This window comes from Abramis brama, assembly GCF_963993115.1.
Source record: "Abramis brama genome assembly, chromosome: 15".
NCBI classification, from domain to species: domain Eukaryota; kingdom Metazoa; phylum Chordata; class Actinopteri; order Cypriniformes; family Leuciscidae; genus Abramis; species Abramis brama.
In genome coordinates this window covers 26,314,282-26,458,460 of record NC_139977.1, presented here as the reverse complement: position 1 = coordinate 26,458,460, position 144,179 = coordinate 26,314,282, and the positions used below count along the sequence as shown (strand labels likewise).

The 144,179-nt window shown below is 37.8% G+C and overlaps 9 protein-coding genes across 12 annotated transcripts; 6 read left to right on the top strand and 3 right to left on the bottom strand.

The window, feature by feature from the left end:
* The first annotated feature begins 12,698 nt into the window (after positions 1-12,698).
* pcsk1 (proprotein convertase subtilisin/kexin type 1) lies at positions 12,699-29,964 on the top strand. The gene is made up of 14 exons (XM_084136655.1): positions 12,699-13,047; positions 13,701-13,805; positions 14,021-14,146; positions 18,707-18,853; positions 20,474-20,550; positions 23,114-23,202; positions 23,499-23,671; positions 23,862-24,074; positions 24,421-24,521; positions 24,984-25,217; positions 26,513-26,670; positions 26,750-26,883; positions 26,979-27,140; positions 27,417-29,964. Exons 1-14 carry the CDS (start codon positions 12,874-12,876, stop codon positions 27,819-27,821), a joined length of 2,298 nt encoding a protein of 765 aa, XP_083992781.1. The 5' UTR covers positions 12,699-12,873; the 3' UTR covers positions 27,822-29,964.
* Positions 29,965-38,887: 8,923 nt separating this feature from the next.
* On the top strand, positions 38,888-54,177 carry ell2 (elongation factor for RNA polymerase II 2). Its single transcript, XM_084136325.1, has 12 exons — positions 38,888-39,079; positions 42,960-43,007; positions 44,251-44,372; positions 44,458-44,621; positions 46,326-46,585; positions 48,556-48,680; positions 49,095-49,161; positions 50,023-50,689; positions 51,105-51,168; positions 51,348-51,519; positions 51,659-51,703; positions 51,800-54,177. Exons 1-12 carry the CDS (start codon positions 38,948-38,950, stop codon positions 51,914-51,916), a joined length of 1,983 nt encoding a protein of 660 aa, XP_083992451.1. The 5' UTR covers positions 38,888-38,947; the 3' UTR covers positions 51,917-54,177.
* A 1,439-nt stretch (positions 54,178-55,616) lies between these two features.
* On the top strand, positions 55,617-57,779 carry glrx (glutaredoxin (thioltransferase)). Its single transcript, XM_084136123.1, has 3 exons — positions 55,617-55,915; positions 56,235-56,350; positions 57,382-57,779. The coding sequence occupies exons 1-2, from the start codon at positions 55,712-55,714 to the stop codon at positions 56,346-56,348; spliced, it is 318 nt and encodes a 105-aa protein (XP_083992249.1). The 5' UTR covers positions 55,617-55,711; the 3' UTR covers positions 56,349-56,350; positions 57,382-57,779.
* On the bottom strand, positions 57,397-83,179 carry rhobtb3 (Rho related BTB domain containing 3; the record flags this gene model as incomplete). Its single annotated transcript, XM_084136122.1, has 12 exons — positions 82,728-83,179; positions 81,687-81,927; positions 81,272-81,464; positions 77,811-77,968; positions 75,740-75,848; positions 73,403-73,792; positions 68,791-68,900; positions 66,442-66,544; positions 65,932-66,105; positions 63,398-63,564; positions 58,117-58,213; positions 57,397-57,515 (listed from the first exon to the last, which is right to left on the bottom strand). Coding segments are annotated over exons 1-12 (1,863 nt in total). The 5' UTR covers positions 82,730-83,179.
* A 7,303-nt stretch (positions 83,180-90,482) lies between these two features.
* On the bottom strand, positions 90,483-101,209 carry rfesd (Rieske (Fe-S) domain containing). Its single transcript, XM_084136118.1, has 4 exons — positions 101,075-101,209; positions 91,469-91,647; positions 91,236-91,270; positions 90,483-91,123 (listed from the first exon to the last, which is right to left on the bottom strand). Exons 2-4 carry the CDS (start codon positions 91,617-91,619, stop codon positions 90,812-90,814), a joined length of 498 nt encoding a protein of 165 aa, XP_083992244.1. The 5' UTR covers positions 91,620-91,647; positions 101,075-101,209; the 3' UTR covers positions 90,483-90,811.
* Positions 92,800-104,862, top strand: nudt2 (nudix (nucleoside diphosphate linked moiety X)-type motif 2). 3 transcript variants are annotated; one of them, XM_084136121.1, is made up of 4 exons: positions 92,800-92,892; positions 100,499-100,600; positions 102,432-102,558; positions 103,834-104,862. In XM_084136121.1, exons 3-4 carry the CDS (start codon positions 102,435-102,437, stop codon positions 104,142-104,144), a joined length of 435 nt encoding a protein of 144 aa, XP_083992247.1. In that variant the 5' UTR covers positions 92,800-92,892; positions 100,499-100,600; positions 102,432-102,434; the 3' UTR covers positions 104,145-104,862. The 3 variants fall into 3 exon arrangements, with proteins under 3 accessions (XP_083992247.1, XP_083992246.1, XP_083992245.1); XM_084136120.1 differs by lacking the exon at positions 92,800-92,892 and adding an exon at positions 99,846-100,132; XM_084136119.1 differs by lacking the exons at positions 92,800-92,892; positions 100,499-100,600 and adding an exon at positions 101,547-101,697.
* Positions 104,863-105,916: 1,054 nt separating this feature from the next.
* ube2r2 (ubiquitin-conjugating enzyme E2R 2) lies at positions 105,917-114,830 on the bottom strand. Of its 2 annotated transcripts, XM_084136117.1 has the most exons (7): positions 114,601-114,830; positions 114,094-114,274; positions 113,006-113,206; positions 110,857-110,943; positions 110,620-110,717; positions 109,612-109,746; positions 105,917-108,141 (listed from the first exon to the last, which is right to left on the bottom strand). In XM_084136117.1, the coding sequence occupies exons 3-7, from the start codon at positions 113,180-113,182 to the stop codon at positions 107,886-107,888; spliced, it is 753 nt and encodes a 250-aa protein (XP_083992243.1). In that variant the 5' UTR covers positions 113,183-113,206; positions 114,094-114,274; positions 114,601-114,830; the 3' UTR covers positions 105,917-107,885. The 2 variants fall into 2 exon arrangements, with proteins under 2 accessions (XP_083992243.1, XP_083992242.1); XM_084136116.1 differs by having other exon boundaries at positions 114,094-114,830.
* A 1,725-nt stretch (positions 114,831-116,555) lies between these two features.
* Positions 116,556-125,462, top strand: ubap1 (ubiquitin associated protein 1). Its single transcript, XM_084136113.1, has 7 exons — positions 116,556-116,731; positions 118,338-118,386; positions 118,503-118,627; positions 118,707-119,495; positions 121,630-121,788; positions 121,907-122,008; positions 122,881-125,462. The coding sequence occupies exons 2-7, from the start codon at positions 118,347-118,349 to the stop codon at positions 123,019-123,021; spliced, it is 1,356 nt and encodes a 451-aa protein (XP_083992239.1). The 5' UTR covers positions 116,556-116,731; positions 118,338-118,346; the 3' UTR covers positions 123,022-125,462.
* A 2,874-nt stretch (positions 125,463-128,336) lies between these two features.
* Positions 128,337-141,283, top strand: dcaf12 (DDB1 and CUL4 associated factor 12). Its single transcript, XM_084136112.1, has 9 exons — positions 128,337-128,771; positions 131,921-132,211; positions 134,753-135,031; positions 135,217-135,277; positions 135,851-136,044; positions 136,162-136,227; positions 136,339-136,501; positions 136,614-136,792; positions 139,575-141,283. The coding sequence occupies exons 1-9, from the start codon at positions 128,715-128,717 to the stop codon at positions 139,731-139,733; spliced, it is 1,449 nt and encodes a 482-aa protein (XP_083992238.1). The 5' UTR covers positions 128,337-128,714; the 3' UTR covers positions 139,734-141,283.
* The last annotated feature ends 2,896 nt before the right edge of the window (positions 141,284-144,179 follow it).

Below are 144,179 nucleotides of genomic sequence, written 5' to 3'. Positions count from 1 at the left end.
CAAATTGACAGAGTGTGTTAAAGATATAAAAGATTGGATGACGCGTAATTTTCTATTATTAAATCCAGACAAGACAGAGGTAATACTTATCGGTTCAAAAAACCGCCCACAGAACCTCTCACAATACAACTTTGACATCGTAGGATGTCCTGTTACTTTATCCTCTACAGTAAAAGACCTGGGTGTTATACTCGATTGTAACCTGTCTTTTGAAAATCATATTTCATATGTTACAAAAACAGCCTTTTTCCACCTTAGAAACATTGCTAAGCTACGTAATATGCTATCAGTTTCTGATGCAGAAAAGTTAGTTCATGCATTCATGACCTCGAGACTAGATTACTGTAATGCTTTATTAGCTGGTTGTCCTGCATCCTCAATAAACAAGCTACAGTTAGTCCAAAATGCAGCCGCTAGAGTTCTTACTAGATCAAGAAAATATGATCATATAACACCGATTTTAGCATCACTACATTGGCTACCTATAAAGTTCCGTATTAATTATAAGGTATTGCTACTGACTTATAAAGCCCTAAACGGCTTAGCTCCAGTCTATTTAGCGGATCTTCTATCACCCTATAATCCATCGCGCTCTTTAAGATCAATAAATTCAAGGCTTTTGGTCATACCTAGGATATCCAGATCAACCAAAGGAGGGAGAGCATTTTCACATTTGGCTCCAAAACTCTGGAATAGCCTTCCTGATACTGTTCGTTGCTCGGACTCACTCTCCCAGTTTAAAACTAGATTAAAGACGCATCTTTTCAGCCAGGCATTCATATAATATTGTTAATCTCACAGTTTCAAACTACAATCCGGCCTCTAGTTCATAAATGCCAGAGGAGAACTGGCCCCCGACTGAGCCTGGGTTCTCCCAAGGTTTTTTTTTTCTCCATTAGGTCACCTGATGGAGTTTTAGGACACCATTAGGTCACTTGATGGAGTTTTTTCGGTTCCTTGCCACTGTTGCCTTTGGCTTGCTCAGTTGGGGATATTTTGGGGATATTTAATTTTATTCTATCAATCAATAAATTCCACTAGAAACAAACTTTGTTGTATTATTTTATTTTAATACTGTGAAGCTGCTTTGATACAATCTGTATTGTGAAAAGCGCTATACAAATATACTTGATTTGATTTGATTTGATTTGACTTATGAATTTGCACATGGTTTGTCTTAAAGCATATTAAAAACACCACTTAGACATTTAAACAAAATTAAAATCTCGATGTTTACCACAGGGGGACTTTAGGCCACATAATGAACAACAGTTGCCATGAAAATCCAGCAGGTGGCGTGCTTTTTTTACTTCTCAGAGAGTTTTCTACCTTGCAAACTGATGTCATGAAATAGATACTACCACTGACATTTACTATTTATAGTGATCAGATCGTTTATTTAATCCCCAATAATAATAATAAAATGAAAATAAAAAAATAATCAAATGATAAATAATTCAAAATATATATTCAAAAATATATTATAAATATATTATGCATGATTTACACATACACAATTTGTATGGACTATATTTATATAACAAAATAGTACAATAATTGCGTACAAAAATATTGTTTACTGGATAAATGATTTCTTTAAAGAGGCCATCTGTCTAATGATTTAAGATTGTGCGCATGAGGCAGGTTGTGTCATGATCAATTATTTTGTCCACTTCTGCCACCTTTTTATTTACATCATCATCCTCTATCGGTTTTCATTTCCCAGCAGTCTATAAAGTAATCAGTAATGGCAGCAGCCAGGAAGACAGTGTGACTCATTCTACTCTGAACACCCTGAAGTAGAGAAGTGAAGCACATCCACACTCAGATCTGCTATACAGCAAGTGTCCAGAGTAGAGCCATCATGTTTGCAGGAACCTTTAAACGCTTGATAATTACAGGCACCCTGTGACAGTGATAACATTCAACCACACAAAGGCTCTAGCGGCCTAACCGCCGTCCTTTTGGATGAGTGTGTGTCTTTATCTGTGTGTGGCTAAAGGTCCTCCACCTCAGATAAGACAGAAGGGACACAATCATTTAAATGGGGCCGCTGGCTCATCTCTCTTTAAATCATTCCTTCTCAAGGCACCACTGTAGTATCTATTGACTTCTAGTTCATGAAATCAGCTGTTTGTTTTGTGTCCATGCTAGTGGCTGGAAGTATTGATTTACTAAAGCCAATTAGATGAACAAGTCTTTCATTCTGCAGAATCCTATAGCAGCTTGTCTTTACCAATAACATTTACGTGACTTACATGTACTTAAATGTCTTCACAATCACAACCAGGAAAATGCTGTTTCATTTATTTAAATGACAAGGAACGTTGAGCTATTTTATTATTTGCAATCTGTAATTTACATATCAAATTGACTGACAAATTTGAAGTGTTGTTAATGTTAAAACTAAAAATTATTTTTGTTTATTAGAATATATTTGTTAAAATAAATGAAATAAATAAATAAATAAATAAATAAAATAAAAATAAAAAATATATATATATATATATATATGAAAGCAACTTAAACTTTAATGAACAACTAAAACAAACTTTAGAAATGCTGCCTTGAAATTTCTAAAATGACAAAACTAAAACTCAAATAAAACTCAAATCAAATCATATCATACATAAAAAGCACACCATACATAAAGTTACAAAAACTTAAACTAAAATGAAAATGAAAACTGAAAAAAATTCAATAAAAGCTAATTAAAAATCTTAGTCAATGCTAAATCATTAAAGCTAAAATCCTAGGGTATTTCTTCTGGCATTTTAAGGCAATTACCATGAAGTGTAATGGACATTAAATAATTAATGTCGTGTTTTAGGGGGGGTGTATTTAATGCCCACTGGATGTGGCAATGGTCGTCAGAAAGAGTACAAATGATCATACCGTTTAGATTCGTCATTGTGGTGTAAGTGAGTCTTTGTAGTTTTATAGGCATTACAGGAAAAACATTCGCTCATTGTTAAAATCTGCTTGTCATTCTCCAATATAAAAAACGAGAGACCAAATGGTCTTTTCATTCCTGAAAGAATCACAGGTTACAAAGGTTTAAAGCCAAACTAAAGGTCTCCCAAGTTATTATAAAATATTTGATTGACTTTTCAGGTAAAACACAGCAAAACTGTCAAAGTTTCTGTTACTAAAAAATGTGTTTGTACTATAATTTTGCAAAATAGGTTAGTGGAGAGTATATGTAAACATTTTCCCTACTTTTACTCTGTCATGCTCATGGGAAGAGTGTCACTTTCCACTCTCCTTGTTTTGAAAGGTCATGGATGACGTTCAGATACGTGACGGGCTCACGGATGTCACTGTTCTCGGCTGCAGGAGCAATTAGCCTTTAGGTTAACAGACTCGTGTGATGGTTTGAGATATAGAAATATCTCAGATGTTCAGGTGACCTTCTGTCAGCACAGCAGATAAGAAGAACCCTCACAAAAACTGGAAAAACTTTCTGAGAGGAAATGAGATGCTGACTTTTTTTTTTTCTTTAGCAATGCTTGTTTTGACGGTGGCAACATGCTTTTTCCAGCATAATGAGCACCACATTGTTTTAGACGGCCTGTCAGTTAAACGATTCAGTGTCAAAATAAGCAGCTCAATTCTTAAAACAGCAACATTTTAGTGCACAGCTCATCCTGCAGTGATAGCAATGTCTTTATAACAATGCTAGCGACTGCATGTTCTGGCAATGTGGCAGCTACTTATATACAATGTAAAAATGTAAATAAAAACATAAAAAATAGATTTAATGTAATTTATTTTTTATTTTTTAAAGTTTAAAGTCATCATGAAATCAAATAATTTTTATGGAATATTGCCGTATTTATTATAAATGATTTATCCGTGCACATTATTATTATTATGTTTTATTAAATTGCCCTCGTAATGTTTAATCAAAATATCTTCCCCTCCCTCTTGCAGCGACATCTCTTCTCCGATGAGGGACATGATGATGATGATGATGATGATGATGCAGGACAACCTGTCAATCACATGACATCACAGCAATAGCAAGCCACACCCATCCAATCAATTTGGACAAAAGTCCCGCCCTACATTTTTATCTCATTAGAGAAGCTGTTTCACTTGGATATATGTCACAAATGGGAAGAATGTAATGTAAATATATAAATAATCATAAAATAATAAAAAATGAAATAAATGTATACAATTTTGTAAAAAGAAATGGTCAAAACAGCCAGAAAGCCATAAAATATTTTGTGCCAAATATTGAAGGAATTGATAGATAAAAAAATGACTTTGGTGCACAAGCTCATAAACATATCAAAGTTCAACATTGAGAGGAGCACGTTTTGTTTTAAAGAATGGTTATGACACTGATGACGATGTAAATTGTCTTTGCATTTGGCGTTTCTATGTGTGAGCTCCTCTCCTCGCTCTAAAAAATAATTCAGGGGACATGTTACCACTATTATTTACTGATTTAAAGGAATAGTTCACCCAAAAATGAAAATTCTATCATTGTTTACTCACCCTCAAGTTTTTCCAAACCTGTATGAGTTTCTTTGTTCTGCTGAACACAAAGAAAGATATTTGGAAGAATGTTTGTAACCAAACAGATCTCGGTCCCCATTGACTACCATAGTATATTTTTTTCCTACTATGGAAGTCAATGGGGACCGAGATCTGTTGATTACAAACATTCTTCCAAATATCTTCCTTTGTGTTCAGCAGAACAAAGAAATTCATACAGGTTTGGAACAACTTGAGGGTGAGTAAACAATGATAGAATTTTCATTTTTGGGTGAACTATCCCTTTAATTCAACCTTTTATATTGCAAACATTATTTTGAGTTTTGTTGACGTAATAATGGTGATCATTGCATCAACTTAATATTGTGTGTAATTTAAACTCAAATTTCTGCATTAATTGTTTTTTGTAAAAGGTTTTTGTTTAGTAACTTAATTAATTTTTCTTGATAACTTTGGGAAATAGGGCAGTAGATTTCTAGTTCCCAGCATGCTTTGTGTTAAGTGTTATTTTGTTTGTTTTTAGGGAAAGGAACGACCTGTTAGTGTTTAATGCTGTTATGTTTGACTTTTAAAAGAGTTTCTGTAATGTTAAAGTTTTGGTTACCAAAGAGTAGATGACATAAATGTAATCACTACATTGACTCTTTCAGCAATGACTGTGCTAATGCCAGTGACATAATATCTACATGTTCATTAAATTCACACGATAAATAAGTCACATTTAGCATGTGCTATGATAGCTGCGTATTTTAACTAAATAGAGACAATTAATTGGTTCCAAGGCTACAACTCAAATAGTTGGAGTGAGCTAATTGTTTTTTTTTTTTTTTTTGGAGTAGTCAACTTAAAAATTTGTGTTCATGCTTCAAATGAAGTTCATTTAACCCTTAAACACATACCTCAGGCCTTTAGTGACCCGGGATGTCATTCACTACCCTCCTTCTAATTAATTTTTTTAAGTTAGACATCAACCCTCTTAGTATTCCTCAATCAATTCATTATAAACAATATAAAAATAAAAATAAATTATAAAAGAATGTAATTTCATTTTTAGAATTGCATTTTTTGTCAAAATTGTATAGGGTCGCTAATGACCCGAGGTGTGTAGCAGTGTAAGTATATTTTTTCTGCACAACAAGAATCGAATCTTTGACGACTGACTAAGTGCAATTCACCTTTATTCCACAAGGTGGCAATGTTTGATACACAATGATTAAGTGACGTTTCACTTATAGTTACCGCAGGCAGAAAACAAAAGAATAGGAAGTATCATCAGCAAAACTTGAAACAGCTCAGCGATTTGCAGAGCAAGTACTGAACGCAATCAAATATCACTGTCACTTGATGGTGGATCTGGTGAAGAAGCTATCCGTGATTAAAATATACATTTTTTGAAAGATGTTGAAATTGATAGTTTTGAGAATATGTCTGAGATCGTAAATATGAGCCAGATGCTGAATGTACTGAAATGAGCTCTGACGAGGACAGTGATGATGGTATAAAACATCTGCTAAAACCAAACCCTTCCAAGCTCCAGAAGGTAACAAATTATGATTTATTTTATTCTTCTGTAATTGTTGCTCTAATATCAGAAGAGTTTGATATCATCGCGACAGGTAGAGATCCATCCGTGTTAGAAATAGATCCGTGTCGCTAAAGTCCCGAATATGTAATAATGATTGACGAAACATTCATGCATTTAAGGGTTAACTCAATGTAGTTTGTTGGTTGAACACAATTTCATTAGAAGTTGTCATAACTAAAAAAAAAATTGGATGCAAACTGTTCAACACTAATTAGTCAGTTTTCTCTGATCTTTTTCATTTTTTCTTATATTCTTTCTATGCATTCACATAAACATTGCATGTTTCTTTTAATTGGCTTCTTTGGTCATTATTTGCCATAGAAACGAGCAGTTCTACTCAACCTTATGGGAGCCTTGTGCCTTTGAGAGCTGCTGCCTCTCTCTCTCTCTCTCTCTCTCTCTCTCTCTCTCTCTGTAGAAACTCCCAGGCTAAACCCAATTACCGGCGCAGGACACACCAGGCTATTACAGATATATCAACAATGGGGGATGTTGTGAAACACTGTTTTTCAGGATGTTGACTCACTGCACTTTATAGCAAAAAACATTAGTACGCTCATGTACAGACAATAAAGTGTGAAGTCCATATTGGCAAGTGACATGTTGATAATTTGTCCCAAGCTGTGGGCTTTACAGGTAAATTGTGCAGTTTTTCTCCTTCATGTTTTATGCAAAATAGATATCCAATGCTGTCATCGTGTGCGATAAATCCGGCTGCAGCTGGCCATATGATCAGATTAATTTCCTTCAATATTTGTGTCACTGATATGACACTGAGCACTGACAGCAAGATAGCGAAGAGAGATGGCGAAGAAGGAGAGAAAGGTTTCCATGACAACTACACATCCTAGACAAATGACACAGTTTGAGGACAAGAGTAGGCGATAAGAAAAGAATATGTGCATGCATGTGAGGAAGAAAGAGAAAGAGGGAGCAAAGATTAGAATACATGGTCTGAGAATATCATTGACTGCTGGCAAGAACTGCTGTTTTATGAACCGTTTTATATGGTTAGTCGTTACATCAAAGTAAAATAGTAATTATAGGATAGTTCACCCAAAAATTAAAATTCTGTCGTCATTTACTCACCCTAAATTTGTATGAATTTCTTTCTTCTGCTGAACACAAAAGAAGATATTTTGAAGATAACCAAACAGTTGATGGACCCCATTGACTGCCATAGTTTTTGTCTTCTTCTCCATGCTATGGAAGTCAATGGGGTCCATCAACTGTTTGGTTACCAACAAAATATTATCTTCAAAATATTTGAAGATAATATCTGAACTATTCCTTTAAAAAGAAACCAAAAATTGATGCACCTCTTGATGGAAAGAACATCACAACATTTCAATCAAGAGGTGTATCAGTTTTTGGTCAAGATCTTGTATTGACAAAATGCAAGAGTCCAGCACTCTGTAAAGTCTCCTCCAGCACATCCCAAAGACCTTCTATGAATTTAAGGTCTGGACTCAGAGGTGCCAATTCATGTGTGAAAATAATTCTTCATGCTCCCTCTCAACCATTCTTTCACAGTTTGAGCCTGATGAATCTTGACATTGTCATCCTGGAATATCGCTGTGATATCTCTTCCTACATGGTTGTTTAAGAAATGAAAAGCTACACACTCCATCAATTAGGGTTAGAAGAACTGTTGCCAAACATATAACATGCTATAAACATAATAATCACTGAAATAATGATCTAATCATAGACCCATAAGCATTTGCCTATTTACTTTAAACTTTAAGTTTAATTTCCTATAGAAACAAGGACCAAAGCCACCTTTTGTTGAAGTGTCTTACGCGTCAAAAATAAACGGCCAGTCCGTTAAAGTGTTGCACAACAACACAAAAAAGCAAAAACATGAAAAATCCTTGAAATTCTTTTGGCCAATACTTCCAAACAGCGCTCAAGTATAGATCAAATAACTTTGGAATCTTACATGTCTTAAAACCGTATAAGATATTCCTTAGATTTCGATTTAGACAATTTCCTCATTTTTGACAGCCAGACGGTAAGATACTGTTTCTCCTTCTCCTCCTTCCTATCCTGAATCCCTCTAGCTAAAACAGCACATACTTGTATGAACATAAGCTAACTTCAAGTAAATTATTCAAAGAAAACTTCAAGGAAAATATACAAGGACAACTTCGAGTAAATGCAGTACAGTAAAACTTTACTCTACTTTAGAAAAGTCATTTCTATACAAGGAAAACTTTAAGTAAACTCTATACAGGATAGCTTCAAGTATATTCTTAAATAATACTACACTGCACATAAAACAGAAATAAGCTGAGAATAATAATACAAATTGACAGCATGTTAAATTGGCTCTTACATTTTCCCATGTAGCTTTTACTATATTTTACCGTTTTTATAGTTAGTAGTACAGTATGTTTTATTTAATCTATAGCTAAAAATTTTTGAGTAGCCATCTCATTGGTTTTCCTTTCTGTGGTGATTAAGGCTTATTGACGTAAAAAACTTCCAATCAAAAGATGATTATAGGTCAAGCGGACTGCACAATCCATCCCTCTTTCGCTCTTTCATCAATTAATTTTACACATAATTCATCTGCAGCAGTTTAAACACTCACACACACACTGTTTACACAGCCATCATGGCCTCCATGACGTCTTCTGGTCTGATTCAGAGTGTCCATTGCTCCATCAGACCTTTAATTTCCTGTTGTTTCACCCCATCCCCCTCCGCAGGTCTTGGTTTTACCCCACTATATGCTTATTGTTCATCCACCATTTGACGTTACCGCGTCTCTTAATGACAAACTCCCAGCTGTTACGGTGCAGCTTAGATGAGGTGCAATCAGATGTGAGAGATTATCTCAATTGGCTGATCTGGTTTTTCCACATTTGACGTGTTAGTGTGCATGTGAGTGTTTGAGCGTGCGCATGTTTGATCAGTGAAGCCTTTTAATTACACAGTAAATTAACAGGAAAAAGGAGCTCTTCGCATGACTGAGTACTTTCGACACTAAGAAAATCTTTTGAGTTCCCGCCAAAGTTGATGCAGCAAAGACAGATGGTGTAGTGGCCAATAGTCTTACGTGAGGTCTCTATTTTCTGTCCAACTCTCCAAACGCTTTTTTAAAGAATATAAACATGCATGTCACTCATGAACCTTTCTCTTCCTCATCTATTTCCAGGTGCAAAGTCTAATGTGTTTGGTGTTTAATGCAAACAGGTGTTGCTAGGTGGACGTGGATGAGTGAAGCTGCTTCAGCAAATGGACTGTTTGCTCAATAGCGCATCTGATAGGCCTACTCTGAGAACAGACCTGCTGATTTATTTTCATACAATGTCTGGCTGTTTGTTAGCATTCCCATTCATCTCAATGACAGTTGCTTGGTTGTTGCATGGCACTACAAGAACACGCACAGTCCCAAGCCTCAATAGACCAAAAGTCTATTAAATGAAAATGAAACATTTATTGGGAGATATTTGACAAGATGTTACAGATTTTAGAAGTATGTGTTCCATGAGAATCACAAACCCCAAACCCATAATGTTTACATACTGTACAACATTCATATTTAACTATACCACACACATAATAACTGTTTTTATGCGAAACAAAGAGATTGAAGTTTTATTAAATAGTATTTTGATTATAGGTAAGTTAATAGGCTAACACAAATTATTGCTCCAAGTTGCTCCAAGTTTTGTGACATAGGCCTATTTCTAAAGCTGCTGAAAAATAAGAATCCCTTCTTTGCCGCCATGTTGCACATCAACAGGCTCCTTCCAGCGTCACAACTCGGTGTTTTGGGCATCACCAACAACTGCAAGTTTTCGATTTGAAAACACGTTTTAGTCATTCGTGTGCTCGGAACGCGTAAATATTTGACTTCACTTGAGGCCGCATAAACCATGGAGCCAAGTAATGTTAAATTTACCCGGAAATGCTTCAGTAGCCTGGACTCGTGTAGGCAAACCGGTAAAAAGCTGAAGAATAAGGGTTGTGTTAGCGTACACCAACTCTCTGTCTGCCTTCATAATGGCTATTTTAAAGTTGCCTTGTCCTGTTTGTTTATTTCGAATTCACGGGCAATTCTACAGAAGTCAAGGCAACTAAATACAGCAGCCACCGATATACACCTGGATAACACAATATGTTCAGAGATACCAAGAGCAAAGGTGTAGGTGGGAGCACTCTAGTGACATGCACAGCTTCATAAACTCCGTACAACAAATGGACATGTGGCACAAAACAAAAGATGCTGAGATCAAAAGAGACCGTGTGTCTGTCTCAACATGCTCAAAGTGCACGATTCCAGCCTCTCTCTCTTTAATACAAGCACTTATCTTAGCACGACACTGCGCCTCGTGTTCATCTAGAGTGGACTGAGCTTCGACAGATCGCTCTGTCTGGGTCATTGTGACAATGAATAAATCTGTGAGATTATTCATGAGGGCTTGTTGCCTTCCTCTTCACGGTCTTCTTGTTATTCATACACAGGGCTGTAGCTGGTGGGAATCATTCTGTGGACCACAGTTTTTAAATTCTATTTGTGAAAATCTAGAGCCCGAATTACTAACAGCAACCGTGGTCATACGTGCATGACATTTCATAACAATTTCTGTTGATATGTCATATACTGTCCATAATGTTTAAAATATTTATATTTTCATGTTTACAACATCTTATGTTAACCCCCCCCACTCCCCCCCCCCCCCCCCCCTCTCTCTCTCTAACCCTGCGCATATATGTGACCCTGGATCACAAAACAGTCACGTCACACGGGTATATTTGTGGCAATAGCCAACAATACATTGTATGGGTCAAAATTATTGATTTTTCTTTTATGCCAAAAATCATGAGGATATTAAGTAAAGATCATGTTCCATGAAGATATTTTGTAAATTTCCTACCATAAATATATAAAACATTTATTTTTGTGAGTGAATGCAGCACAATCGCCAACATAAATGGACAAATTTAAAGGAGATTTTCTCAATGTTTTGATTTTTTTGCACCCTCAGATTCCAGATGTTCATATAGTATATATCTCAGACAAATATTGTACTATCCTAACAAACCATACATCAATGGAAAGCTTATTTATTCAGCTTTCATGTGATGAATAAATCTCAATTTAAAAAAATTAACCCATGTGACTGGTTTTGTGGTCCAGGGTCACATACTGTATATGTGAATTATTAAATATAATGTGAATGTATATATCTTACCTGTTATTATTGATGTTTTTCAGTTAAGTGACTTCTAGTATTTCGATGATGTCATTTGAGTTTATTTCACATTATATTTCTTCAATATTTATTTTAAAAAATTAATATTTGGAAAGTAGCAACTATTAGTCTGCCAAAGCAAGATCAGTGGGAAACCAACATGAAGGAAGCCATTTTGTTGTCACGTGAGAAGAAAACCTTAGAGGACCAAATATAACAGTCTCAATGTCAAGTGTTTTAGAAATATTACATATTTGGAATTTTTTATGAAAAAGCATTGTTCAGGTCAAACGAGTAACCCTTGATAATCATTATTCAATTATCATTGTTGTTTTCATTGTTATCATCCTTGTTAAGGTGTGTAAACTCATCAAAATATAATGTCATAAGTTTTTTTTTTGTTTTTTTTTTTTTTTTAAATGGTATAAATGGTTTTGAAAAATCTAGGAAACTTTTTATGCATTAATTGCATTTGTGTTTCATTGCTTTATTTTAAACCAAACTAGTAATTTTACTTTCCTTTTTTCCTTTTTATTTTTATATTTTCTGAGAAGCTTTTAAAAGATTTCTTTAAAGTTCCTGTCTTTGATGCATCTGTCTATCTGTCTGTCTATAAATAGATAGATAGATAGATAGATAGATAGATAGATAGATAGATAGATAGATAGATAGATAGATAGATAGATAGATAGATAGATAGATAGATAGATAGATAGACAGACAGGGGTGTGTGAGTGTGTGACATAGGCATAGCCTACCTTAAATATATACAAATGTATTTACAAAACATGTGTTTAACATGTTGCCAGATTTCTGTATGGGAATGCATGTCATTGGTGTTTAATATGGATATATGTTTTGCACACGCAGCTCGTGTAGTTGAGCTGTTCACCGCTGCGGTGCTGAAACGCTCTCATCATGACGCAGACGGTTACGTCAACTATTTACCAATTAGCCTACTGAACAGCCGTTCCCTTCTTATTTATCATTATAAGTTATATCCTTAAATTAGGATATATCTTCTAGTCTGTTAGGCTGCTGAGATATTAATTTGAACAGATGTAAACTATTCAACGAGATTATAAAATCTAGCCCAGAACCTCCTATATGAGGGTTTCGCGAACATATGAGAGCAGTATTGCCCCGTGTAATTATTTTAACAAAAGCTTCAATTCCTGCTCAATTTCTAAGCGTAATAAGCGTCGTCGGCTATTTATAGAGAAGCATTCCCCTCCGCTTCCATGCGCAATTCACCCCCGCCCGACTCCCCCCGGGACCGGAGCATCCTACCCCAGGTAGAAATTGACGTCAGAGCGGTTCGTAATTTGACGTGTAAACATCCCTTCCCCTTCCACGACTCTCTCATTGGTGGCTTTCCATGCGCGTTCAATTACTCGCTCACACTGCATCAGAATTAAGAAGAGAATCTAGCGTTATCCAAGGAAGGCTTTTGTAGCTGGACTGATATTTCTTGTTTACATAGTCTGTATTTATTTGTTAACTTATTTCTATTTAATAGTTTTGCATTCGTCGTGATCACCCAGATCATTTTTAAGTGGTTGTAATTGATTTAAAATGGAAGAAAGATGTCGTCCAATGTTGCTGTGCAGTGTTCTTGCTCTGTTCTGTGCGCTGGTGTCCTCCGCTGTGGACAGACAGTATCTGAACGAATGGGCGGTGGAGATTCCAGGAGGAGCCCACAATGCGCGATCCATCGCCGACGAGCTCGGATACAGATTAGTCCGACAGGTAAGTCACACCAAACACTGTGTTTTTCAGGGTAAAACACTTGCCTCACACACATCTGTGTTGCATGCAATTGTATATTCCCAATATGTTGTGTAATGCATTTATTCATAGCAACACTGTTGCATACAGTGCTCAGATCATATTTGATCTGTTATGTCGATATGAATGTGCATTAGAAAAACGTGTTTAATCAGTTGCCAGAACATTTGCTTAACCAGTAAACACTGAAGCATCTGCTGGGTGATGGTTGAATGTGCTTTGCAACTAGGATGCTTATTATTTTTGTATAATCTCCATAGTTAGTTAGATCTGACATCTGAATTTATCTTTAAGCATTTAATGCAACAATTCCAATTGTAGATAGCAATAACATATTTCATGCAATTTCTATAATTCAGACATGCCACAGTGTCAGCCTATATAGTTAAAAATTCACCTGTTGTGTCAGTAGTTCTCTTAGAAGAAGGTTTTATACATGAAAAGAAACCCAAGCAAGCTGCATTTTTAGACTTATTAATAATTCTATTTTTTGTGAAGTAGCTTCAGGCCGACTAGACCAGACAGATGGGAACTGCGTCATTATGACCAGGCTTAATTTAGCTTTAAATATGAACCGTTCTCTTCAGTCAATTCTCTCTTTTGTTTGTCTGCAGATTGGGGCGCTGGAAAACCATTATTTATTCAAGCGGCACAGTCACCCTAGCAGGACCAAAAGAAGTGCGGATCATATCACCAAACGTCTGTCGGAAGATGACAGGGTATGAGACTTTTCGAAAGCCCTTGCACTGCTTTCTTTCTATGTACAGTACATGATAAGAAAATGGGCATTTATTCAAAAACTCATCTGAGATATCAATAAAAAGGAAGTACGGAGGCTTATGTCATGTATGATATTCATGTGCTTTTGATGTAGGAGATGAAAAATAAATGTTTTGGACTTGGTTCTGAATGGCACCTGTGGCTTCTCATTTAGGTGTCTTGGGCCGAACAGCAGTATGAGAAACGAAGGGCCAAACGTGCCCCGCTGGGGACAGAATGTAAGGACTGTTCGGTGGACAAACTCTTCGACGACCCCATGTGGAACCAACAGTGGTATCTAGTGAGTCTCGACATCTTCATTTTCCTTTGTCAAAAGCGCTGTTTGAATTTCTTTTGCTCTGCAACATTTTCAGGCAATGATTCCAGAGCTATTTTTCTCATTCATTTTCATCATCTTAAAGTTTTAAACCTTGACTTCACTAAAATAATTTGGTGTAGGATTTATTTTTTGAAATTATTTCAAAGATGTACAAAAAATGGCAAATATCCATTGAATTAAACATCACACTTTGAGGTAGAATGACTAAAAGAGTATTTTCTTGTAAAACGGACTGTAATCTTTAATTTACAACTTGGAAAAAGCATTTTTTTTATAGTGTCCACCTCTTTTATGAGAGAGTGAACGATTCATCCCATGAAGCATTGTGAATGATGTAATCAAATTAGAAACAATAAAAGTATTCACTATAAATCATTGATTATAAGTTATATATATATATATATATATATATATATATATATATATATATATATATATATTAGTGCTTTAAAAAAATAACCACGATTAATTGCATCTAACATAAAAGTTTGTATTCATACGTGTGTGTGTATATGTGTGTGTATACTGTATATACTATATATATATATATATATTATAGGCTACATAATATATATGTGTGTGTTTGTGTATAGTATATACTGTATATAAATTATATTTATTAGTGCTTTCAAATCGATTATTTGCAAGTAATTGTATCTAACAAAAGTTTATATATATATATATATATATATGTATATATATATATATATATGTGTGTGTGAATGCTTTGTATGTTAGTTTGTATATTTACATGTATGTAAGTAACTTTTATGTTAGATGCGATTAATCACGATTAATCGTTTTGACAGCACTAATATATATTATATTTGTATAAATAGTTTGAGAAGGTAGGGAAACTCTCTCGATTACATTATTCGCAGTGTTTCATAGGAGTGGGTGGCCAGTGCTAAGGTGTTTTCGCTAATTCTCATTTCCATGGTAACAGCATGTTAGTCATTCGGTAGACTGGATGGATATGTGTTATATATCATTGCTCAAAAACCTCAGATCACAGTTTGACTTGAAATGTTCACGTGTTCTCGATTAAAAATAACAATTTCCAATAGTAGAACCGATGGACTTATGTGCTCAAATGCGGAAACCATTAATATCATCAACAGCTTTGTTGTAAAAGCCATTGTAATAATCCTTTTTGGTGAATTACATTTCCTGTCTGTTGGCTTTCAGTACGGGGTCAGTTGTCCCTCTGGACTCGAGCACAATGTGCGGTCGTTGAAGCCCAGTGTTTTTAAGCTTTCAGAGCTCATAGTATGGCTAAACAAAAATTAGATGGTAAAGGAGAACGCTTCTTAATCCCAAACAACAGAAGAGTCAATCACACATTAGTACCAATTTACTGAAACACAATGGATTGATGGGTTTATCTTATGGAAGCCAAGCTCTTAATGCCAGAGAATGGCTTCCGTACAGTCACAGATGGGAAGGATTCAGCTGGCTCTAATATGGATCACAGCTCATGGTTTATATAGCAAGTCACTCTAATAAAATTGAAAACATCCATTTGCATTTCCGACTGAGGGATTAATTTTTTGGACAAACATTTTACTCTAAAACGCAATTTAGCGGTGGCAGGAACCGGCAGTGACCTTTTGTTCTTTTTGCTTCAACAAGTTTCTAAACCTCTTCATTCCTGTGTCGAGCCTGTTTGTGCAAGCGCCGCCACCTCTTAACCTAATTGCTCATGAAGTTCCTGCCCAGTTTATTTTAACCAGTGCCCATCACTAAATTTAGCTCATTAGCTGATGTTCGTTTATTCAAAATCAACTCATGAGACTAATAAGATGAAAGATACAAAGTGAAAAATTGAGTTCAACTAAATATCCCATTCATTGGATTTTAAACAGTAATGTATGAACCTTTTGAAGCAGACCTACCATGGGCTCAAAGGTTGTGAAGTGATGGTATAAGCTACTGTAGAAACCACAACTCTGTGATTTCTACTATTAATAAAGATTAATTGTTGAATTCTGCGCAACTGACACACGTAAATTGTGCCAAAAGTGCTTAGAAGTGACTCCCATGAAGCATTGACATAGCTGTTTCCCTACTATTTGAATACATTTTTTTTAGTTTATATTTTTATATTTTTGAGTTTTTAGCAATATGTGATTAAAATGCAAAAATATTGTTATACAGTATACATTTCGTTTTCTTGACTATAATTCATATATTTACATTATGCATTGTTTCTGATTAAATCATGTCGTTTGCAAAGCTTCAAGGAATGCAGTTTATTAGCTAATAGTTATAGCTAGTCGCTTTTTTCATGTTTCTGAAGAAAACCAAGGCTGCTGAAAAGTGGGCGGTCTGCTTGTGCTCCATTGGTCAATTTGAGTGATGATGCAGTGAAGGCAGGTGGTTAAAAGGGGACAGAAAGAATGACGTTCAATCTAAGGAGATGAAAGGATAGAAAAGAAGGATATGGATTTATGGAGGAGAAAGACGGCTCGGAGAATAGATTACATTTCACCAGAGAGGATTGCTGATAATTCAATTAAAGAGATGACTCATATCATATCTTTTTTTCTCTGTATTGAAAACACTGTATGGTTCTATTTGTATTGTATCTGTGTACATGGAATATTTTTAGACGTAGCACTGTGTTTGACTGCGTCTCTTTTGAGGCAATGATCAAGCTAGAGTGTTTATGCAGTTACCGATATCTGAGACGCCTAGAAAAGTTCTTGACTCACTTAAAGGTGCTATGGAGGTTGTAGATGAGTGACGTGGGGCTTACAGCCCTCCTGAGGTTATGTTGGTGCTATGTGGCAGAGCCGTCATGTGTGGCGGGTCGTTTCTTTCACTCCCCCTTCCCCCTCCTGTCTTTCCAGAGTGAGACCTCAGCTATGAGTCATGCTTCATGGTAGAGTTACTGCAGCGTCTATGCATAATTCGTGAGCAGATCATAGACCTCTTTCTTCCTCTCTGTCCTTTATTCTATCACTATTATGCTTCAAGAAGCTTCGGTACATAACTATATATACTATACATATAGCTGTGTTTTGAATAAAGTGACAAGATTTTCGAAACGAATCATTTTCATTATTTTCATGTAAGTGTTTTGTGAAGCACTTTTAATAGCTTTTTCCAGCTTCCAAAGAGCAATTCTAGGAAAATAGCCTAGGCTGTGTGGGACAAGCATATGGAGGGAATACGCCCTTTCTCTAATGAAGTAGGTGTTTTAAATCTGCACAAATTTAACTAGATATCTGCATTGTGAGCAAACAGAATAGACTGGAACTTGTTGTTTTTGGATTAACTGAATTGATGAGGCATTATTGAAGCTTGTAGTTTAGGCCATTTTTGTCTTTTTTCCCCCTTTAGCCAGAAGTGATGGAAGTATTTTTTCTAGGGCTGTCAAACGATTAATTGCGATTAATCGCATCCAAAATAAAAGTTAGTTTTTACATAATAAATGTGTGTGTACGGAGTATAATTATTTTCTATATATAAATACACACACATGCATATATATATTTAAGAAAATGTGTTATTTATATATAAAATATTTATATATAATATAAATTATATATAATATAAATATATATACACAGTATATACATGCAAATATTTCTTAAATATATACATGCATGTGTGTGCATTTATATGTAGAAAATAATTATACACCGTACACACACATTTATTATGTAAAAACAAACTTTTATTTTTGAAGCGATTAATCGCGATTAATCGTTTGACAGCCCTATTATAATAATATCATACAGGGTATAAATTCCTTTTAACTTGATTTTTAAATTGATTATTAAGGTTTATACATGCTAGTTTCCATGACAGAGTTCAAGATAAATCTTTTCATCTTACTACTGGAGCTGCCAGTTTGCTAATTTTCAAATGATTATTAAACAGCAAGCACAAACTATGTAGAAGCAGCAGCCCTTCCGGCGCACTCAGTGTCCGAATTCACTCACTCGTTTTCATTCACTCCTTCAAGTGAACTATATTAGTGGAGTAATGTAGGGAATAGTGAATGAGGTAGGGGGCAATCTACAGAAAGAGTCACTGAGTGAATCGGTGAACTAATCTGATTCATTTTATTGAATAGAATCAAAAGATTCAATCAATCCAAATCCTAATAATCCTAACTGGATGGCAAACTCTGCTAATACATTTGACACTACTCCGGTTAACTGCATTTTATATACTAGCTGCTTAGACTGTATTTCCCAACACTGCGCAGAAGCTCTCTGATATTTAATTATCGGTCAATAAGAAAAAATCCCCTCATGGTCTAGTATGGACTGAAAATACTCTCCACAAACTAAAAGGTCAGCATGGGCGATTATATCGCCGGCTTTCATTTTCAAGCAAACAAGCTTTTGTTGGAAGGGTCAGTGGATGTGTCATACAAAGAGGCTTTTGTCTTTGTGAAGAGGTTGAGAGTACCTCAGAATGTTGAGTGGTACTCATGTATATGACGCTGAATTACTCACATATTCACTCAGCACACTTAAACTGTCTTTCTTCATCCTCCCCTATCAGCAAGACACCCGGACGTCTTCATCCCTCCCCAAATTGGATCTACACGTGATCCCGGTCTGGAAGAAGGGCATCACAGGCAAAGGAGTGGTCATCACCGTGCTAGATGACGGCCTGGAGTGGAACCACACCGACATATACCCTAACTACGTGAGTGTGTCGTCATGCAACGCCTACTCGACTACCATCCGTAAACCTCTGCGCTGTAGTTTCCATGCCAACGGCTACCCCTTCAACCGTGCGGAGGATTATCCATAGTGACACCTACCACGACACGAGCAAAGCCATTTGATAAGGACTTCCAGTACAGAAGGCCACAAACAAAAATCTCACTCGCTCATTCAAAGCTATTTAAAAATTCAGTCTGAATGTGTGCCAATTACATAAGACTGCAGTGAGCCCAGCATCCCTTTTTTTGCAATAGAGACGACTCATAAATCACAGGATAATATCAAACATCTGTCTCCTATTAGGATTTGAGTACATAGTAGCATCAGCCGTCGCTCTGCTGTTGGCTTGTTTACAAACAGCAGTCTCACAAAAAGAAACCCTAAAAGAGACCCGTATGTGTCTGATGCTGGCAAGTGTGGCAATGACCGCTTAATACAGACTCATGTGTGCGCACACACTCACACTGAATAGAAATAAACACAGAAAATGAGTTAATAATGCCTTTTAGTTTTATTTGCATAAACTTGTACATCAAATTCAAAGTGTTTTACAGGTCACTTAAAAAAAAAAGCATATAAATATAATAAACACAAATAAATAAAGTAGGTAGTAACAACCAACACAGTAAATATAAAACTATAGAATTAAATGTAAATAAGTATGCATCTGTAAACACTGTCGAATGAGCTCATAGGTTGCTGCATTCACGCCATGCTGAAATTTCCATAATTATGAAGTTTTCTGACAACGTATTCTGTTTGGCAGCATTTATCCCAAACTACAATTCACGTTTTGGGCCAGTTCACACAAAACATGTTTTTTGCTTTTAAAAGCATGAAATGCAGGGCAGTGTAAAAAACAGCAAGGTCCTAAGACATGTTTTTTTTTTTTTTTTAAGTTGAACTTATCTAACTTGAGCGCTGTGTTTTTAGAACATTGTGTCATGCGCGAGATGCTGTAAAAGAGGCAAGCGCACCTGTCAAAGACGTCCATTGTAGCGAATGAAAAACTATGGAAAAACAGCGCCGTTGACTACAAAAACGTGTGGAATTACTTTTTTGGTTATGAGACATTTTATAAAAGCTTAATTGGATTTCTACGTTTTCATAGAAACAAATAGGACATGTGTGTGAACCGCTCTGAGTATAATCTTGTTAATTACAGTAATTCGACTATGGGAACACAGCATAATTCGGCATTTAGTCATCATCTTAGGATATAGGGCCTAACATATTTTTGTACAATTTGACATAAAATTAGTGCTTTCAAATCGATTAATTGCAATTAATCACATCTAACATAAAAGTATGTGTATGTTTACATATATATTTATGAAATTCTGTTAGATGCGATTAATTGCGATTAATCGATTTGACAGCACTAGTAAATAATGTACTAATAAAACTCTTTGCAATTCAGTGTAATTAGAAACAGTAAGAGTAGTGCGCTTCTAATACGAACATATCTGTAGTTTCTCTCTTCCTATAAAACATCTGTCTGCAACATACTGACACTACTGATAGCCTATTTGTTCTGTGTATGCTAGAAAAAAATGTCTGCAATCATTGAAACCCTAATTGTCTGCTCTCCTCGATGTAGGATCCCGCTGCTAGCTATGATTTTAACGACAACGATCCTGATCCCTTCCCCAGATACGACTCCACCAATGAAAACAAGTGAGTGAATGAATCCCTATACTCTTTAATATCTCCAGATGAATGGACAGAAAATCTCAAGAGATTTTAGGATCATAACTGCTGATTCAAAGTTTTTAGCCTTTCGATTATCTTTAGCACCACATACATGCAGCGATAAGGAAACTGATTAGTGACTGGAAAATGTTACAAGCCTTGGACTGTCATAGTTGTTTTCTGCCCTCTTTAAAGAGATTTGCAGATTTATTTAACATCATACTAAATCTGTTCAGGGAGAATTAGACCAAGCTGGCATTGCTTTCCATCTTTAAGCCTCTATGAAAGAGAACCGACAGTGTCAGTAGGTCTGATCTGAGAAGGTCTGTTCTCCATCAGGGAATGAGTGTAATCCATTCCAGTGATACACACATCACTTGAGCTGTCTTACATAAGAGGATCAGAATACATGCACATATATTACTTGTAATCAAAGTGCATACATGCATAAGCAAAATTATTATTTTTTGAATTAATTGTTTACTTTAATCGAATTAATCCCATTTTACAATACTACATATCTGTTCCAGAGGAAAGCATAAATAGATTACAAAAATGATAAAGTATTATACTGTTATACACACACACAAGCACGCACACACACACACACACACACATATATATATACATATATATGTACACTCAGTGTTTTTTACTTTATGTACAAATGCAGATTAGTGTCTCACATCATTAGTGCTTCAGGGAACATGTCAAATTGAAGTATTTTACATTTGCATACAGGTCAGAGAGCATATGCAATTGCAGTAATTTTGTGATGTGTTATTTAATAATTAAATCAACATGATAAATTGACAGTCCTAGTGAAAATGAAGCTTTGAAACAGAAAAATAAGTGGTCATAAAAATAGAAACACGCATTATTCTTCATCCATGTGGTTGTGTGTCTATGTCAGTGAATGACTCATACTGTGCAGCTAGTTTTTTGTTTTGCTCACGCACACACACACAAACACTCATAACACTTATAAAGGCACATGCAAGCTCGTTCAACCTCTCGCCCGCCCATATCAACATATTCTTTTGTCAACTGTGCTCAATGTGCTTTACTATGATTGTCTGTACCGTGTTAAATGCACAAATGCATTGGTGTTTCAGATGATGGTTATCACGAAGGAGGGAAACAAATAATCATTTATACGCAAATTACTCCCTTAGCAACCCCTTAGCAACTACCCCAAATACCTACCAAACACACTAGCAACCACCCAGAACACACTGGCAACCACCTAGCAACAATCCAGAACACCTTAGCAACCACCTAGCAACTATCCAGAACACTAGCAACCATCTCTTGGCGTATTCCTTATGTCCGAAGACCAGTGAGAAGGATTTTGTCTAAGGCGACAAGCTCTCAATTGGCTACAAAGACTCAACTGACTTGCAGACGGGACAGGGAAAGGTCGGGTCGCTGTCGTTGGGTACTTGGGCAGCCAATTCTTTCTTTCATTTACGCTTCGCTTGGGCAGTTTTCGCTCTGTGTTCTTCAAATTCCCTGGCAGCCTTCAGTGTGATGTTTCTCACTTAGATCTATCAGATGCCAGTATCTCCCAGTCTTGAGGGTTAATATCAGCTTGTATCAACTGTTGCTTATAGCGCTTGCGTGGGGCTCCTCGATTTCACTTGCCCTGGCAAAGTTCCCCATAGAACACTGCTTTTGGCAGCCTCTCATCATCCATGTGTAACACATGTCCTGCCCAGCGAACCTGACACAGTAGCAGCATATTCTCAATGCTTGGCAAGCCTGCTTCTTCCAGAACTTCTCTTTGTCTTGAAGTCTTGCCACTGAGTTTCCATAATGGAACAGCGACATTGTTGATGAAAGCGCTCAATCAGGCGGATGTGCTTTCTGCACAGGACCCATGATTCAGAACCACACAGTAGAGTGCACAGCAGACGCAATGAGCGGTTCTGCCAGGCACATTTTTGGAGGAGGCCAAAGGAGCAGGCTTCGGAAAGGAGTCGGTGGTCCACGTCCTTGAATATTGTTGTATCATTTTAAATAATGCTTCCCAAATAGGTAAATTGGTCCACTGCGTTCAGAGGATGGCCATTGATGTTGATCTTGGGTAGATTATAGGTGTCTTTTGTAGGGTTCTGGTACATAACTTCAGTTTTCTTCAAGCTGAGAGTCAGACCAAATTCAGCAACCATCTAGCAACCATCCAGAATACCCTAGAAACCACCTAGAAACCAGCCAGAATACCCTAACAACTACCTAGCAACCATTTATCAACCACCAAAACACACTACTGTCATGCAACCAGCCAGAACACAATAACAACCATATAGCAACCACACAAAACACCCTAGAAACCACAGAGCAACCAGCCAGAACACCCTAGCAACCACCTAACAACTATACAGAACACCAAAGCATGTAGTAATGCCACACACCAGTCCACTATGTAACCATGTTTGCAAATCTGTGTTGGTGCACACATTTAGATATAATGGGTTTTGAACTTGCCAGCTATATTCAATTTGAATGGAACTGAATTGTAACCCTATTCTCTGTTGTATGCCCTCAGGCATGGTACCAGATGTGCTGGAGAGATTGCCATGCAAGCAGACAACAACAAATGTGGCGTCGGAGTGGCCTTTAACTCGAAAGTGGGAGGTGTGTGTTGTCAAAATGTGTTTGTCCACTTTTGGTATCTTTTTTTTAACCAGTCAGGTGTTTGTATTCAGCAACAATGAGATGACAACATGATTATATAACAGCACTGACCTGCACAACCAGTCATACAAATACAAAATCCACCTGTCCATGTCCACTTGGACATATAAGCGTTAGTGAGTCATAACATTACAGCAGCACATTTGATCGTCACAATTCAAACACAATGAACAATTGTACAGTAGATTGTTTTGACCTCTCCATGAAGTGTAATCTTTTGTGCTTTCCATCTGCAGGAATACGAATGCTGGATGGAATCGTGACAGATGCCATTGAAGCCAGTTCGATTGGCTTCAACCCTGACCACGTGGACATCTACAGTGCTAGCTGGGGCCCTAACGATGACGGGAAGACTGTGGAGGGGCCCGGGCGTCTGGCCCAGAAAGCTTTTGAGTATGGTATCCAGAAGGTGAGAAGTGTGGGAATTGGTTTTACTAGACCAAATCTAAAACTACCAACCAGACCACCCTAGCAACCACCTATCAACCATTCAGAACACCCTAGAAACCACCCAGCTAATGCATTGTGCGTATGGCATGGATCTCTTAGCACAAACCTGTTATAATCTAATAATCTCTAAATAATTGTTTTCACTCCAGGGGCGTGGTGGGAAGGGCTCCATTTTCGTCTGGGCGTCTGGTAACGGTGGGCGTCAGGGCGACAACTGCGATTGTGATGGATACACAGACAGTCTCTACACAATCTCCATCAGCAGTGCGTCTCAGCAGGGTTTATCTCCGTGGTACGCTGAGAAATGCTCCTCTACGCTTGCCACAGCCTACAGCAGCGGAGACTACACGGACCAGAGAATAGTGAGTCTTCGCTTATACATTTTCTTGCTCTTATGATCGTAATTATTATATTGCTTTTGGTTTTCCTTGTGTCAAATAACTTGATTTATCTTTGGAGATCAATAAAAACTAGTGCTGCTCACATAAAAGTTCAAGTTAAAAATATATGTGTTTATATATATATATTATAAGTATGAGTATATATATATATTATATATAGAATTGATTAATCGCGATTAATCGATTTGCAGCACTAATAAAAATAGATTGTTTGACAGTTTTGAGTCTTTTTTGGTTGGTGTGTTAGCTTGTTCTCTATTGGGTTTTATTACGTTGGCATTTAATCTTTTATCTGGTTGTCTTGCAGACTAGTGCCGATTTGCACAATGAATGCACAGAGACACACACTGGCACGTCTGCATCTGCCCCATTGGCTGCTGGGATATTTGCACTGGCTTTGGAGCAAAAGTATGTCAAACATCTTGCATTTTGTATGTTATATTGTTTGTAGGATTTCATTGGATTTACATCAGTTTTCAGAGTTAATTATTTTTACAAGAAGCGATTTTAAGTATTTGAATAGCATATAAAATGTCCACCCATTTGGATTACACATTTTTTTTTTTTTTTTTTTTAATTTAATGTAATGCATATTCATCAGTCATGCATGAATAAAAAGTTTAGCAAAACAGGTAAGATTTCTGCACTCAAAAAATCATGTCATAGTTTATTACTCACTATTTGCATATTTTTATTTTATTTAAGTAATCATACTTTTGAAATGCAACTGATGGGAATAAGCATAAAATGGATGAAAATTTTATTTGCAATTCAAATAAAAATTGTAATCTTCTTAAATTTAGGAATAAATATTGATTGAGTGTGCATTTCAATAAAAATGGGCATCTATTCTCTTGCTCTCCACCCTAGTCCTGATCTGACCTGGAGAGACCTTCAGCACTTGGTGGTTTGGACGTCTGAGTTTGACCCCCTGGCCAATAACCCAGGCTGGAAAAGGAACGGAGCTGGATTGATGGTCAACAGTCGGTTTGGGTTTGGCCTCCTGAACGCCAAAGCTCTGGTGGACCTGGCTGATCCCAAAGTCTGGAAGCATGTTCCGGAGAAGAAACAGTGCATCGTCAGAGATGAGACGTTCCAACCAAGGTAGAGTTTAATGAGTTTGCTTCCAGATGTTAGGCGCAGAAAATTCAGCTTTTTTCAGCAGAGGCAAGGCAGTGGTGTTGCACCTCACGCATGGAAGACAAAGCTAGCCTGATCTCCTGCCATCTGCTACTGCGCTCAGCTATGGCAATTCATTAATAGACACATTAATGCAATAGATTCCGTGTGTGTGTGTGTGTGTGTGCACGTGTGCATTTGTGCCCATCTGTTGGTTCTTTACAACGGCTTTTGTAATTCCTACAGAAGGATTTAATAGGAAGATATATTTTGAGAACGTAGAACTGGAATCCATTCCGGTTTTTCCTCCTACATTTACGTCATAAAAACTCTTGAGATTGTGAAGCTTTAGTGTTCAGACAAAGCTCTAGAAAAACTGCACCTGAACAGATGTTTCATTTTCCTGGAAATGAATTTCACTATAACCGGATGTCCTAATGCAAATGTCACGACGCACATCATAATGTTGTTTATAGAATGCCACGCAATCACACACAGCACAAGCTGCCAGTTGCGAAGCACTTGGCATTTTTGGTATTTGCTACACCTTATTTAAAACACTGTAGAATGAGAGTCCGTCCGTCCATCTATCCATCCATCCATCCATCCACCCACCCACCCATCCCTATCCATCCGCCATTGTTTTAACATTTGGTGCGCATTATCACCATGGCTCATGTTTGATGCAAATTCTGTGCTTTTCAATGTAATCTGCAGGGATTATAGTGCATTTCACTGATGCATATCTGTGGGCATGAAAAATCCCTTCATTAATGTTCAAACTCAGTGATCGAGGCTGATGATAAAAGCACGTTTTAGCATCCTTTCTAAATTCATCATGTGAAAAAAATGGCTACAAGCTAGATAGAGACATTATACACATAAATATATATATATTTTTTTAAATGTTTTTGAAATGAGTTTTATGCACACTGAGAATGCATTTATTTGATTAAAAAAAACACCAATATTGTGACATATTACATTTTAAAATACATTTTATTCTTAAAAAAATATATTTTTAAATGTAATATATTCCTGTGAAGGCAAAGCTAAAATTTCAGCATCATTACTCCATTCTCCAGTGTCACATGATCCTTCAGAAATCATTCTAATATGATGATTTGCTGCTCAAAGTACACTAGTATTCCACTCCCTACATTGCCCGTGTGTTCCCATTGAATCTTGTCGTTGCTTAAGCCTTGCTTTGCCTGTCGTGCTACATGAATCACTATCTGCAAAAAAATATGTTTAACTGTTAACACTTTTTTTGTATACAGACCATTGAAGGCTGCAGGAGAGATATCCATCGAGATCCCCACTAAGTCCTGCGCAGGACAGGCGAATTCTGTGGTGTCCTTGGAGCATGTGCAGGTGGAGGTCAGCATTGAGTACACACGGAGAGGAGACCTCCACATCACGTTGACATCTCCGTCAGGTGAGACATATACAAAATTAAACACTAGCACGTGCACATTTGGGAATGAGAACACTGATTGTTGGGTTTGTCCCATTAGGTACTACCACAGTCCTGCTGGCGGAGAGAGAGAGGGACACATCATCCAACGGTTTCCGAAACTGGGCCTTCATGTCCGTGCACTCCTGGGGAGAGAATCCCACCGGCACTTGGACCCTGAAGATTACTGATACGGTACACATCAGCATCTCCGCAAACAAATATCAAATGCACATGGAGCATCTGCTAATCACAATCCATTTCCCCCTCTCTCTCTCTCTTGCTAACAGTCAGGACGGATGGAGAATGAGGGTCAGATTCTTAGCTGGAAGTTGATTTTGCACGGGACATCTGAGAAGCCTGACCACATGAAGATGGCGAGGGTGTACCTGCCCTATAATGCTGTACAAAACGATCGCAGAGGAGTGGAACCAATGGAAGACATGATCAAGGTCAGAAAGGGAGCAAAACTTTAGAAGATGCAGAGAAGAATGTTTATTGAAATTTAGGTTCTTTGACATATTAACAATATATCTACAGTTTCTAGAGTGTTAACAATTCATACACTCTCTGGCCAAACATCGAACTTCAAAAATGGCATTAGTTGTGGATGCATGCTTTTGTTGTCTTCTGTTCTGTTATTTGCATGCGTCTGATGGGCCTGTTGGAAAGAAGTGGTATACAATTCCTCCAGTCTTAACTCACTCTCCTATCCCTCTGACCGGCAGGAACCTCCGACTCCAGCTCACAAACCTGAAATTTCAAGTCCGTTGGATCCAGACTCACTTCCTTCCACTGCCTCCTTCAGTGTCCCAGAGGAAAATCCAGCTGTTGCTCCCGGCCCCATCTCTGCCAATCTGGCCCTGCTGCGTCTCCTCCAGTCGGCCTTCAACAGGCAGATGCCGGCGGTTCCTCCGCACGTTCTGGCGGCTCCTCCCAAGACCTTTCAGCGCGAAAGGATCCCACCGCAGAAGCTGTACCAGGCCCTCGACCAGCTGAACCGCTTCAGGGGCTCCGAGAACGGCCTGTTCAGTGACTACAGCGACAACTTCTACAGAGCCCAACCGTACAGGCACAGAGACGACCGGCTGCTTCAGGCGCTGTTTGACATGCTCGGAGACGACCAGCAATGAGACAAGCGGGACGGAAAATGAAGGACAGGAAGAGTAGGTAAAAGAAGCCGGATGCCCTGCTGAAAAGACCAGCTTAAAGGAGACATATCATGCTTTTAAATTGTTCCTTTTTACATATAAATCATACATTTGTAGTCTATATAAAGCGGAACTGCAATGCTTGGGTCTGAATTCCTCATTATTATAGCTCCACAGGCCCCTTTTCTACCCCTTTTCTGATGTGCGTCTGAGAGCAACTCGTTTTGGTGCGGTCTCTTTAAATACAATTGAGACACTTCATACCCCGCCCACAGTTGGTTCAACTCCACCCCGTCCGGCCATTTTTGTAGTTTGATAGCAGAGATACGATTATCTAGCGGCACAGAAACTTTTTATTCACACGTTATTAACAAAATGTCAACAACGGAAGACTTGTCCAGCCAGCCTTACATGTTCGAGCCAGAGTCGGAGCCGGAGCGAGATGAAAATGAAGACGACGAACCTGTAGAACAACGTCTTCATATGGATGTATCGTAATGGTGTGTACTGTATTTACACATGAAACTTTGGTCTTCCGACCTTTTACCACCATGTCGATTTATTTTGATTAATATGTGCGAGGGAGACAGCGTCTAGTTTGGAGACGGTGATGTCTTGTTTACACTTTCGCCTGGCTCTGAAGAGAGAGAGTGAGCGCGCGCGCGACCGGGTCTCTCTCTCTGCTCGTTCTTTCAGTTAAACATGCGTCCTGTAACAAGCGCGGCAGTTCATCTACATTAAACGGTGTAATGAAGCGCGTGGGTTACTACATCCAACAACCGAACATTTTAACTTACCCTCTCGTAACTTCTGCATCCTTTAGCTTGGACTACAAAATTGCAGCGAGAAATAAAAATGGCGGATTGCTCGAAGTGTTGGGCCGGAAGTAAATGTCCTTATTTGGTAGTTCCGCTGCAAATACTGTGACGTAATAGTTCAAAAACGTCATAGATAACAGAAAAATCGGAACAGGTTGAAAAATATGACCAAAACAGAATATAAAGATATTAACGAAGCACCTGAAGAGAATAATTTAATCTTTTCTGTACTTCTAAACACTCCAAATATACAACAAAATGCATTTAAGGGCTAAAAAAGTGCATTTGGCATGATATGTCCCCTTTAAGGCCCCAATATACTTTTTCATTCTTCGCTGTGGGGGTAAAAAGAAATACCTTTGCAGCGCTACACTGTTAGCAAACATCCCGACACCAGGAAGTTCACTGTATTGAACTGGCCTGATTTTGTTTGAAATGACATCTGAGCAGTTCGTTCTTCATTTCGCTTGAAGTATATCGGGGCCTTTAGGATTCCCAGCAACATAGCCATGGTTGTTCACCAGCGAAAACTGGATTCTGAAGGTTTTGTTAGTGAAACAGCATGTTAAACTGGTCTTGGTATTTAAGTTTAACAAGTTATGCATTGCAACTTATATAAATGCAGCTGGTGAACCTGACAAGCTAGTCTTTTCAGCAGGGCGAATGGGCAAGATAGGAAGTAAAATGGTACATAGAGGAACTTAACGGGGATGAAATGAGATACATAGAGGAACATGGCATATTGTTCTCTTCCAGACAAGCTTGTTTTTATCTGCACATGTAGTTATCAAGTATAAGCATTCTAAGGCTTGTGTCTGTCAGTGTGAGTGTTTGTATATCTGTGGTGAACAGCCAGCTGTATTTATCTCTCAGTTTTGAACCAGGTTGCTACGATATAAAACCAATGACAGGACCAATCATGGCGTCTCTTGCCATTTGCCCTCTTGATGATTTTTCTCATGTTGCCTTCACTGCCACCAACTTTTGCATGCTATGAAAACGTTTACATTAGGATCTTATGAGAATATTCTATTATAAAGATGATGATTGTAAATTGTAAAGATTTGGGAAATTCTCATTCTTCGCAGCATCAGTCCTTAAAGTTAACATGAAATCTAAACGGACCCGATTTACTCAATGCACGTTCTTGTGCACGATTTTTGAGTGCAAGCTATTCCAAGTACATAAATGTTTGTCTTAATACTTTAACAAAATATAACGACTTGCCTTTTTGACTGAAGTCACAAATTTCTCTTTCAATCCGTCCCTGGTTCTTTTCTGAAATAAAACACCCACTTTTCACAGGTCAAATTGATAGCTTTTTTTTATTATTTAAATACTGTTGTTTTTCTGGAGCAGGGTTTCTCAAACAGGGTTTATGGACCTCTAGGGTGATTAATGATGGAACTACAGGGAGTCTGTGAGACTGTGATAGAAATCCCAATGCCGAATAAAAGGTGCATTGGGAAACTTTTTCCTGTAAAAATATTTTATCTGTAAACAAAATTGTACTTACAAAGATATATACTCACTCTTTTATTCTAAATTGGGTGGATGATAGAAGCATCGTGACCATTCAAAATGATTAAATTCATAATTAAAGCTAATAATTATGTATTGAAGGGGATCAGTGTTTGTATAAAATACTGAAATTTGCTAAAAAGGATTATTAATTTATTATTATTATCAATTATTATTATTAAATTATTATCATTATCTAAAACAAAAAACAAAAAAATGTACTTGAACAAATAAACGTTTGATAAACTAAATTAACTAAAATTATAAATAAACATTTATAAAAACTAAATAGACATATATTTGTTAAAAATGAATAAAAATAACAAAACAACAAAATGACTAAAACTTTAAGTAAATTTAAAGTGAAAAAAAAAAGTAAATGTAATACAAAACATTAACAAAAACTATAACTATTTGATATATATAATTATATAATATATAATAACTATAATTGAGGTCATATAGGTGGTTTAGCAGACAGAAAAGTTTGGGAAACCTTGTTTTAGACTAAAAAACATCAGTAACACCTGGTTCTACTACTGAGTGTTTATAGATCACTGTAACACTTAAGATGACAACATTAGAGAACTATCATTCAGTAAACTGTACAGTAACGAGGACATGTACCTGTGGGACACCTTGAAGCCTAAATTTCTCTGCCCTTTTTTGCACAAATGTTACCATGTACCTCTCCCCTGCTCTCTCTAGAAACATCAGCTTTATTAATTATCTCTAAATAGTTAAATTATGGTTTTAGAACTCATGGAAAAGTGATCCCAAGCAACTGAGTACGTATCAACTGGTTTTGTATTTTAAAATTCATAAAACAAAGATAAAGTTTTATTTTTCTAAGAGTTCATAGTAGTTTATGAGTACACAAAGTAATATCTATATAGAACCCTAATATATTAAATCACTATTTACCTCATAAGCCTAAACCGCAATTCCTACCTGTCTCTTATGAGTATATGTTGTTGTACCTTTAGCCTGAATGTCTCTGGACTTATTTCCAATAAACTTTATCCAGCCGTTGTGATGATGCTCTGAAAGGGATTGTCTGTGATTTGCATTTGTAAAACAGGCTTGAATGTTCCTGCTCTATTCTATTTTCACACAACCTAGTGCAAATGTTTATCATTTTAAGTTAACTATGTTAAGTTACCTTTTAAGTTGAATGCAAAAGTAATTCAGAAACCACAGTTCTGTTTTTATTTTTTAAAGATATAATCTGAAATTGTTGGAAATGCCAGTTTGTCAAAAAGAAATGATTTAATAAATGTTTGTCATGGTTCAGCACATCATTTTTATTATTTTATTTTTCAGAGTGGAGGAAATTATCAATTGTACAGTAGCCTATATTTAAAAATAGCCAGGCCAGGTTTGGTGGCTGTAACTGTAGCCTGATCTTCTGATCCAATAGAATGTGTTAAGGTGACAAAAAAAAAAAAAAAAAAAGGTGACCGTTTACACACACACCTTGTAATTTTTGGTTGGTGTTTATACCAATTTACTCTTCTGTCCAAAGTTGTTTACAAAATATATAGTTTATGTATATCAATATGAAATGACTTTTATCATAATAAATTGAACAGTAATATTGCAAGCAAATTTCTTGTATATGCATTGTGTAAGACTCACTCAATAATCATTCTTAATGTTTAAAGTTCAAATGCCATGATTAATTTGTATGGATGCATATGTCGGATTGCATTCTTTCAATGACACCTCCACACATGTTGAGAAAGAGAGTAAGTACTTAATTTCCTGCTTCACTTCATTAATAATTCAAACATCTCTGGTTTGTGAGAGCTTTAACAGCTATTCCTCATGCATGTCGAAAGTAACATACCTCAATAAACTGTAAACTGGCCAATATATTCTTGCTGAAGGACATGCAACAACCCAATTGCATAAAATCAGTAGCTAAATTAGCGAGTCACAACCTGAACTGTTCTTGTGATCATAACAAAGATTAAAACGTCAAATAAATGAAACGAACACTGGCTTAATCAAGCAAGCTTTTTGTATTTGCTTTGACGGGCTGATAGAATTGGCTTAGTTTTTGATTCAATATTCCCACTGCATGTTTTAATAAAGACTTATATTTCATAAAGAAACATTGCGCCATCTTGTGACACAAAATGCACACTAAAACAGCAAAGTTCAGGGCTGGGAACTGCTGATAGATGTCTGCAAATAGCATCTTATTTCCCTCTAGATAGCGGAACATTCTTTTTTTTTTTACAGGAATGAATACGCTGTGAGGGAGTGCGTTCAATGGATTGTAGACTACTGTCGTTTAACATCCGGTTGTTTAGCTGACGAAATGTGTTTCCAAAAAAAAAATGTGTGAGTTGTGAAAATTACGTGAAGTAGGACATTTATACAGTGCGTGTCATTGTAAAGAGTGTGTACGTAGGCGTCTATCCTCACAGCCTCATTTTCACCTGCGTTAAAGGCACCCATTGACTTCCATAGTAGGGAAAAAAATACTATGGAAGTCAGGCTACCGTCAACTGTCTGGCTACCAGCATTCTTAAAAAATATCTTCTTTTGTGTTCAACAGAAGAAAGAAACTCATACAGGTTTAGAACAACATGAGGGTTAGTAAATTATGTCATAATTTTTGGGTGAACTCCCTTTAAAGTTTATTTCCACTGAAACAGGAAGACAGGGTGGAACATACCGAACAGCTCCTCCCCCTTGCTTAATTTAAGTCACAGCTCGGCCAGAGCCATTGAGGTCGGTAAAGCTGCAGTTTCCTCCTAATCTCTAACCGTTTCTACTCCATATCGCTTTAAAATATAGCATTATGTGCAGAATTCTAATGGGTCCAAATCTGATACGCTTCCTGGTCTGCGCAGACTCGCACATATGTTGCTATAGTGTCTCTGGACCAGAGCAGACTGTGTTCGCGCTGCGGCAGTTCGCGTGACAATAGAGTGAAACCAGACTTCATTCGCTCCAGTGGAAAAGCAAATTTACACTACATGTCTGAATCATTCCCTAACACCTATATAGTGCACAATGTGCCATTCACCATGTTGAAAATGTACAAACAATTGACCAATTTCAGCCGCAGCTTCAGTGTCTATTTATAATGTAGGGGCGGGACGCTTTAGATTCAGAGCATTTGATTTGACAGAAAATATGATGAGAAGAAGTGCAGTCATTAATCCATATTGGCAGAAGAGAGACTAAATGTGGATTTTGTCATTGTTTTGGAGCACACTATCTTATAGATAACAGGTTAACATATTCATACTAAGCCAAAAAACTTCATGGGGATTTCATGGGGACTTTAAATTCAATAAGGCATCTAATCTGACTAAGGTCTGTTGACAGCCATTCAAAACAGTTGTGTATTCTGACTGAATATTTTTTGTAAGCAACATATGAATCCCAAATATTTCATCATATTGCAACGTATAAGTTCCAGTTGGTAAGTTAGTAAATTCCTAGTAGTTTTGCTAGCGACAATTTGTTTTTGGAGGGTAAATAATGTCAAATAAATTTACATTTTTATTTTTGTATTTTCCCCCTTCATCTGGCTTCACGCATTCTGGACCTCCTTTTTGAATGTATGCAATTGCACTCCAAATTACATACTTCACCTTTAACAAGCTCAAAATGTGTTGCACCAAAATGTACCTAAAAACAGGATTTGTGGAATTATACATTACATTAGCATATTGCACTTTTTAAAGATTCTGTTAAGAAACAGGTTACAATTTTGTGTCTTTTAGACTCTTCATTTCTCTCATTCTCTTTTGCTCCTCGCTGGAATCAACTGTCCTCCAAGAGTTTATTCTGCCCAGATTCCTTCCAAATCCGGCTGCTTTGGGCGAGAGCCAGAGAAACAGATTCCACCAGTCAGATGATGAGAAAGAAGCAGAGATATTTTGTGAGAGAACCAGCAGAGGACATAAAATAAAGAACAGGAAAAGTAGAGTTAAGAAGCTGAAAATGAAAAGAAAACATTAGGATAAAACTGATGGAACAGGTGCAAATAGAAGAGACTTGGTGGGGATGAGAAATAAGAGGGTATGAAGGAGGGAGGGTCTCTCTCTCTCTCTCTCTCTCTCTCTCTCTCACTGTAAATCTCATCTTCTGCTTTGCATTCATGAGGAAGCATTTTGCATTTTTCTGGACTCATCAGAATGTTGTGGTATTCCATCCAGCCTGAGGTGACGTGAAAGGTGTTTGGAAGTTATGAAAATGTGCTGAGATTGGCTTCGCAAGATTATGCAGCTCCACAACAACAGTATGCAGAGGAGATTATGGCTTCGCACAGACAAACATACACTGAATATTTCAATAACCTGTGGACTTTGTTAGCACTTGAGGCAACTAAAACGATTACCATGCTACATGAAAGATATCTCAAATCGTGTGGAGAGGTGTGCTTTTGGACATTTCAATGCGTGAAAAATATACATAGACTTGAAGAATGTACCACCATATTATACAGATGGGCCAGTATTTTATTTTAAAAAAGAGACCTGCCTCTGTTTTGAAACATGAGACCGGCCACGCCATCTGTGTCTGTAGGGAGATAAGGCTCAAACATTAGTGTTTTCATGTGATAAGAACCATTGCAGCTGGTGCCACTTGTATTCCCAGATGATGGTCAAACATTAACAGGGCTTGCCGTTTCAAGGCCTTTAAAACGCCGGAAATGACTGAAAAACAACTGACAACTGGGACAACGGCATCACCTACTTAACTCGTCATGTCCTTCCTGAGAGACGGCCTGTTCTGACGTCGTTGCATGGCACTTGGTGTGCATTGTACACTCTGCGCTCTGAGTATGTTGACAAAGCAATGAATTAGTGTAAAGCGCCAATTTTTACGGTTGCTAGATGGTTTAAAAGGCGGTCACACTACACTTTTCGTTCCATTGACGTCCATTCATGCAAACGAATGCTGGAGACCGGAAACGCGTGCTCATGAGAAGTTTCGTTTTTCGGGAATTTCGCGTGCTCAAAGTCTATTGTTTCGTCACCGATAGGCTTTCAACTAATCAAAGCGCTTCTCAACTTTTTCCCTAAAAAAATTGGTCCACAGTGCTAGATCAAAATAAATAGGCCTGCCAGCTAATAGGGAACACTGGCGATTGTTCTGGCAAGGTTCTATCAAAGTTATTAAAAAATATTCTTCCATAACTTTAACAGAAAGTTATTTCGTTTTGGTGATTTCAAAATGTAGCAAAAAAGCATTATTTATACAACGTTCATGGTATTTGTTTTTGGAAAAAGTTTCGGTTGGATATTATAACATTTTTAAATATAGGCTACTTGTTTCAGAATGTTTAGTGAACATTCAAAAGTATCATTGCCATAAAGTTTGCAAAATTATCAAATGGAATGTTCCATTAACATATGCACATTGAAAAAAATAGAACGGGACATTTTAAATGTTCAAAAAACATCATGTTTTCATAACTTAATGGGAACGTTAGCTAAACGTTTTTGAAAACATATTTTTGTTGACTGGGAAAATACAACTAACATAGGCACTATATAGTGCATATCTAGGATGGCAAAATCAAGGCTTATCGACTTTTAAAAGGAGGGGGGGACGCTTCCCGTTTGTGTTAATGGTAGCCTACGGACTGCATTTCCCATCGTCCAAACTTCCAGTCCTCCCTTGTCTCAACGTTATCCCGTTGTGTGTGCGTGCGTGCGTGCGTGTGTGTGTGTGTGTTCCAACTATTATGTAAGATAAGGACTCAAAGTCAACAATACAAGTCTATATATCATCTGCTAACGAGCTCAAGTATCATCTCTTACCCGTTTATGAATTGTGTTCCTCACATAGCCTACATATGCAAATTTGAGTTTTAACTTTGTTCTGGTCATTGTGTCCGTCCAAGCCGGAGCATGACAGTTAAAAGTCATGTGTCCAATCAAATTATTTGACATTTTGTAGACAGATGCCAGGTTGCATGACAGACTTATATGCACTACATCGATTGGTTTCATTTCATCTTTGAAGTCTTCTAAATGGACCATTTGAGATTAAACTTCTTTTCTGAAAGAATGAACTTCTGGTTCATGTGTTACTGATGTGTTTCCTGTGGGTGGAATTTGCTTTAATGCACTTGCAGTAGTGAAACTCATGAAATAAGATGACTATGGCATGCTTACACATAGGCCTAAAATGAGTTTTATATTGAAAATTAATTTATGTAATATTTTTGTTATTGTTTTTTATTAAATATTGATACTGTTTGTTTTCATACTTTCACAACAGCATTGGTATTATATTGTGCTATGTTTATCCATTTTTCCTACCCCTTTAAGGCCAGGTGGGTTTCTCTCACCTTTCTTGGTCTCTGTGGACACAGGCATGTGTCTCAGTCCCACATGGAGTACTAATGCCAAAAGATCCACAATCTAACTCTGTAATCTAATGCAGGCAGCTATAGTAAGCAGAACGTGCTGAGGTGACTGCACACAGGCTGACACCCATTTGAACAACGTTAAATTCCTTGAGGAAGACAGTATAATGTTTGCGGTTACAAAGCTTAATGGAGTTTTTATTTATGTTTAATTTTTTTTAACTTTGTCTCAGATGTTTCATGTAAAATTTATTTGGAGAAATAAAAACAGATAAAATGACACTGTTGACATATGTTTGGAAACTATTATCTGAGAAGAAGTCTCATAATCTTGACTTAAAGTTGAAGCTTTACTAATGGTTTCTCTTATTCAAAGCCGACCAAATGAATTGCTTCAGTCCTGCCTGTTCTCTATTGTGTTCCAGAGTGGCATGAGGTTTATGAAAAAGCAGTCCAGACATGCAAGATTCAACAATGACAACAATGTGTCAACAATGCCTTGGAAATGTAATCAGATGCAGTGACTTTAATGTCCTTGAATGTTTCCACTCTTCAGTCATTGTGGCACTGATGCATCAGCATGATGAGAAACTAATTAACACCCTCTTAATTAATACTCATTCTCTGTTCAGCTAAAAATCACTTTAAGAACGTCCCATACAAACACAACTTATATAATCCCATTACTCTTGTCTGTGTAGCATTCTGGACCAGCATGCATTGCAGGGCTGTTTTTAAAACACTAAATAAACTAGTTTTTAATCAAGGGTGTGGCAGGCTTTTTTTATGCAGGCCTAATCTCAAGGATTCACAGTGGGTTCCCTGCACCCAACCTAAAACTACTGCACCACACCAAAACACTCTTGCATAATCACTCCATCCCAGAGTGTGACTCTGTAAGACACAGCAGGTGTGCATGCTGGGGGGAAAAAGCCAGAAGCTGCCAAACAAGTTTTACAACGAACGAGGCTGGCTCACGAATGACCTTCTCAGCGGACACTTTGCCAAATCCAGGCTAGATGATCTACCTTCAGACTTAGTTCATTAAAATACCTGTTCAGGCTTGGTTTGTTTGCTATAATGAATAATGTAGTAGTTTATCACACCTACTTGTAAAAACATTTCTGGAAACTTGTTCCTTGTTCAACTTGTTCCTGCAGATTACTGTAAATGGCTGCAGTCTCTTACTAACAAACACTGAGACATGTGCAATAACACACTTGCAGGCTGGACCCAACCCGCCAAATTGTTTCACATGAAGTGTTTTCAGGAATACCGTGGTAAAAACGGAGCGGAAAGTATGACAGCTGCAAACCAAATCTGACTCCAATAGCAGCAGTGGAGAAAACACACCTTTTCACCAAAGAAAAGCTGGATACTATAATTACTGTAGTTAGTTTGTTTTTGTGTTTGATAATCCTTTAAATTACAGCAAGGGCGCAGAAGAAAAAGCATTTTTCATTCAACTCATTACAGAATATTCACTGTAAGATTTAAATTCACTTCAAAAAAGTTCTGAAAATAAAATGTTAATTATTAATTGCCATGGCTGATTTTGAAACACATGACGCGTGCTGAATTTGGAATCGCATTCTAGGACACTACTCATACTACGTTTACCATATATTTCTATGGCAGAAATAGTAAGAGTAGTATGTTAGTATGCGGTTCCGAATTCAGCAATGGTTTACTAGCACTACTGTTAATCAGCCAACTGGACATGGTTATTGACCCATAATTAATCTCAAAATAGCCAAATATCAACAGATTAACTGGTCTACAAATAATTAGGATCAAATAACAAGCACAGAGGAAATAAGCATAAACGTATGCATAGGCCTACATACACAATTTAATGACACCAAATTAAAATATCTGGATTTAAATGACAATTATTACATTTTTATATAATACATTATAAATGTAATACTGCCATACTTAATTAATACTTAATAAAAACAGAAAATGTTGATTGTTAATTGACATGGCTGATTTTGAAACTGACACAAGGTTAACTACCAATCAGCTAACTGGGCATGCTTAATGACCCATAATTAAACTCAAAATGTCCAAATATCAGCAGATTAATTAATCTATCAATAATTGAAACATTTCAAGAAATTTTATATTTTTAATGTATTTTATTTATCAAATAAAAAAAGCATAGTGGAAAAAACAAGCATAAATCTGATCATCATACAAATACTGGGATACTTGTGGAACAGGATAAGAAGCATAGAGGGGGGGAAAAATAGCAAAGTAACACACATAGAGAGAAAAGACCCAACTAGTCTCCTATCTTTCTAACAGTAGAAGGCTATAGAGCAGAAAGGAACTTACTTTTGCAAAGGTCCCTCCCTCTGTGTCCGCATTAGAGAGAGAGTTTGCACGTATGTCAGAGGGACTATGGTGGAGGGCTGGTGAAGATGATGGCAGCTCTCTGCGAGGATGGCACATATGGACTCAGTTGTGGTCGCAAGAGCGACAGAATATCAGTTTTACATGTCAAACTGACAGAATCAGCCTTTAAAGCGCTAGAAAATTACCAAAACTGTAAGGTGAGTGCTGGAAAACTTACAGTTTTATAGAGAGAAAAGAGCAGGGAGAGCTTGCTCGCCCACAAAAAGCCTTAGTGTCTAATAATTATGTTTTATTTCTCTCTAAAGAATAGAACATCTCTTAAAAGTTGATAAATGTTTTCAGTTGGTTGATGTCCTGGCAGAATTGATTGGAAAATGTTTTTTAATAAAGAAAAAAGACTCTAGGAAGTGAGCATTATGCCAACACACCATTACCTGCTATGAACTCTCTGCATGTAATTTGAACACTTAAAAGCCACATGTAATGAATTTTTATACATTTATGAAGTCTGAGTGATTGCTGGAGCTTATATAAACTGGATAAAGCGATGATGTTGTGTAGGTTGTATGTTTTATTGGGTTTTATCCTCGAAATATGAGCTACAATGCTAACGGTTGGATAAAACTTTCTATACAAACGAATAACGTCGAATCAGCTGTCTGTCATTTCGACATCTTGATCATTTTAGTTAGTTTACAGACTCGTTAAAGTAAATATTTCGTGTTACATACGAAAAAGTCTTTGGGTTTGACGAAAATTGAAGTTTGGTGAGCTAGCTGATAGCATGGCTAATGTTTCTAGCTGGCAGTCCTCCAACAATGATTAAGTTCACAAATGTGGCGATATTTTTGTTATTTGTTTTATATTCATGACTCTTAGTCCAAATAAACATGGTTTAGAGACACAATGAAACCAAATGAGATCTAAGTTTGTCTAATTAACGTCTAAATATTGTTGCTGAGCTAGCTAGTTAGCTTGGAAGAGTTATACACACCTGAGGAGTTTGATTTATTAAGACACTTTGTCGTTTTATACCATAACCGTCGTTTATCATGTGCTAGGCACCAATATTTATCTTAAAAAATACAGTAGATAATTCATTATTCATCAGAAAGGAGTCTTTTTGCTTTTGATGTGTGGCATGTGACAAAGTGGGGAAACCCATTACTTTAGCTTGTACATTTTTAATGGTGCACAAATTATCTTTCATGTAATTTTGATAAACTTTTCTTAACTAGTCCTGACCACAAACGATGTGTATGATTCTTTCCATTTGGGTCATTCAAGTGAGGACAAACCGTGAGTAAGATGTGTAAAACTGTAATGAATAGGCCTATGTCACTAAGATTAGAAAATTGATAAAAACAAAAAAGACCTTCTGGACATTTCTATCATTTCAAAAGCCTGAAAGAGTTTCTACTGGCTTACTAGGAGAAATCAGGCAGCTTCAATGAAGAGCTGCATTGTCTGGATTTTTTTAAAGCTCTACACTGCTCAAAGTGCTTACGAGGCAGTGTTTGACTTAAAGCTACAGCTGGCCCGTTGTAAAAAAGAAGGGGGAAAAAAACTGTGCACCGGGTTCATAGAGAAGGTTCGTTCAATCCTGAAAGGCCAAATCCAGCTAAACTTTTAGGCCCAAGATTTGCTTTAGGTTGTGAATGATTGGACATTCACCCAATGCATCTGATCCAGGCCACCTATAAAGTTAGTCAACCCATATAGTTTGGAATTCCTCTCAAAAGAGTTAAGTTGAACCTTGAAGCTTGTTTGGGACTAAAATTAGCTTCATAATCCATCAAGTTCCTGGCTGCTTTAGACTGGCACTGTTTCTGTTTGTCTTTGTTGATTAGGACTTGCAGTTTGGTTGATACTCAAAATGTTACAACACACCATCGGAGAGGCCAGCTGAATGAGTCTTAAAGGGATAGTTCACCCAAAAATGAAAAATCTGTCGTCTTTTACTCACCCTCATGTTGTTCCAAACCTGTATGAATTTCTTTCTTCTGTTGAACACAAAAGAAGATATTTTGAAGAATGTCGGTAACCAGACAGTTGTGCGGCACCATTGACTTCCAAAGTATTTTGTTTCCATACTATGGAAGTCAATGGTGCGCATAAACTGTTTGGTTACCGACATTCTTCAAAATACCTTTATATATATACAACTTGAGGGTGAGTAAATGATGATAGAATTTTCATGTTTGGGTGAACTAGCATATCCCTTTAAGCTCAGAGCTCACCAAAACACGCATGCCATTCCTTTTGATTTAATCTAGCACTATTGTAGTGTTTATTAATATTTTGAATTAGCATTTTTTATATAGATCTTCTGTTTGTTTTTTGGTAAATATTTGTATTCATCTCTAATTTATTCTCGTTTTAGTACTTATTTTTCTCAGTCGCCAAGGCAACATTTCAATATTCATGTAACTTAAGTTTAAAATTTTCATCTAATATTTATATTATGTTCCTATTTCAGTCAACAAAAGTGACTTATACCATTATATATTTTAGCTTTCAAGCAAAGTACATGCAGTTCAGTTGACAATATCTAAAGTGTTCGAAAAATGCTATGACGAAATATTAAAGGGCTGCAGAAGGTTGCATAACAATCTTGTAGTGTATGAAGTGAGTTAGTGTAAAGAATGTACTGTAGTGATCGTATCATGCAGGGCTTAGCGTCCTCCTATATTAATCAGATAATAGTAAGGGATTACTTTAGTTCATCTGTACCATACCTGCTCTAGCTTTACTGCAAAATAGACAGAATGCTTAATGTACTTTGTGTCTTCGGCTAGCTTGATTCACTGACCAGAATTTGGCATTTATTTACAGTGTCTTGGCACATGTTGTCATGTTCCAGATCTGTTTGTCTTTCGCTACCGTTTTTAGCTGAGCTCTTGGTTAATCATTATTCGTCTCTCGGCAATGGGACAAGACAGTCGGGGCAAAGACAGGGAATGCGTGAACCACAGTGATGATCCTGGAGCCGTGCCTTATCTCTTTAACGGCCCTAAATGTTGATAATAGATCTCAAGTTGCAAAAGCATGTCTGTGTTTATTTTTAATGTTTGATTTACTAAGGAAGCTGTTTTAACTACATTGCCTGTGTCTGTCACTTGTGGATTAGGGTGGTTTTGCTGCAAAATTAATGTTGGACATCAAGTTGCGAAACTTGCGACTTGACGAAGCCCCAAAAAGTTGTTAAAGTCAGATATTGAAATGTATTAAAATAACACTGGACCGCACAGCCCAGAAATATGCAAATGTATGTCATGGATGAATTTTACTATCTTAATTATGCATGATTATATGGAAAGTGGTGTTTTATTATTTGCATTTAGCATTGTGTCCGTGACCCTGACTCAACACAGATGTGCAACCCTGTTTTAAGAGTTGAGAACCACTGGTTTAGGTTTCCGAATCATCAGAGTGTTTAATCGCACTTCTTCGTACTCCTGTGTAATGTGATCTGATCTAGTCTGTGTGCAAGTGTGCTTGGGGGGGTGGGGGCTTGTGAAACTTGGTTAAACTAATCTGGTTAAACAAGCTTTTACAGATGGAGGAGGCTTTGGGAAGTATTTGAATATATCTAAAGGTGTGTGGTTGCTGGGAAGTAAAGAGTTTGGTCTATGCACGTGCATCTGTTCCTTTAACAATTTAATGAATTCTGCACAGAATGTACTATAAAATAAAATCACACCTGTTCCAGTGAATTTGAAAGTTCACGTCAAGTGCGTTGCATTGAGGGATATGGTATTTTTTGCAATGTGGTCTACTCATAAACTGCAAATTTTGACAGATGTAGTCGGTCTTACTGGTAACCTATGCATGCAGAAAATGCACATACTGTAACTGTGCACAGTATACACTACATGCTGCAGAAATAATATGAAAAGTATGCTGTGTTGAGCATAGTTGCATTAATCTCGCTGCATTTCATAGTTTTTCTTAATTAAATTAGCAGATACCCATTCGATCACTTGTATTTGAATGTTTTTGCTAGATTAAATTACTTTTTAGAGGCAGGTTTCATTTATGAATTTGTTGACATTTGAATATTCTCATCTTTTCCAGAATGCACCATCCCCACAGGCGACGATACGTTTTCAGGGTCTTCATGGGGTAAGTTGACTTTCCATTGCCTGTGGAATAGACCCAATTGATATGAGTTTTACAGCGTCTGAATGAGTATCATCACTGGCTGAAAGGTGTGAGTTACTCATCAAAGCACCCTTGTGGACTTTGTGTCTTTATAGAGAGCCCTGAGCCATCTGTGCTTTAATTGGGAGGTATCTCACTTTTACACTGTGAAAGCACCCGTTTAACCTCTGAACCTGCGCACCATGCTGTAGTTTACTTCAGACGCTGTGTGACTATAAATACTGGGTCGGCGAGTACGGTTCTGGTTTTACGCCCATGGATACTCTCTCTAAATACATAGTCTACTTAACTAGTGTCTGTGCTGCAGTCTGACTGTTCTGTCACAATGAGTCTGTTCTAAAACTGCCTTGCTATCTCGGTAGCTGTCGTCTTAGGCAAGATCCATCAACAGTGATGGATCCTCATAGGTGAATAATTTAAACGCTCTACATGGGTGCCAGTTCCTTTAACTGTCAGTCAAGCACATCGCAAATAGTGCTCTTCATGAGAAATGGTCAAAAGACTTGACTCATGCTGACTGTTGATTCCAGTTGTTTGGCATTAGCATGTTGCTATGCTAATAACACTAAACACAGAAAATAAATATATGAAATTACTAGGTGATTGGCAGTGTTGTTTTAGTATTGTTTATATACTATTGTAGTATTTGTTAATATTTAGAATTTTTATATTTTCATTTTAGTTTACGTCTCAGTAATTTTGTTATGGTGGTTATGTGCTTTTGTAAAAAAAAAAAAAAAAAAAATACATTTTTGTTTATTTCTATTTAGCTCCAATTTATTTTCATTTTAGTACCTCAACTTAAACTTTTTATCTGTTAGTTAGGCAACAGTTCTAATTTGTTATTTTTTTTTTTTAAGCTTACGTTTTTAACATTGGTGATTAGTAATCAGACAGGACTATTTTTATCAATAGTTATCAGTATTGAGTGAAATAAAAGCATTTATAACTGTAATTTCTCTCAACTCTGCCATCTGCCATCTTGTCATTGTGGGATTGCAATGCAATGCTACCTTAAAATTTGTCCAAAACTAGGTACAAGGCAGCATAATGACTGCTTTTTGAAATAGCCAAAAAATAAAAACCTAAGATGCCTTAAATTACTCTCTAGGTAGTAATCTAATATTAGTTGTAACAAAATTTTTTGATGATGATTGCCTCTATTAGCATTCAAATAAACTTGTTTTTATCTCCACCCCTTCAGCGCATTAAAATCCCAACGACAGATGCTTCCGATGGCTCTCAAAACTTCGACTTTTATCTGTCCAACTTCGGCAAAGACAATCCTCAAGGAAGCTTTGAGTGTATCCACCAGTACATTTCTAGGTAAGGGTAGAGTGAATTTCTTGTCAAAAACCACTGCTCAGTTTGCTGTTGTTTCTCATTTTTAACTACTCTTTGTGCCTGTTAGCTCTGGGGTCCCCAATCTGTCCTCCTTGGGAACGATTCAAGACAAAATGACAGTATGTGCCACCAATGACTCCTACCAGGTGACCAAAGAGCGTGTGACCAAAGCAGAGGAGGATAAAGGCAAGAACAGCACCAAATTCATCAAACCCGGAGGACCGTTCAGAGGTTTGATATTAATCCAATGCATTTTATCTCCAGTAACATGCACACACCGACACATTCTGGTCACGTAGATAAGGGGAGTACCCAGTATTACATTAATCCTAAGTTAAAAATGACCCTATGTTAACAATTGAACATGTAAAAAGCCCATAAAGGGCATTTCAAGCATTTCCATTTAATTTCAGGCTAGTTTCAGTCAAGCTGTTTCTGTTTCAGCGAATCTTTCTACACAGGATGCGGTTTTCTTTTCGGTTTCTGTTTTCATTTCCATTTTGGATCTGCATGTAGTACAATGTTACATGAGTTTGCAAATTTTTTAGATTGGAATGGATTTAAAAAAAAAAAATAATTTTGTGATCTCCCATCATGCAGATCTCCTCATTTTTCACATAGACCTCTAACATTTGCCCAGTTCAATTGTCCCTGAGCACGTAACCATGTGCGTTAAACCAATTGGGAGCTTTAGAGGGAGTGATGTATGGATTAGGGTCAAGAGAAAAAGCAAGTAAAAGTTCATCCTATTTATCTGACGTGGCTAAGTCGTGGTGTACCCATGTCTCTGAGAATCTTTCAAATCTTATATGGCTATTGTCACCTGCAAAGACACCTGCTTAGGCTGTTAAATGAAAACAGCCGTTCTTGCGTTTTAAAAACTCTAGAGACCCGCTTTATCTCCGGTTTTAAAAAAGGTATCACAATTTAGGAAAAAAGGAGAACCCTTGAGGGTTTTTAGAGTGTCTTTAACTAACACTCAAATGCAGCTCATTATATTTCACCCCTTCTAGACACAACCTGTCTCTCAGCACCTGTTCAGCTGTCACTCCCCTCTGGGAGCCCCCGATCTCCGCACCACAGCTGGCAAAACTGGAAAAGTTAGTTTCACTCCCCTCCCTCGGCACTGAGCCGCAGGGGAGGAGCGATCGGTGCGTGTGCATTTTTCACAGCAAAAGGAAGTGCAAAAAAAGGAAGGCTTTGCAGCAGCTGGTGCTCAGGAAGCCTAGTCACACTCTTTTGTTTGTGTGGTTAATCTGAGAGTCACAAGCAAGAGTTCAAAATTGTGCAGATTTGCTGTATTATCCTAAATTGAAAAGATCCTCCCTTCCTTGATTCCTCCCAGTCTGCTGTACACTATTACATGCGTGACGGCCAAAGCTTATTATCCACTGACGCAAGAGTTTCACCTGACTGGCAGGAGGTGAGACGGCGAAAGTTTGTATCTGGATGTCGTCTAGTCATCGGCACATGTTCGGGCAAACCAAGGGAGAGTCTGTAAGAGAAAGAGTCGGTTAAAGAGTCGCTGCCCTTAATCTTTTAAATAACTTTTGAGGAATTTCAGAATTGAAGAAACTTTTCTGAGGCACATGTAGGTACTTCAGTATTGTTTGGAGCGCCATGTTTTTAGAATGCCATGCGCGAGACGCTGCAACGATTAAAGACGTCCGTGTATTGCGTTTTTACATAGAAAAACAATGGAAAAGTAGAGCATTGGAATGGAAAAAACTTGTTCTATGTGAATGGCCCCTTAGACAGTATTACCCACCAATGGAAATTATATACCATCTTTAGCACTAATCCTACATATATGCACATATAATATACCAGTGCTAGTAAAGCGCTAAGAGACTTTCACAGAATTTCTTAGAATTAATTTCACTGTTTAAACTACTCTGATTGGCCATCTCTCTGTGAATGTTTTTTTTTGCATAGACAAAAAAATCCAGCATCGAAAACCGGCCCCCTCAGCCCCCGACCCGGCTCCAGAGAGGAAGCATACCACTCCCCTCAACCCAGCCAACACCATCCGCAAGTGCCTTACCAACAACCCCGTATCACAACGTCCGTACCGGGACCGTGTCATTCACCTCCTGGCCCTGCGCTCCTACAAGAAGCTAGAGGTGCTCGCCAGACTCCAAAGAGACGGCGTCAGCCAGAAAGACCGCAACTCTATGGGCACAACACTACACCAGGTGAGAGTGAGATTGTGGAGTGGAATCAGTTTAGTTCTCAGGATTTAAGCAAGAAGTTAAGATCAATCGACAGCTGGCTTAATGTTAATTCACCACGCAATTATTTAAGTTTAAGACGTTTTTTTTATGTTTTTGTAAGATACCTCTTATGCTCACTGAGGCTGCATTTATATGATTAAAATACAGTAATACTGTGAAATATTATTAGTTTAAAATAACAGTATATTTTAATGTAATTTATATCTGTCATGGCAAATCTGAATTTTCAGCATCATTTCTCCAGTCTTCAGTGTCACATGATCCTTCAGAAATCAGTCTTATATGCTGATTTGCTGCTCAATAAAACATCAATGTTGAATGTTGAATGTTGAAATGTTATCAATGTTGAAAACAGCTGTGCAGCTTAATATTGCGTAAACCATGATTATTATTTTTTTCAGGATTAATTAATGAATAGAAAGTTCAAAAGACTAGTAGTTATTTAAACGTTTTTTTTTAATAACTTTATATGTCTTTACTGTCACTTTTGATCAATTTAATGCATCTTTACTGCATAAAAGTATTAATAGTTTAAACTTTTGAATGGTAGCGTACCTTTTCTGTGTAAAGGTAAATCACATTTTTGACAAATTTGTAAAATGTTGCTATGCCTAAAACCTTAAAACGACTGTGAAAAGGAGAGTTTAAACAGAAGTTTTGACGAGTGCTTTTTTACAAAGTAAGCTCCACATTTCTGCTTTAAATCCTCAAATTGTCCCCATTCACTTCCATTGTAAGTGCCTCACTGCAACCTCATTTTTTTTTAAAAAGGAAACGAGGGATGACTCAAAATAAATTAATCAACATTATGCTGAAAGTGCTGTTGATTTACATTTAACTTGTATTCAAGAGTGTTTAAAGAGCAAGATGACAGACTAGAAAGGCATTAATGGCACTTAACTTGCTGTGCAACTTCTTTGAATGCAGCTTGAGGACTGTCATAATCATTCATATTAGTTCAGGAAAGGTGACAGAGACTTGAAGCATAGATAGCATCAAATCACAGCTGTGATCTAATAGGCTACTGACTCACGGCACTTTTGCAGAAGCACAGTGTCACGTAATGCAAGTCACCATTTAACAGCCCAAACACAAAGACTTGCATTCACCACAGCTGAATGTATAGCACGTGGGAGATTAGGCAACCATAAATTAACCTTATTAGTGCAATTATGCACAGGCATGCTTGCTCAAACAGCTCACATGCTGAAGAGACCTGCATAGTTCATTTCAGTTGATCCAAGGTCATGCTGTTGACAGAAGTCATATTTGAATGGCTTTTGTCATCAAAAGGGGTAGAAGGAGCAATTTCGGTTCTCCCCACTAGTTTCAAAGGAGAAATATCATGGTTTTCATCCTTTTCTATCAAGTATAGAAGGAATTTGAATAGGGAAGTATGAAAACAGCTTCTCTCCTTCTTTGGAAATTAAGGAAGGACTGAGAATCTGAAACGGTCCCCTCGTTGGGTTGTAATGTAAGAAGTAACACTATATCCCTTTGCCTAACTGTCCATTTGCATTACTATTTATAGTGTGTGTGTATCTGTCGCTCTTAAGTATGCCAACTTAAGGATGCAAAGTGTTCATTCTCCTGCCTATCAAATGTGTAGAAGTAGTTTAGTTGCTAAAAATAAAAAATATATATATTTTTTTTTACATTAAACGAGAATTTACTAGATTTTTACAGTTTAAGACGAGCTAGGTTAATACTTTATTCAATGTTTGTTCAAAATTCAAGCTTGCCTTAGCAAGCACCACTAATTAAATGCAATAAATTCAACTTAAGATCTATTTTAAGGCCAAAATTTATCGTCTTTTATTTTATTTTATCCATTTAAAAAAATATTAAAACTGGTCCTTTTAAAAAAAATTATATGTCCTGTATTTTAATCAAAGGAAAAGCAATTAACACAATATTTTCCATTGCTATAGGTGGCCAATCTAAACCCTAAGGATAACTCGTATTCGCTTAAAGACTTTATCTTCCGTGAGGTCCAGAGGGACTGGCCGGGCTATACGGAGGATGAACGGGTTCAGGTTGACAGGATCCTGGCACGGTAAGATTTGCGGGTCACATGCAATTAAAAGAAGAATGACTTTGTAATTGAACATGAATCATTTTTGAGAGCCAGTACAGGAGATTTATATATATATATATATATATATATATATATATATATATATATATATATATATATATATATATAAATAAATATATAAATTATTTTACGGCCAGTGTTATCATTGATATGTGTTATGTGTGACAAAGTGGCAAATAAACATATTTTAAGTGTTACAGTAAATGTGTTGTTCTAAATGACTGTTAAAATGGTTATTTGAACAAAATGTTGTCTTTATTCTTTTGTTTTATCATGCTTGCATAGATGGGTCATTTTAGACCCATGTTGTGCATTAGAAGGGGTTTGCATAGCTTGTGAATCAAAGGGTTTGATTTTGTCCCCCTCCAACAGTAAACTGGGCTTGAATTCAGAGTCTGTCTCATCCAGCAGTCCAACCAAAGAGCCAACATCCCCACTGGTATGACACATGCTTAAACATTTTAATTTTGATACTCTTCATATATATAAATTATTTATATATACATATCCACACACACACACACACACACACACACACACACACACACACACACACACACACACACACACACACACACACACACACACACACACACACACACACACACACACACACACACACACACACACACACACACACACACACACACACACACACACACACACACACACACACACACACACACACACACACACACACGTATGTATGTGTATATTCAATCATGACAACTGTCAAAATAGTTTTAGCTTGTTGTCGGAATATGGCAATGTTAATATATATGGTCTTGGAGGACTAAATCTGCTATGCTGCTGCTGAGCAAGTATGGACTTGCTACTGCTAATAGATACAGAGATCACCCTATGCTAATAGATATGCTGCTGCTGCATGAATAGACGTACATAAATCCCGTAGCAGATATAGACAGGTGGAACTGGGGGAGGTAGAGGGTTTCAGAGGAACTCTGATAATGTGCTGCAGGACTACCCCACAGCAAACACTGAACCAGACTATTTAAATATTCAGCAAGCAACCACATTGGCTGCAGGATCAGCAGAGCTTGTACAATGCAGCAATGACTTAGTTTCTTGCAGATTGGATGTATCAGCCTGCGCCCTCTGGAGTTTAATGACTGGAAAAAAAAAAAAAATTATAGAAACAATATATACTTTATTTTATATTAATATAATATTAATATTTTTACATAATCTAATTTTTTTAGCTTCATACAAAAATAGTCACTATTTGCATTTCCATGAAATTTCCAGAAACAAGAATCATGTTTTGTTCCTTGCTCTTCAGAAACAGCAACCTGAGACCGACTTCATCGATCCTCTGATGTCTAAGAAGCCTCGAATCTCCCATCTCAGTAACCGAGGACCTCCCTCCTCGTCTGGTCGTCATTCTTCGGAAACTGGGGACAAAAAACCTGCACCCACGGCCGCCTGCCCTGGACCCGCTTTTCACCCTCCCCCTGTCACAGGCTCTAGTTCAAATTCCCCCAGCACGCCGGAGGGCCGGGGGTCTCAGGATCTGCCCCTGGACCAGAGCTCTATATGTGGGAACTCCTCGGAGAGCTACGCGCCCCGCAACCACACGCCTAGCCCTCCCAGCCAGCCGGTTTCCACGACCTCCCCCTCATCCTTCTCCACCTGTACTGTCTCGACAACCACCATCACCTCCACCACTACCACCAGCAGTGGCCTCCACGTTTCCTCCGCCGTGTCTCCTACGGCCAGCCGTGACGGCAATGGCAGCAAAAAGCCCAAGAAGTCCAAGAAGCACAAAGATAAAGAGAAGAAGCGAGAAGGAGAACGAGAGATGGATAAGGAAAAGGATCGGAAGAGGGATAGAGCGCATCGCAAGGAGGATCACTGTGACAAGGAAGCACAGCCCAGAAAGAAACACCGGAGTGAGGCAGAACATAAACACATTCCTGCCAACATCAGCCACGAATCGGACAAAGAAGGTTTGTTTTGTGGCACTTCGCATTAATGATTAATTGATCGTTAATTTTAATGACAGCCGGTCATTGGTTGAACAAGTCACTGAATTAATAAATCATTGAATCAAATAGCAACAAGATCTGAATCAAAGTCGACAGAAAACCTGCAATGCAACCAATGTTTGTTAACCGTACCACTAAGTCGAATAACAGCCAAATTTCAAAGATCCAAAAATGTTTAGCTGCATGCCATAAAAATGTAAGCATATTGTCAGGCCTGATTGATAGCTTTATGCTACATTTGGCTGAGAAACATGAACTTTAGTTCACAACATCATATAGGTTATTCTGTTCCTAAAGACCCAAAGATCATGTGTTACGTGTTCTTGTGAAATGGCAGATTTCCATGTTTGTACATGACTGGTGTGTCTCTTTACAGCTGGCAAAGACAAGCCTGTCAAAAGCACTGAAATGCCAATCCCAACGAAGCCTGATTACATAATGTGAGTGAACTTTGACTACTTTGTAGTGCATGTTTCTGCATGGTGGAAGTGAACTTTGACTCCTTTATATTGTGTTTCCGCATAAACCCTCTGCATTTACTTCAATGGACAAACTATATATAAGAAATGAACAAAATGCCTATCTAGAGTCTCATTGTGTTTTTGTTGTTTTATTCCAGTAAGTACACTGCAGTGATATCTATGGGTCAGAGGCAGCACTATAAGGATGACTTCAATGCAGAATATGACGAGTATCGTATCCTTCATGCCCGTGTTGAGAGCGTTACGCGTCGTTTTACAAAACTGGACAACCGGTGTAGGCGGCTTGCTCCAGGAACTAAAGAGTACCAGGTAAAAGAACAAGACTTAATTTTTTTGTTTGTTTTGCTTAATGTACTTTACTGTGTGACACTTTCTTTATAAAAGAACTATGATTTATGTATACATTTATTTGTATTGCATGCAATAAGTGTCTGTCTTTTCCTTCCAGGAAGTACATGAACAGGTGCTGCAAGAATACAAAAAAATTAAACAAGTAAGTGTAACTGAGCATGTCTTGCCCATCTGGGTCCTTTAGTAAACAAACATACTGTCAAATGAAAATGGTATATTGACGCACTTTGTTTTACAGCATAGTCCAAACTACTATGAAGAAAAACAGCGCTGTGAGTACCTGCACAACAAACTGGCCCACATCAAAAGGCTGATCGCTGACTTCGACCAGCGGAGGGCGCAGTCCTGGCTGTAGGGCACGGGACCAAGCAAACACCTCGGCCAATCAGAGCGCTCCTCAGCCGGAGTACCATCTTGTGTGGGGGGAGTGTGGGGATCAAACAGCTCCTTATTTATTCTATTTACAGATTCCCCACTCGCCGGTTTCCCATACCTGGCCGCCTTCATCACTCTTTTTATTATTTTCTTTCTTGTTCATCCTTTCCCATACCTTTTATTCTTCATTCTCTTTCTTTTTGAAGGACTTTTTGAAAGAAAAAAAAGGACAAAGAAAAATTAAACTTTTTTTTGAATGCAAAAAGAAAAGCTACGCAACGCAAAACCGTGGGCCTTACAACGCATATTTCTTGAAGCCTTTTGCACAGGGGTGATCGAGCCAGTATGTGAAAAGTGGCCATAGAAGAGGGTGTTTCCAAGAGCCTTGAGACTTCCTTTCTCCCTGTGGCCCTGTTTTTTTTTTTTTTTTTTTTTTGTGAACAGCATCAGTATTCACGCCCACAGTGCAAATGATGCCTTACGGTATTAATACAGACACATAACAATGTGGCATCAGTGAGACTTACAAGCACCCGGGGCAGTGGGGAGAAGTTATGACCTGGTCACAGGTCCACCGCACATTCATGGAAGGTGTGGAGTGAGTGAGTGAGAGTGAGTGAGTGTGAGTGAGTGAGAGAGAGAGTGAAAAATATTCAGTGTTTTTGTTCATTCTTGGGAAGGATTGTGGGTCAGAAAATACAGGAAGAGAGAGGCTCGGGGAGGAGGGTTGGATATAGACTAAAAGAGGAAAAAAAACGGAAAACAAAAATCCCAAAAAAAGCTGCTATATATATTTTTTTTTTCCTCCTTTGAACAGCCAGAGCATTCGGGATCAACCTGGCTCATGTTACATGTTCTTAATTTGGGCCTGCTCTGTTTAAGAAAATAATCGAACCATCTTAATGGCAAAGGTGCTACTGATTTATGAGGAAATGCATCGAGCAGAGGCAGACCTGTATATCCATTTCAAATGTATTCATTAATTATTGCAAGTCTCAGAGTTATTTATGAAATATGAATAGCAATATATATATTATGTTTTTGTTTTTTTTGAATTAAAAGGAATTGCTGGAATTTTGAGTATTAAAAAGAAACTTATCAAATTTACGTAAAAATATAAGTCTTTATTTGACGGTATCATGAGTGATAAACTTCTTAAAGATTAAGGGAAACATTATGTTTACAAAACCTGTGTGGTAGGAAGTTTTGCCAAAAAAGTAATAAAGGAAACAAAAATCCTTTTAATCTTATGTTGATAGTCTGGAATAAGGCACGTTTCTCTGAGCGACACTTTAGTATCTGGTGGTCGAACACTTTTGGTGTCTTGGTAATATTTATTTTCTTTGATCTTTGTTTAGGGAGAATATCCAGAATGCAGCTGTGTGAATCAGCCTGAAAATAACGTCGCTTGCAATTATGCAAATTCTCACTGGATCAAATAACTCCATGGTGGATTCTGATTGGCTAGTTGATTCTTGAGGCTTGCTGCATTGTATTTGCACATTTTAGGATGTCGTTTTGAGATCTGAAAACAAATGATCTCTCTCGTCTTAGAATCATAATTATTCCATTGTTAAAAGCGAGGAGGTGTTCCCTTTGTTTTCCAGTGTTGTTAATTGAAATTTAAAAACCTGGGTGAGCCATTCTCAAAATAACCATCGACAAATGTTGGTTTTCAGTATTTGGGTTGGCAGATGGCATCTTATCTGCTTTGTTCAGGGACTTGCGTGTTCTCAGACTCACCAAGATGTTTTGTGTGAGCTTCTGTTCATTTTAGTCCCCATGTATAGGCTGATCGCAATGTCTGATTACAAACAAACACAAGTCGTGGCTATTTAACAGACATTTAGCAGCACTTTACTTCACAGATGCTTATTTCCTCAGCATTCAAATAGCCTCCACACTGAACCCTAAAGATTTTGGGATGACACCAAGAAGTGTTGCTTGGAAGGGAGAATGTGCATCTACACAGAACCTGGTATCATTGTAATTTGGGTTGGGTGGGGAAGTATTTGGTGGTGTGTGTGACCAACACCTGTATTCTTTCCCTTTTGAAGAGACCGTGCCTCTGACACCACTAAAGAGAGATGTTAATGTTGGATAATAATAAGCCAAGAATCTCATAACACTGTCATCTCTTGTTTTAAAGGTGGGATGGGGGTTGTTTCAGACTGTAAGAATTCCTGACCTGTCCACCTAAAATATATTAAATCAGTTCAATAAAATGTGAACTTGACAACATATCTGCTGCCTTGATTTTTTTATTTTTTTTTCACCCATGAATGCACATCACTCCACCAAAGTGTGTATTTCCACTGCATTGGTTTGGAACAGTTGTTCATTAAAACACCCGTGCATCAAAGATCTAAATTAACCAATGGAAAGATGATAAATGTGTATGTTTTGTGATCATCTAACTGGTATTAACAGGACCAGAACTCAGCATAATTGAGTGTTTAGAAGTGTTTAGTGTGTAAAAAAAGTGTTTAGATATCTTAATATCTTTTTTGCTTTTTATTCAATTTTGTTCAAAATATTCAACATTTTTGTGATGTAATTGAAAAATTTGAGTAGTACACTAGTATGCTATTATTATTTAAATGTTTAGGTAGACATTTTGATTCCTCCTAGTGACTTGAATCTTATGAATCTGTTCTCATTCAATGATTGGTTCTGCAGGTTAGAGCTTTATGCCACAGCTGGCTACAGTGTCTGAATTCAGAACCGCATACTAGGGCTTCCTTTAGGTCCTTTGCGAGTGCTTAAAAATATGTTCTATACATGCGTGTATATAGCATGAATGTAATCCAAGACATACTACAATCGCTATGTTGTCATTATGTGGCCTACAAGTGTCAGTTTCATCACTTCACTACCATTCACAAATAGTAAAGTGGAATAGTAAGCTATAGGCTGAAGCCGAAATTGCATACTTCCCTACTATAGGCAAAGGATGTCTGGATTCACAGTACTGACAAAAGAGTAGGCAAAAAGTCCTTGGGTGACCTACTTCTTCTGGTGAGATTCTGAAGTGTTCATAAGATGGACACTTTACTATCCCATGAGGCCACGGGAGAGGATTTGTGAATGGCCGTGAAGGGACACAACTGATGCTGCCTGGTAGCAGGTCACATGATAATGACAACATGGTGTGCGTCCAGATTACATTCATACTACGCACATTTTTTAAGCAATCGTGAAGTATTTACTTACTCAATACAAGTACCTTCTCCAACCTTATTTTTTATGGCTGTCATGATTAAAATAATGAATCATGTTCTCTGCGTTAACATGAATCATCTTGAATCAGCTAAAATGTTCCTATACATAATATATTTTCTTTCCAACTCTGCAATCTGAATAATAAATAAATTATATTTCCCCACAAAAAAAAGTGGAATAGTCCCGTCGTCAATAATTCCTTACAGATATACCCAACCGATTAAATACTCTAACACAGTCCACATGCAGTCAAATCCTATTTGGTTCGTGCCATAGTCAGTCTGTGAAGTCAGGAATGCGGTCACACAGTTCAAAAAGAGACATAAAACTATTCGTTTTCTAAAGGATTCGTTCCAGAACCCGGATTCTTTAACAAACACCATAGTGGCTCCCTCCAACAAATTGTCTATTTTTATTTTTATTTTATCAAGGAGTGGTTAACTTAAATCCCGCCCTGCCCTTTAAGGGTGTAAACAAAGGAAGATTCGTTTCTGTTTCACTAGGCTGACTCCTGTGATGAAAAGCTGTGCTAGTATAGCCTACGTAAAGAACAATGGCAGAATTTGTTAGAGCGCAAATTAAGGGAGACAAAGTAGTTGTGTTTTTGAAGCCGTCCTGTCCTTACTGCGTACTCGCGAAGGATGTTTTGTCAAAGTATAAATTCAAAGGCGGACATTTGGAGTTGATCGATATCAGCGGACGCAGTGACATGGGCAGCATACAAGACTATCTGCAAGAGATAACGGGCGGGCGCACCGTGAGTACTTTTACAATGTTATTAATATAAGACCGTAACAGCCTACATTACATTGACTAAAAAGTGTAATGTTCGACTCTTTAAATAACTTTAAATTTAAAAAAAAGTTTAATTAGCTAATTTTTAGCCGAGTCACCAAAGAGCATGACCTGCACACGTGGCCATGAATCATGAACATTGCAGATATTAAATATTTAATACATATAGCGTATTTATTTCAACTTACAAATGCTTTATGAGTATTTATGTTTGATTAATTTCCATTGTCATTTATTAAGTTTATTTAGATGTAGGCTTTTTTTCCTTGTACAATGTGTAGGTTCCTCGAGTCTTCATAGGGGAGAAGTGTATTGGAGGAGGAAGTGATGTCGAAAGTCTTGACCGTTCTGGAGAACTGAAAGGCATGTTGCAGGCTATCGGATCTCTGGAGTGAGGGTATACTTCACAGTCCTTCTTTATGAAATATTGTAAATAATATACAGCATAATACACAAGTGGTTATCAACTGGTTTTGCTTCAGGGCCCACATTTTACATTGGGATCTGAAGTGGCCACAGTGCCAAAATTGTGTATTGTACACAAAAATGTTTTCAAAAACTGCCTTTTCTCTCAGCGTCAAGTAATTTCATTTCACAAAACATATCATAGTCTAAACAAAACATATTTGTCCTCTAATTTAAATGCAATCTGGCTCCAGTGTTTATTTTAATATCATTGAGACCCATTTTTGGGTCGCAACCCATCCATTGAGAACCACAGGTTTAGATTTAAGTCACAGACTCTAAGAACAAACACGCATCCTTCTAAAATGTCTTTATTCAGCATGAGATGATGGTCAACAAAACTGGACTAGACTAAAGACAGCCAGAATCGGCTCTACGTTGACCACACCAACTGCACTAACAGGCGATCCACATGCTGGATGCGTACTTCGTATGTTATTAGTTGAAATAAAAATCTCAGATGTACATGTTACAAAAATAGTTGCATCAAATTCAAATCAATCTCATGGGGGGGAAAAAATAAATATTTGAAATTTATTCAAGTCATATTGCCGGAGTAACCACTGAATTCATAAAGAAAGAAATCTCACCATGACAAAACATGGCTGACCATGAGAATGAAATATCAATCTCTGGAGAGAGTATAAGGTTGACTCTACCCTGTTTAATACTTTGGGGTTTAATCCATCGCAGAGGAAGTTTATTGCACCAATCAGGTGTAATCGTTTGTACAGAAGATACAGTATCCACATAGAAGGGCTCTATAAGACATCGTCACACAGGATCCACTCAAATCCAGTGAGAGTTCACAGCTGTCCGCTTTATATCACAGGCTCAGTGGTCAAAGTTCATGTGTAAATACAGTATATCAGAATCCACCAGAGGTCAAACATAGGTCTCTTTTATCCTGCATGTAAATGAATCTTGCATCCTTTGTTTTTCGCCCTCCCTTCCGGTCCGTAGGGCGTCAAGAAGGGGTCACATGATGCTGCAGCGAGACTTGCGGATCTGCCGCCTGCGTTGCTGGTACTCGCTGAGCTCCTGTAGGTAACCTCTGGAGGGCCAGCGCAGACGTTCCACCTGCTCACGCTCCTCATCTGCCAAAAAAAGCATTATCGGGACTAAGAAAGCATTGCGACAACATCTCCTGGCTGTCACCCACCCCTTCAAAGCATTTAAACAGAGCATTATATCCGTCCAACAGATTTCTCTCGCACTTCAATTGAAATATAGGCTGAAAATGTAATTGTCTCTACAATGTCTATATGCGTTTCTCATTAGATAATGCATGAAGAAATTATAAGGTTGCTTTAAAAACCTAAAGGGAGAATGATGTAAATAAAACTTTTCCTGTCACTGCTTGCTTCTTGTATTCATTGACTCACAAATCTGTACACCATTCATGAGGTGACTCTTTTATTTATTTGCCAAGTGCACGTGGAAGGGCAAGATGTACTAATAGGGTGTGAAAATGATTCATTTGTTTCAAAAGTGACCTTACAAATGCTCTTAGTGTTTCATTATAAAGCTGTTGACAGAAGCCGGTCGTGATTTGCATGGGCTTGTCTGCAGCAGCAGCTGTTCGGAGCGCTCTCGGGACGCTGGTAACTGGTTTTTGTAGCAGTCAGAGATAATTGCGTGTGCTTGTATTCTAATGCGCTTAAACATCCTTTCCAGGTGGTCAAGCGGACGGCTCACCTGATAGCTCCAGGAAGTCAGGCTTGTGGCTGAAGATCAGGTAGTTATTAGCGATGAAATGGAGGAGCCAGACATATAGTTGCTCAGCGTTGTGACACTGATGACAGAGAGTGACAAAAGATCAGATAGAATGTTAACTAACAAACAAGTTGGAAGTATCACAGAAGGTATTTTTCAAATAGCAAACTACCATAAAAATATAATTTTTTAGCAAATTTGTAAGCAAAACCAAATTACCAATTTTTGGAAAACCCAATGACCTAATACAGGTGATAAAATGTGTAGTTTACGTACTTAACTACAAATATTTAAAGTCATTTTCAGTACTTAACAAATGATGACATAAAATATAAATAGTAGGGGCCGTTTACATGACACCAACTAAAAAGGAACCGTTTTTTAAGCGTTTTGTAATGTGCATTTACACAACAAAGGCATTTTTGGAACTTGAAAACTCAAACTTTTGAAAACAGGTTTCAAAGTGCAAGTTTTATCATCGCCATGTAAATTACAAAAACGTCATGTTCAGTCTGTAGTGTTTCTTCAGAAAGTGACATCGCCAACTACTGGCCTGACATGCATAATACAGCGTTTTTAATAGTTTTCGCAGATCCGTGTGAACGGGGTTGTTTTGACAACATTGTCGTTTGTACGCGAAAAAAACGCGAAGGAAAAACTTTTCTGTTCTTAGTACATCGTTGTAGTTTACCCTTAGATAAAAAATTTACAATTTAGAAAGCTATTTGAAATAAGTCTAAGCTGAAGCACGAAAATTAAATTGAAATAAAAACAAATTAAATGTATTGATATAAAAAACTGACAAAAGCACATACATTAGAAAAATGATAAATTAAAATGAAAACTGAAAATCTAAAAAATAAAAGCTAATTTAAAACATGTTAAAAAATACAATATAAGGGGCTGTTTACATGACACCGATTTCAACTAAAAACGTTTCAGTCATTCTTTTACATGACAACGGCGTTTTGGGTGCATGGAATATAAATAATATAAACTTTTGAAAATGGGTTTCAAAATGCAAATTTTTTAACACGTTCTCTCTCTAAACTAGCCTGGACATCCAGACCTAAATCTGAAAGATTAATGGTCTGGCATCGACTAATGAAAATCGCCCAGCTCGAGGGGCGGCACCAAGCATGCATTTGAAAATCTCACTGCATGCAACTGGATAACACTACGACCAATCACAACAAGCCCCATACGCTTAGCTACCAGCGGAGCTAACTGGTAGATTAGCCTCTTGCCGTATCCGGTCGGCAAAAACGCTCTTCTTGCAAAGGAACGATTCGAGCGCCGTCTTCTGTTCCTCTCATTGGCGTCGGAAGAAAAAAAAAAAGTGGGTGGGTCCTCCCCCAGAAAAATGTTACTGGAGTAAATACCATTTCATTCTGGTGCCTTTTAATTAAGTAAACTAAACTCCACTTAACGTCGGGCGGCTCTTTGCCTCCACGTCGTGCATTAAATGCACAGCTATCCGTGGATTATCCCCCTAATACGGTAATTTGCCAGCAATGACAACTTAAAGCTGTTATTGATGTTTGCAACGCAATATTTGACTGGAAAGGTACAACGGGCGGTTACTTTCGTCAGTTGCGGCTCGTTGAGAAATATAATGTAGCGATTCAGCGGAAATGGAGTTTAATTTATTAATTTTAATAAAAAAAAATATTTATTTTAATTCCTTAAGTGGAATGGATTTGACTGACGGCGCTCTGAAAAGCGAACAGACAAATGCGCTGAATTAGAGACGTTAAAAGTGAGTGGGTATAATATCATTGATCTTAAAAAGTGGGTGGGTCCTGTCTAGGGGTGTGCATTGGCACTGCCCTCACAATTCGATTCGATTACGATTCACCAGGTAACGATTCGATACAATTCGATTCTACGATGCATTGCGATGCATCAAAATTCTACTGCACACAACAAGGCAAAATTTTCATCAGTCATGAGGCAATACAAGCAGTCAGATATTGAACAACAGATTTTATTGGCTGCTATGTGTGTATTATCACTCTCCTGTATCTTTGACATAAATGTCATTAAATAAAATAAAATTGAATGGTACAGGGTATTGGATATGGCATTTTCAAACCTGAAAAAGAAAACATAAATCACTGCTTTCAGTGCTTTGAATGAGAAATGTTTCTCTTCTCTCTGCTTGAGAACCATTTGAAATTAAATTTCAACTTTATTGTCCAACTCAAGGCCAGAAAATAAACAGTGTAGGGGTGTAACGGTTCACAAAATTCACGGTTCGGTTCAATACGATACACTTGTGTCACGGTTCGGTACGTTTTCGATACAGCAAAAAGAAAGAAATGCCAGAGAAATTTCCTTGATTTTTTTTAAAAATTCTTTTCTTATTAGAACTAACATCATAAAGTATGACATTTTTTTCTTTGAGCAATGATGGAGCTATAATTGACTCTTCTTAGGAGCATATAAAACAAAACAGCTCCTTGGAAAAAATTAAATGTAATATTTTGTGCTTATAAACAAATGTTTATTTTAGTTCAGATTAACATTTGAGGGCAGCAATGTTATTCATAATGTCGAAATAAATCCGACATAACGTTACTTGAAAGCATTATAGCCTACTATTCCTGCCAAACTTCCAAAGTTGCAGTTAGTGTTACTACAGTAAATCCATGGTGAATATTGCTGATCTGTGGACACCGGATAGTTCATTCATGTCACAATGTTTCTTCCTGGTTTCCACGTCAGCGCTGTTTGATCCGTTAATAATGGAGAAATGTGAATGTTTCTCACTAGATCTCGCAGCGATGTTATTACTTTAGTGGCTAGTTCAAATGCTTTCTTTACTGGATCTCTTAGCGCTGTGTAGTATAAGATCGGCTAGCGCTGCGTTGGTCCAAACTGATAAACAGTCCGTCACGAGTAGCTCAGTTTCGTTACGCTTACATTGCGTTTGCCATTTGATGTTGTGGTCGCGCCAGCGTCTACATTATGAGCGCGCTCGCGACGCGCTTACATTTGAAATAACCGTTCGGTTTGAAAATGCGTGCCTTGTACCGTTTAATTGTACTTTAATACGAATACGCGTACCGTTACACCCCTAAAACAGTGACATAATCGATTATGGCACTTTGCCACATCGATGCTGAATCGTGCATGCCCCGCATTGCGATGCATCGCCGAATCGATTATTGTTGACACCACTAGTCCTGTCCCACCCATATACAATGGTTCCGACGCCCATGGTTCCTCTCTTAGATAAAAAGCCAAGTCTAACTCGTTCATTGTAGCGGCCAAAGCCGTTTCAAACAACTGGTGTTCATCCATAGCCATCTTGCAATATTTACTAATGACTTTGACGTCACAGCGCTGTCGTCATCTGTTTAGCTCGCCTCTGGCCCGCCTATATCAGATAACCCGATGTGATTGGTGCAGCTCGGATACAAGGGCATATTTAATGAGCATCATTACTCGACGCCAGAGTAAACTCGCTGGGGATCGTTTTAACAATGGTGTTGCCTGTACATGGAAAAATTCTCCGTTTTAAGCATATATCATTGTTGTGTAAACGTACCCTAAATAATACAATTAATAATAAAATAGGCTAACACTGGTAGAAACACATTGCCCATATTATTTCCCATTTTGCATTGTTCTTGACCCTCCATTTTCAGTGTAATGAATCAACTATGATGACCCCAAGGGACTTTTCCTTAGTTAAAAAACATGGTTTCCTTTCATCTCAGTTGCATAAAATTGTGTGACTTTTTCTACATCTATCTATCTATACACAAACACACAAAAACCTGGGCTTGATTTGGTTGTTCTGAAGGTGAGTAAAAAAAAAAGTCACACTCGTTTGGCCCAATTAAAAATGAACGGTAAAAGCGGAAAAAAATGTTTTATTTTTCATTTGTCAAAAAAATAAATCCAGCATAAATCTGAAAATATCCAAATATAAATGAAGGCCTGGTACTAGAGCACAAATGCACTGTGGAATGAACATGATCACACAAATGCGTGCACACACACAAACACAGGTGTTCACTCTTCACTCCTGTTCATATCTTTTTATTGCAATTTATTTTGTTGGTTGTATTTAATTTTTAAAAATTATTATTTTTTATACAGTTGAATTATTGAAATAATATGTGCTTACAATCAAGTCTTATCTTTTAGTGGCAACTTATATGGAATTATTGCAAAAACAAGACACTTCAAAAAACAACAAATTCTAAACTTTGACAGAAATACTGATTTAATGTATTTTATAATGTTTAAATGTATATTCACAAAATATACATGACAACAGCTGTTATAGGAGCAGTTGGCCACATTGAGAAAAATGAATGGATCTCTAATGGGCCTCTGCTGGATGTATATGGTTATTACACTTTTTTTCTAAAACTGTGTTTCCTACAGATTTTTCTCTAACCAGCAGAAGGCAGAATTCTGCATCTAACACCTAGATAAATATCCAGAATCAACTCATATTTAATTTTGATCATTACAGTGTTTTTTGTTTTTTTCATAAATATGTAATTTTTCATATGCATGCTAATGGTTTAGTTGAGGAATTGTGCAGTAAATAGGTTAAAAATTAATTCATACCCCCTAAAACACAGCATAAGCATAAAGATGAGAAGAAAAAATCATTTGTATATTCAAAAAATCCCTGTACATTTTTTTTGAGGTCGCTCTGACCCCAAACACCACAAATGTAAACAGGAAACGAGAAGAACATGAGTGTCAACCACGTTTATATCTGGTGGAGAGTGGAGAATTTGAGTCGCGCATAAAACACAAAACTGACGGGAGAAGCTCTGTTGACTGGATCTAAAACCCTAAAATCTCCATCGCTGTAAGTTACCGAAAGCAAAACCACACATCCAAACCAACAACACATGGTTGACACACATCTGTGCAGCCCAGAGCGGCTCTCTCGCACTGTATGACGTGACAGACTGCTAGTTGTCCGCGCGGGTATTTTCCAAGAATGCGGTTGTGAGTCCTGGAAATGTACTTGTGTGAGTTTGGTTATAGAATGCGGTTGTCGCTATAGCCTACCGTAAATAACTGTGAACGTATTAAGGACTCAAATACTGAATGTAGCACTGACAACTGTATTCTGCTGCTGTGTGAACGTGGCCTTTATAACATCCCAGTATTGTTCATTTTTCATCCATACATAGTTGCACTTTTATAGTGATATTACAGATCCAAAGCACTCAAAGCAAATGAGTGAAACCTTTAAAAGGTAATCAAACACACCCCTTTGACCCACCTTTGCTTTCTTCAGTAAGCGAATCACGCTGATGCCCGTAGACGCCAGCTCTCGACTGGGCATGTTCTGAAGATACGCGCAGACGCATACCTCACACAGGTGCTGCAGTCGTTTCACCTGGTACATCTCTGCGCACACGAGCACGGCCATGGCCTGCAACACACTGGCTGAACACACAACACACACACCACCATCCATCCATCAACCTCGGCTCATATTCGCCCACTGTCAATCAAGCTCAGTCTTTGTTAGCATCTTTTTTCTCAAGCGTTGTTTAATGTCTTTGATATAAACAGCAAAGCATCCATCACACACTGACTGACAGAATGAGTAAAGCAATCTGACATTTTAAACCATTGTTTAAAAAAACAAATATGACCTGAATCACTACATGTCATTATGATTGAAACATCTGGATTATGTTGCACTTTACAGTGAATATAAAAGGCCATTGTTAGGCCTCTTCATTCACACTTCATAACATTTAATATTTTATTACTTAATAATACAAATATTAAGAACCATACAGTAGCATTCAAAAGTCTGGAGTAAGTATGATTTTTTAAAAGACATTAATTGATCAAAAGTGACAGTAAAGACATTTATAAATAATGTTAGAAAATATTTTTATTTCAAATAAATGCTGTTCTTTTGAAATTACAATTAATAAGGAAATCCTGAAAAAAAAAAAAATTATCATGGTTTCCACACAACTATTAAAGGGATGGTTCGGAGTAATTTCAACCTAGGGTCCTTTGCACCATGACCTCTAGCCAAACACCCCCCCAGAAGTTTTTTTCCCTTGGTCGAACATTATTAAAGTTAGAGCTTATTTAGAGATATCAGCCGAATGGCTTAGTGCAGGCGCTAATGGATCCAAGGTTGTATCACAATAATAATGCCTGGAATGGTACCAAACTCTACAGTAGTACAAATAGGTTCTGTATTCATAAAACGAGGCATTGGAAAGTTTGTAAGTACAACACTTGTCTAATGGCTAATGCTACCGCTAACCCGGACGTCAAGGTCACTTCTGTGATTTGGGAAAAGCCTGTAAAAGTCCTGGCAGGAAGCGATGCATAAGGATGTAGTGTAACGACGACCAGTTCCAGGAATGCACTAATATTTTGTTGGTAGTACCAGTTTTCAACAATTATTAGTTAACACTAAGTTGTCAACACTTCGGAAAAAATAATAATTCGTCGTTACACTACATCCTTATGCATCGCTTTCTGCCAGGACTTTTACAGGCTTTTCCCATATCACGGTAGTGACCTTGACGTCCGGGTTAGCGGTAGCATTAGCCATCAGACAAGTGTTATTTAAATAAACTCCTGATGTACTTACAAACTTTCCAATGCCTCGTTTTATGAGCACAGAACCTATTTGTGCTACTGTAGAAGTTTGGTACCATTCTGAGCATTATTAGTGGGGTAATTTACGAGATACATCCTTGGATCCATTAGCGCCTGCACTAAGCCATTCGGCTAATATCTCTAAATAAGCTCTAACTTTAATAATGTTTGACCAAGGGAAAAAAGCTTCTGGGGGGGTGTTTGGCTCGAGGTCATGGTGCAAAGGACCCTAGGTTGAAATTACTCCGAACCATCCTTTTTAGAAGCACAATTGTAGAAATTATTATTATAATTTTTTTTATCTTTCCAGGCCAAACATTTTAAGCATTACTGTAAGTTTTAAATAACATTATTTTATGAAGCAAAATTATTAATGAAAATTCCAGGATTTTTGGTAAAAAAAAGTGTTCATTTGTCCTCTAATGTATCATTTGATACTCAGACATTGGTCCAAGATTAAGTCTTCTGAATTGCATAGTGTATTTGAGCACAGTTGAAACACTTTATTGACCAATCAGAATCCAGGACCTGAACGATCTATTTGATAAGAGCATTTAGAGGGACAGTTCGCCCCAAAATGAAATCTCTGTCATCCTTTACTCACCCTTCATGTTGTTCCAAACAAAAAGAAGATATTTTGAAAAATGTTTCACATTTTTTGGTTGTTGTTTTTTGTCATACAATGAAAGTCAATGGAGCCAATGGACTCCAATGACTTTCATTGTTTGTAAAAAAGAGAGAAACATTCTTCAAAAGATCTTTAGTGTTTAACAAAAGAAAGAAAGTCATACAGGTTTGGAAGGGCATGAGGGTGAGTAAATGATGACAATAGACCTTCTTCACAGCAGCGCCATCTTTGATTTTTAGCGGGAATGAAAGTAAGGCTGTGAAAGTATCCCTTCAGTGGCTTGTACTGTTATTTAATGTGTTTTTGGATTGTTCTGCTGACAAAACACAGCAAAAATATGTTTCCAAGAAATTTCAGTAGACAAAAAACTTTCAACAATATGATCTGTGGAAAATTATAAATGATCTAGGAGCTTTTTACAGCGGATGCCGTTGAAAACACGCCAAGCCTTTCCCTTACAGCCTCGCTTTCAAACCTGTCATGGCGCCGCTCTGAATAAGGTCTATTTGCATTGTTATCCCTTTTACAAGTCTTGAAAAGCACATCCTTACCTGGACAGCAGGTGTCAGTGTAGAGGTACTCCAGGAAAGCTAGGAAGGTATCAGACGAAACTCCGTGGATTGGCACCACGCGACTTCGTGCCTCTGCGTACTTCCCACTAAACATGGCAGCCATAACATCGCAGCGGGCCACAAGCACGGCTCTGTGCGCTGGCAGCACGCTTCCTAAAAACACACACACAGCATTACAGAGGAGCTCTGACACACACACAAGCCCTTCTCTTGTACTTACAGTACCACTTTAAACTCAGAATCAATGTGCCATTGTGTGTGCCTGTGTGTGTGTTTCAGGGTTGTTTTTGTTAACCAACACTGAAATTAAAACTATTAAAAATCATTAGAAATGTTGCCTTAGCAACTAACTTAAATAAATTAATAAAAAGTACTAAAATGACTAAAACCAAAATATTAATAACTACTATTATAGTGTATAAATAGCATAAAAATTATAATGGTGTGTTTACATGTCCATGCACATGCAGGGTTAGCATTGACTCTTGCCTTGGACCATGAAGATGACATCAGAGTACAGAGGGGAATTGAAGAGGCTTCCCAATGTCAAAGGACCTTGTTGAGAGCGGGATGTGGGTGTGTCCCTGGGGGCCTGCAACCAAAACGAATCGACACTGCAGTGCACAATTTGAGGCGATGAATACTGGTAGTACCTTTAACATTTATAATTGAGAAACCAGGTTAGCCATGCAAATCCTTGGAAAAATTCACAATGGATTTACTGGAGTAACACCAACTGCAGGTGTGATATTTAAAAAAATGGAAACCGTAATAATAAATAATCTTCCTACTATTACATTTATGGCACTTGTAATTGTAGATTTTATATAAATGACATAAATGTGCTAGAAGTAGCAATGAAGATAAAAAAAAAAAAATCATACCTGCAGTAGTACTGGTCAAAAGTTTGGAAACATTACTATTTTTAATGTTTTTGAAAGAAGTCTCTTATGCTCATCAAGCCTGCATTTATTTGATAAAAAACAAACAAACAAACAAACAAAACAGTAATATTGTGAAATATTATTACAATTTAAAATAAGGGTCTTCTATTTGAATATACTTTAAAATATAATTTATTCCTGAGATCAAAGCTGAATTTTCAGCATCATTACTCCAGCCTGTCACATGATCCTTCAGAAATCATTCTAATATGCTAATTTATTATTACTTTTGGAAACAGTTATGCTGCTTTCTTTTGTAACAATATACACTTACCATTCAAAAGTTTGGGGTCAGTTTTTTCTTTTCTTTTTTTTTAAATAAATGAATACTTTTATTCATCAAAGATGTGTTCAATTGATAAAAAGTGATAGTCAAGTTTCATATTGTTAGTAAAGATTTCTATTTTTAATAAATGCAGTTCTTTTGAACTTTTTATGGATGTATATATAAAACACATATTAACAAAAATAAATTAGCAATGTAATGTTAATCAAACAACTAAAGAAAAAGGAAATTACACATTGATCTTGACTGAATAACTTCAGTACCTTTAAAAAAGAATAAATGTATATTTAATTAATTCATGCAATGGAAACTATCCAGTGTATTGTATTTACAGTTGATTTGGTCATATCAGCCACCTCTAATAATATAAATAATATTTTAATATAATTATTTATTATTTATAATGTATTAACTTAGACTAACAAATGCTAATTTATCTCAGTAACACTTTCAGTTTTGGACACTTTTGGTTACAGAATAAATTCATAGGTGAATAATAAATAAATAAATAATAATAAAATCCCAGAACAGGCAATTTCTGGCATTGGTAGAAACTCAGTGCTGCAACAACACCAAAAGGTGTCAGTATAAAGTTTTGAGTCTTGTATCAGCCAGCGAAACAAAAACTCAGACTGCATCCGAAATCATATACTTCCCATAGTAGGCGAAAAACAGTAAGTGACAAAAAAAAAAAAAGTATTTCCAAATTCACAGTACCCGGATAAAAAGTATGTGGATGACCTACTACTTCCGGCGAGATTCTGAAGTGCACATCCAATGGACACTTTACTATCCCATGAGGCCACGGGAGAGGATTTTTTTGTTGTTGATTTTTTTCACGAGAGAATTTGTAAATGCCAGCGAAGCGATTTAAAGGGATATTTCACCGCTGGAAAGATGAATGTGTATTTAAATTGGGTCATTTATGTAGTAGAAAGGTGAAATTATTTTAGAAGTTGGTGCCTTCTAAACTGAGAAAAGCCAGAAAATGTATTTTTGGCTCATGTGGATGAAAGACAACAACTCCCAGAATGCACTTGCTTCGCTGCCCTATGAGGCCACTCCCAAGCCACGCCTACCGGTTACAGAGGGCAGTATTGGAAGAAATGACACAACTAGGCTACTAGTTGACTCGAAACTGAAAAGACACCCCCTATGGGCAGGTTGAAAACATGCGGAACGAGCTCCTACTACTGGCTGTAGTCTCTGGCCAAAAAAGCCTCCGATGATGCAAAATGACGATTTTTGCATCATCGGAGGTTTTTTTCCAGACACACAATACAGAAATCTCTCGTCTCAGGGGGACATGAAGGAGGGAAGCACATCATTGGAAAATACTACCGGGTTTCTACTGATACAAAGCTTAATGCTAATCGGTGAAGTATCCCTTTAACTGACACTGGTAGGTCACATGATAATGACAACATGTAGTTAGTACGTCCGGATTTCATTCATACTAAACGCATTCATACTACATAGAACATACTTTTTTAGCGCTTACAAAGTTAGTACTTATTTAAAATAATTACCTACTCAAGAGAGTATGTGATTTCGGATGCAGCCTCAGTTCTATAGATCCAATCATCCTCCTGTCTGTCAGAGTGATACCTTTTCTCTCCCAACGAATGAGCGTATCCTGTCCATCAGCTGGGCCACGGCCAAAGGGTTCTTCAGTTTTTCAGCGATGGCTTCCTCCAGGTATTCCCATTCCCAGGCTCCTGCGAAGAAGACACATCATCATCACCAGCACGCACTGACCCGTGAACGCATCCTGCTCGCACGTGCATTAACTGGCTGTCCGGCTGACCGTGGAGTAAATCTTGACCTTTTACACTGGCTGTTCAGATCTGCTGGACTTTCACTAATAGTTCAACCTCTCAGAGCTGGTGAATTCAGTTACAACTTTAAAAAATATCTCGATATACTAGCAGGCAACAAATAAGGTGGTGATACAGCTGTTTTCCATAATAATTAAATTGTGAAAGATGTTTTTTTTCTTCTTCTTGGTGACAGCTAAGAATATTAAACCAATATTTAACTTGTTATATTAACTGTTCATAGTGAAGACCACGGTTCTATCACATACAAATTTTCATCCATCACAGCTCAGGTGATATTAACCCAGCCTTATTCATAAACCTGTCTAGACAGACTGAGCGGGGTTCGAATTTCTGTGCATCATTTCTGTTAATGTAACGACCGCCCTTGGCTCAAGGGATGAAAATGGCCTCTGCGAAATCACATGATATATCAGCGGGGTGAGATGGTCTCATCAGTATGGGCCTCACCTTCAGAGCATGGCTTCACTCTGATAAACGAGTCTATAATATCCATTCCTGTTTCCTGAACTGTTAAAGCCTCCTGATTGAGATGCATGCCCATCCTTCCAGCCTCCATTTTGCATCAGAGGTTCCAAAGAACGGTGAACAGGAGGTAATATTCCCGGCTTATGAGGAATGCATTTTTATGGCGGGCTTATACGGGCATAGAATCACAATTGTGCATTTGGGTGAATGTCATGAAAACATCCAGAGCACACCTCAGAAACGTCCAGAACACACTTCAGCCCAAAATCAAAAGACAAAATATAGTTTGCATATGGAAAATGCTAATGTGACATTATTTTCATGACATTTAAAAGTGATTTCCCCCTCATTCAATTTTTTAAACGTAGCGAAATTAACAGTACTTGTTTAAAATGACATGAGATGGCCTAAAAAAAGCTGTTTTCACATGGAGTGCATCGCCTCTTGGAGGCAGCCATGTTGAGATCACATGACCAGCTGAATCCTACTTGCTTTATCTTGGTAACCTCCTTATTTTCAGACAGTTCAGCTCACAGAATAAATTAAACATGGCTGACTGTGAATAACACATTTCTACAACAGCATCAGTAACTGAAAACATTTGCTTTTGCATGATGCTGTATTTATACCACTAGGTGTCAGTAACATATATGTACAGTAAACACCATATATTTACATATATATATATATATATATACATATATATATATATATATATATATATATATATATATATATATATATATATAGGAAGATTAAACATTTGCCATGTAGCAGCCAGCATAAACAAAAAATTATCATGAATCAATCCTCATGAATCTGTAATGACCTTTATTTTTTAATTGTTGTGTTATTTCCACTATTCTGAGTGGTATGTCATTCGATTTTGTACTGTAAATTACATAAATATAATTGAATAAATTAAGGTAGGAATATACATTTTTACAATTTAAAATTTATTGAATTACTTATTGCATTGTGGTGAGGAGAATGTCTTTGGAAAATGTACTTAATTGTCATTAAAAAAATTATGTCACGATGCTAAAAGTTTTCTGTTGATTTTGAGGTAAAATAAAGGCTTTATTTATTTTTGCATTACGGTAATGAGAATTTGGGATGAAAATGTGCTTAACTGTCATAAAAACATATTGTCTTAACATAAAAACTTAATGTTCCAAAAACAGTCAACATTTTATTTAAACAAAACATTATTTTATTATTTATTTTAATGTTGGATTATATAACATTTAATTTTTATTTATTTATTGTATGTATGTTTGTTTGTTTGTTTGTAATGAGAATTTGGGAGGAAAATGTATTTAATTGTCATGGAAATAATGTCACAAAGCAACAAATCTTAACGGTCCAAAAACAGTCCGAATTTTAAACTAAACAAAATTTTTGAATTCTTTTTTGGAATAAAATATGGCATATTTTTGACCATAACCATAAACTCAAAACATTCTAGAGGCACATAAACTCAGCAAGAAAAGAAACGTCCCTTTTTTTGCAATACTGTGTATTAAAGATAATTATGTAAAATCCAAATAAACTTTACATATCTTTATTGGAAAGGGTTTAAACAATGTTTTTCATGCTTGTTCAATGAACCATAAACAATTATTGCACATGCACCAGTGAAACAGTCTTTAAGACACTAACAGTTTACAGACGGTAGACAATTAAATTCACAGTTACAATAATTTAGGACACTAGAGCCCTTTCCACTGACTCTGAAAAACACCAGGAGAAAGATGCCCAGTATGTGTAACATGCCATAGACATGCTCTCAGCTGTTGAATTTTGCTGGGAAAAAAGTGAGTTAAAAAGTGAGAAGACATTTCTGTTTTGCTGAGTATACATAATTATGATCATCTTCTGGTTTCTCTCTTTCATTTCCTCATCTGCATGTACAGTCACACACACACACACACACACACTTAAGCAGAAAAACAAGCGCACACACACAAACACACAGATCTCTCTGTCCTCCCAACCATGATAATCAGCCTCCAGGGTCTCATAGAGCGGACTGTCGTCACACACGCACGTGTAGAGAACTATAAATCAAAAAGGCTTTAGACACAAACAGACAGCCTCCAAACTATGGCCATTTTAATATTGAAACAATCCTATAAATATCAATCTTTTTCAAACACAAAAGAAAACACAACTGCAGAGCTGAAGAGATAAGCCAGAGAAAGGGAGAGAAAATTCCAACCGTAACTCAATTATATCGCCTAAACCAGCAGAACCGAGGAAGCATTTTCAAACTGTTTCCTTCAATAATGCTAATCTCGCTTCATATTTACAGTTGTGACAGGGTTGAACATGGAAAGAGAAACACCGCCAGCACACCAGCAATAAAAGCTGTTCCCAGAGGAAATGAGCTCTTTCATAGCTCAGGAGAATAGGTTCTCTAATAAAAAAAATAATAATTAAATTTAAAAAAAATTTTATATATATATATTATTAGTGTTTTTTCATAGCTCAGGAGAATTAGGTTCTCTGTAAATAAAAAAAATGTGAAATGTGAAAAAAAAAAATTCACATTCATATTGATTATTACTTATTATTATTGTGCAAAGGTCTCCATTTGCTCTCTATTTAATCTCATTTTCGTCTAACAGAAACAGCTGAGTACTGAGAAAGAAAGTACTGAGAATCTGTTTTATTTTCTTATGAATGTGAAAAGCTACACTCAATTTTTTCAAGATTTACGCATTTCATCTAATAGTAAAATTACATCAAATTGAATTAAATAATCCTTGCATATTATTCATAATATGAATTAAGAATTTTAAATGAGTAAAAAACTAGAGCTTAAAACATTTTGTATAAATCTTAATGGAACAAGGGATTGGACAATGTATTTTATGCTTATGCAGAAAAAACTCATATTTGATCACCAAAATGGCATATTTTAAATGTTTTTTTTCCTGTGAAAAAAAAAAAAAAATCATGCCTTAAAATAGCTTGAATGTGACTCTACACCCTTGCGTCATTTAGTACATGTAAATTCATGAATATGCAAATGAGCCCCGCCTCCACTCACCCATACAAGCTTGATGTATCAGAATGGAAATCGCTCTCTACAGCGTCGGATACATAACAGTAATTAAGTTATCAAACTGCTAATAATGTGTTATTAATGTTACATGAACCATGTTCCCGTTCGCCATCTCAGAGTCATCTAATTGCCTTCTGAAAATCAGCATCCTTAGAAATGCTTTAAACAACTCAGAAAGTCAGTGGAGAAAGGCATATAGTTCATCATAACATGGTAATATACATCAAATACATAATTCACCCTCTATATAGCTAAATGTACCCGATTTTTCATATCAACAGAAAAATATACCGGGATAACCTGGCTTCTCTCGAGACTCCCCTGCTTCACACAGCAGTTAATGATATGCTAAAGCCCGTCAGCATATACGTGATTGGTTACGAGGTAGTTTGTGACGTCAGAAAGACCAGCGATTTCAAGCCGCGTTTTTGAGACTGTCTTTGGCTCACTGCAGTTTTAAAGAGAAAATACTCAGCAAAGGTGTTGACAAGAATTTGCACATGGTTTGTCTTAAAGCATATTAAAAACAACACATAGACATATAAACAACATTAAAAACTTGATTTTCACCACAGGGGGTCTTTAAGATTTAAAAAAAAAAGTGTTATTAAGCTCTATTTTGTTGTTTTTTTGCTCTTCATTCCTAATATGATTAATATGTAATAATTATTCAATTCAATTTGATGGAATTTTACAATTAATTAAAACGTGTAAATCTTGAAAAAAAGGCTTAAACCTTTTTTTTTGAGTTTCTAAACGTCAATATATTGTAACCTTTATCTAACAGCGGTTGCCTTGAACAACACCAGCCGTAATATTGCAAGCAGTGCACGTTCTCTCTCACCTCTGTAAAGAAACATTAACGTCTCCCACAGGCATAAACACAGCAGCGGGTCCTTCACAACCAGCCGTGAGAGGTGTCCTGGAGGGTGCCCGTCAGCTCTGGGTAGATCATCAACACCTCCATCCCAGGTGGACAAAAGCGAGTGGGGAGGGCCATCTCTTTCCCTACAGGTGCAGCGCGAGATGGGCCTTTCCCAGGCTTGCCGTCCCACCAGCAGCTGTCTGAAGTATGGGCTGATGGCACACAGAACAGACGCGTGCGCCCAGCCCAGCTCCTTCCCAGCGTCCCCAGCGTAGAACGCCACGTCTGCGAACTGAACGCCGCGTTCGAGCAGCCACTGCAGGTCCTGAGAGAAGCTGGACTCCTCCACTCTCACCGGGGGAAGACGCGCTAGAAGACATTATAGAACAGCTTTATTGCACAGATGTTGCTCTTTCATAACTCAGGCGACTAAATGTTGGTCGGATTCATTCATATGTTAACTTCAGATCTCAGATGTTTTTAAATACCTTAAAATAGACACAAATGAGACGGCTGTTGACATGCAGTAAGTAGATGCGTTCAAAGGGTAATCTCTGACTTCTGATTACAGACTTTGGTGTCTTGACTGCATTTGTTTGATCAAAAATACAGTAAATCTTTAATACTGTGAGATATCATTACAATTTAAAATGACTATGAAAATATTATAAGATGCATTTTAAAACCACAGTCTTCAGTGTCACATGATCCTTCTGAAATTGTTCTAATATGCAGATTTGCTGCTCAAGAAACATTTCTAATTATTATCAATGTCAAAAACGGTTGTGCTACTTAATATTTTTGTGGAAAGCATGTTACATTTTTTCATGATTCTTTGATGAATAGAAAGTTCAAAATAACAGCATTTATTTGAAATAACATTGATTTGAAAATTTTTTTGCAACATTATAAATGTCTTTACTGTCACTTTTGATCAATGCATCCTTGGTCAATAAAAGTATTATTTTCCTTCAAAACTTTTGAACGGTAATTTATCAGATTACTGGGGTCTTTTTCTCAAGAAAAAAACGCTAAAAAGTAGGTAAACTAACCAACAGTCTCCATTTGCTCTCCATTTAATCTCATTGATGCCTGAGAAACAATTGAGATCATAGTATTATAGAAATCATAGTTTGTTGACATAAGTATGCTAAAGATGCTCAGACGCATACTATTTCCAGTGTACTTTTTATAAAATAATATAATAATAATATAATATAATATAATAATATATAGTTAAATGTTTTTTTTGTTTTTTTAATTTTACTTGCTTACATTCAAATCAGAATTCAAAATAATATTCTCATAGGATGTTGAAAGAAGAATGCTAAACCTCTATTTCCAATGCATTTTCAAAGTATGCATCCTTGCATGTGTTCAATATTGCTCACAGCTGTTCAAATGAATTTGAATGATGTCTAGGAGAATTAACTGAGATATTAAAAAGATCTAATTTGTGATAATTGTTTCCTGTAGGGAACAGTTGGAAGCACAAAGGATGTGAGCGGGATGAAGATAAAAGGAATAGTTGAAAGAGAGGTATAAACAAGGTGAGCTAAGCAGAGGAGGATGATGGGTAAGGAATTTTTTAGTTGGAAAAAAAGAATGATGAGACAAGCAAAGCAGAGAAGACGGGATGAGTAAGGGATAATGTAATAAGACGGGAGCGACAGGAAAAGTGACGTGAAAGCAAATCCCAAATGAGGGAAGGGCACATTAACACCAGGCATTAAAAAGAAACAGAACAAGTACAACAAACAGATGTTGTTTAGTCCTAATGTCTGTATTATAGGCACATTTTTTATATATTACCGCTGTACGTTTATGCACTCGTCCATAACCATTCATTTGAGGCCACACCAATGGTTTCCCAGCATTCAATACCCTTCATATTTTATGTGCTGTGCTCTATAAAAAGAGCCTAAGTGGTGCTGGAGCCACACCAGCAGACTATACAGAAAGCCTTGGCTTCTCTTTCTAAGTGTCAGTGCTGGTAGCAATGCTCATCTCGTGCAGAATGCTACTAGCCTTCAGCAGACAGTCCTTTATCTAAATGGCAGACGAGTACATTGGCTCAGTTACTGATGAATATTGTCATTTTGTGCGTATTGTGTGCTGCCCGAGTGGTTTGCAGAGATTAAGATAAAATGTCCAGCAAACTGCAAGTAGTCAATAGTGAGATTAGCCTAAATTATGCAGGTTTGAAGGGAAACAGAAAAGTCGAAAGATGCCTAAATATCCTATAGTAAAATGGAAGGCCGACGTCTAGACACATAATGTACATAATGATGAGGACAAATCTCAGCAGCCACTAACCTGGTTGGTCCAAATGAGGGGGGCGGGGCTCGTTGAGCCTGTGACCTCGCCGTTTGTCTGGCCGTTCTTTGGCTTTCTGCTTCAGACACTGAATCATGAAGTATTCCAGCTGTGTGAAGATTCAAAGGTCACGTAAATAACATCTAAATATACCACAATCACACCATGAGTAATATAATGGGATATTTGTGGCTATTTAGATTAAGTGGACTGTAAAAAAAAAAAAAAGTGCCAAAATTTTACCTTTAGGGGTACATCAGCTTGTCGATGAGGCAGTACCCTTAAAAGGACAACTTTGTACCTTATCTACCCATAAAAGGTGAATATTAGTACTCTAAAGTTACTAATTTTGACAGTTTTTTTGTTAGATGCTTTGTGCATAGAGTATGAATAGTGGTAGATACAGTTTGCACCAAGTTTAAATAGCAACAAATATATATTTTTTACACTATGAGCAAAAATAGTGATAGATTAGCGATAGATGTTAAATAGGAGTGATATGCATTATGGGTAAATTATCTGAAAAGTGGTTCATGGAGTTTGCAGTGTAAATAGATATTGCTGACATTTTAACATCAATAAAAGAAATCCGGATTTCATACATGTTCAATATAGCATCTGTGACTCAGTTACCACCACAGAAAATATTTTTCAGCAGTCAAAATATAAAAATGAAGAAAAATCGCATTTACAGTTATTCACTTACAGAGGAAGTCTAAAACCAACTTTTTGTTATGTTAAGACCACACGAAAAGTCATCAACTGCCGGTCCTTTCGTATTGTTGTTTATGTTTATTTTACGAATAAAGTTACGTTTAACGCCTGCCTCCTTCTTCCCTGAACTTTGTTACAGTTATGTTTGATCACTTAAATTCACATTATTATGAAAAAGCCGTATACAGGACACTTTATTTGACTAATTAAAATTGTGAGGTCATGCAGCGCTGTTTTACTCGGTCAAAACAATCATACTAAAAATACATTTGAGAGTGTTGAAAGTTATGTTAATGTTTCTCTATGCATTCGCTCAGTGGCTGTGTGAGACACTTGTTGCACATTGCAGTAAGCTAGATTGATATTAGAATATCATTAATAAAAGCTGGATGATGTGTTTCTAAACGGCATACAGTTAGTTTTAAAATATATTGTATGTGAGAAAAAAAATACTGTATTACTGTTACTACAATTAAAGCTCTTTCTGATTTTGCTATGTTAGCCACTTGACAAAATAGTGTTGTCTCAGAGTCATGGTACAAATGAGGTAAATCAAAAAATCAAGAGATTCAAACAATAAGACTAACAGTGTTGAGCTATATAACAATGATTATTTTTCTGTGGATAAAGGTATCCAAACAGTTGCTCACCTGTGTAATAAAACACATAATATGTTAAAGCGTCTTTGGTGATTCCATGGTTATACGGAAGTAAAACCGGAAACCGAGGGTAACGCAGATTTGAAGTGATTGACAGGCGACACAATGACACGGCCGTTACACTGGTTTAAATGGCTGATTTCTCTGGATTTAAACATTGTTGGAAACATTTGGGATAATGTAAGTACACAATTCAACAAAATATGTGACATTGTTCTAGTGGTTTTTGGATATTTTAATTCAAAAATCTTACATATTGTGCCTTTGAGGGTTCGTTCCGGAATGTCTTGCCCCATAGACTTCCTTTGTAAGAACATTTCTATAAACATGTTTTGCTTGGGTTTACAAGCTTAAGAATGAGAAAATGATTGCCTCCTTATTGCATGTGATAGATACTGACGAGAAACCTTAAACACTCCCAAAATATAAATTCTAATTAGTCATTTAGCAGAAGCTTTTATCCAAAATGACTTACAGTACACTTATTACAGCCCCCCTGGAGCAACCGGGCCTCAAGGTCTTAGTGGAGATGGATGGGTTTTATGTTTCACCCCAGGCATGGAGTTTTTAAATTACCCCTTACTAGGTTTGAACGTCCAACCTTATGGTTACTAGCCCGGAACCACTAAACCTCAAGTAGTTCCTCTGCATACTAATGAGACTTTTTAACAATGATTAAGAGAGAAAGAGACACTTACCACACTGCCAAAGTAACGACCCACAAAAAAGTTGTTTAGAGAGGGCAGCTCCAGGTAAGTGGCCCCCAGGTCCCTGGACAGCTGGAGCCCTTCACTGTGGGGCACACAGCTGCTCCAGTCGGACGCACACAGAGGACATGTGCACGGCGGGCCTTCATCTGTGGAAGATACACAATAAAAACGTGATATATGCATTATAAACGCATTACTGAGGCACAGCACAAATGACATTTGTAGAGCAAGGGGCCAAATAAAGCAGGCAAACATCTAGATTCGTACTGACAGAGACTACATAACATTCAGAGCCATGTCAACTGGCAGACATATGGAGCGATGGAATCAGAGTCTTTATTACGTAACAATGCATGCCAGCTCAAGTTTATACCAGCGTAAATTTAAACATGGTGTTTGTGGGGACGGGTGGAGAGAGAGTGGCAGTGACAGAATGAGAGAGCAGGATAGCTGGATAAAAACAAAGTGAGTGTGTGTGTGTGTGTGTGTGTGTGTGTGTGTGTGTGTGTGTGTGTGTGTGTGTGTGTGTGTGTGTGTGTTAGGAGGAGTTGGCCGGCCAGTAGGGTGAATGCCTCAGGGAACAGAAGAGCCAGTAAAATGATAGCAAGAAAAGACAGCTAAATGGAGAGAGGGATAGATTGAGTGAGAATTGAAGAGTGGAAGAAAAAGACTCGAACAGGGCACGGGCAGGAAGAGATATGAATCATTGTAGCTAATAAACCCCCCCTCAGAGAAATGGAAAAAGATGTACTGTGTGAGTGTGTGTGAGCATGTTTTGACCATGTTTACACTCTCATTTTGCCTTGGGTCTCTCCAGTACAGAGCAAAAGGAAATACAGCACGATTATCATGACATGAATTCATTAGCATCAATATTACTATTGCTCATGCTTATATTAGAAATAAACAAACCACTAAACCACTAAGTCCTAAAGGTATAGTTCACCCAAAAATGTAAATTCTGACATTATTTACTCAACTCATGTCGTTCCAAACCTGCATGGCTTTATTTCTTCTGTGGAACTCAAAAGAAGATATTTTGAAAGTCATTGGGTTCTGAATAACATTGGACCCAACTGTCTTTCATTGTATTTTTCAAACATCTCCTTTTGGGTTCCCCATAGTATGTTTACATGCACTAATTTTCACCAATCAGAATAAATCCAACCCGATTTCAAATTCTGAAAGTTCTGTTATGAACCCAAAACGTTGCAATCTGATTCACATATTCACTGTAAAGAAATTATGATCAATAAGTTATGACACGTACAGTATGTTTTTACATAGCTTTATCTCATCAAAATAAGTTTATTTGAAGTCAACTTGTTTTATAAGTTATACAATATTCAACTCATCTTTTAAGTCAGTTTAATGTAATTTAAGTTGAAATGACTTAAACATCCAAGTTGATTGTACTTAAAAATTTAAGGCAGCAACTTTTGCAACTCATTAATTTACATGTATTTAGAACAAAACGTTTAGAACCGTGAGAATATCACCATTGCTGCTGTGAGCTAATTGTCATATTTGCCTTGAAGACATATCTAAAAAGAAAAATGGCTTTTTAGCAAATATTTAGTAAATATACAGTCTCATCCAATTCGTAAGACATAAGATATAAATAAATATGAACATTCGTCTGACAAAACAAATGTAAATATAGGCATCACGGTATTGCACATGCATGCAAGTTATTTTTGAATTCGATTAAGAAAATAGTTACTGTAGATTCATGTGTTTAAATGCTTAATTGTTTCCCTGTTGATCCGATTATTTCAGGTCTACACCACTCCAAGAAATTTCATTCATATTGAGTTTAATTGGATCATCTGAAATTTGGCTTTTCAATCCGATTGAGCTATCAATCTGATTATATGGGTGCATGTAAACGTAGCTACAGGAAAAAAAAAAGTCATTCAGGTTTAGAATGACATGACGGTGAGTAAATGATGACAGAACTTTAATTTTTGGGGGAACTATCCCTTTAAACTTTCTGCATAACTCATTCTGCACTGTTTGTAATACACACATGCTTGTTGCTTTTCTAGTGATCGAACGTATGATCCCCACTTGTAAGAAACAACCTAGCAATTGCATATCAACACCCTGACAACACCCTAGCATCAAACTGAGCTTTGCATGGGCAAGCAACACACATTATCTTCACAGTATAAAAAATACAGTTATGACAAACAAAACTTTACAGCAGTTTTGTCAGCTGAGCTCTTTTGAACTAAAACATTTACTCTAAGTAATTTTTTCTGTAAATTCACGGTTCAAATGTTGGTTAATAATCACATGACATGCAGGTAAACTAAATATTTAGTAAGTGTTTTTGTTTTTATTTATTTTAAAATTATTTCATCAACTCGCGAACCCCAGTTTAAGAAAGCCTGTGCTACAGGAACTTTTTGCAATGTGTTTTGTTACTTCTCCATTATCCTTCCGGGATAATTGTCGTAGCTGGATGAAATCACATCTTGAATTATACATCTTAAAGGTCATGCAGTGAGCAGAGAGCCGCCACTTCTACAGGGAATGGAGCCAAATCTGTGGTCTAAGTGCTTTGAGTCTATGAGTCTATAAATGTTTACCTATGCTATGAGCATATTCAACAAACGCTCATGGTGCAACCGTGCTCAGCACATCAAAAGAGAGCCAAATCTCAGCTCGATCACACTTTTTCCTTTTCTTTGAAGTCAGAAGCTTCTCATTTGCTGCTGTGCTGCATTTGAAGATAAATTTTGCACGATTTTGGCCTGTCCCAGACGAAAGACGACCAATTGTGGTGATTTCTGTGGTCGTGGCTCTTAAACGGTGGTCGTACAGTGAGAGAGGTTCAAAGATGGCCACTGTCTTGGCCTTGCAACCAAAGATAGCCTGCGATAATTTTCTGACAGTGTCATAAATCTAGCATGCTCATCTCACAGTTTTGCTGCTACAACCTACGTCTAGTGACTTGCATGTCGTACCCAATTTATTAGATCATGCCGTACAGTGTGATTTGTAATGATCTTATAGGACTGCCGAAATCGGACAGGCTGTAGCAGGCATAACCAGTTCAACATCACAGTATAGTGTTTCTATGTTTCATCCATTTAAATGAATTGAATGTTGCATTTTGTCATTTTAGGAATGTTTAAAAGTCAGGTCAAGTCAAAGTGTCTAATACTTTGATTGACATTAAGTAATTAGGCTTAAATGCATACAATCATTACTTCTTGACATTATTTGCTCTGCTTACAGTACTTAAGCTCACATTCCATAAGCAAAACCATAAGCCAATTTTTAACCAGAGTTTAGTTAAATTGTTTCCATTAAGTCCATTATCTTCCACATCTGCACTGCAAAGGCTGACTATCTTTTAGTTTTCTACTTCATAATATAGAAAAAATCAATTAAATGAACACTAAACAAATGCAAAACAGAAACAGCAAATCACGTCTCACCATTTAGTCTTGCCCCAATGGCTACCAGAATCACAGGAAGACCCCAGTGTCGAAGAAGAGGACGAAGTCTTGGAGCATAGCCGTTTCTAACCTGCTGAAAGGCCAGTTTGTCGTTGACCGAGTACTTAATGACCACGATGTCGGCCTGCTCCAGAACGCTCCGCACGCTCGCCCAGTCACTGTCCAATAGGTCCTGCGATTAAAATGAAGGATGAAATGACCTGGGATGTTTTAGAGGGCATATCTCAGTAGCTCAGCATCTGTTCCATCAATCAGCTTATGGATATCACTGCTGTAGCTAAATTCCTCTTAGTCCTCCAATCATTGTGAAAACAACTCCCTTCCCAGAGTCTGCAGAAACCCTAATCCTGCTTTTGAATCCCATCATCCCTCTCTCATTCACTCTGTTACTCACCCAGCTGGGACAATCCCGCACCATCACTCTGACATCCCCGAATACTCTTGACTGGTACTCTATAAACGCAGGGTTCAGGGGATGTCTTGATGGCGTCATGGAGTTTGGATCCAATTCCCGAGCTCCGTGGCCCAGGTAACTCCACAACAAACCACTCTGGATCTGTCCCGGGCCGGCAGTCTCATCCCCAGGACCGACGCCCCCAGGACATTCACTACCCAGCGCCACTATGTGTATAGACCTGCAGCGATTTAAATTACAATACAACCATTTGTCTTTTTATAAGCAGACAAAGCCTAGCATTCACACAGTCATTCAGTTACTCTCATACACTTAACCAATTAACGGGTTTTTACTGTAGCATACTTACACAGCTTACCATATACGGTGAAGTAGGCTACTGTAAAATACTGGTAAATGTATGGTTTTTGAAAGTAAAAACTATGAATTACCTATAAACAGATGACAGAGAAAGCTGGATCTAACAATTTAAAATAAACAAAAATTTGCAATTAATTTTAAAAGGAAAATTTTGTTTAAATCGAAAAACTGTAAGTAACCTTACAGTGTGTGTGTGTGTATATATATATATATGTACAAAACCACAGTAGTTGTACTGTTAAATAATGTTAAAGATAAAAAAGATAAGTATAAATTAACAATTTAATGAGAATACATTTTTATGGTAAAATATTACAATTATTTTTTTATGAGCATGTTCATTGGTAAAATAAGCAGGGCCAAATAATAACATATGAGCCCAAAATGGCTCATATTATTATTGCATGTTATAGTGCATTAATATGCATGTATTATATTCATATAGTGCACATTTTTATAATCTATTTATCGACCATTTTCTATATACATAGTAGGCTAACTGTTGTTATAGCACACGCAACCTATGCATGCGTGCAAATGTCAATGCATAGTAACAGTTACAGTGCATTGATATTTACCTCAGTGTACTGTAGCATAACTGTCAATTTTGCGCTATTGGAGCTTCAGTCATGGCAAAGCATGAATCATATGCATACTTACATGATCACAACAGCAGTCCGCTGGAACAAGGCTCGTAGAGCACGTACTTCAGCGGCGGGTTTTCACATCAGTCTCCGGCTTTTTTCCGCAATGAAGGTCGGACACGGTACAATCCGTCAGCAGAATGAAAAAGCGAACGGTTCATTCATTAAACACGCGCTGTAAAAGTGAAAGAGTGTCAGGTGCGCAACGATCCGGCTGTAAACACACACATCCAGGCAGAAAAGATCCAGTGGATCCTGCGCTAGAAGAAACAAGTTCATACTCCACAGAAAACAGGGATCCAGCGCTTCCCGGGACGCATGGCACGATGTGAGCACTGTAACCAGACGTCACTTGAGCATAACGTCAAAGCTCATGGGTCAATGAGATAAGAATATAGGGTTAAACAAGAAAGACCAGCGGCAGCGCGAGTGGGAGCCTCCTGACTCAGCAAACGATCGGACGGACGTGAACACTTGCTGTCCACACCGCACACAGGCTGGTCGTGTTAGTGCTGTGCCTCTGCTGTTTTGTCTGTTCAAACCAATGGCACTTTCAGTCATTAATACATGATATTACAAAGTCTTTGACTGTTACTCCCAACAAATAAAAATGCAGTCTCACTGCCAGATTTTCACAAGCATATAACGCTCGCATGCAAAACAAAACACATCGGTTTTGGGCCCCAGGGAGCCCGCCACAGTCCTTCAGTACACTGGCCAAAGTCAAAAAAGCCCACCGCATTGCCTGAGCTGAGACATGGCAGGGGCCCGTAGGGGCACCAAGAGGCCCTTTGGGTGTGAGATAACAATATTTATGCTTTGCTTTCACAAGCAACACAAATTAGCATGCTGACAACACTGTATGATGCGAGTGGGATGCGTGTACTGACCCACACAACTGTACTTACCTCAATATTATGGGCTTTCAATGCACTGATCCGCTAATAAAAGGTTGCAGTGGTAATAATAGGCATTTATTGCACGATATAAACAAATAAACATTGATTAGACTCCATATTTGGAAAAAGAAATTTTAAGAAATTTAAGAAATCAGCCAAGCTAAAACAGTATACTGTATATGCACTGTATATACCTGCACTGCTGTTCAGTAAGATTTTTGTTTTAATGTTTTTGAGAGGTCTCATGCATTTAATCAAAAATACATTGAAATTGTGAAATATTATTGCAATTTAAAATAACTGTTTTCTATTGTAAAACGGTATTTATTCCTGTGATGGCACATGATCCTTGAGAAATCATTCTGATATGCCGATTTTTGGCTCAAGAAACATTTCTTATTATTATCAATGTTGAAAACAGTTGTGCTGCTTAATATTTTTGTGAAAAAATTATACCGTTTTTAATGTCTTCACTTTTGATCAGTTTAATGCATCTGTCACAGATTAGTCCAGATGATGATGATGACGAGTCCAAAAAGGTTCCAATGAACAAAAGATTTATTAATAAAACAAACTCAGGTAATCCACAGCATGAAAACTATGACAACACCCAACCATGAACTGAACATAAGGAGGAATTTAAATACACAATGATAACAAACTAAATGACGAACAGGTGTGTTGATGGAACGAGTGTCCATAGTAACTAATGAGTGGCGGGAAACTAGAACAAAGGGAACAGGTAACTGATTTATTTATTAAATATATATATATATATATATATATATATATATATATATATATATATATATATATATATATATATACTGTATATAGATAGATAGATAGATAGATAGATAGATAGATAGATAGATATTTTTCGTTAAATGAGGCACCCTATAGTGAGCCACTGTAGAACAAAGGTGTAGTAAATTCGATTTCCTTGAGGCAAAGTATTGACGCTGAAAACGTTGTTTAAAAATAGCATTTGACCCTGTAACCTAATCTGCAAAGAATAAAAGCTGTTGTTTGTTCTCTTCGTCTCCAGGAATTAGTTGCCATTAGACTTCCACAATTCTATCCCAACATGCCATTCATAAACAAGCTGCATTACTTCAGTAAATCTGACACTTCTATTTTCAGCCAAGTGTTGTGTATATTTTAATTTGCCTTGTTTGCCACAATATGACATCAAAAAAGCCTCAGCACCCTTCAGATCCCCCCCTGAGATCCCCAAAATAGCATCATCTCTCCTGAGCCGCAGCGAGTCTAAGCTCCCATTCCACCTTATTTCCATCAGTCAGTCTGTGATCTCCTGAAAGGATTATTTTAATTCTACCATAACAAGCTTTTTATCCAAACAGGTCTAATATAGTCCATCACCCATCGACGTTGAACACAAAAGCTTTGCATCATCGTTACATGCAGGAAGATTGCTGAATTATAGGATGCAATAGAGGTGTTGTTATTTCATTTCACTGACCTACACTGAAAAACAATTTGGTGTAGAAACAATTTGCATTCAGATATTGCTAGTAAATTTCATAAACAACTACAAAGTAACGACAACAAATTGAATTAAATGTGAAATTTTGAAATAGAAAAATAGTATTTTCTTTATTAGTAGTGCTTGCTAAGTGAAGCATCGGGCGTATACCATTTTTGACCAGCGGTAACTTTGTGACATCATATCTCCACATCAGAATGTGGACTTGGGGGTGGGCTCATTTCACTCAGCCAAGCAAGCAGCCAATAAATGGGGTCATTCCAACTTCCTAGTCATGCCTTAGCAACCACACTGTAAAGTTTTTTTGTTTCAACTTAAAAAAGTGTTCATGCTGCCTTAAAATGTAGTCTAGTTTAGTCAACTCAAATATCCAAGTTGTCACTTAGTACAACTTCACATTTCAAGTTGACTAAACAGCACAAATACTTACTTTTTTAAGTTGAAGTTTAAGTTTTCATTTTTTTTGTTTTTTGTTCTTTACAGTGCAGTTACAGCACCCTAGATACTACCCCATATACTTCCACTGAAAAAGAATGAGATGGATATCTCTGGATCAGAACATTGTAGAGACGTGGGGGTGGTCTTTTTGGACTCAGACTGGCTAGCACTTTCTAATTATCAGAACAACGTGCAGAACAGCATAGAGACATGTAAGTTGTATCTTTTGATACAGGATGTCAGTAGGCTTTCATCCTGGCAACTGTCTAGCCACGCCCTAGCACCCATTAAGAGCACCCTAGCAATTGTGTAGTAAATCGAATGGGCCATAACTATGGATCAAAACAACATAAAGACGTGGGGGTTTGCTCTTTTGACTCAGACTGCCAAGTAGTCTTTAACTACCCCCCTGGCAATTGCCTATCCATACCCTAGCAACCGTATAGCAACATAAACAAGCCATATCTCAGCACCATAACATTGTTTACACATGGGAGCACCACTCACATTTTGACAACCTCAAAAAAATCCCTTTTTACAGTGCAGTTGGATTTGCTTTAAATATAGTATTCTCAACTTCCAGAATTCATGATCTAGTGAGTATTTATCATAACAGACATCAAGCTACAGTCCTTTATTTACATTATTTCTGTTTGTCAACGCTTCAAAAACATGCATTTTTTACAAGTATTGCTGAGAGGTGTATATGCTATTTTAAGGCTGCTTGGTTGGTGTACCATTGAGAACATTTGTTTCTAAAAGGCAGGGTGGGTTATTGTAGGTCATCTGCCATGCAGAATCTTATTTCTACTCCAATGCACAATCACGTGCCTGCCATGTACATTCTTGGCCCACAGATCACAACCACCACAGGGAAGTGTGACCCCTGATCTTACACAAGCTACACACATTATCCCTCATTGAGAACGGGAATAACAGTCCATTCAGTAACATTAAACAACAACAGGCCGTTTATGTTTATGAGTCCATAACTGCAGTATGAGAAGAGAAGGCATGAATGCATATCTATCTATAAGTTAGTCAAGACTAGGTAGTCTTTTCTTGTCCTTTCTTTGTTCCTAGTATAAGAGAGAAACATGGGATTTGTTAAACAGGCACCATTTGAGTTTATTAAAGATTCTGCTCTCAGCTAAATAGATTCATAATCAATAATTCTGGATCATTTGATAAATTTCACTTACTCAGCACACTGCTGCATAGTTTATCTTTTGTTAAACCAGTGAATGCTATGGCATTATCTTCCAGATATTGTGGCAAGTTATGCAACATTACATTACATTTATTTTATTATTTATTCATTATTTCGAATATTACTTTAATTCAGCAAGGATGCATTACATTTATCAAAAGAGGCAGTAAAGACATTAATAATGTTACAAAATATTAGTATTTCAAATAAATGCTGTTCTTTTTAACTTTCTATGTCAAATAATCTTGAAAAACAATTGATTATATTAAGAAATGTTTCTTAAGCAGCAATACATCATATTACAATGATTTCTGAAGGAATAGCCAGCTTTAAAATTAAATTTTAAAATATGTTAAAATAGAAAACGGTTATTTTAAAGTGTAATAATATTTCACAATATTACTGTTTTTTACTGTATTTTTTAATCTATACTTGCATCCCTGGTGGCATTAGAGATTTCTATTTAAAAAATCTTACAAACCACAAACTTTTTGAACAGTAGTGTAAGTGAACGTGATACAGGCCTACTGGTCAATCAGAATCAAGTATTCATTAAAGGTCTGTCAATTTTGCAGAGTTGAGAACTGCACATTATTAAAGCATACTCAAAACACTCACAAAAGTATACAGGCTAAACAATATGCATCAGCACAACACAATATAACAGCAATAATAAGAGAAGCAGTCATATTTCAAAACCCACGGTTGTGTAAAGTAAATTCCATACTAACCACACTCAATAGGTCAAATGTTATCTGCGACCCCACAGTCCAGCAGTGTCCATTGGTCTAAGACGTCTGCTGGTGGTTCAGCGTTGATCTTGGACCCACTGTCCTGAGGAGCAAAAGGGTCATTTGTAAAGTACAAATCAGAAGTGTGGAATAGGTTGCCAGGTCTATGTAACACAATCCAATGGCCAATCAAAAATAGCCAATGGCCCTATCCCAAATATCAAAACTCAAAATATACCATTCCCACACCTAAAATACATATTTTACAGTCACTGCATTGTAAATTGAAAACCACTATATCATAAATGCATCTCAAAAAGGTCCCTACCATGGCCCTCTATAACATCTATGGACCACTTGCACTGAGCTTCGTGACGCACTTCCGTTTGGAAATAGTACGTCTAATTAATTAATTTCCGGTTATATGTTTACTTATATACTGTGGTCAATGAATTCAACAAAAGCCACCTAAAATGAGTGTCCGCAATAAGATTTAAAAATTTGACAAATTTTGTTGACAGGAGAAGGTATATTCTGATGTTTACTGTGTGCAGAATTTTCCAAACTTATCGGAACATGAAGTTTTAATCCAACCCAAGCCGATCTGAGAAAGCAGCGGGTGTTAAAGGTCCCATGACATGAAAATTTCACTTTATGAGGTTTTTTAACATTAATATGAGTTCCCCTAGACTGCCTATGGTCCCCCAGTGGCTAGACGTTTTGATGGGTGTAAACCAAGCCCTGGGTATTTTAGAGAAAATGAAAGCTCAGACAGGCGAATCTAGAATCTTCCCTTTATGTCGTCATAAGGGGAAAGGTCACCTCCCCTTCTCTTCTTTGCCGCAAAGAAAATTTGGCCGCCCATGAGAAAATGAGCTGCGTTAGCGCGATATTGTTTTTTCCTCGAGAGACATCATGGCTTGCAAACGAGCAAAGCATGGCAGTTGCTCAGTGTTTGGATGTACAAATGAACACAAAAGTATTTTTTTAGTTCCTTCATCCGAGCCTCTGAAGAACCAGTGGGTTATGTGAATTTCTGATGTGTAATTGTTCAAGTTCAGACAGACAATCTTTCTCTCAAAGTCGTTCAATGCTGTTTATGATTAAAATATATACAGAAAGCGATCAAAGAACAATCCATTTCCAATCGCCCAAGCTGTCAATCACACAGAGCGAGTTTATCTGGACACTTGCCAAAACTCGTTATGAAATCAATGACGCTGTTATGCTGCACAACAAAGCTCTTACTGTACTTACCTCATGTTTGCATTGGTGAAATCATTAGTGAGAGTGCAGAAACTGCGTTGCAATGATAAGATCTTCATTCACGCGATCAACAGGCTGTCATCTGCTCAATGCTCATCACTGCAACCTTTTATGTGATGGGAATATATCTGAATACTTAAAACACTTCTCACGATTCGTTAATCTCCATAGCTGTAACAGTAAAAACGTATAATAGCTGTAATAGTAAAAGTATTCGAGAGAGTTCCACATGTAATGCTAGCTATTTCATATGTAAGCATGTCAGCCAATCACAGCAGTAGGCGTTTACACTGAAGTCTCACAGCAGACACGCCCCTTCAAACAGAGTGTTCAAATCAGAGGCTAAAATCAGGCTAGGAAAAATTCCTTTTATTTCTAAATTATTACAATTTTTGATCTTAAAAACATACTAACATTATAAGGGCACCCCAGGAAACACTCTAAAATAATAAAATAATCCATGTCATGGGACCTTTAAAAATACGCCATTATTTCACCACAGGGTGTCAGTGTGAAATTTGGTGAAAGTGAAAGTGTCTTATTTGGATTAAATATTTTAATCATTCTGTGTCATTTTTTCAATGTCAATCTTTTCACTATTTACATGTTTATGCTCAAAATGCTATAATATTCGAAGTAGTTGACTGTCATTCTCCTCTACGCTGTTTACGTTAGGCCTATTGATTAAATAGCCTAGCCTATTTAACATCGTTACACCTCGCGAGCATTCATACATTCAACTATTTTAAAAGACTGGAATAAACACCAGCGCACACAAGCAATCCTTTTAATAGTCAATTTCATTTAAAAATGTAAACCCAACAGGTATGAAATGTCAGAAAGAGAAAAAAGTTGTTAATGAGAAGACGAGCATATGATTGCTGCAGCTTAGTGGATAAATATATTTAGCCTATTTCTTATTCAGAATGCACAGTTGGAAAGAAAATATATTTACAGGAACATTTCAGCAGGCTCAAGATAATTAATACATATCATTATTCATTGTTTTAATCAATTAATTTGGCAGCCATAAAACATAATCTGCATTCTCATGAATGTAGGAGCGCTGAACGCTCTAACCGGAAACTCCCGATATGTACTAACTAGAACGCGGCAAGTTGTGCTAGTAGCCTAGTCCATTACAACACATTCAGACTATGCTATAATGTAAAACCATTCCAACAAGGGACGATGTCTAGGAATTCAGGAGCCAAACAAATGGAATTACTTATTATAATATGAAAATTAATTATGATGTATGCCAAGACTGTCTAATTTCCTGCACTTTGCCATTTACTCTTTCTGCTTCGCCTGAAGCTGATGGTCATTGTTTCTCTTCAGTATATTTCATGCATGGAATAATAATCGAATGCCAAGTTAAATATTTGTGCAGTAATCAACTTGGTAATTAATTGAAATTTTGGAAACTAAACATGGCATTATCAATGTCAATATGAGCTCACGGCTTAAAAAATAGATTGAACCAACTTTCTGTTATATCCGAAGATATCATAATACGATAAAAGTGTAGGCCTATTATTATTAAAACATCTTTAAAATCTTTTTTAATGTCTCATTTTCTATATTTTACAATTATTATTGCAACTAAAACAGTAGAGCATTCAGGACATGTGTCAAATGCATAAATGTAAAAAGTATATATACAAAATATGTGTATACTGTATACTATATATATAAATACATACATATATACATACATATATATAAACAATGGTATATATTTTATTTTTCCAAAAATTATCCATTTAAGAATGCACTTTTTCATCTAATACAAAACTATTTCCCGTTTTGCAAAAACTAAAATTATGTCATTGTTCAGTTGAGAAAATTGGGCTGAAAGACAGACATGATCACTATCATGGAGGTGTACAGAGAGCCTGGCACCGTCACAAAAAAGGGTATGATATTTTTTGATTCATGAAGTCATATGGCAGTTTTATTCAAGTAGCCTGACTCTGAAATCATCAATCTTAATATATGCAGTTCCCTTAGGATCTCTGAAGCTCTCGTCTCACTGTTGCTGCCAGACTAAAAATCTTCATCTGCATACACGTCTGCTTCTCCATCCTCGGATTCCTGCGCTTTTCTCAGTTCTGCCCTGCCCGTCTCAGTCTGATAATAGTCTGACTCAATCCACCCGGGGCAATGGGACAACGTCACAAAGATGTCTTCATCTACTTCCGTCACTTTGTGCACTCTCTGCTTTATGCCTTTGGAATACCACCGCAGGGTAGGGTCTTCTTCCATGGGGTTTTTAGCCCTGTATAACCCCTCACCTTCAGCCAGAGTGATCTTATACTTGTGCTTTGGGCACACAATACAGTGCTTGTTGTTGATTTCCTATGCATGAAATATTAAACAGGGTCAGAGTTCAAATGGGAGGTAACAAAGCGTTTCAAGTGCTTCTATGGATCACTGAATGATTCAGCTGCTTGAGCAGAAATGGTTTTACCTCAATATCTCCTGTCTCCAAGCTACTGCCAGCATCTGTTTTTAAAAAAAAAAAGTGTCATTAGCAGACATATAGAATCATCTGACCCGAGCAAATGACCTCTGGTTCTTTGCTTATGCTGTTAGTATTATAGTTGGCACACATGCTCAACAGCAATGCCACAGTGCTCAGTCTGTTACTTTGTCTCCCTCTAGTGCAGAAAAATAAGCAAAGATGCTTTTCATGCTACTCACGGTAACACTGCAGGTCCATTGCATGGAAAGTTCTCTGATGATATATAATAAGAATGTCTCTTCCGTCCAGAGTTACAGTCATTCTCTTGGCCTGAATGAGATCTTCTTTCTTGCCGATAAAATACAAACGAGAAGGCTTCTTTTCATCCATGGATGTGGTGGGGTTTTAATTATGTCTTCTGTGGAAACAGTTTTATAAATATAACTCGCTTATTTCAATGCAATCCACCTACTAGTCACCAAAATTTATAATAAATAATTTCAGTGACACTTTACAATATTATATATATATATATATATCATCCAGTCATCTCAATGGCAAAAAGTGTCCCAATCAACCTGAATTCACCATAATATATATATATATATATATATATATATATATATATATATACACACACACACATACACACATATACATACATATATATACACATATATAAATATATATGTAGCCGGTCAATTTAGGCATTTGAGTTTATTTTTTTTTATTTTTTTTTATGTGTAATAAGAAATGTAGTATATACTGTTAACTTCAGCAAAACTTGTTTTCAATGTACTATTTTCAATGGTTCCGATCGAGAGTTCCTATCAATTGTTGTATGTGGGGTCTTAATTAGTGGGACACCTACGGAAACTATATCGCTTCTCCTTTAAGCGTTCGGGCTCAGACGCATGGTGTATGCAGACGGGGAAGCGGAGGTAGTTTTTTCTCTCTTCTATTTGTCTTGTATTGACTGATTTTCGGTAATGAAATCACTTTATTTATGATGTCAAAACACTGTTAAGAGGTTATGTCATAATGTGTATCAGTGTGATTCGATTATTTTCTTTGTAAGTTGCTCTTTTAACCGTGTTAAAATTAGAGCCTCATTTTCACGTGCGTCTTTCAATGCAGGAATGAGAGAGTAGGCCTTCTCGAATGTCCCTAATTGTGCCTCACTACTCTGTTTAAGGTATGTTTTTCCAATTTGTGATCTTTCATTTGACTGTTTACTATGTAAAGTGAGTTAAACTTGATAGTTGTGTAACGTTACCTCCAGTATATACTAGGGCTAATTTCATACTAAAATGCCTTGTGTATATCTTCATGCAATGAGACTGTTTGTGTAAAAAAGGAACCTTATTATACACACAGTAGGTCAACAATCAGTTTAAAGTACATTCATATGTGCATTTAAGTGAATTTATAACATGTTTGTATGTTAACTTTCTCAAATCTGTTATTTAATTTCCATTTATTTTTCCTTTGAGTGCTGTCCTGTTATGTGGGGTAATTCAGCACCATGCATGTTAAATGCTCTATAATGCCTTTGTTTAAGCGTTCGCGCTCAGACGCATGGTGTATGCAGACGGGGAAGCGGAGGAATGAGAGAGTAGGCCTTCTCGAATGTCCCTAATTGTGCCTCACTACTCTGTTTAAGGTGAATAAATATCCCAGAGTATCATCACTTCAGTCGTTGTGTGGTCGTGTTTCCATGGTGTCCTGTGGTTACCACTTGAAGTCTGCTACATAAAACTGGTGCCGTGACCCGGATCCACTTGGTCAGCTGCAGCCGATCGCCGGGGTCTAGCAGTGTGCTGTGACGTGTTCTGCGTGGCCAGAGGATCTACGCAGCAGATATTCAAGTGACGTTATTCGGACATTTGCACACACTCACCTGCTCACCAAGTCTCACTTAATTCCAGACTGTGTCGTACACTTTACACGCGTGTGCATTTCAGACATTTGCACATACTGGACGTTGAACATTCATATTTACGTTCCTTTGAAGACTGTGAGTTCTTAAGTCCTATATTTTCATTGAGTGTTTTGCATATCTGTAACCACTGCATATTTACTTAATTCACAAATTTGTGTTAATTCATTTGGGTTTCAATTTTGTCTTACCATTCAAAATGGCTGGAAGAGGTCGAGACACTTCTGATATATTCACTCCATTAGCTGGGAGGGGTAGAGGTCTGTATAGTGTAAGAGAGAATACAGGGGCCATACCAAAACTGTTATTTCCAAGTACCTTGTCAGAGCCAAAAGTTAATCCCCATCCAGAGTTAGCACAGCCAACGTGTTCCACTCCATCTGACCCCAGCCCCAACGTCACACAGCAGCTACGAGAGTTAATAGGAGAGCTGGGTAGTCAGATTGGTGAGTCCATAATCAGCCATTTGCTAGCCAGTCAGAGTGTAGTCAACCCGTTACCTACAAGTCCACCAGAGCTAACCAAGAATGTGCTCCAACCTGAATCCCCCAAAGTCAACTTTATAGTGAGGTCTGACATCAAAGAGCCACCCATGTTCAAGGGAGACCAGAGTGACAAGTACACAGTACAAGAGTGGATAGATGTTATGGAACTGTACTTGCAGAAAAGCAGTTGCCCCGAAGCAGAGAAAGCCGATACCGTCATGAGTCACCTCCTAGGAAGGGCTAAAAATATAATCAAAGTGGGACTAAAAAGCACAGCCTCTTCTAGTCCAGCTAGTGTTGAGAAAATTTATGACATGTTGAGACACTACTTTAGCGATCACCCAGTGTCACTGTTGCCATTGGCAGATTTCTACGCAACACAGCCTAAAGCTAAGGAAAGCCCCGTCGACTTTTGGGTGAGATTGAACTCCGCAGCTGAACGAGCCAATGGTCACTTAGAACGCAGTGGGAGTAACATGGAGAACATGAGTGCTGAAGTGGCCATGATGTTCATACGAAACTGCCCTGACCCAGAACTGTCCAGTGTGTTTAAATGTAAGCCTATGAGCAAATGGTCAGTCGAAGAGATACAGGAGGCTATTGATGAACATCAGAGGGAAAGTCAGTTTTGCAGAGCACCCAGTACAGTTATGCCTCGCACCCTTCAAGTATCGACAGCTACAGCAATTCCTAACGTTGAAGTCGTGGAAAGTGAAATAACTGCTATCAATGCCGCAGCATGCACCCCAAGTAGCCATCCTAAGACAGGTGATGCAGTCAATCCTGATGCATTAGAACGTGTCCTCAGCATGTTAGAGAGAGTGCTTGAACGGACTAGTCGGCCAGCGCATGGTCCTTCAAGGCCTGTCCAAACGCATGGAGCTCGCATTCTGTCTTGCCGCATCTGTGGGGACACAGCACACTCCACTCGCTCACACTGCATGCGAGAGAGACGGTGTCTTGTCTGCATGAGGGTTGGACACCAGCGCAAAGACTGTCCTAGTGTTACGGAACCAGCCTCCCAGCCCAACATGGTGCCCCACACTCAGGAAAACTATCCTGCTCGCATTGGGGAGGGGACTATGTGAGCAGGAAAAGTGAAACCCTCAACAGCAAAGATGACCTTCGGATGTATGAAGAAAGCTGCAAAGCAATTCCTGATAAAAGTGTTCTATATCAAAATGTAATGAAGTTGGAAAGAGCTGACAGCCTGTTTTACACTGATGTTGTCGTTTCAGGGGCCCAAGTTACATTACGTGCTCTGCTTGATAGTGGGTCCATGGCCTGTACTATGAATGTGGAGGCTGAACACAAATTGAAGAGTGCAGGAGTTGCGCTCGCCCCCAGTGAAATGCGCCCCGATATCATCCTTGTTGGTTGCGGTGGTGTCAGCATTCAACCAGAGAGTGTTTACCAGCTTGAAATGGAAGTGTATGGACATGAGGTTAGTGTTCCCACTCTTGTCGTACCTGGTCAGCGAGACGAAATGATCTTGGGCACCAATGTTATCAAGTACATCATCAGCCAGATGAAGAGTACACATGGCTACTGGCGTGTCCTAAATCGACCTGAAAGTTCAGGAAATGAAGATATTATGCAGTTTCTGGACATGTTGTCTGGCCTCCACAGGTGGAAAGGCACTGAAATGCCCAACAAGATAGGAACGGCCAAACTCACCCAGGCCGTAGTGCTGTGTCCTCAGCAAGAACACCTCGTCTGGGGACGCCTACCTGCTACCACACCTGTTTCTGAGGGAAGTGCTGTCCTTGTGGAACCTGCAAAGTCTCAGTCACATAAGAACATTGTCATTGGGCGGGTGGTAGCCTCCATGAGTGGTGACAGATGGGTGCCAGTCAAGGTGCTAAATGCTACAGAAAAGCCCATAACATTGCGGAGGAACACCAAGTTGGCTGATGTATATCCTTGTGTAGCTTTGGAGGACTTGGATATCAGTCCCCAGAATCTAGCCAGTAATGAGCTGAAAGTCATGAACCAAACTGCAGGTGTTTCAGTCTCTGACAGTAGATCCGCTGATCCAAGTTTCTGCGATAGACTGAGCAAACTCGGTCTAAGCGACCTTGATGTTGAGTCTTGTGAGGTGTCATCGCATTGGAAGGAACAACTTGTACAGCTAGTATGTAAATATGAGGACGTGTTCTCAAAGAGTAAATTAGACTGTGGCAAAGCGAAGGGTTTCTCTCACCGAATACATCTTGCAGATAGTCGCCCCTTTAGACTGCCTTACCGACGTGTGCCACCTGCCCATTACCACAAGCTCAGACATGTTCTTTCAGAAATGGAGGAGCTTGAGATAATTCGTAAATCCTCAAGTGAGTGGGCCTCCCCGCTGGTGCTCGTCTGGAAGAAAAGCGGAGATTTACGCATCTGTGTCGACTATCGATGGCTGAATGCCCGCACTACTAAAGACGCCCATCCTTTACCACACCAGGCAGATTGTCTAGCTGCGCTTGGCGGCAATGCCATATTCAGCGCCATGGATCTTACCTCAGGATTCTACAATATAGAGATGGCAGAGGAAGATAAAACATTCACTGCGTTCACAACACCAATGGGACTCTATGAGTTCAACCGACTCCCTCAAGGTTTGTGCAACAGTCCTGCAAGTTTTATGCGTCTAATGATGGGCATATTCGGGGACCAGAACTTTCTTACCATTCTCTGTTACCTAGACGACCTTCTAGTATTTGCACCAAATGAGAGTATGATGATGGAAAGGCTCGAGCTGGTGTTCAGCCGCCTGAGAACCCATGGTCTAAAACTTGCCCCGAAAAAGTGCCACCTGCTACGTCGGAGTGTACGGTTCCTAGGTCATGTGATTGATGAGAGAGGAGTAACGGCCGACCCCGACAAAGTTCAAGCCATTACAGCGATAACCGAAACAGACCTTATGATGGAAGATGGGGTTACGCCGTCTCAAAAAAAAATAAAGTCGTTCCTGGGCATGGTTATGTTTTATCAGCGATTCATACAGAACTGCTCTAGCATAGCTAAACCCTTGTTCGCACTGACCGCTGCACCGAGGGGACAAAAGAATAGCGGAACAAAGCCATCTGCCTTCAGGAAGCTGAACCCAAACGATTGGAAGAGGGAACAGCGTGACTCCTTTAATCATCTGAAGTCAGCCCTTTTGGAGTCAGTAGTGCTTGCACACCCAGATTTCAACCGCCCTTTCATCCTGTCAACAGACGCCTCTCTGGATGGATTGGGCGCTGTACTTTCTCAAGTCTCGGAAGGCGAAACTAGAGCACGTCCTGTCGCTTTCGCTAGTAAGGCCCTCTCACGTGCACAAAGCAATTACCCTGCCCACCGCTTGGAGTTCCTGGCTTTAAAGTGGTCTGTCTGCGACAAATTCAGCCACTGGCTGAAAGGCCATTCCTTCACCGTCTGGACGGATAATAATCCGCTAACCTACATCCTGACGAAGCCAAAGCTCGATGCGTGTGAGCAGAGGTGGGTCGCCAAGTTGGCACCATATGACTTTAGTATCCAGTACATCCCCGGGAGCAAGAACGTGGTGGCAGATGCCATGAGTCGACAACCTTTTGTCCAAGGACGTGCAAGTCGGAGGTTGGTAACAGAGCCTTACGCGAGACTGCTGGAGGAGGCTAATCACTTCAAAGAGGACGTAGTACAGCACGCTTTCAGAATCAGTGCTAAGTGTCAAAGTGTTGAACCCCCTGTCTCTGACCAAGAGCCAAATGGTTTCTCGTTCTCCTCAGATGAAGTGTCGGCCATACTGATGAACCAGGCTGAGTGGAATGCAGGGCCAAAGGGAGAGGTGCATTATTGGCTAACTCAGGATGTGCACAACTTAATTCCAGCTGGGCAAAGTGTGCTGCCAGTATTTACACTGAAAGAGCTTCAGGATAAACAGTCAGAAGATCCTGTTTTGGCTCGAGTTCTTTCTTATGTCTCCCGTGGCAGGAGGCCATCAAGACGTGAGAGGACAAAAGATTCGTTAAAAATCCTGAAGACTCTCAAACAGTGGGAGAGGTTGAAAATGTTGGATGGAGTTTTGTATCGTGTGTGCAAAGACCAGCTAACAGGAAAGAAACGTTGGCAATATATCGTCCCAGCTTCACTCACCGAACAAGTCCTGCAGGGAGTACATGACGATGCTGGTCACCAGGGCCAGGCCAGAACACTTCATTTGACCAGAGAAAGGTTCTTTTGGGTAGGCATGGAGCGGGATGTCAGAGAACATGTTAGATGCTGTAAGCGCTGCGTGGTGAGCAAGACACCTGAGCCAGAAGCAAGAGCCCCACTCGAGAGTGTTAAGACAACCAGGCCTCTAGAGCTGGTGTGCATAGACTTTTGGTCTGCAGAAGATCGCAGAGGTGGAAGTGTTGATGTGTTGGTGATTACAGACCATTTCACCAAAATGGCACATGCCTTTGCATGCAAAAACCAAACAGCCAAGCAAGTAGCTCGCCAACTGTGGGACAGATATTTCTGCATCTATGGATTCCCAGAGAGGATCCATTCAGATCAGGGTGCAAACTTCGAGAGTGAACTGATCCAGGAGTTGCTGCAGATTGCAGGTGTCAAGAGGTCGAGAACGACGGCTTATCATCCTATGGGGAATGGTCACACTGAGCGGTTTAATCGCACACTAGGCAGTATGATACGAGCCTTACCCCCAAGAGTTAAGCAAAAGTGGCCTCAGATGTTACAAACACTGACGTTCACCTATAACTGCACCGCTCATGAATCAACAGGTTATGCACCATTCTATCTGATGTATGGGAGGATCCCTCGTCTGCCAATAGATGTTATGTTCCATAGTGTTGGAAGAGATGACGACATCACAGACTATGGCAGCTACGTTGCAAAAATGAGAGATGATCTCAAGGAGGCTCTTAACCTTGCTCAGGCTAATGCTAGTGCAAGTCAGCAACGACAGACCGAATACTACAATAAGAGAGTAAAGGGATGCGACATTGAGGAAGGAGACAGAGTACTGTTAGCCAACAAGGGTGAGAGAGGACGGAGGAAACTGGCTGATAAGTGGGAATCAGTGCCCTATGTGGTGGTTTCTAAAGACCCCAGATGCCACACTTATCGCGTTAAGAATATCAGTACGGGTCAAGAGAAGGTAGTACACCGTAACCTTATGTTGCAAGCCAACTTTCTGCCTCTTGAGGAAGGAGAACATGAAGATGAGTCTTTCCACGATGACTCATTAGCCAGCCAGGAGCAGTCAGGTGAAGCTTTGACGCATAATTCTGCACTGGGGAGTGACCTTCCTGAAACAGAGCGTACTGCTGAGTGGGTTGCTTCCTTACCTGACACAGATAGTTCGGTGGAAGGGCGATTAGATGCAGGAGAACAGGAGAGTGTAATGGATCCTGGAAAGCCTGAGAGTAAATCAGACGATTCTGACCCAGGGTCTGAAATTAATTTCCCTCAGTCCGACTCCCAAATCATCCCATCAAATCTTACAGACTCTCAAGACCAAGTGCGTGCAGTTGACGCAATGCCCAGTGCTAGAGAGCAGTTGAGATCCACCAGCACCCTATCCATCTCTAGCACACCCCCTAATGTATCTGAAATAGTGACCCAGGTACGAACACGAGTTGGTAGGTTAGTTAGACCGGTAAACAGACTGATTCAAAATATGACTCAGAGAACAACTCACAACGCAGTTAAAGATGTTTCTAAGTCTCTTTTACTTTAAGAGGTTTTAAGTTCTGTGGGCCTAGTAATAAGAATGTGAGGCAACAAAAAAAAGTGTAAATTAAGTCACATTGAGTGGTGTATAAGGCACCTCTTGAGCAAAAGAATATCTGAGGGCCTGATCAACTTTCTTATGTTCTTTTTCCCGTGAGTGTCGGGAAACTTGAATGTTGTATGACAGAATGATGTTGTCAAGTAACAATCTAATTGCCCTATTTGCTCCTTTATTCAACACAAAGGTGTAAGCTCAAGTTTTGTGAAGTTAAGGGGGAAGTATGTAGCCGGTCAATTTAGGCATTTGAGTTTATTTTTTTTTATTTTTTTTTATGTGTAATAAGAAATGTAGTATATACTGTTAACTTCAGCAAAACTTGTTTTCAATGTACTATTTTCAATGGTTCCGATCGAGAGTTCCTATCAATTGTTGTATGTGGGGTCTTAATTAGTGGGACACCTACGGAAACTATATCGCTTCTCCTTTAAGCGTTCGGGCTCAGACGCATGGTGTATGCAGACGGGGAAGCGGAGGTAGTTTTTTCTCTCTTCTATTTGTCTTGTATTGACTGATTTTCGGTAATGAAATCACTTTATTTATGATGTCAAAACACTGTTAAGAGGTTATGTCATAATGTGTATCAGTGTGATTCGATTATTTTCTTTGTAAGTTGCTCTTTTAACCGTGTTAAAATTAGAGCCTCATTTTCACGTGCGTCTTTCAATGCAGGAATGAGAGAGTAGGCCTTCTCGAATGTCCCTAATTGTGCCTCACTACTCTGTTTAAGGTATGTTTTTCCAATTTGTGATCTTTCATTTGACTGTTTACTATGTAAAGTGAGTTAAACTTGATAGTTGTGTAACGTTACCTCCAGTATATACTAGGGCTAATTTCATACTAAAATGCCTTGTGTATATCTTCATGCAATGAGACTGTTTGTGTAAAAAAGGAACCTTATTATACACACAGTAGGTCAACAATCAGTTTAAAGTACATTCATATGTGCATTTAAGTGAATTTATAACATGTTTGTATGTTAACTTTCTCAAATCTGTTATTTAATTTCCATTTATTTTTCCTTTGAGTGCTGTCCTGTTATGTGGGGTAATTCAGCACCATGCATGTTAAATGCTCTATAATGCCTTTGTTTAAGCGTTCGCGCTCAGACGCATGGTGTATGCAGACGGGGAAGCGGAGGAATGAGAGAGTAGGCCTTCTCGAATGTCCCTAATTGTGCCTCACTACTCTGTTTAAGGTGAATAAATATCCCAGAGTATCATCACTTCAGTCGTTGTGTGGTCGTGTTTCCATGGTGTCCTGTGGTTACCACTTGAAGTCTGCTACATATACATGTGTGTATATATATATAGCCTATATATTAGGCTTTTTTTCAAAGTGCCAATGTTTGTGCAATATTATATGAACCACAGGCCTTCTAGTTAAAAATATATATACAAAATTCTAAATTTGTATTATACTATCACATTTTTTATAAAGTAGTCTGATATTGTTCTAAAGTGAATACAAATAGGCCTATAATAGGTCCAATATCTATAAGATGAATCAGCTAGGCTTCTCAAACCACGTTTCAAATCAGTTAAAAAGACTAAATGCATTAGCATTTAACACATTTAATCGTTTTAATCCATAATTTAAATTAACTCTTTAACTGTACATATATGCTAATATTTATGGACATTGCTGATCAAAAACTTTAAACAGTTCTTACCTTGTCCTTGTCTTGGTCGTTGTGAATCTTGTGAAATGTGCGTCCAGTAACGTTTAAATGTCTTCTGGTCTGAAGGATCCCGTTATCTCAAGCCCACCGGGTGTTGCGTCCATCACTATCAGCCCTGCAGATCAGGACCCACTCAACGCGCTCAACATTATCTATGTCTAATGTATAAAACTTAACGCCACATCATTAACTGACAGATTAATACACTTCGAGATCTAACATACCAAAAGGAAGTTTTAAAAAGTTGCATTTGATTGTAATTTGCCCAACTATCTGATAGTGGCATCATATTATTTAAACCAATTATTTCTTGAATTTTTATTTTTATTAAATAATACGTCCTACCCATCCAAATAACATTTTATATATGTTTTACCTTTAAAACAATAAAATGCCTAGACTCCTATTATTTAAATTACCACTTAGGGAGCCAATCAGAGAGCGACTCAGACTGCGTACTCTTGTACATCATCTTTGCGCCACAGCTGCGCAGCCAAAACAGAAAGTAGCCTTCATATTTAGCTCTTTTACATGTGTCATTCGCTTATTAATGAACAAGGTTATGTCTCATCTGTTCTAAACAAAAAGGAACATTCTATCATTACCGGCTAGACGTAAGTGGAATAATTTCTTAAATTAAAACAAACCCATAATTTAAGATTAGCTATTGAATGGTGTTAGCCTGCTGTCTTGTCTAGATTAGGAAGTAATTTACATGCATGTTACACTTACGAGTCCAAATTAGTTCATTATTATTTCTAACCCACAATTTTAAATAACTGAAAACGCTTTCAAATGACTTGTAGGGCGCATTACCTGTGGCCGGTGGCAAAAATCATCTTAAACCAGGTGGTTTAAAAGTCTTGTGCCCAAATTGTCTACGTTTCACTGTTGTTTTTCATATCCATTGCCATGCGATGTGCTAAACATGACAGTAAAGACTTCGGAACTCCTATAAAACCATCAAACAGACCTGCTAAGACCAACTTTGAGTGGTTTAATGTGGTTTTCTCAGCTGAGATTCTACAAATCAAAGTATAAATGAGTAGTTATGTTGGGTATTTGGGGTAGGTATTTTGCAGTTTCCTTTTAGAAAGCACAGTGAAACCTCTTTGTGTTAAAACTGTAAGACAGTTGCATGTGATTTACCAAGCATTTTTTATTCTAAGATCTAAAAAATAAAATATCTAGATAAATCAGCTATGATAGGCCCTCTCAAACATTGTCTCATCTCGAATTGTGATTTTAATTATTATATAATTTTAATAAAGAAAGCAAAGTGAAACATGTTCTATGTTAAAACTATAATTGACAGTTGCATGTGCTTTACTAGAGTGTGTATTTCCAGGTCATGGCATTGCGGGCATGTGGATTTGTCATTTTTCGGCGTTTGGCCCAGCACCCTCCCCCTGATAATATAGAGTTCCTGCTGCTGCAGACATCCTATGGAGAACACCACTGGACACCACCCAAAGGTGCATCTCACAGCTTCTCATGATGCTTTTTAGTGTTGAACTCACTGGACTATCAATTTATTTTGAAACCACAAGATTTACCTTTAGTTCTGCATATTTAAAAGAACATATGGGTTATTTTCAACATAAAGTCTATCTCTACTAACAGAAAATGAGTCCATAAGGCACTACCAGAAGATCCTACACCTATAAATATCCTCACTTGAAATGAAGATTTACACAAATTTACAATTCAAGTAAAAAAAACAAAAAAAAAACATTTTTCTGAGGAATTAAAGTAAACCACAACCGCTACCACAAGTACTGGTGATTAAAGGTAGGGTAGGCAGTTTTCGGAGTGGCTAGCAAGAGCAAGCTATCTTTGAAAGTATAAGATCCCAACCTCCTTTCAGAGCACGAAACTGCATCATGTCTCAAACCACGTCATTACAATAATAATGATTATAAACGGCTTAAAGAGCACGGATCTGTACCACCTGACTGCTGCAGATTCATTTCGGCGTCGATAGTGTTGCCATTGAAACGCATAAATTAGAGTTATTAACCACTCCGAGTATAACGTCACAGGTTTCCATCTCTTCCAAATTACAGTAGTTATGGTGTGAAAGCAGCATAAACTCGTTGTTTTGGTTCAGGAGGAACTGTAAAAGGTGGCTACTGTTTCGGTTGCGGTGCTCGGTGACTGACGTCTGTCTAACTCCGCATAGCATGAAACGCACTGATGACGTGTGATGTCTGCGCGAGCACGGAGCACGCCGGAGGTATTAAAGTACATACGTTGACTGGCAGGTAGGACATCGTATCATTGCATTCGGTCCGAATGCAATGATTGGGCGAACATTTTATGGTCCTACGCCTTCCACAGACGATATATGCACATATAAATATATAGACCACTTAACTTAGTGACCTACCCTACCTTTAAGTCACATGACCAGAAGCGCAGAGAGAGAGAGTGAGAGACTAATTCTACAAAAATAACAAATACCTAGAAGGTAAATAATCTACAATAGGTCTTCACACACTGCAACATGTCAAGATATGCACCATGTCAACAGACACTAATAAGCACAAGATTAAAAAAATAAATTGCATTTATCGCATTGCATTTTTGCATATATTGCATTTTTCTATTTTAAATATAAATTATTATTATTTTTTAAATCAACTACAACTTTTTACAGCTTATCACATGATCTATCAGTAAAACCATGTGGCTATCTGCAATTTCTTAGTATTGTTACTGGAAGAATAACATTGTTCTCCCCCTCTAAGGTCATGTTGACCCTGGAGAGGACGACTTCACCACCGCCTTGAGAGAAACACAGGAAGAAGCGGGTATAGGTAAAGATCACCTGCGTGTTGTCGATGGCTTCCTGCAGAGGTTGCGCTATCAGGTCCGGGGAAAGGACAAAGAAGTCCTCTACTGGTTGGCAGAGCTCCGTGACCCAAACACACAGGTCATTCTCTCAGAAGAACACCAGGATTACCGCTGGGCAAAACTAGATGAAGCCTGCAAGCTGGCAAAATACCAGGACTTACAGGACACACTTACAGCAGCACAGCGGCATCTAGAAACACAGTAACATTTACACTTGGTTTTGACATTTAGACACTGACAGAGTTGAATACTTGCTTTCATCTTTCTAAATTTGTTATGGTGAAAATTATTTATGTGTAAAGAGACATTTGACATCCGTCCTTTTTGCTCCCAAGCTTTTTGCGTCTCTACTTGCTAAGCTGAATGTAATTTGAACTCATAATAAATTGCTTCCACATAGCTAAAAATGTTAAGATAAACTCACAACCACTAAATCTCCACCAACAAACAAAACAAAGCTGCCATTCATTTCAAAGAATGTTCCGGCTTCAATACAAGTTAAGCTCTAATGACGCCAAGCTGCTAATTACCAGAAAATTATTTTGAGTCACCCTACAAAAAAACACACTGAAAAAGTACACTTAAAATGGAAGTCTACCAGGCTTGTAAATTCATTTTGACACCATAAACATATTCAATTCAATAAAAAAATTCTTTAAGGCAAGTCTTGCGAGAGAAGACAATGTGGTCTTTGGTCACTTTTTATACACCTAACTATCCAATCTTATTATCACTTGTTTCCACAAATGTTTCTCTGCGTACTGTAAATTTTTTCCAAGTTGCAGTTTATGTGACTAGTAATTAAGCAAGTGAATCAGAAATTATTCATGAATTGTATGCAAGTTATTTTGTGAACTCCTGAATCATGCAGATTGTCCTAAATTAATAATGAAGCCAGTAAATAAAAAAACAATGCTCGTGAACCAGTGCTGTTTTAGTATTATTTATATATTATAGTTTTTAATAATATTTTTAATTAGCTTTTTTCATTTTAGTTAAATTATTTTTTAATTTATATGTGCTTTTGTAATTTTTTTCATTAGTTTTAAAAAATATATTTCTAAATTATTTTAGTACTTAAATTTAAACTTAAGTTGCTATGGTTAGTTGCTTTATTTCAATTAACAAAAATATTTTTAATAGTTTAAATTATTAACAACACTGTCATGAAGTGAAAGCACCTATAAATGTGTTGTCTAATGGTTTAATTGCTAAGGAGCATTAACTCCTATACATACACACAAACAAAAATGAATTGAATTGTGATCATACAAGCAGTCTTAAAATGATCATACTGGACATATCACCCACCCGCCCCAGCCCAGCCCACCCCACCCCACCTGCCCCGCCCCGCACCGCACCTGCACCTCCACCACAAAACTCAAATACTTACGTTTAGAATAGAAATAGGTATCAATTTAGATTCATTCTTACTGTTTTTCCATTCTTCTTTACGTGAATCTTTAGAATGATATTCCCTTTAACAACATTACAAGAAAAAGGAAATACATTGAACTTAAGAGCAAATAATGAATTCGGCTGTTTTGATGAGGACCACAAATCCTGTCTAAGAATTAGCATATGAAAAACAAAAAAATCCTTAATGAAACATTAAAAACACAATCATGACACAAATAATAAAATCCTTCAAGACAAATCCACAGTTGACTAATGTCACAACACTTTGAAATGAACTTGGTTGTTTTGCTGTGCACAGGGGTGTAAATACACAGAGAGTCTCTTGCTGAACGTGAAAAATCCAGTCCGTTTTAATCGATTCACGTCCCTGTTGAGCCCCCTTGGCTCTTAGTCCAGAGGTTCAAGAGAGCGATTGAGTCGGGAACGATTGTTCTTGATAGTTCAGTGAGTTCCAGATGCTCGGCAGAATAAGAGAGCACCGTTCCCTCAAGATCCTCAGATCCACACTCCCTTTTGGAGGGGTTTCGTAGGACGAGGAATCAGCATCCGTGTCCTTGGCTGGTTTGCGGGAATAAAGGTGTACCTGAGACCCCATGTGCATAAACGTATACGCTTCCACCCCCATTAATGAGACCTTAGGGATTCGCGTGCCTCGTTGGATGATTGACACATCATATAAAACACATTAAAACACACAAGCATGCTCTTGAAAGCTACGGCCCACCGTGGCCAACGCAAAAAAAGCATAAGACCGGGGATGAGAGGGCTCACATTGGTAAGCGAAATGTCCTCAGCGGTCACTGATCTCAAACCCCGAACTTAAACACCCAAGATTATCCCCAAAATCAGTGAGGAAAAGGAGAAATAGAAATGGTTTGGTACAGCAGCTCATACGGTCATACGTGATCACTTACCAAGAGTATGTGTACGCTTAAAAGCATAACAGTATGATTACCTTCAGCCAAAATCGGTGGATCAAATATTCGGAGCCAAACGTGGGACATCATCGTAGTGACTTAAACAGTCTCCTCATAGTTTCTGGGTCAGCGAATGAAGGTGTGCTGGAAGTAGCTGTAATGCTTGTGTTGCTGAGCACTTGAAAGCACCTTCATGTGCCATATAATCTGACACCGTGATTTAATGGCTCAAAAAGCTTAAGTGATTTGGGGGTACGAGCTGCGCATAAAAGGGTGTATGTAGTTAGTAGTTGTGAAGGTGACCCTGCTGATGTGGATGGCTGGTCAAAATGATGACACTTAAATTTTATGAGGAAGAAACAGAAACAGTCTATTCATTGTCCATTTTTTCCACCCTTGAATACTTACCTTTTTTGTGGAAAAGTGGTAAATAAAGTACATACTGTAGAGTGGAATCAGTGAAGCCCTATACTGTAAAGACAGTTATGAAGAATCTGTACATACTTGAAAATCTGGGAAAAGAACAGAACATTCATTTGTTGGTGATTTTACCAGGCATAACTAGCTAATGGTTGAGTTTAAAGGGTTAGTTACCTCAAATATATATTTTATCATTATTTACTCACCCTCATGTCATTCCAAACCTGTGTGGCTCCCTTGATTCAAACTGGCACACTGAATTCGGTTACGAAACCCGCAAGAATCAAGCAAATTTGGCACATGAATGCTTAAATGAAATTTTAGAATGAATAACAACTTAAGTTTTGGCCTATTCCTCTTCTGAAGCCATCGTATGGCTACAAAATATTTAGAATATAGCTCACTAGTCATACTATTATGGTGTTTTTAGTGTCGTTTTAGGAGCTTGTCTGAAATCACATAGTACATTTGACGAAGAACGAACTTCGCAACTGTCATGTTACTTGTGAACGGCAGTGAAGCAACACAGCTGACGCCACAACTCCTCTCCCGTGGCCTCATGGGATTGTAAAGCGTCCATCAGATGCTCACTTTAGAATCTCGCTGGAAGTAGTAGGTCATCCGGATATTTACTGTATTAATACTATGAATTCAGACATACTATTTTACACCTACTATATAGCAGGAAAGTAGGCATATTCAGAGGCAGGGATTTTTTGGTTATAATCTATGGGAAAAAGCAGCTCAACCATCCTTCAAAATGTCTCTTTTTTTTGTTCCATGGAAGAAAGAATGTCCTACAGGTTTTGGAACAACACGAGGGCGAATGAATCATGACAGAATTAAAAAATTTGTGGGAACTAGCCCTTAAAGTTTTTAATATTTTTTTAAATGAACATGTTTAAGGTGGCCTGACAAGCTCTGAATATCCAAAAGCCCTGAGGTTAAGAGGCAGGAGAAGGTGGGATGTGAAATGTAACTACAAATGACTGGTTTTATGAACCCATAGTGTACTTTACTGAGGAACTGGGAGGTGCTGTAAGGACAGAGATCTGAAGGTTTTTGGAACAGAGTGAAAAATGAAAGCTTTAAGCATAGGAAAAGAGAAAAGAGAATCTGAAACATGAGGCTGTCGGGGTAAAGAATAGTGAGAAGGCGAAGGTCAGTGTCACGGAAACGGTGGAAGGAGGTCAAGACTCCTCATTGCCAGAGTCGTCTTCGTCGCCAAAACAGTCCCCGACCATTTCGCTGCCAATCCCAACGGCCTCTGCCTCGTCATCGTCATCATCATCCTCCTCTATATCGTCGTCATATAGATCGTCGTAGAGCAGGTCGGAGCTACTGTCGTGGGAAGGCACTTTGGTCTGGATGCAGTACTCGGCTAGCGTAGTTGGTACTTTTACTCCATCCCGCTCTGCATCTGCCTTAGTGGACATCACCTGCTTCCTGTGTACAAAGCAGACACAGTGTCAGAAAATCAATTCAGTTTATTAAATGTAACCACAGTCTACAAATAAACACTAAAAAAAAAAAAACTTATAGACCAAATAATTTCAAATGGTAAAGAAATCATTCAGCAAGGAGGCATTAAATTGATCAAAAGTGACAGTAAAGACATTTATAATGTTATCAATAATTTCTATTTCAAATAAATACTGTTCTTTTGAACTATCTATTAATTAAGGAATCATGAGAAAAATATTGCAGTTTCAAAAAAAATATTAGGCAGCACAACTTTTCAACATTGATAATAATAAATGTTTCTTAAGCAGCAAATCAGTATATTAGAATGATTTCTGAAGGATAATGTGACACTGAAAACTGGTGTAATGTTGCTGAAAATTCAGCTTTGCCATCACAGAAATAAATCACATTAAAATAAATAAAACACTGATTTTAAATTGCAATAATATTTTACAACATTACTGTTTTTACTGTATTTTTGATCAAATAAATGCAGCCTTGGTGAGAGACTTCTTTCAAAAAAAATTTTTTAGTTTTAAACGTTACTGTATAATTTCACTTCTTTTTCAAAAGAACAAGAAAATCATTCAGTTTTCTACTGAGGGATGTTTTGTTAGAAAAGATTGTCAATAAGAGAAAAGTTCAAAATTTTCCACTAATGTTTACTTGCCCAAAGTGGAACAAAGACTCAGGACAGTATGTCCCAAATTTCAGTGGGATGGTGCAATGCAAGCGTGTTGGGCCAAAATTTGGCCTCAGCCAATGTTTACTCTAGATCTCAGCCAACTTCAAAGGTATAATTCAATTTTGGCATTTCCTGAAGAATATGTAAGTAGCGCTGCTATGTTGTTGATCCTCATGTTGCTGTTAGAGCATTACTATACAGTTGCTATTGAGTTTTTGCGTTAGTATGTTGATGAATTCTGATCACTGCACTCAACAAATGAATTAAGCTTCACTGCTTAACTGATCAAAAGCATACATGTCTCTATGATATTCTCATCTCTAGAAATGTCTTAGTTCCCCTACTTCAAAGTAAGTCTATGGATTTTTTTCACACGGTTTACAGTTCAATAGGCTACAATTGTAAGTCTGATACAACAAGCCACACACTTTGAAATATTATTGTTCTGAAGTAGCACAGACAGTGCAGGAAAAGTTATACACTGAGGTTTAATACTTAAAGTTTAAAAACTTTAGCTAGCATCTCAAATAATACATTAATCATTTAACTGTATGCATATGCTATGCACTTTATACATTGTGCGTTGAAACAAATAAAAATGCAAAATAATTAAATTCTGTAAAATTGGTCCAGCAAAATCTTGTTTATATTAAAAATTCAAGAGCAGGAAAAAGGTGACAGACTGACCTTTAAACTTAATATAATTTGATGGAAAAAGCTGACTTTTTTTTTTAATGCAAGTCGTTTAAATGATAAAGTGATGGTACCTTATAATCTCTGCGTATTCCTTGTCCTTGCCTTTACTGTCCCTCCACTTGCGAAACATGACTGAGGCGTCCACATTTGCAGGAGAAAAGGTGTTGGGTTCATTCAGCAGTGAGATCACGCTCAACAGGATTGTTCTGCAAACAAACACACACTACCATAAGTTTGGGGTAGGTAACATTTTTTTATGTTTTGAAATAAGTATCTTATGCTCATTGTGGCTGCATTTATTTGATCAAAAATACAGTAAAAACAGTAATATTGTGAAATACTACAATTTAAAATAAATGTTTTAATATTTTAATACATTTGAAAATGTAATTTATTCCTGTGATGTCAAAACTGAATTTTCAGCATCATTACTCCAGTTTTCAGTGTCACATGATCCTTCAGAAATCATACTAATATGCTGATTTGATGTCCAAAAAACATTTTTTATTATTATCAATGCTGAAAACAGTTGTGCTACTTAATATTTTGGTGTTAATCGATTTTTTTTTTAGGATTCTCTGTTGAAAAGAAAGTACAAGAGAACTGCATTTATTTGAAACTTATTTGTAACATTATAAATATCTTTACTGTCACTTTTAATAAAGGAATAATTCACCCAAAAATGATCATTCTGTCATCATTTACTTGCCCTCAAGTCGTTCCAAACCTGTATGAATTTCTTTCTTCCGCTGAACAAAAAAGATGATATTTTTAAGAATACGGGTAACCAAACAACTGATGTATGGAACAAAAATACTATGGAAGTCAATGGGGCCAAGAAACTGGTTGGTTACCGACATTCTTCAAAATATCTTCTTTTGTGTTCAGCAGAAGAAAGAAATTCATACAGGTTTGAAACAACATGAGGGTGAGTAAATAATGACAGAATTTAATGCACCTTTGCTGAATAAAAGTATTAAAAAACCTTACTGACACCAAACTTTTAAACAGTAGTGTATATATAGCCATAGTCATTCAGGGCGGTTTGTGAGTAATTGTGGGTATTTTCACCCTAATACCTGACATTCTGTGTGGGGTTCCATCGCTCCGAGGGCAGCTCTCCGCTCTGGGGGTCATCCACAGGAGGATGGAGGATGGAAATACAAACATCGCCATTCTGGGGTTGAGAGATGTATATTAAGCAACAATTGCAGCATTGATACTATATGATTACTAATGTAAGTTTTAAGCTGTTGTAATCCATTTGGTGGTGCAGTAAACACGCATCAAATGCACACACACACAAGCATGTTCACCTCATAGATGTTTGGATGCCACATCTTGGTGAGGAATCGGAAAGTCGGAGGAGAGTAGGGGTAGTCAATAGGAAATTTGATATGGGCCTGGGGAAAAAGACATGGAGCGTTATTAACTTGCATGTGAGCCGTATTATAGCTAGTAAATGAGCCGTTATAAATCAGTTCCAAAATGGAAAGGACACATTAGACTAAAAGGGTTGGTATAAATATAATGCTCATGTATCTCAACATCATGTACTCTTCATCAGGTTTCTGATATGGTGCCAAAAGGGAGCTTGAGACGACAGTGCAGTTCAACTAAACAGTGCAGTGCTGTGGTAAATGCTGCACTCTCTTCAGTCCACTGTTGATATAGTACTGCTTTGTGCTGACTTTTGTGATTGTGGTTATTATAACACCAGTGATTTTGAAAGTGGCTTTGAGTTTAGTTATAACAACTGCAGTCGCTGTTATTTGGCTATGAGTACTGTATTAAAGGACTAGTTCAGCCAAAAATTAAAATTCTACATTGTTTACCAATACGACTTTCTTTCTCACATGGAACACAAAAGGAGAAATTTTGAACAGTGCACTAGCTTTCAGACACAATAAACAATGTCTTTCAAGCTGCAAAAAGAACCATAAAAAAAGCATTAACGTTTAACATATTCTCTTCCCCTCTGACCACATAATTGAGTGAGTTCCATTAGAGCGACAATAAGTCTGATTTAGGAACTGATTTATTGAATGGATCAGAATACATTTTTTTTGATTAGATCATGCAGACATTGCTCACAAACACACCAAGTAGAGCTATGGCAGGTTTCTCATGGTTTGCACTTTGCAGTGAATAACAGTGAAAACTATTTAAATTTCAGCCTGATCCTCACAACAAGCTAATGTATGACTTGTAGGACTTGGAATATACTCAGTAATATGGACTAATTTTATGGTCATTTTTTTACTGCTCCTGCATCTTTTTTGATGTTCGAAGCCCTGCAGATAATAAGAGAACTGTCATTTTTGGGTGAACTATTGCTTTGAACATGAGTGCGGTGCTGCTGCTTCTCTGCCTTTGGAAATCCTGCTACTCGCTACTGTTGTTGACCACTGATTATGTGAGACCAGATGAACTGGCTGGTGCTTAAGTGTAGCGTGACTGTGACGGTGTGAATGAAGATCTGTGTCACAGTCAAATAAATTAGAAAGCCTTAGAAAGCAACAACCTGATGTAATCTAACTTCATTAGGGATCATTAGGAATAAATGGGAACAAACGATACAGCTCTTTGAAGCTAGAAAAACTTCTTTTTTTTTTTACAGGAAACCTTGCATAAATATATAGTAAAATGAACATTACATTTGATGTATAACAAACTAGAAATGCTGTTCCCCAAAGATGCAAAATTTATATCCATGCAAATACTTTGTCTGATGGGTGGAACCCAAGCCTGTGCTCACAAAGATACCATAATCTTCCTCAAAACATGCTGTATCACATATATCACCCAGCTAAAACCACATTAAAATGCACCACATTAAAATAATGAATGTTTTACAATTCAGACGAAAAGGTGATCAAAACTCATGAGGGAGCAATCTACAAACAAAACTTTTTAAGGGACTGAAAAAAGTATTTTATTTTATTGTTTATTTTTATGTGCACATAAAGACACATTTTAAAACTATATGAATCCGTCAAACTGAATTGCTACCATAAGCTCAAAATACTAAAACATCCCCAAAGATTGTGACCTGTGGCATTGTTATGATACAATAATATAACTCTGAAGGAATGCGGAGGAACTCTGTTGTGGTAAAGTTGATGATGCATCACTGTGAAAGTACTGACTATTGCAGTTGATAATATTCCACTGAGAATAAATAACTATGGGGGATATGGTTGAAACGCACTGTCCTTCTCTTTTTAGCTCTCATATTGAGATGTCATTAATATCTGTCAAGGCTATTAATAGAGATCTAGAGTATAAGGAACACACCACCAGGGAGAGAAGAACTAGAGATTGCAAAACATGGGAGAGATATACTATAAAATGGGTGTGAGATATACTATAAAATGAAATATAATTATAAAAACTGTGATTGTTGATCTGACTCGAAACACCCTGATCCGATGGTAAGCATTCAAGAACATTTTTCAGGCTTACCTTGAAGTAGCCCCCTTCATAAAGTGTGTTTGGAGGGCCAAAGATGGCCACCTCCCAGTTGTAGAGGTCCGACTCCTCCACCAGAGTGATGCGGAAACCTTCCACTGGCTCCTCCTGCAGGGATTTCAGCTCCAGCATCAGAGCCTTCTGAGAGCTCGGCATTTGCTGGTGTGCCATGACAGTCCCAATCCTTCAGCCTTACTGTGGATTCAAAGAAAATGTGGAGGTTTTTTTTTTTTACAGAATAATATATTATTTTATAGTTAACGGAATTCCGTTTTGACAACAATAATATTTCATAATATCTTGCTGCTCAACTCATTATTTACGCATAGTGGTATTAACAGAGGTATTACTACTAAAAAAGATATAGTGTACACAGACATTATAAATAATAAATTATATATAAATATAATATATATTCGTATATTTAAGTTCAGTAATTTCACTTAAATGGCAATGAAAATTACCTATACCTAAATTTTCAGATGGCACTTAGAGGCTTTTGCATCTGAACTCTTCATATATACACTTATATATACACACATATATATATATATACACACATTATGTAAACATCATAAACTTTTGTTAGATGTGATTAATCGATTTGACAGCACTAATATATGTGTGTGTATGTATATATATATATACATACACACACACACATATATATATATATATATATATATATGAAGAGTTCAGATGCAAAAGCCTCTAAGTGCCATCTGAAAATTTAGGTATAAGTTAGGTAATTTTCATTGCCATTTAAGTGAAATTACTGAACTTAAATATACAAGCTTGATAAAAATGATCATTCTAGAAGAAAATTTCAGATGGCACTTAGAGACTTTTGGATCTGAACTCTTCATATATATATATATATATATATATATATATATATAGATAGATAGATAGATAGATAGATAGATATAGGTAGAGAGAGAGAGAGAGAGAGAGAGAGGGGTAAAGAACACTGCAAAAAGAAAAAACAAAAACACTTGTTTACAAATTCATGATTAGATTAGTAAGTAAAAACTATGCAACAACATTCTGATAAATAAAAACGTTGATAAACTGTTATTTACCAGCGCAGCTCCTCAGGAAATGTGATGTTGGAGTTCCTTAAACTTCCAGCTTCATGTAAATATTAATACGTTGCTGATATTTATTTATTCCTTGGGGCCCAGAAGGGATTGTTAACATCAATTTTCCTTTGTTATTTTTCGAATCCTGTTGCTTTTCCTGTTAGCCGCGAAGTAGTCCAGTCTTCAAGCAGAAATAAAGACAAATCAATCAATTTATCGCCCTTATAAACATAAAAAAAATAAAGCAGCCGTTTGTTCTGTATCTAACGTTACTGCTGCCCGCAATGGAGGTGAAGGCGATGGGTCGGGAGTTGTCCTCGTGTACTGCCCTAACGCCTAAAAACTCTACAGCATGCAAATAAACCTCTAAATTCGCTTTATATGGTGCAGAATATGTTTGTCAAACCCTGCAGGTCGCTGTCATCACGCCGTTTCGTTGCGGGTCTTCGGCCGCACAGCTGATCAGCTGCTTGTTTACATTTGTTCTGGTGCGAGGCTTCAACGCACCTTCAAAACCCCCCGTTTGCGCACAGAAATACACTGCAAACTCTGCTTTATCCGTCCAGACCGACTCGACAGCGAATTAACGTAATGGTATGGGTGTTATGGTAGTGGGATATGGAGATTAAAGAGAGCGCAGTAGAGATACAGATATGAACGATATCGACAGGTGATGATTTCTTTCGCCGTTTCTCAATCGCGTCTATTGATGCTTCCGGTTATCACAGTGCGTGCCTGAATACGTCTTTACGCGTGTGCGTCATGACGCAAGACACTCAACTGTGTAAATACACTTTTAGGCCCGTTTTTACAATCAGGATTTAGATTATGTCAGGTATTCCTTAGTTCAATTAGGATATTTAAGTAGCTTTTATAAACGTGCCTCTGAAGAAAACATTACTGGTGTGCATCTTGAGACAAAGCAATGGCACTCTCATATTTAAAGATATGTCACTGAAAGTTATATTCAGTTAAAACTGCTCAAACATTTTTTAGTCTGGGACTAGGCTTAACCCTTTTCTGCTTGGGGAAACTTGGGGTTAATGTACAGTAGTACAGTACAGTCCATAGTACAGTCCCATAGAGTTATGTATTACATATGTAGCCTACACATCATAATGTTATGCATTATTACATAGGTAGTAATGTGCATATAATATATATATAGCATATATATATATATATATATATATATATATATATATATATATATATATATATATATATATATATATACACAGTACTGTGCAAAAGTCTTAGGCATGTTAATACCCCCCCAAACCCATCCCCCCACCCCCCAACCAAAAAATGGTTTTAAGTTAGTTATTTATATCTTTTGCTGTAGTGTGTCAGTAGGAAATATCAGTTTACATTCCAAACATTCTTTTTGCCATTAATTGTAATAATCCAGTGAGATTTGTGTATGCACAAGGAGTCTGACAACAGCCGGTATGATCTGATCTCACCATCATCGAGTCCGTCTGTGATTACATGAAGAAACAGAAAAAACTGAGACAGACTAAATCCAGAAGAACTGCGGGAACGTCTCCGAGATGCTTGAAGAAACCTTCCTGCAAAGCTACCTGAAAAACTATGCGCAAGTGTACCTGGACAAAAGCCGTTTTAAACGCAAAGGGTCGTTACACCATATATTGATTTGATATTGATATTTAGTTAATAGAAGTTAAATCATAAATAAATTCAATTTGTGATTTTATTTTTGAAAGCATTCTCACTTTATTAACATGCCTAAGACTTTTGCACAGTACTGTGTGTGTGTGTGTATATATATATATATATATATATATATATATATATATATATATATATGGGAATTAAGGGGAGAATAGTTAGTCGATTTAAATATGTAAATGTAAGAAAGTAATATAGATTTTAAAAATACTAATAATAAGATAAAATCAAAATGGAAAAGTAAGGGGAAATAAAATTAAATTCCCTCAAAAAAGCCTAACTATGTTTGCCTGTATATCATCCTTATTGTGTCAAAATAATCTACTTTGCATGTCTATTTAATGAGTTTTTCTGGTATGAGTTGATCAAACTTTAATGTGTAGCCTGATGGATGGATGGATGGATGGATGGATAGACGGATAGATAGATAGATAGATAGATAGATAGATAGATAGATAGATAGATAGATAGATAGATAGATAGATAGATAGATAGATAGATAGATAGATAGATAGATAGATAGATAGCTGATGGGTAGTAAAACTGGTCTACTTTTTGAAAGTGTATGGACAAACACAAATTATCTATTTTATCAATGTTTTACTTAATGGTTATAACAGTTCACTAACCAACAATATCTAACAAACTAAAATAGATCAAAACATTCCTTTTCAAACCCGTGCTGAACCCATGTGCAAAGTCCGACACAGATGACGTCTCCTCAACTGCTCCTCGCTGATTGGTCGAATCTGTAATCATTCAGTGGCAACGCATGTCGTCACACAGGAACCGAAGGAGGCGGTCAAACCAAGATGGCGTTCCGCGATGAAGCAGGAAATATACTCGGTTTTCAGTAAATCTCCTCATTTGAGAGCGTCGACCGGAGCTTGTATGTCCGAGGACAAGTGAGAGACTTATTCGGAGACTGAAGGCAGAGCAGATATTGGTAAGGACACCGGTGGGACGTGCAGGGACAGTTTGAGGGGCGGTGGCAGAGGAAGTCGGGCCCTGTTAGGTCGCTTCACTAACCTGGACTGACACAAAACTAGACAGTTGTTTTTAACCAGGTGTCCACATCCATTTCTTTGCTTCTAGTTCTGAAGTACCAAATCTTTGGTTTTAGATCATACATATTTTCGTTATTTGATTGACATGTCAGATCGAAAAGAGAAAATCGTAGTAGCTTGGTAAGATGCCAGGAACAAATATGTGTCATCATCCAGTTTCAATATAAACCAACTTCGAAAGATTGTCTCATCAGTAACTTATATCTAAAGATTTATTGTTGAATTTAAACTGGTATTGGACTCATCTAGCTTGCTGTCTGTATGCATTTTTCGTTGTCTTTAGTACGCAACAAATCTGTTGGCTGTATGTAGTAATAACAGACGATCAGCTGTTATGCTTTTTTATGTAAGACATCATGGTTGGTGAAATGACTTAAAAACCGGTTTTATCAGCCTGTATGTCAGCATGTGATACAGTTTTGGGCTAGTTCCCTCCCTGGTTATCATGAAGCAGATTGTCAGTTGTGCTAAACTTCCTGTAAATGTAGAAGCTTGTGTGTTTACAGTTTCATAAGAAAAGTCCAAGCGATTCTTGTAACTTAATGCTGTTTGGACTATGCCCATGCTTTGTTTTCTAGTGATCTGACAATATTGTTTTATTAAATGTTCGACAGTATCCGATTACCAATATGCAGCCATTCTTTTTTACATTTTGACGTAATCAAATCATTCGACAACGACAACATGCCCTAATATGCATTATTATTGTTGGTTTGGGAATAGGTTATGTAAAGAGTAATTAATGCAAACAATATACACAATACATTATTAGAGTTTTTTTTTAAATACATTTTTTGTTCAGTCAGGACTCATCAAATTGTTTAAAAGTGCCAGTATAGATTTTTTTTCCATTAGCCTATTTTATTATTTCAAATTCATTTTCTTGTTTTGAACGTTCTATTCATCAAACAATCCTAAAAAAAAGTATCACTTCTGTTTTCAGCATTCAACAAGAACAGTTTTGCCATCAGGGGAATAAATTTCAATAAATACAGCCCTGGCCTGAAAAAAAACAGTTTCAAAATTGTACTGACACCAAACTTTTAAACAGTAGTGTATAATATAGGTCAAACTTTTTTCCATTTGTTATGACATAGTTTCAATTAAGTTTGTGTAATTCTTTGTATTTAAGAGCAATAGTAAGATTACTACTCAGCTCTTAACGTTGAATTTAAATAGCATATTTCAGTAGAGTCTTAAATCTCTTTAGTATTGTGTTGGCGTAATCACTCACAACCAAGCAATTCTGTTGTTATCTTAAACAATATAATTCTAATTCTGTCTTTCTTATACTTCTCAGCAAATTGTAACAGAGTATAACCAAAAGATTTTCTCAAAACTTGCTTGTTATGTGATATAGGATATATATATTGTAATTTCTTATGTTAAAATAGTAACTTCTGTAGAGAAAATCAAACTACCAAGGAAGAGAAAATAGCTAACTGTCCTCAGTTTGTGTGAATTTATGTTTGTTTATTTCTTTAGTTACTCTAAATGGCTGCGAGGAAGTCTGGATCAGATATCCACAACAACGGTGAGTCAGCCAAGCAGCTGTCATGACTGTTTATTATATTTAAAAAATACAACATTTAAATGACTCATTTGAACTCATTTGGTTCCCTTGTTCTTCTGTTTACTTGATGTTTCAAGGACCCGTCAGCTACCTTGAGGATGTTCCCTTCAAGCTCAATGAGAAATTCCGCTGTCCCTCAAAAGTGGGTCTTCCCATTGGCTTCTCTTTGTCCGACTGTAATTCCAAACTCTTAGATCTGCAAGTAAGTCGGATTTTCCCTCTAACGTTTCATCATGTAAGTGTTTTTGTCAGAAATAATGAATGCTTTGCTTTTACTCCAGTATGACTTCAGTCTAGAGCGACGGAGCGTTCAGTGGGGGGAGGAGCTTGCCAAAGCACGAGCCGCCGAAGCTCGAGCGGCGGAGGTCGCCCGGGTGGACTCTGAAAATGAAAGGCAGGCTGCTGTTCAGGATGCAGATGTCGGATTGGTTGGGGGGAAGAAAGCCCGCCCCTCTGATGAGCAGGACGTTCTCCCACCAGCACTGAACCCGGTTTTAGCTGGCCTGTGGCACAACGCAATCCTTACGCCTCTCCCAGCCCCCTCTTTTGGGCCGACGCAACCAGCACCTAGCAGCCCGGCCCCGCAGAGTCTGAACTTAGCTGACTTTGAGCGAGAGGAGGACCCTTTTGACAAACTTGAGCTTAAGACACTGGACGACAAAGAAGAGTTGCGAAATATCCTGCAGAGTCAACCGCAGTCGTCCATTTCGCCTCCTCAGCTTCCTCCAGCCGAAAATCGCCCCACTTCTCCAAGTACTACGCCGCCTCTTCAGGCCAAAGCAGGAATGTTCCATAAACCCAATGGACTGGTTGGACTGCTGGACTTAGAACGAGGTGGGGTTGTGGGGACCCCTCGCGGACAGATTGATGCCGACCGCCCATGTAATATTCGCTCACTGACTTTCCCCAAGCTTTCAGACCCAGGAGACTCCCCCTCAGAACCTCCTCTCAGCGTTTACCCACCACGCAGTCTGTCCAACGGCATGCCACCATCCCTGCAGAGAACAGCATCCAACACGACACTCCCCCAAGAGCAACCTGTCTATGCGCAGAATGGAACAACGAAGCAGGTATCGTAAAATAGATGAAAACATTTGCATTTCAGTGCTGATTGTTAGCATGTAAAATAGTCAACCCAGGTTCAGTGGAAAAACACGAATGTGACGACATTTCTGCAAAATTATATTACGCAGTTTCTGGCATGTTTCGCAAAAAGTAAAATCTCCAGTGAGTGGCGATAAACGCGTGTTCTAGTTTTATCTGAAACCCATGAACTTGAATCTGGCAACGTTTTATTTCATTGCTTGTTGTACTTATCGAAGTGAAATGTCCAGTGAGTCGTGCTTAATCGCATTTGAAAATAACATAGCCCCTACACTGAACCCTACCCTAATCTTATCCGATAGTGTTAACAAAAGCAAACGTGAGACATCAAAGTATTTGCTAAAGCAACCATGCTGTTTTAGCTTGCTTTGAGCTCTTTTTCATGACTCGTTTCACTTTAATCAAATGGTAGCTGACTAGCGGTACCAGGTGAGCTACCGAGCAATTTTACTATGTCAGAAAAGCCATACAAATGGAGCTGGTTATGTGATGAGAACACCAAATGTATTAGTTCACAAATCATTCACTACAAATCAAGTCATAACATAGTAAATCAAGTCTTTCTTAAAGTCCCCCTGTGGTGAAAATCAAGTTTTTAATGTTGTGTATATGTCTATGTGGTGTTTTTAATATGCTTTAAGACAAAACATGTGCAAATTCATAAGTCATCACTATTGCTGAGTATTTTCTCTTTAAAACTGCAGTGATCTAAAGACGTCACAAACTACCATGTAACCAATCACTTATTTGCTGGCGGGCTTTAGCATATCATTAACTATGACCGCTCTGAAGCAGTGAAGTCTCAAGAAAAGCCAGGTTGTCCCGGTATATTGAAAAATCTGATAGATTTAGCAATGTAGCGTGTGAATTATGTGTATTACGATGTTCTGATGAACTATATGCCTTTCTACACTGACATTCTGAATTGTTCAAAACATTTATTTTTTATAATTCAACTTTTTTATTGTTCAACAGTCAAAACTTCAGAGTACATCACCACATTATTCAGTAATCACATTTGCGGTTACACATTCAGCCACTAGTCACCATCAGTGGAATACAACCAAAACAAAAGCACATGGAAATTAAACAATTGTTAAGCAGCCCTATTCATTTACACCATTTTTATATGCTGCCAAAAATGATCCTATGTTTTTTTTTTTTATATTTCTCCCTCATTATGCAGTCTCCCCAACATTCTCTCATATGAAGCAATTTCAATCATCCCATCAATCCAGTCTTGGGTTTTGGGGCATTTCCAATTTCGTAAAATCATCCTGGCAGCTGTAATACAACCACTCTTAATAAGGGTAAATGTATTTTTTGCTATGGTGGGTTTCACTGATATATCTCCAAGAAGGTAAATTAGACCCCATCCACTCTTCAAGTACTGCCAGAATTTTACACCAGAATGGGTGAACTAAAGAACGTTCCCAAATCATATGTAAATAAGTACCCTTTTCTTCTGTTCAAAGCATTTCTAAGGATTCTGAGGCAGCTGTCTGACTCTGAGATGGCGAACGGGAACATGGTTAATGTAACATTAGCAACACGTTATTAGCTGTTTTATGACACAGTCAAGCAAAAGGCTAATTATATTAATTACCGGTATGTGTCCGACGTGGTTAAGAGCGATACCATTGTGCAGCGTTTGCCTAAGTTGACCGAGTGAATCTGTGAGCTGGTGTGAATGTGTGGAGGAGGGGCTAATTAGCATATTCATAGATCTGCATGTACTAAATGAAGCAAGGGTGTAGTTACATTCAAGCTATTTTAAGGCATGAAGAATGTTTTTTAACAATTTTTTTCACAATCAATTTTGGTGATCAAAGATGAATTTTAAAGGATAAAATTATTGACTACAGGGGGACTTTAACCAATCTATAATAATCTGCCCTTTAATTATAATTTCTGTGAAAAAGGAATAAAGGTTGGCGTTTTACTGCCACTATTGGTCATTTCAACTGGAAACTGCAGTGAATTTTATATATATTATGTACTTATGTTACAGTTTTGCCACAATGTAGGAAGAGCCACGTTTTTTCCAATGAGCCAAGGTTGAAAATAGTTCAACTAATTTTCTTCTAAACGTCTTTGCAGTCAAACCCCGTCACAGCTACTAACCATCCGCCTGCTGCCACGATCCTTCTCGGCCTTTCTCCCAGTGAACGACAGTGTGTGGAGACAATTGTGGGCATGGGTTATTCTTACGAGGGTGTTCTCAGAGCCATGCAAAGACAAGGACAGAATGTGGAACAGGTCACTTTTTTAGGCTTGGTTATCCTTACTACCAGTCTCTGTGATAGTGTTGTTTATGTAAACGATTAAATGAGACTCTTTAATCACTTAGTTGTCATTCCACTTCTCTCATTCGTAGGTGCTGGACTACCTGTTTACTCTCAGTCGACTGTGCGATCGAGGTTTTGATGTGACTGCTGTGGAAGAGTGCTTGGAGATGTACCAGGGCTCTGAGGAAAAGGTTGGTGAATTCTGACAGCCACAAATACACACAAAGACTGAATTACTAATTTGAATATACTTTTGCATCTATACTTGTTTCCATGTGAACTTGAAAACACTGATCCTATAAAGAATTTAAAAAGAATTATACTTTATGAACCAAGTGTCGTTTAAGGTAAATATAATGTCTTTACAGCAACATAACAGATAGTTCATTTCAGATGCAAACGTACAAAACTTGTCTGATCAAAAAGATCAAAACTTTTATTGACCATTAGCTCACAATAATCATAATAACATTAACATGTTTTATTAAAGGGTTAGTTTTGAAATATTTACTGTTCTTTTGAACGTTTTATTCATCAAAGAATCCTGAAATAAATGCATCCTGGTTTCCACGAAAATATTAAGCAGCACAACAGTTTTTCAACATTGATAATAAGAAATGTTTTTTGAGCAGCAAATCTGCGTATTAGAATGATTTCTGAAGGATCATGTGACTGAAGACAATAATAAGTAACATTTTATAAACATTCAAATAGAGAACAGTAATTTTAAATTGTCATTTTTGCAATATTACTGTTTTACTGTATTTTTAATAAAATCAGATTTAATCAAATTCAGTTTAAATATGGCAGTTCAGTAACATTTTATATTCACACAAAGCTATTACACAGTTTTTGAATCCCTGGAATATATCGCCTACTTTTATGTCTCCTCTTTATTTGTTATTTTTGGATCCCTGTGCCCATTCTGGACATTTTGCATTATATTCCATGGAATAAAAAGTCATAAATATTTTAAACAAATCAAGGTTGTGTGTAAATGATGACATTTTCATTTCCTTTTCAGTTTTGCGTTGTTATATTTATGCAACATTCTCTCCCATAGGCTCTTGAGTTCCTGCAGCTGATGTCACGGTTTGGGGAAATGGGCTTTGAGAGAGACACTATTAAAGAGGTACTACTCGTGCACAATAATGACCAGGATAAGGCGCTGGAGGATCTGATGGCCCGAGCGGCTGCGAGCTGAGCTTCGAGAGTCCGTCCACCTGGAGCCACCCCTCCCCTGGCCCTCCGAGGGGTCCTGGCTGTGGAAGGATGTGATTCTCTTATCTCTAAGACAGGACGACTGATTTTGTATCCTAATGAAGATATACCTCTTGGAGTAGGGATTGATGGCACCGCTCAACTGTGCATTCATCCCTCTTCAGCTGTATGTCTGTTAAGTGATCTTAGAATGGTGACGAGTGGGAGTAGCTCAAACCCTCCTCCGAGAATCGGCATTGGCTAGTGTCTCTGTTGCCATGGTGACAGGCTAGACTGGGCGGGACTGGAGAAACAGAATTGAGCGGAGCCCCATTGACGCCAGGTTTGACAGATTACGGACTCGGAGTGACACTCGAAGCTATTACGCTGCCATCTCCCGCTGCTGGACGCAGGCTTTCGAAAATTGAAACCTGAACACTCATAAATACAACCCATGGCTAAACAGAAACCCCACTGAAGTGCCCTCTCTCTATTCTGTCTCTGCTGTTTGTTTGTTCATACATTGTTTATATGTTTGACAGGTGGAAATAGTTTATCTTTCTTCATTTGTCCTTTTTTGAGATTATGTTTCTTTGCTCTATGGTTAGGAACTGCTTTAACAGAACTAATCAGCATTATGTAAGTTTGCCCAGTTGGCTTTTGCACTGGAATGAACACATTTGGCAAGAGAAATTGGTAAGTTCGGCTGGAGCTGCAAAATTTTAATGATGCCGCCACGTTTTCATACAAATGACATGCGAATACTGCACAGGCACACTGAATCACAGATGTTAATATAAACATATTTAAAGATCTGTAAAGATACACTGTCGGTTTCCATCTGTAATAAAGAAATTGAGAACATTAACACACCCTACTGAGGTTAACACATTAATATGAGATTTATTCTGAAATCTATTGGACGAAGCAGAAGAAAAATGGAGGTATACACTAGCACTCAAAAGTTTGGGATCAGTAAGATTTTGTTTTAAAGAAATTTATATTTTTGTTAAGCAAGGATGCCAAATATTGAAAGAATTCAAAATATATATATTCAAAGAATCGAACTGAAGAAATATGTGGAAACCAAATTTCCACAGAAATATTAGGCAGCACAACCATTTTCAGTTTGATAATGATTAGATATGTTACCAAATCAGCATATTAGAATGATTTCTGAAGGATCATGTGACACTTTAGATTTTTTTTTACATTAAATGTTTCTTTTTTATATAGATGTATACATGTAAATTATTACAAATATAGGAAATTGATTGATATAACTTGTACACCTGTACACAAACAGCGCATTAAATTGTAATATTTCACAGTATTACTTATTTTTAATCAAATAATGCAGCCTTGGTGAGCATAAGAGACGACTTCTTAGAAAACATGAATGAATCTTACCGACCCCAAACTTTTGAACCGTAGTGTCCTTAAGTGATAGTTGTGCAATAGATCTGAAGTTGAGACTGTGAATTCTTGTGGCACATCTTTTGGGCCAGTAGAAACTCTTTGAATGGACTTTGAGCTTTGATCACAAGAGGTAAAGTGCATGTCTGTTAAAATACTGGCCAACTTGCTCAGATAATGGCTTTCTCTTTAGAGGAAAGCAGAAAAAAGAAGCGAAACTGTGCAATGTAGGAACTTTACTGACATAATTTTTAACATATCTGACTCCGGTTGAATTTTTTGGCTCAAATGTAGATCCAATGTCTAACCTCATACTTTTTGATACTGAATTTTGACCTATGGTTATCAGCGGGTGAATGTCATGAAAAAATGTCCAGGTCATATTCCACCCCAAAATCCTAAAAAAAAATGTATTTGTGTATTGGAGAAAACCAAGCCTATTTTTAGGACCAATAAGTTGTTGTTGTTTGTTTGTTTTCTTCTTTTCTTTTTCTGAATTTTGTAACGAAACAAAACAAAAAATCTCAATTTCACTGCAATAATGGTCTTTACGATACTTAATGAGAAATAGACTTTAGTTTAAAAATAAGGTTTTTGTTTTGTTTTTTTGTAGTGAAACATGACCTGTATGTGTTCTTGAGAGGTTTTGTGACATTTGCCTGAAAAATTGTAAGTGTGCCATTTCGTTTTTTCTTTTTACTTTGTCAGTTCCCATCACACCAATTCATTTAGGTTGAGATGTAGATTTGTAATGCCCCAGCTGCCAGAGACCCTTATTTGACTCTTTAAAGTTTTCAAATATACAGCAGTCTTCAGTTGTAAAAGGCTTTTAGCTGGCATGAGACGGTACTAAAAACCTCAATCAAGATAGTCCAGAGAAACATGAGTGCGTTACTGTTGATACTCTTCAAATTATATCAAGCAATTTCCTCTGATATGGATTCACTTTTGAAAGATGTCCCTGGGGCAGATATATAGGTTATTGGGGACCTCATATGGCCCATTATGAATAAAAATGCTGCGTTATCATTTCGTTTTTATTTTTTCACCTTTATAGGTACAAAAACAGCCTGTTTAAGCTCACTTTCCATGTGCAATTTATTTTGACAAGTGTTGCTTCAAAATCATGATTAAATTGTGATGTGCCACGTGGCGTGGGTGCTTGTTGATGCAGGTGGATCTCATGTAGTCAAGGTCACCCAAAAATCAAGAGAAAAAATAAGAAAATGAACTTTGCATTTAGAATATTAGGATTTTTTTATAATGAGTTACCATTACGTAAACATACATTTCTCTCTCTCTCTCTAGATATAGATAAAAACAAGGGTTGGACAATGAAACTGAAACACCTGGTTAGTATGGTGTAGGGCCTCCTTTTGCGGCCAATACCGCTTCAATTCGTCTTGGGAATGACAGATACAAGTTCTTCACAGTGGCCTGATTGATTTTGAGCCATTCCTCTTAGAACATTGGCCAAGTCACTATGTGATGCTGGTGGAAGAAAACGTTTTCTGACTTGCTCCTCAAAATACTCCAAAGTGTCTCAAAAATGTTTAGATGTGGTGACTGTGCAGGCCATGGGAGATTTTCAACTTCACTTTCATGTACATCAAACCATTCTGTCACAAGTCTTGGTGTATGCATTGGTGCATTATCATGCTGAAACACGGCAGCTCCTTCAGGGTACAATGTTTGAACCATTAGGTGCACGTGGTCCTCCAGAATGGTTCGCTTGTCCTTGGCAGCGCCCATCAAGCATAGTTGGGAACGCCATGCCTAAAAACATCACTGATCCACCTCCGTGCTTCACTTTGGGCAGCAACAGTCGGGAAGTTAAGCCCTTCTCCACACCGTAACTCCCACGAATGTGGGAAAGACGGTGGTCTCATCAGAGAACATGTTTCACATTGTCAACAGCCCAAGATTTGCACTGTTGGCACCAATGAAACTGACTTGCATTGACACGAGTGACCAAAGGTTTGGCAGTCCGACCTTGAATGTTAACTCAGTAGAGCTCCTGACGAACAATTTAGTTGGAAACAGGAGAGTCAAGGTGTGCATTTAATTCTGCTGTATTTTTCTGTTTTTCGGATACATTCAGGGTTAGTACCTGGACATCCCCTTCAGACAACTTCCTCTTGCGTCAACAGTTACTCCTGTTGGATGTGGTTCGTCCTACGTGGTGGTATGCCGACATTACCCTGGATACCATAGCTCTCAATACACCAAAAAGACTTGGTCACAGATGCGCTAGTGAGACTTGTCTTCTTTTGAACTCTGATATGTCTCCCATTATGTTATGTGGATTGCAATATTTGATGTACAGCTGTTCTATTGCTCTGCTAATTCAACCTTCACACACTTCTCTTACTGATGGAATGTAAAATCAGTGAAGATTGGCCACCAGGCCGTGCATATATAGGCGTGAAACCTCCAACACTATATTGGACAGTGTTTCAGTTTCATTGTCCAACCCCTATATATATATATATATATATATATAGTCGTGAAATTGCAAAATCTACTTTTTTTTAATCTTTTTTTTTTAGATGAAATATGACCTGCATATGTTCTTGACAGATTTCAAGAGGTTCACCCATCCCGTACAGGACTGATTATTCAAATAAAGTAAACATGATTCTTCCTCGTCTGTTTGTGTCAGCATCCCTCAGTCTAGGCTGAACAGACTAGAAAAGGCTGAAAAGAACAGAGCAAACCCACAGCTGGTTGCATCACAAAGAGCATTCTGGCCTGGAGTGAGTCAGCGCTCAAATGCAGATCTATTGTTATAATTGTAAATGGGGAAATGTGCTGAACCTGACGGACAGGTAGAGCAGATCAGAGGGCCTTTGTCTTGATGATACAGAGATCTGTTGCTCTTAAAAGTGTTTAAAAATGTTTCGTTTTATTTAAAATTATTTCAGACTTCAGTATGATAAAACTTAATCTTCTTTTCAAAAAAGTGTGGCTGTCACTGCACTGGTGTTTATGATGCACAGATTTTGTCCAGGAGCAGCAATGGTGAAACTTCCAGTGGAACAGAAAGTAAGCAGCAACAAAGGTCACGGTTTAAGGAAATTCACACCCCACATGTTGAATGAGGTTGTTAAACAGCATATTGTGTGCCGTACAAAATAAACGATCAGCCGAGGATCCATCAGCCGATGGCATTGCTGAAACTGGGGAAACATATTCATCCCGTTCAGATATTAACCAATCCAATAATTAGAGAGGAGGACATTACTAATCCAATACATCACATTCAGTAATGCGAATTTCCAAAATGTTATTAATTAAATTAGTAATTTGTTATTATGTAGCTCTTTACACTCTGGACGGACTCTCAACCAACTTCATGAGGTGCTGGACACTTATTTCCTCTTTTCCTTCACTGTTCAGTCATCCTTTTAAAACAAACTTTAATAGCCTACTTTATATTTCTCTTAAAAAGTAATTTAAATAATGTTTATATATTTCATATTTAAAGTTAATAAGTTATACAGGTCAATTTCAATGATCTACAATCATATAATTTGCAGGAATATTTTAAACTGACTGACAACTTAGCGAGGCCCCTAATAAATCATAGCATTATAGACTTTTTTAACCTAATAAATAATTTTCTACTACGATTAAATGTTGACTTGAATTTGAGTTTGATGACCAGAGCTTATTTTTATCCAGCCAATTATAATTCTAAAAAGGAGACATTGTACATTATAAATGCCATAAACGTCTTTTAAAAAAGCACAGAATTGTAAGAATGAATATATATCTACAGCAGAACAAATCATTTACAAGCAGAAAATGAAACGTGAGACGGTTGAGCGTGCGCGCGCACGCAACCGATGCGCACGCGTACGCTTGACCTTGTTTTTGTTGATGTTTGACTAGAGTGCGGCTGCGCGCGGCGATGTACGTTGAAGGATGACGCGTTTTGTCAGGAGAACGACGGATAGAGAGAGAGAAAGAAGATAGGTGAAAAGTGAGCTGGGTGCAGGGGAGGGGCAGCTGTACCGTTGTAGCTCCTCCACACAGACGGAAAACAAACAATCCTGCCCTGAAAAAGATCTCAATCAAACGGATCGGGGATCGGCCACTAAAACAGAATCGGACGGTTATTCGATTCATCCTCGGCCGACGCGACTTGGTTGGATTCGATTAGTCGCGCCGCTTTACCAGCCCAGAGGCCGCCGAAATAACCCCATCGCCATTATATGATCCACTTCCCAGCGTCGCTGCTACCCTCCATGTGGGTGAGGGAACTGTGCGTGTCGGGCTATGGCGAGAAAAACAGTTAGCAGGAAAAGGAAAGCAGAGGAGCCCAAGGAACAACAGGTAAAAACAAAACAAAAAAACAGATCTCTGTTATACCTAACAAAAACACTATATGTAGCCATATGCTAACCTCTCGTTTTATATGAAATAATAACCACGTATAATGTAAAACAGAAGCTCGAAATGTGACACTTTACAAGCAGGAACAGATTGCAGTCTAATGTTAGCACCAGTCTGCTGGCTAAAGGCTAACGTTAATGGTGTGGTTGTTAACTTAGTTGTTGTTGACATTGATCCGGCATTGGTGAGCTGGTTTATTAATGAGTAATCATTTATCAGTTGCCTTGGACATTGAGGTTATGTGTCTGAGTACGTCTTAATCCTGCACTAGATTACAGGATAATGATACTCCTGCGAGATATACCTTAGACAGCATTAAGTTAGCTGGTTAGTCGCCCAGTAGGACTGAGATATAGTTCTCCATTATTTCATCATTGAGATGAGAAATATCAATAACACATGTATTTTTTATTTTTTTTGCTGCACAATGATATTGTCTCAATATTAACATTTAATGTTCTTAACATATGTATAAATGTATTCGATTGTCTCTTTATTGTTATATAACCATATATTTCTTCAGACTTATTCAATATTTTATATAATTATATATATTTTAAACATAAGAAAAAATATAAATGTAGTCTTTAAAGAACATTACTATACTACTTATGTCCTGACAGCAGGAAGAGTTTAATCTTAGCCACAGTTCATAGTTGTGTCTGTACTTTCTGTCAAAACTGTGACGTTTTAATGAAAAAAATTATATAATGACGCAATATCAAAGTCAACCTTCGTCCTGAAGGTCCTCTTTCTATATTTCACCTGCTATGAGTTCAACAAGGTCATATAGGCGCTTTTGAATTTGTATCATTTAAAACAATTGTCAATGTCAATATTTTTAACTTGTCTAGTTTTATCAATATTCATGATGAATATCTGACAAATTATTTTGAATCTGTTGATTATTGATCTGTATGGATTGATTGGCCAGTAATGGCTTAATTATGGCCTTGTAGTGATGTTAATGTGGATTCACAGGACAGGATAGAGTTGGGGGAAGGTGGTCTTCAGTGCAACACACTGACTAGTTGCTTTCCTTATTTGGTTTTGTTGAAGGTTTATTTCTGTTATCACAGGTTAACACTAAACGTATCCCTACTAGAAGAGAAAATCACTGATATCATAGGCCTCAATTTTCTCATAGTCAATTTTTTTAAATTGAGATTTATACATCATCTGAAAGCTGAATTAATAAACTTTCGATTGATGTAGGCCTATGTTTTCTTAGGATAGGATATATGGCCGAGATACAACTATTTGAAAATCTGGAATCTGAGGGTGCCAAAAAATCGAAACATTGAGAAAATCGCCTTTAAATTGATCCATTTATGTTTGCGATTGTCCTGCATTCACTCACAAAAATAAATGTTTTATATATTTATGGTAGGAAATTTACAAAATCTCTTCATGGAACATGATCTTTACTTAATATCCTAATGATTTTTGGCATAAAAGAAAAATCGATAATTTTGACCCATACAATGTAGGCTATTGTTGGCTTTTGCCACAAATATTCCCATGCGACTTATGATTGGTTTTGTGATCTAGGGACAGAGACAGTTACAGTAAGCCGTTTGCAAGGTTTATTCCTCTAAAAATGTTTGTTTGTGTATCCCGACCAGCACAACCCAGCAGCAACCAATGGTGTGAATTTGGGGGCGGGACTAGTCAGATGAGATGTTTTTGTAGTACAGCTTGATTGTTAATGTTGATACTTTGAGGTTTTCCCACAGTTTACTTTTAACACTCTTGAAGGTCTTTTTTTTGGTATGATTATACACTTGCAGAGTTTGTGAATGGGAAGGTGGCCGTGTATTGACTAAGATCCTATCCTCTATTTGGCCGTTAGGATCTGGGTCAGTCGGATAGAGGGCCGACGTTTACTGGCCTGAAGGGGGATTGGAAGAGCTTTACTAGAGTAGAAACGCATCAGTGTTTATGACTAGATCTTGCGTAGGACAGATTATGTCATTTCAGCGAGAGTTATTTAAATGGGTGATGATGTCTTGATTATAAGCATTATGATGTCAGTTCTGTTTAGCGGGAACAAGCATTAAAATGAATGAGTCTCCGTCTCACTGATTGTCGGGCCTACGGGAGCTGATATACTTCAAACCATTGGTTTTACACGCCCCTGTCATGGCTATATTGGATTTGCCGATGCTTGCTGGGAGCACAGAATCGCTTTGTCTGCCAGCTGGCGTTAGCATCAGATGGATGCCCTCACTTTTGTTGTTTGGCTGTTTAGGTGCGATATATTGTGTTTGATTGTATAGAGTGCTGTTAGCAGGGTGAGGTGATGCATTTTCAGTGCCACCAGGTGTTTTTCTTCGAATGCAAGCTGTTTTTAAAAGCTGCAAAAGTGCATACACAGTGCTGGATTGCAAAGGAGCCACCTTAAACCTGATGTCCTGTGAGATTGTTCTCATAATTTATGGTTTCTGTTTGAAAAAAGTTACATAATCAGAATGAGAGAGAGAATATGCAGTTTACTAACAAAGAGCATTTTTGTGAATTACGGTTTAAATGAACAAAGTTTTGTGAAGAGGATCTAATGCTCACTCAAAGTTTCTCTTGTCAACACTAATAATCATTTTTAGTAAATTTCCAAATCAATTTTTTTATGTTATGATGCTTAAATTTATTTGTAGCATTTAACATGATTGATTTGAGTTTTTAGTGGTTTATTTAATTTATTTAGTTAAATATATTTGACTTATTTTGTGATTTTTATCAGTTGAAACGTGAATTCCTGGTTTCACAGACAAGGGTTAAGTCTAGTCCCAGCCTAAAATGCATGTTTGAGCTGTTTTAACTAAAAGCACCTTGCAGTGACATATCTTAAAATATGTCAGTGCCATTATTTTTCTAAGACACATTTATAAAAGCAACTTAAATGTCCTAGTTGGACTAAGGCTTAGTCTTAGTCTAAGCCCTGTCTGTGAAACTATGCCGAAAATATCAGTAACTGCCAGTAAATGCTTTACAGTTTGTTTTAGATTATAGCATTTTTTAAAATCACATTTATTATGAAAGTAAATTGTTTTCATTTAGATTTTGTTACATCCTTTTTGTCCCTCTGACAGTTTGACTGGTGTCAGAGTGCATTCAAGCGTGCCCGCGTGTCCAGCTCAGCGCGTCATGCCCAGCACTGGTGGCAGAGTCGGCGGTCGGTGGTGTGCTCCGTGAGAGGGAGGGAGTTTCGCCCGCAGCAGCAGCACGAGTGGAGCTTCCAGCGTAGTCTGCGTGGATTCGCTGCTGGACGCATCCCCGGGATCCTCAGAGAGAGAGAGTTCTCCCTCGGCCGCCTCAACAAGGTGTTCGCTTCCCAATGGCTCAACCACAGGCAGGTGGTGTGCGGGACCAAATGCAACACGGTGAGGTGGTTTATGATTAGTACTTCAGTATGTGATGTTATCAATGCTGTACTGGTCTCTCCTCACATTTAAATCATGAAATATTTGAAAGTTTACTGTTAATTTTGATGTTTGGTGTAAACTGGGAAATAGTTTACTCTATTTCACAGTTTACACTTTCTTTTACTCTTTTGCTTTCACTCCCCACACATACAAGATGCAAGTTACTTTTATTCTCCAGATTTACTTAACCGTACTTAACTTCCCTGAGACACTTACTGGATATTCTGCATATGAGTTGGGTATTTACATTACTAAAGTGCAAGACATAAATCTTCCAAGAGAAAAGGCAAAAAAGTAGACCTACTATTATTATGGTTTACAATCTATATATATTCAACTAGTATTTTTTTTTTTAAAGGGGTGGTTGAATATGATTTCACTTTTCTAACTTTAGTTAGTGTGTAATGTTGCTGTTTGAGCATAAACAACATCTGCAAAGTTACAATGCTCAAAGTTCAAAGCAAAGGAAGATATTCTTTTAAAAACATTGCTTTTTAAGGACTACAACAAACGGCTGGTAGGGACTACACGAGCTTCCTCCCGAGATAGTGACATCACTAACCCTAAAATTTACATAACCCCCGGGAACGTGATTTATAGATTATCAAGACTGAATATGCTAATCAATGACTAGAAGATAACTACACATAAGCTACATAAATTCATCAACTAATCGTTCAGAAATGTTGCTCTACATGTTGTCACTTCTTGAGTCTCTCCATCTTTCTGACGGTTTTCTGGCATCTTTATATTCGGTTTGAATATAAAAGGCTAAAAGTTTTTGAAATTTTCAGTGTGTGTCTGTGTGAGGTAAAAGGACACTTGGTCTTGAAGCTCCGCCCCCTGTGCCGGGAGCAGCAGCTCATTTGCATTTAAAGGAACAGACACAAAAACGGTGCGTTTTTGCACCCTCAAAAAGTGTCAAATTTAACATGCTATATAAAAATATCTGTGGGGTATTTTGAGCTAAAACTTCACACGCACACTCTGGGGACATCAAACTTATTTTAAATCTTGTGAAAAGGGCATTATACCACCCCTTTAATGACAAAAACCCAACAAAATTACTTAAACTTTAACTAAAATTTAAAATATTAATAAAAATGTTGAATCTCATTGATACTAAAATAAAACTCCCTACCAGTTTGCAAAAGGTTTTCGAGGCACATGTCACCCTACAAGAATATTCCTGGTTAAATAAGCTCTATTGACAGCTACTGTGACATGCTGTTGATTGAAACAGAAAATAATTTTGGCAAAATGGCAAGAGGAAATACTGGTTTAATTCAGCCATATATGTTTGAACCAGAAACTGATTCAGAAGAAGTGGAAGAACGAATTATACAGGCTTTTCTACAAGTTGATGATTAGCCTTTGGCTTGACTACTTTAGCAAACAACTAATAATGTGTTGTTGCTCATTTTACATGTTCAAACCATGTTCCTGTTCACCATCTCGGAGTCAGATGGCTGCCTTCTGAAAATCAGTATCCTTAGAAATGCTTTGAACAACTTAGAAAGCCAGTGGAGAAAGGCATATAGTCCATCATAACAATATATGAACATAATTCTCTCGCTGTATTGCTAAATGTACCTGATTTTTAATATCAACAGAAAAATATACCGGGATAACCTGGCTTCTCTTTTAGCATGATATGTTAAAGCCCGCCCCACACGTTGATGGAATTGTTTACAACATGTTCGTGATGTAGAGAAGTTTTTGAGGTATTTTTTTCACTGCAGTTTTAAGGAGAAAATACTCAGCAATGGTGTTGACTGATGAATTTGCACATGATTTGTCTAAAAGCATATTATAAACACCACATAGACATTTTATAAACAACATTAAAGGGATAGTTCACCCAAAAATGAAAATTCTGTCATTCTTTACTCACCCTCAAGTTGTTTCAAACCTGTATGAATTTCTTTTTTCTGCTGAACACAAAAGAAGATATTTTGAAAAATGTAGGTAACCAGACAGTTGACTATGGAAGTCAATGGGGTCCATCAACTGTTTGGTTACTGACATTTTTCAAAATATCTTCTTTTGTGTTCAGCAGAAAAAAGAAATTCATACAGGTTTGAAACAACTTGAGGGTGAGTAAATGATGACAGAATTTTCATTTTTGGGCGAACTATCCCTTTAAAAACTTGATTTTCTCCACAGGGGGTCTTTAATATTCCTTTAAAGGTATAGTTCACCCAAAAATGCAAATTCTTTTTATCTCCATCATGCTTTTCCATACAGCGAAAGAGAATGGCAACTGTCAAGCTCCAATATGACATAAAAGTACAAAGAATATGTCCAGTTGTTTTGCTATATGCTTCCAAGACTTTCACCGTGGTTCTGAGATGTTCCAGACTACAATTTAGAGCTTGATAGATTTCACCTATTTATGTGTTTTATTTGTGTGTGGATTTCCAAAATGATCTAATTATTTTTGATACAGAATTCCTACAAGGATGACTTTTACTAATCCTGTTTTTCTTATTCTTTTAGCTATTTGTGGTGGACGTCCTCTCAGGACAGATAACCAGGATACCCATGCTGATTGACAGAGAGGGCATGGGAGATGTCTCCCAGGGTTTGGGTGGAGTGGGAGGCCATTTCCATTTCCAAAATCCAGGATCAGTCGGTGGCCTGGATGTCCAGCAGGGATGTGGCATCCATGCCATAGAGCTGAACCCCTCTCAAACTTTGCTGGCCACTGGAGGTGACAACCCCAACAGCCTGGCAGTGTACAGGCTTCCCACACTTGATCCTGTCTGTGTCGGGGATGTGAGTCTGCCTTTTGCTCCCTTTCTAGTTGTGCAAGTAGTGTAAATGTCAATGGATTAGTGGCTTTAGCCTTTGCCTCCATAAAAAGGAAAAACAAAAGTGCTCTTAGTGTCTAGCCTTGACTAACGTAATTGAAAACAATTCTGTTATTTAAAGACTCAAGTTTGGTTCTATATTTCTAACAGGATGGGCACAACGACTGGATATTCTCCATTGCATGGATCAGTGATACCATGGCAGTCTCAGGTAAGAAGCTTGCAGATCCAGTTTTGAGCAAACACTTAACACCGTGTCCTAACACATTAAGTGCGAGTGTACATTTCAAGAATTGCCAAAGTCATATTTCACCCCAAGCGCAAAGGGAGAAAAGAAATAGAAAGTATGTTTTGCATGAAGAAAATGTGGCCTAGTTCCGGAACATTAAGATTGATATTATTTTCATTACAGTTTAGCAAAGCCTTGCATGCATTTCTTAGTAACATACTGTAATGCGATTTATATTTTTTTACATAAATCTATTTCATTCTGATTTTAATAAAAAAATGAAAAAATGTCAGGACATGATGGCTTTCATTAGTTTATTACAGTAATGAGAATGACATTTTGAGTTCTAGTAATGATTTTTTTCTCTAAATTGTCTTGAATTTGTCACAATGCAAAAATACTCCTGAAACATGCTTTCCCTGACTACCCTGTTTGGGTGTATTTTGAGATTAATTATACGTTATCTCTTGTTGTACACAATCCTATGCTGTACATGGTTTACAGATTCTACTGTTCCATTAAAGGAGAATGCGTGTTTTTTGTTCACTGGAGCAGGATCTCGTGACGGTTCCATGGGTCTGTGGGAGATATCAGAGGAGGTGTTGTCTCAAGCGGAGAAGCATCAGAATGAGAAAGGTGTTCCTAGTTACTCCCACATTTCTCACCGCGCTCTCAAGGACATCCCGAAAGAGTACACCCACCCCTACAACTGCAAAGTGCGCGCACTAGCCTTCAACAACAGCCATAAGGTCAGCGGCTGTCTTTGACTCGTGTGGCTGTACTGACTCAAAATGAATTGTCTTTGTGCGTTATTCAAGCTCACCATTTCTCCAATTCCACTTTTATCTTTTTCATTCATCCATTAGGAGTTGGGTGCCGTTTCTCTAGATGGATATTTCCATCTGTGGAAAGCACAAGACAACCTGTGTAAGGTACAGTTACCAGTATCAGTACCAGTATTTTTTTTTTCTCTCATCTATTGGCTTTTAATGCCTAGCTCAATATTAGATTTTTATTGTTTTTTCCGTTAAATTTATTTTCAGGAACTTTCTACCAAACTTCCTTACTGTAAGGAGAATGTGTGTCTGGCGTACGGGATGGACTGGTCTGTTTATGCAGTCGGGTCTCAGGCTCACGTTTCCTTCCTTGACCCCCGACAATCGACTCAGAACATCAAATCCGTGAGCTCCAGGGAGCGTGGCAGTGGTGTGTTTTTTCCCCTTCCAAGATAGTTCACACAAAGTTAAAAAGTTATATTTTTGCAATGCAAACTGGTGTTAATTTTTCTGTTGTTTTTTTAAAAATGATTATTTCTTAGGTATTCGCTCTGTGAGCTTCTATGAACACATAGTGACAGTAGGCACTGGCCAAGGTTCCCTGCTCTTCTACGATATCAGGGCCCAGCGTTTTCTGGATGGCCCATCCAGCACACCCGGCGGGTACCGGAATCGCACAGCAGAGGGCATCCTTAAACTCTCCACAGGGAGAGGATGGCTGGTAAGATTGTCCATTTTGCATGCTGAAATGTTACATATTGATTAGACCTTGATTGATTATGTATCTTTTATTTGATGTAGGCCATTGCAGGCACTTAATAAATAAATATTTTATTTATTATTATATTTTACATACATTAGAGCTGCATGAATCTGGAAAAATTTAGTTAAAAAAATTGAAGATCAAGATTCTCCCTCGATTCTGAACAGACAACTAAAACAAATAACATGTAATTTTACTAGAGGTTCTTACTAAATGTTAGTTGCTGCAGTCTATTTAAAAGTGTTTCATTAATTTTTTTTTTAAAATCAGTTAACTCATAAAGACTTAACTTGTTTTACTGGATGAATCAGTGTTTGTGAATAAATGTCTTGCATTAATTATTCAGTCATTTGTTGCCACCTGTATTGGCTTAAAAATGTAATTGATACAATCTTGTCAAGTTACTTTTAAAAGGTGATTTACTCCATTTTGTTTACTACTGTAGACATTAGTGTTTATATCTGAACTATAAACTTTTATCTCAACTGTGATCATTTGAATTATTGTAAGATGGAGATAATGTGTGGTTGAAAAAACTGTGAAGCAGTTACTGTGAATGTTACAACTGCTCTGTCTGGCTGTGATCATGTTTGAATTGAGATTGCGATCTTTCCACGATTAATTGTGCAGCTCTAATATACACTACCATTCAGAAGTTTGGGGTGGGTACATTTTTTTTTTTAAGTCTCAGCAAGGCTGCATTTCTTTGATCAAAAATACAGTAAAACAGTAATATTGTGAAATATTATTATTTAAAATATTACTCTTTTGTATTTTGATATTTAAAAATGTAATTTATTCCTGTGATGTCAAAGCTGAATTTTCAGCATCATTACTCCAGTCTTCAGTGTCACATGATCCTTCAGAAATCATTCTTATATACTGATTTGCTGCTCAAGAAACATTTCTTATTATTATTATCAATGTTGAAAACGGTTGTACTGCCATATATTTTGTGGAAACCATTATACTTATTTTATATAAACATAGATTAATAGAAAGTTCAATAGAGCAGCATTTATTTGAAATAACATTATAAATATCTTTAGTTACTTTTGATCAGTTTAAGCCATCCTTGCTGAATAAAGGTATTCATTTGTTTAAAGAAAGTCTTAACCATTACCAAACGTTTTAAATTAAATCTCATACCTAAACAATTATTGTTTTGCATTTTGTTTATTTATGGAACTTTCATACTCATTTGATGTACATGTAATATTGCTATTTTCTTCTTTTGCTTTATACACCAACCCACTACCTAATTTTTACCATGGGCAAACCTTGCAATTAATTAGTCTATATATAAGCTCCTTTACAAAGTGCTTACTTAAGCAGTCGGTTGCCTGCAGCATCAGCCTCTGCTTACCATATGGAAGTTCATTAAGCAGAAATGCTGTCTGCTGCATTAATCAGGAGTCCACATGGAAGTATAACTGCTATTTGATTGGTTTAATTGACCCACTTAATTTGCTGCCCTTTTGTTAAAACTTTGAATAATTTAACTATGTAAGGGATAATGCACAGTTAGCCACTCATTATTGCAAAAATAAACAACTCCATACATCAGGGTCCTAATTTCCCTGTCTGAGGCTATTTGTCATAATGAAGTACCAACTGTACATTATCCTGCTTATTACATACATATACGCACTGTTCAAAAGTTTGGAGTCAGCAAGATTTTTTTTAATAGAAATTAATACTTTCATTCAGCAGGGATGCATTAAATTGATCAAAAGTGTTAGTAAAAACATTTATAATACTAGAAAAGATTTCTATTTCAATTAAATGCTGTTCTTTTGAACTTTATAGTCATTAAAGAATCCTAAAAAAGTGTGTCACGGTTTCCCCAAAAGTAGCAGCACAACTTTTTTCAACATTGAATAATAAGAAATGTTTCCACCAAATCAGCATATTAGAATGATTTCTGAAGGATCATTTGACACTTAAAGGGGTGGTTGATTATGATTTCACTTTTTTAACTTTAGTTAGTGTGCAATGTTGCTGTTTGAGCATAAACAACATCTGCAAAGTTACAACTTTCAAAGTTCAAATCAAAGGGAGATTTTTTAAGTACTACAACAAACGGCTGGTAGAGACTACATGAGCTTCCTCACGGGTTAGTGACATCACAAACCCTAAAATATACATAAACCCCGCCCTCGGGAACACACAACAAAGGGGGTGAGTCCATGTTGAGAAGAGGTAATAGGAGCTGCTAACACACAAGCTCTCGAAGCTCCGCCCTCTGTGCCGGGAGCAGCAGCTCATTTGCATTTAAAGGAACAGACACAAAACGATGCGTTTTTTGACCCTCAAAAATTTACAATTTTAACATGCTATAAAAAATTATCTGTGGGGTATTTTTGAGCTAAAACTTCACATACACACTCTGGGGACATCAAACACTTATTTATACATCTTGTAAAAGGGGCATTATACCACCCCTTTAAGACTGGAGCAATGATGCTGAAATATATTAAAATAGAAAACCGGTATTTTAAATTATAATAATATTTCACAATATTACTGTTTATACTGTATTTTTTATCAAATAAATGCAGCATCAATGAACATAAAAGACATCTTTCATTTAAATGGAACCAACATTTAAAAAAATCTTACAGACCCCAAAATGAACGGTAGTGTATGTATATTTATTGAGGCTGAATTAATATCAGAAAAGCAAAAATATCAGTCAGGTTCTTGTACCGTTTCTAAAATTCTGATTCTTCTCCCACAGAATCACGATGAAACGTGGAGAAGCTACTTTTCTGACGTGCGCTCCTTCCCGAACGCCGTGTACACACACTGCTACGACGACTCCGGCACCAAACTCTTCGTGGCCGGCGGACCCCTGTGTTCTGGCCTACACGGAAACTACGCCGGCCTCTGGAGCTAACCTCCGTCCTTCATCCCTCCATTTCGCTCTCACGTACCATGGGCTTATAGGCCATCTTCCATTTTTCCTCCTCACTCTTTTTCACTTTCAGTTTAGCTTCTATCCAAGATCATCCTCTATTTCTCAACGGACTCAGGAGCATACATGTGATTCTCAGCTGTTTTGTTTTTTTGTGTGTGCTTCTTCTTCTGTCTTTAAATTTTCATTTGCCTATTGTACTCCTGAATTGACATCTGTTTGTGTGTGTGACGAAAAAACGGCAAAGAAAAAAGCAGAGATGTGACCCTGGCTGATGTTTGATCTCATGGAGAAGTTCGTTTGAGTCCTGAAAAAAATGGAGGAGGTTTTCTCTTCTGTGCATTGGCTGCCTGAACCTTTGAGAACTGTGGAAAAGTGTAAAAATATATGAAAATATTTAACAGTCTCGCTGGGCATTACGCTTAAGATTATTATTTTTATTTTTTTCGTTTGCTGTTTTTTTTTTTTTTTTTTTTTTTTGGTTGCTAGAAACTTGGCGTGTTGAGTTTGTTTTGTTGTGTGATTTTCGAAGACCTGCTGATCAACCCTCTTTCATGGCTCGCAGTGGACTGACATTGTGCATCCTGAAAAGGCTAAGAATCGGCATTTGGAGATGAATCTTGGTAAATTAAACGGACAGCCTGACCTGTAACCTCACTGTGCAGTACTGGACACTGGAGTCAAGACTGCATATGAAGAGCACGGAGTAAACATGGACATGAATCGCATAGCGGTCAATGAAGACTTGTACCCGTTTTCATTTTTCCCTTATGTTTTCAAAAATAATGGCAGGGAGAGACAATTGAAGGAAATCAGATACAGTTTGTGTTCTGTTGGAGGTATTTTGGATAATGCCTCTTTTATTGCTGATTCTGTACTAACGCACGCACACACTCGCATCAAGATTGCAATTTTCCCTCTGTGACATTTAGACATCTTATTTATTTTGTATTGTTGCCATCACTAGCACTCATGACATTCAGGTACAATCATATTTGTTAGGATTGTTGCTTCTTATCTTCTCTGCTCAAAGGCAGGGCAGTTTTGTGTGACATTGTTGCCTTTCCAGAGTCTTTCTGTGAAAGACTTTTGCAGATTGAATTTGTTTAGGCTTTTCTTTCTTTTTCTTTTCTTTTCTTTTTTTTTTTTTTTTACATGGAAACTTTCATGAAATTGTCACGAAATTGTTAGTCCAATGACCACAGTAACAGGCATATATTAAGCAGAAATTAACCATCACTTTTAAAATGTATTTTATATATAAAATGTATATGTATACATATTTGGAATCTAATAGAGGGAGAATACAGTTTATGTAAATGTCAGAGGATATATGTGCGTGTGTGTGAGTGAACTAATCTGTCATTATTTTGGTGGTGCCCTTTTTTATACACACTTCCTGAATGTTTTTACAGATTACAGAAATGTAAAGATATTGTACAATATAAAAACAAAACAAGCGAAAGAACAGTAACATGAGACATTCTTAAAAAAGAAAATGAATAAAACTTTATTGATGTATTTTTCTTCCATTCTGGCTTTGCATCATGATGTTTCTTTATGCTGAAGACTTTTAAAGCTTTTAATATCAATTTATAATTCGTATTGAGAAAAAAACTATATATATATACACAGACACACACACAAGAGTGGTTAAAGTGGGATTTGGCAGGTGGGGGAACCCTCAAATTTTGTGTAGGTGCAACAGGGAAAAATGACTCACTGTGGGACAATATATTGAGTATTGTGGTATAGCAATACTTTTTGGGACAAAAGTGTCACTGTGGCACAATAAGATATTTTAATGGTTATTTTGGTCCATCTACATCTACACTGATATGATGACGATACTATGTTAAAATGGCTGAACACCACAGTATGGAACACAACCTTGTTTTTCAGAATGTAAATTCAAACATAAAAATGGCTGAAGACAACTATAACAGAAATAAATCACAACCACAATTATGTAAATTTGACATTAGCCTACTTCACCTTTGACTTTTAACTCCACTGCAACATCCACTTGCTCTGGCTAAAACAGCAATTGTCAGGGGCGGACTGGGACAAAAATTTAGCCCTGGCACTGTAGCCACACCTGCCCTGTTAATTTTAATGGTGTCCGTGCCGGAGACTGTGGTGTCCGTGCCAGAGATGGTGGTGTCCGTGCCAGAGACGGTGGTGTCCGTGCACTTGTCTGTGTTGGAGATGGCGGAGACGTGCCAGAGACGTTGGTGTCCGTGCCGGAGAAAGTGGTGTCTGTGGCGGAGAAGGCGGAGATGTGTCAGAGACTTTGGTGTCCGTGCCTGAGACGGTGGTGTCCATACCGGAGACGTGCCAGAGATGTTGGTGTCCGTGCCGGAGACGGTGGTGTCCTTTCCGGAGACGGTGGTGTCCATACCGGAGACGTGCCAGAGATGTTGGTGTCCGTGCCGGAGACGGCGGAGACGTGCCAGAGACGGTGGTGTCCATTCCGGAGACGGTGGTGTCCGTGCCAGAGATGGTGGTGTCCGTGCCGGAGACAGCAGAGATGTGCCAGAGACGTTGGTGTCCATGCTGGAGACGGTGGTGTCCGTGCCGGAGACGGTGGTGTCTGTGCCGGAGACGTTGGTGACCGTGCCAGAGACATTGGTGTCCATGCCGGAGACGGTGGTGTCTGTGCCGGAGACGTGCCAGAGATGTTGGTGTCCGTGCCGGAGACGGTGGTGTCCTTTCCGGAGACGTGCCAGAGACGTTGGTGTCCGTGCCAGAGACGGCGGAGACATGCCAGAGACGTTGGTGTCCGTGCCGGAGACGGTGGTGTCTGTGCCGGAGACGTTGGTGTCCGTGCCAGAGACGGTGGTGTCCGTGCCGGAGATGGTGGTGTCCGTGCCGGAGACGGTGGTGTCCTTTCCGGAGACAGTAGTGTTCATGCCGGAGACGGTGGTGTCTGTGCTGGAGACGTGCCAGAGACGTTGGTGTCCATGCCGGAGACGGTGGTGTCCTTTCCGGAGACGGTGGTGTCTGTGCCAGAGACGGCGGAGACGTGCCAGAGACGTTGGTGTCCGTGCCGGAGACAGTGATGTCTGTGCCGGAGACGGTGGTGTCCGTGCACTTGTCCGTGCCAGAGACAGCGGAGACGTGCCAGAGACACTGGTGTCCGTGCCGGAGATGTTGTTGTCTGTGCCGGAGACGATGGTGTTCCTGCCAGAGACGGTGGTGTCCGTGTCGGAGACTTTGGTGTCCGTTCCGGAGACTGTGGTGTCCGTGCCGGAGACGGTGGTGTCCGTGCCGGAGACTGTGGTGTCCGTGCCGGAGAAAGTGGTGTCCGTGGCAGAGAAGATGGAGACGTGCCAGAGACGTTGGTGTCCGTGCCAGAGACGGTGGTGTCCATTCTGGAGACGGTGGTGTCCGTGCCGGAGATGGTGGTGTCCGTGCCGGAGACGGCAGAGACGTGCCAGAGACGTTGGTGTCCGTGCCGGAGACGGTGGTGTCCTTTCTGGAAACGGTGGTGTCTGTGCCGGAGACGGCGGAGACGTGTCAGAGACTTTGGTGTCCGTGTCGGAGACTTTGGTGTCCGTTCCGGAGACTGTGGTGTCCGTGCCAGAGACATTGGTGTCCGTGCCGGAGATGTTGGTGTCTGTGCCGGAGACGATGGTGTTCGTGCTGGAGACAGTGGTGTCTGTGTCGGAGACTTTGGTGTCCGTGCCGGAGACTGTGGTGTCCCTGCCGGTGTCCGTTCCGGAGACGGTGGTGTCCATGCACTTGTCAAGAGTCAAAACTGCAGTCGCTATAGCCTACTGCCGTTCTTGACCATGTAGCCTACTTTTGTAAAATTGGGGATTTAGCACTTACTAGCATGAAGAACAAATATGTACACAGACTGTGCATAGAGATCGATTTAAGATTTAAACTCTTCGATACAAAAACATACCCTGTGTGAGTGTTTAATGTTGATCACATTAATCGAATATTCACATGATTGCAAATGTGACATTGATTGTATACAACAGTTCAACAAACGAAAGGTATTAATATTAAGTGATGTTAATTTTAAACACAGTAGGCCTATTGTCAGAATTTTTTTCAACAAAATAATAGCTCCACGAAAGCCACAGCAGAACAGCAGCAGTGTTTGTGAATGAATCTGCGGCTTTGAACAAATTGTGAGAGTCAATGCTTCAATGATTCATTCATAAACAGCCACTTGCTTCCTTACTGAATGAATGAATGAATGACTCGATGACTCACTCATAAAGACAGTGACTTGCCGCCACCTAATGGCGGTTTTAATTTAATATTTAAAAGCATCACTTCGTTTTTTACCATCATTGCATATTTCTCTATTGAACTTTTTTTTTTTTTTAAAGCATTATTTATATTATAAAGGAATTTGTAAAGGGGGTTAGGGGGTTAAATAGAATTTTATGAAGTTTAGTGACAACATGT

Bases quoted from the DNA above. Each gene is read 5' to 3' on its own strand.
- ell2 (XM_084136325.1), top strand. From the start codon at position 38,948: ATGATGGCAGCTCTCTGCGAGGATGGCACATATGGACTCAGTTGTGGT. The intron at 48,681-49,094 runs GTAAGATTTGCG...CCCCTCCAACAG, and splicing joins GTTGACAGGATCCTGGCACG to TAAACTGGGCTTGAATTCAG. The intron at 51,169-51,347 runs GTGAGTGAACTT...GTTTTATTCCAG, and splicing joins ACGAAGCCTGATTACATAAT to TAAGTACACTGCAGTGATAT.
- glrx (XM_084136123.1), top strand. From the start codon at position 55,712: ATGGCAGAATTTGTTAGAGCGCAAATTAAGGGAGACAAAGTAGTTGTG. The intron at 55,916-56,234 runs GTGAGTACTTTT...TACAATGTGTAG, and splicing joins AGATAACGGGCGGGCGCACC to GTTCCTCGAGTCTTCATAGG.
- dcaf12 (XM_084136112.1), top strand. From the start codon at position 128,715: ATGGCGAGAAAAACAGTTAGCAGGAAAAGGAAAGCAGAGGAGCCCAAG. The intron at 132,212-134,752 runs GTGAGGTGGTTT...TTATTCTTTTAG, and splicing joins GCGGGACCAAATGCAACACG to CTATTTGTGGTGGACGTCCT. The intron at 135,032-135,216 runs GTGAGTCTGCCT...TATTTCTAACAG, and splicing joins ATCCTGTCTGTGTCGGGGAT to GATGGGCACAACGACTGGAT.
- pcsk1 (XM_084136655.1), top strand. From the start codon at position 12,874: ATGGAAGAAAGATGTCGTCCAATGTTGCTGTGCAGTGTTCTTGCTCTG. The intron at 20,551-23,113 runs GTGAGTGAATGA...GTATGCCCTCAG, and splicing joins GACTCCACCAATGAAAACAA to GCATGGTACCAGATGTGCTG. The intron at 26,884-26,978 runs GTACACATCAGC...TCTTGCTAACAG, and splicing joins CCCTGAAGATTACTGATACG to TCAGGACGGATGGAGAATGA.
- ube2r2 (XM_084136116.1), bottom strand. From the start codon at position 113,182: ATGGCACACCAGCAAATGCCGAGCTCTCAGAAGGCTCTGATGCTGGAG. The intron at 110,718-110,856 runs GTGAACATGCTT...TCTCAACCCCAG, and splicing joins GGCATCCAAACATCTATGAG to AATGGCGATGTTTGTATTTC. The intron at 108,142-109,611 runs GTACCATCACTT...CTTTGTACACAG, and splicing joins GAATACGCAGAGATTATAAG to GAAGCAGGTGATGTCCACTA.
- ubap1 (XM_084136113.1), top strand. From the start codon at position 118,347: ATGGCTGCGAGGAAGTCTGGATCAGATATCCACAACAACG. The intron at 119,496-121,629 runs GTATCGTAAAAT...ACGTCTTTGCAG, and splicing joins AGAATGGAACAACGAAGCAG to TCAAACCCCGTCACAGCTAC. The intron at 121,789-121,906 runs GTCACTTTTTTA...TCTCATTCGTAG, and splicing joins AAGGACAGAATGTGGAACAG to GTGCTGGACTACCTGTTTAC.
- rfesd (XM_084136118.1), bottom strand. From the start codon at position 91,619: ATGGATGAAAAGAAGCCTTCTCGTTTGTATTTTATCGGCAAGAAAGAA. The intron at 91,271-91,468 runs GTGAGTAGCATG...TTTTAAAAACAG, and splicing joins AATGGACCTGCAGTGTTACC to ATGCTGGCAGTAGCTTGGAG. The intron at 91,124-91,235 runs GTAAAACCATTT...TTTCATGCATAG, and splicing joins TGGAGACAGGAGATATTGAG to GAAATCAACAACAAGCACTG.
- nudt2 (XM_084136121.1), top strand. From the start codon at position 102,435: ATGGCATTGCGGGCATGTGGATTTGTCATTTTTCGGCGTTTGGCCCAG. The intron at 102,559-103,833 runs GTGCATCTCACA...TCCCCCTCTAAG, and splicing joins CCACTGGACACCACCCAAAG to GTCATGTTGACCCTGGAGAG.